This window comes from Melanotaenia boesemani, chromosome 4 (assembly GCF_017639745.1).
Source record: "Melanotaenia boesemani isolate fMelBoe1 chromosome 4, fMelBoe1.pri, whole genome shotgun sequence".
Lineage (NCBI taxonomy): Eukaryota > Metazoa > Chordata > Actinopteri > Atheriniformes > Melanotaeniidae > Melanotaenia > Melanotaenia boesemani.
Genome location: NC_055685.1, coordinates 2,773,869 through 2,913,868, shown reverse-complemented (window position 1 = coordinate 2,913,868; position 140,000 = coordinate 2,773,869). Strand labels below are relative to the sequence as shown.

Below are 140,000 nucleotides of genomic sequence, written 5' to 3'. Positions count from 1 at the left end.
GCAAAACAAACAAAAAAAAAAAAACAAACAAACAAAAAAAAAAATTTTTTAAAGTGCAATGAGGTTAAAAGTCCCTTCAGGACCCTTCACAGACCTGGACCTGGTCTCTTCAGACAGTAAATATCCTGCTGTAGCTGAACAGGGAGCTGGAATCAGGCAAATATATGAGGATGTCTCTGCAGACTTCACGGCGACTTTCTCCGGTTTAACCACATCGTCATCATCAGCGCGTCCTCGTAAAAAAGGCCAAACAAGGCTGGATAGTGTTTAGACTGGCACACGGCCGCCTCCAGTCACTTTAAATAAGCATTAAATCCAAAGACGCCAGGCTGAGCGCTGAGCTCTCTGGATGTCAGCTGAGCCAACGACCCGAACGGAGGAGAAATAATTCAACGTAAGTGACTCAATCATTTACTGAAAAAGAAAGACAATCCAAACTGTGGTCCTGGTCATGTCCTCGACGCCCCCAAAGCTTTTCAATGACGCTGAAATTTAAAACTCTTTTTTAATAGGAGCAAGAGGACTTGGAAGACTTTGAGGAGCAGCCAGGGCAGCAAAATCTTTACAAACTTAAATACAACCAAATATTTTGAAAAGAAAAACATAAAGAATGATCCCATCTCATGGCCCAGTTTCCACTTACTGTAAGAACAGATCTGAATGAAGACTTTCAATTTAAAGCTCCGCTGACGTCCAGCAGATTTTTCTCGTTTTTGTCAAATGTTTCAGCAACTTTTTCATAAAATAATTTGCGACAAAGTGAAGAAGACTGTGGACATGCATCTGATTAAAACCAAAAAAGTCTTCTCAGAAGAGGGGTTCACTTTCTTTTTAACTTGTGGGATCATGACTAGTCTGAGGTTTTGTGTGTGTTTCCTCCAACTCGCTGCACATTCACGTCCAGCGGGAGGAAGGAGGTTCAAAGATAGAATGAAATATGACTGAAACTGGTTAAAAGACGAGACATTTTCTTGTTTTCAGCTTCTTATAAATATCATTTACATGTCTGTCAGTTGCTCACGTGGATTAAAGTTCAGCAGCACGTGATGAATCTGACCCTGGACAGTTTTATCCCACAGCCAGAGGACGTTTTACCTTTTTAATATAAACATGATCAAAACAGTGGTTTATTATTTAATCTGTTCTTTTTTATGCAAAAACTTTCCTCGTTTTATCTGATTAGACCCGAAAAAGAAAAGACCATGTTATATCGCTCTCTCTCTCTCTCTCTCTCTCTCTCTCTCTCTCTCTCTCTCTCTCTCTCTCTCTGTGTGTGTGTGTGTGTAATGGATGATGGGTTGACAATAGGAAACGCTACACCTCTTGTCTGCTGTCATTTGTGACCCAACGGAGGCGCCAGGCGGCTCTGGATGGTTGGATGGAGAGAGAAGAGAAGATAATCTCAGCCCCCCTTCAACACGACTTCTGTGCGTGTTTGCGTGTGTTCGCGTACCTGAAGTTTCACGTGAAAAATAAAACCAAAAACGTTTATATGGATAAACTCACTTTTTCTAACATATACATGTTTCTGAAGTTCCTCTGATCAATCAGCAAACAGAAGGAGACTGAGTCCGAGATGACAACAAGCCACAGCAAAGAATTTGGTTGAAATAAGTCGGATTCTCATAAATGTGGCACAATTAGAGCGAGATAACAATAATAATGGAACAAAATGTGGGGAATGCTCAGAGAGAAAAACTTACAAAACGTCATTAATCTGCTAAATGAGTCTTAAAGGCGTTTGGAAAAGGGTCTATTTTAGAAACAGAAATAACTGAGCTCGTGCCTACAGGCACGTTTCCACTAATTTAAAATGTTAAATGTGAAATATTGATCAATAAAAATATATTTAATTAAGCTTCTCCAGAAAGTTACAAGAGCGTTGTCATCAAACTGATCTGAGAAGCTGTGTTTTCTGTTAATCTAAATTAAATTAAATTTAATTTAATTTAATTTAATTTAATTTAATTTAATTTAATTTAATTTAATTTAATTTTATTTTATTTTATTTCTCCGGCCGCTGTGGGTAAAAACTGGAACCTTGAAACTTGCGCGACTACCCGCGCGTGCGTGCCGTTGTTTAGATAGCAGAGGCCTGCAGTCAATAACAGGTTCATTAACCTGAGTGTAGAATCTGTCTCAGTGATCCGGAACGTCTCCGTCCGCAAGCGGCCGCGCGCCTCTCCAGGAGCTCCAACTGGTTTTGAGGGTCAATGAAAATTATGACCGCCCTGTTCATCAAAGTGGTTTAGTCCAAGATGCCTGCAAAGTGCATTGTGATAAAGATGAGAAAGGAATTAAATTCGAGTCCAGTCAGCTGAGCACAGAGAGACAACTTTTGTTTTCCTCAGATAGACAAATGGATCAGACAGACAGTGGAGTAACTGGTAAATGGACGATTAAACATTTTATTTCCAGACCTACAGGCACAAGTTAGAATTTAGAAAAGATTGAAGTAGAAACTAGAAGTGAAACGTCTCGGGGCTGGACACTTTGAAGTTGCATATTTTGTGCAATAGTTGAATATCTTGTATTTTGTTTGCTGACACAACATTAAATGTATATTTTTGAAGAGCAGTTTTATGTTATTGGATTATTCTGGATGATATTTCCTTCAGAGTTTAAGAATTTATCTTGAACTTCAATTTCTTGTGAAGCTACTTTGATGCACTATAGTAGAAATTAGAGCTGGTGCAAAGAAATGCTGTTAGATGTGGCCACAAGTGTATCATTATTATTCATTATTATTTAATATTAACTTTTATTTATATAATTTTATTTATGGGAGACCTGTTTACCTAACACCATGTCTCTGGACGCCTCCTTCCACTTAACACATTGTTGATATTGCTGGATGAACATAGAAAAACCTGCATACAGAATATAGAACATGGACTCTCGCGCTCTAAAATGAAGCGGGATGTTCGCCCCTGTTTGGACCTCATTCAGAACTCCGGGTCGTTGACAAGGAGACAGGCCCAGATTGAGCGCCTGACGCAGCCGGCTGTGTTTGGAACCCGCCCGGAGTGCTGTTGAACAGTTTACCTAACTGGACTTCTGTTTCTCGTATTCTGTCACGCGCCACGCCAGACTCCGCTGACAAACGAGGGACTTTTACCGGCAGAGGAATTCTTGATTTATGTGGGAAATGAAAAGAGACGCAGCTTCTTTTTTTTCCTCCTCCAACATGCAAATAAAGTAAATGATCTCCACCCGCGACCATTAAAAAACCCACAGATTTGTATATAAGCGCGCCGGAGGAGCGCAGGCGGTGTCCTCCGGGATGATGGATGTGTGTTCTGTTACTTTTCTTTCTCATATTGTGATGAAGGAGGAGTAAACCCAACGGAGTCCCGCCGCCCTGCAGTTTTATCTGCTCCCAAAGCTCCACTTCTATTGTTTTACTGCAGAGGAAACAAGTCGCTACGGCTGTGGAGCTCTGATTTATTACCGTGTTGTTTCTGAACTTAAGCAGAAATTTCCACAAAGACTTTTTTTTAGTCTAATATAACGAGGAGAGGGCCCTACGTTGGACTGGATACCTGTCTAGGTGTATCTTCCTCTCGACTCACTGCTGGGATGCTCCAGCTTCCCCGCGACCCTTACCTGGACTAAGCGGCACAGAAATGAATGAATGAATAACGAGAAGAGCTCACAGAACTAGCAAGATTAAAGAATAAATTAGCTTTAAAGACCCTTAAGTCATATCACAGCACAGGGATTCATCTTGTCAGTTTGGAGGAGTTTTATGATACAGCTTCTCCCTCAGAAAAGTCAGGCCACGCGATGGTTCCTCCTGCGTGTCTTCTCTCTGGGGGCATTAGAGTCTCCATGAGGGGAGACAGACCACTCCATCACGGCTCAGACAGTCCGGATTCCCCTCCTGCTCCATTAAGCCCCTTCTCCCGTTTTTCTCTCCTTTATCAGCTCTCTATCTGCAGAACAACACCCACATCGGCTGCTTCACAACTTGCAGAGGTTTTCCGCCATCAATCACCGCGAGCTCGCGCACCAGAACCAGTACTCGGCCCTCAATTTGATATAAATAAGAATTAAATGAAGTAAATCCAACTGAAAGTGTTTAAAGCAGGAAATTTGCTCCGCATATAAAAAAAATCAGTTCTGAAGATAATTTCTATGATATTTCCCTGTTTTCGGATACAAACTTATTTCCTTTGACAATCTATTTATTTAGGTTAATTTATTGAAACAGAATTTAACGGGCTTAACCCACATACTCAGCTCTGCTGCTCATCCCACAAATGCATTTCCTTTCAAATTTAAAAGAGAAATAAACAGACTTTCCAAGTGTAAGATTATTACCAAGAAGTATTGTTACAACAAATAAATAATCCTCCAAAATACAATTTACTGCCTTCTTTTTGCTAAGTTTACTTTTCGTGGATTCTAAAGAAGAAATATGGTTTTTAGATGATTTCATGATTTCAGATGTGTATTTACGCTTCAAGAGTTGCTTTTTAGATTTTAAAAACATTTATTTGATCCCTTCACGTCTCAGTTTTACGCACTTCAAACTCATCCTGTGGATTTTATCCAGAGCCACAAATTAATTTTACTCCGCAGCTCACAGAAGAATCAGTATTTGTTGTTGGAATTGGAACAGATCAGCAGAAATAACACGAGCTTCTCCGGGTTTGACCAACTGGACCCGAGAGAGAACTAAACTGATGCCTGAACACGTCACATTGTGCTCGTCCCCACTGACCTGCCAGTTACCCCGGATGTGATGGAGACCAAACTTTATTCCCAGCAGCGTCTTGGTGTTCAGTGGGAGGAAGGGCCTGTTTCCTGCAGGCTGAGCACGGGCCTCTGCAGCCTGCGCGCTCCGGCGGAACCGACCCGGACGGACACCGGTTATAGATCATTCCGACCATTGAGGCTATGAGCCGTACGCGCAGAGGCTAACAGCTGGGTATAGGGTCCGGACCAGGGAGGAGAAGGCCAGCTGGGGGTCAAGGGCCGCTGCTGTTTGGGAGTTTGTCATCGTTTTACTCCGCCTGGCTGACAGCAGCAGGGCGGAGAGCTGGAGGATGTTTACTGCTGTTTGTCAGGGAAGTTTCCTGCTTTCAACTTTCACTTTCACTTCCTCCCTCAGATATGAACAAACACACAACACACAGTCTGCTTAATAATAATAATAATAATAATAATAATAATAATAATAATAATAATACAAGTCAACTAGAAATGAACAGAAACAAGAGGAAGAATGAAGTGGTCAACAAGTTTTCTCTTTTGTTTTAGTTTTTTTTTTTTTTTGGTTCCAATTCATTGATTTTTAATTTCTCCATTCATTGTTTTATTTTTATATCAAAAGACTGAAAGACAGTCACAGGATCCAGTTCTAAAACTGTCTGATCACAGAAACTGTCTCCACCTCAGAAATAAAATGGATTACTTGGTTCATAAATAACCAAGCCAGACAGAAAAACCATGAGAGGAGAAAAAAAAAGTGGAGATTAAACTTTATTTTTTTCAAATCCAACACAGTAAAATAATTATGTAATAATACTGTTTTTCTGTATTATTTCAGTTTTTCCAGTATTTTTTTAAATATGGGCAAATACCAATAAGATAAAGAAAAAAGACAGCATATAAATAAAAAATATATATATCAAAATACATAAAATGTCCATTTTACTTTCAATTCATGTAATTTCATCTCACATTTAAAACGTTTTAATATTTTTAAATTCATCATAATTTCACCAAAATGTTTTTTTTGAGGAAGAAAAAAGTTAAACTAAATAGTTTTACCAGTGTTGATACTCTCTCATTTTACTGTGAATTTATTCTCACTGTTTATTTATCTTACACTAAATTATAGTGTTGGCAGAGAGGCTGTGGACCACAATTAATTTCTGTTAACTTTACTGACACTTTTATTAATCCAAAAACAGAAAATTCTTTACTTCCATGGTGCCGTGTCCAAGTACACCACACTGATACCACACCAGACAAAAGAGAGAATAGTTGAACCAAATTAAAATGTTTCTGTTTGAATTACATTAATTAAGATCAGTTAGTAAGTTCTTATCCAGCAGCATTTCTACTCCCAGTGAAACACAGATTAGAGGTTATGATGGCGTTGCGTGTGACTTCCTGTACTGTCCATCATGGAGCTAACTTAAACATTCACACAGAACTAAACCCTCCCACAACATGGTCTAAATGTAAACATAACAGAAGAATAAAAGTACATCAATCAAATTTATAGGTTAACAATGATAAAAGGTTATTACATTCCTGCTCAAGGTAGATTTCCTATCAGCCTTTGCAGTCTGTACACTTGATACTGTGGATCTAAATCTGCAGAAAAGTGTGTCATTAGGAAACCAAAGGTACGTAAACGTTAACTGTTGAACCTTGATTAGTAGAAAACTAATCTTAGGTGAGTCCAGAACACAGGACTCCAGAAAGTTTGAAAGAGTCCTTGTTAAATATGTAAATAGAGAAAATGGAGATAAATCTACTGTGAAAAGTTTAAATGGTAAATTGCTTTAAATTGTTACAGAACATTTGGCCCTATTTTACTGACTTTTCTTAGAGCACAACTGAGATCAAGAAGTATATTTTAGATCAAAGGTTTAGTGGAGATCTATCATTTTATTACATGATATACTAAAAAAACAAAAGAATCTTACCTAAAATTTAATAATAAAATCATTTAATAATAGCAATCTTCTGTAATTTCTAGACACATTTTTTTATATTTAAAAATATTTTTAACATATTTAAAAGATAAGATAAGATAAGATTAGATAAGATAAGACCAAGGTATTCATCCCCAACAGGGATTATTCAGGTGTCCAGCAGCATACAGTGTTTGACATAATTTAAAAACTCACTACCATATAAAACCAACAACATGACAACAGTAAATAAAATAAGTTATAAACTACAATCAATGGTAATAAAGTGCACATTGACATGATTTATTATGGAGTCTTATAGCAGCCAGATAAATGACCTCCTGAGCCTCTCAGGCCTGCATTTGTATGGAGAGGAGTGGGTCACTGCGGCTGCTTCTCTGGACGACCACACCGTCATTGGGGGGGGGCTTCTGTTCCTTAGGATGGCCTGCATCTTGCTTCTAATGTGCTTCTCCACAAGTTTTCCAACAGAGTTCACCCCCTCTCCATCACTGATATACACTTCCTGACCAGTTTGTCAAGTTCTTTCCCCTCTCTGGCCATCATGCAAAAAAACACTGTACTGGCGACAACAGCTGATAGAAGAAGTTCAGCATTTTGTTGCAGACTTCAAAGGATTTCAGCTTCCTGAGAAAGAAGAGTCTGCTCTGTCCTTTTTTGTATGCTGCATCTGCATGCACCGACCAGTCCAGCTTATGATCCAGGTGAACACCCAGATATTTATAAGCCTGGACCATCTCAATGTCCTCCCCCTCGATTACCACAGGTAGGTGATGTGCCTGTCGCCTCCCAAAATCCACCATCATCTCCTTGGTTTTAGATGTATTGAGGATTAGTCTGTTGCATCTGCACCAGTGTGTAAAGTCCAAGAAGACTCTCCTGTATTCCTCCTCATCCCCTCTCTTCACACAAGCCACCACAGCTGTATCATCTGATTATTTTTGTATGTGGTATGTTGGAGAAGTCGTAGACAAAGTCCTGGGGGGGCTCCAATATTGGTGTTCCCAGTCTCAGAAATTGAATTCCCCAGTGAGACATACTGTGGCTGCTCCATCAGGTAGTTACTGATCCACTCAATGAAGGCAGGCTCCATGCAGAGATTCTTAAGTTTGCCTCTCTGGATCTGAGGCAGGATAGTACTGAAGGCACTCGAGAAATCATTAGCTTTTAGCCTTACATTCCCTCCAGAGCTATCTAGATAGAAAGGGTCCAGTGAAGCATGTACAAGATAGCAAACCCCAGGAGGATTTGAACAGGAGGCAACAGCAGAGGTGGAACAGTTGCTTGGTGGAGCAGAACAGGAGGCAGCAGCAGAGGTGGATCAACTACTGGGTGGAGCAGAACAGGAGGAAGCAGCAGAGGTGGAACAATGGCTGGGTGGAGCAGAACAAGAGGAAGCAGCAGAGGTGGAACAATGGCTGGGTGGAGCAGAACAAGAGGCAGCAGCAGAGGTGGAACAACTACTGGGTGGAGCAGAACAGGAGGAAGCAGCAGAGGTGGAACAATGGCTGGGTGGAGCAGAACAAGAGGCAGCAGCAGAGGTGGAACAACTACTGGGTGGAGCAGAACAGGAGGAAGCAGCAGAGGTGGAACAATGGCTGGGTGGAGCAGAACAGGTGGCAGCAGCAGAGGTGGAACAATGGCTGGGTGGAGCAGAACAAGAGGCAGCAGCAGAGGTGGAACAACTACTGGGTGGAGCAGAACAGGAGGAAGCAGCAGAGGTGGAACAATGGCTGGGTGGAGCAGAACAGGAGGAAGCAGCAGAGGTGGAACAATGGCTGGGTGGAGCAGAACAGGTGGCAGCAGAAGAGGTGGAACAACTACTGGGTGGAACAGAACAGGAGACAGCAGGCAGAAGGGCACAGGCAGAGTCGAACCCGCTGTAGATGCAATTAAACTGACTTTTAGCCTTACATTCCCTCCAGAGCTATCTAGATAGAAAGGGTCCAGTGAAGCATGTACAAGATAGCAAACCCCAGGAGGATTTGAACAGGAGGCAACAGCAGAGGTGGAACAGTTGCTTGGTGGAGCAGAACAGGAGGCAGCAGCAGAGGTGGATCAACTACTGGGTGGAGCAGAACAGGAGGAAGCAGCAGAGGTGGAACAATGGCTGGGTGGAGCAGAACAAGAGGAAGCAGCAGAGGTGGAACAATGGCTGGGTGGAGCAGAACAGGTGGCAGCAGCAGAGGTGGAACAATGGCTGGGTGGAGCAGAACAAGAGGCAGCAGCAGAGGTGGAACAATGGCTGGGTGGAGCAGAACAAGAGGCAGCAGCAGAGGTGGAACAATGGCTGGGTGGAGCAGAACAGGAGGAAGCAGCAGAGGTGGAACAACTACTGGGTGGAGCAGAACAGGAGGAAGCAGCAGAGGTAGAACAACTACTGGGTGGAGAAGAACAGGAGGAAGCAGCAGAGGTGGAACAATGGCTGGGTGGAGCAGAACAAGAGGCAGCAGCAGAGGTGGAACAACTACTGGGTGGAGCAGAACAGGAGGAAGCAGCAGAGGTGGAACAATGGCTGGGTGGAGCAGAACAGGTGGCAGCAGCAGAGGTGGAACAATGGCTGGGTGGAGCAGAACAGGAGGAAGCAGCAGAGGTGGAACAACTACTGGGTGGAGCAGAACAGGAGGAAGCAGCAGAGGTGGAACAACTACTGGGTGGAGCAGAACAGGAGGAAGCAGCAGAGGTGGAACAATGGCTGGGTGGAGCAGAACAAGAGGCAGCAGCAGAGGTGGAACAACTACTGGGTGGAGCAGAACAGGAGGAAGCAGCAGAGGTGGAACAATGGCTGGGTGGAGCAGAACAGGTGGCAGCAGCAGAGGTGGAACAATGGCTGGGTGGAGCAGAACAGGAGGAAGCAGCAGAGGTGGAACAACTACTGGGTGGAGCAGAACAGGAGGAAGCAGCAGAGGTAGAACAACTACTGGGTGGAGAAGAACAGGAGGAAGCAGCAGAGGTGGAACAATGGCTGGGTGGAGCAGAACAAGAGGCAGCAGCAGAGGTGGAACAACTACTGGGTGGAGCAGAACAGGAGGAAGCAGCAGAGGTGGAACAATGGCTGGGTGGAGCAGAACAAGAGGCAGCAGCAGAGGTGGAACTAACTACTGGGTGGAGCAGAACAGGAGGAAGCAGCAGAGGTGGAACAATGGCTGGGTGGAGCAGAACAGGTGGCAGCAGAAGAGGTGGAACAACTACTGGGTGGAACAGAACAGGAGACAGCAGGCAGAAGGGCACAGGCAGAGTCGAACCCGCTGTAGATGCAATTAAACTGACTTTTAGCCTTACATTCCCTCCAGAGCTATCTAGATAGAAAGGGTCCAGTGAAGCATGTACAAGATAGCAAACCCCAGGAGGATTTGAACAGGAGGCAACAGCAGAGGTGGAACAGTTGCTTGGTGGAGCAGAACAGGAGGCAGCAGCAGAGGTGGATCAACTACTGGGTGGAGCAGAACAGGAGGAAGCAGCAGAGGTGGAACAATGGCTGGGTGGAGCAGAACAAGAGGAAGCAGCAGAGGTGGAACAATGGCTGGGTGGAGCAGAACAGGTGGCAGCAGCAGAGGTGGAACAATGGCTGGGTGGAGCAGAACAAGAGGCAGCAGCAGAGGTGGAACAATGGCTGGGTGGAGCAGAACAAGAGGCAGCAGCAGAGGTGGAACAATGGCTGGGTGGAGCAGAACAGGAGGAAGCAGCAGAGGTCGAACAACTACTGGGTGGAGCAGAACAGGAGGAAGCAGCAGAGGTAGAACAACTACTGGGTGGAGAAGAACAGGAGGAAGCAGCAGAGGTGGAACAATGGCTGGGTGGAGCAGAACAAGAGGCAGCAGCAGAGGTGGAACAACTACTGGGTGGAGCAGAACAGGAGGAAGCAGCAGAGGTGGAACAATGGCTGGGTGGAGCAGAACAGGTGGCAGCAGCAGAGGTGGAACAATGGCTGGGTGGAGCAGAACAGGAGGAAGCAGCAGAGGTGGAACAACTACTGGGTGGAGCAGAACAGGAGGAAGCAGCAGAGGTAGAACAACTACTGGGTGGAGAAGAACAGGAGGAAGCAGCAGAGGTGGAACAATGGCTGGGTGGAGCAGAACAAGAGGCAGCAGCAGAGGTGGAACAACTACTGGGTGGAGCAGAACAGGAGGAAGCAGCAGAGGTGGAACAATGGCTGGGTGGAGCAGAACAAGAGGCAGCAGCAGAGGTGGAACAACTACTGGGTGGAGCAGAACAGGAGGAAGCAGCAGAGGTGGAACAATGGCTGGGTGGAGCAGAACAGGTGGCAGCAGAAGAGGTGGAACAACTACTGGGTGGAACAGAACAGGAGACAGCAGGCAGAAGGGCACAGGCAGAGTCGAACCCGCTGTAGATGCAATTAAACTGACTTTTAGCCTTACATTCCCTCCAGAGCTATCTAGATAGAAAGGGTCCAGTGAAGCATGTACAAGATAGCAAACCCCAGGAGGATTTGAACAGGAGGCAACAGCAGAGGTGGAACAGTTGCTTGGTGGAGCAGAACAGGAGGCAGCAGCAGAGGTGGATCAACTACTGGGTGGAGCAGAACAGGAGGAAGCAGCAGAGGTGGAACAATGGCTGGGTGGAGCAGAACAAGAGGAAGCAGCAGAGGTGGAACAATGGCTGGGTGGAGCAGAACAGGTGGCAGCAGCAGAGGTGGAACAATGGCTGGGTGGAGCAGAACAAGAGGCAGCAGCAGAGGTGGAACAATGGCTGGGTGGAGCAGAACAAGAGGCAGCAGCAGAGGTGGAACAATGGCTGGGTGGAGCAGAACAGGAGGAAGCAGCAGAGGTGGAACAACTACTGGGTGGAGCAGAACAGGAGGAAGCAGCAGAGGTAGAACAACTACTGGGTGGAGAAGAACAGGAGGAAGCAGCAGAGGTGGAACAATGGCTGGGTGGAGCAGAACAAGAGGCAGCAGCAGAGGTGGAACAACTACTGGGTGGAGCAGAACAGGAGGAAGCAGCAGAGGTGGAACAATGGCTGGGTGGAGCAGAACAGGTGGCAGCAGCAGAGGTGGAACAATGGCTGGGTGGAGCAGAACAGGAGGAAGCAGCAGAGGTGGAACAACTACTGGGTGGAGCAGAACAGGAGGAAGCAGCAGAGGTAGAACAACTACTGGGTGGAGAAGAACAGGAGGAAGCAGCAGAGGTGGAACAATGGCTGGGTGGAGCAGAACAAGAGGCAGCAGCAGAGGTGGAACAACTACTGGGTGGAGCAGAACAGGAGGAAGCAGCAGAGGTGGAACAATGGCTGGGTGGAGCAGAACAGGAGGAAGCAGCAGAGGTAGAGCAACTACTGGGTGGAGCAGAACAGGAGGAAGCAGAAGAGGTGGAACAACTACTGGGTGGAACAGAACAGGAGACAGCAGGCAGAAGGGCACAGGCAGAGTCGAACCCACTGTAGATGCAATTAAACTGATTGGCTATAGCAGTTTTGCCTGGTCCCTTTTCCTTCTCCATATAGCCAGTAATAGCTGTCATGCCCTCCAGACCTCTGTTGTGTTATTATGCTGCAGTTTTCTCTAGTTATTTTGCTTCAGTTTTCTGGCGGGCCAGTGCGGCTGCAGCGGGGTTGGCAGCTGCCGATCCTGGCCCATGACCGTAGGGGGCTCTGGCTGGGGCTCTCCTCTGCCACCTTCTGGGGGAGACAGGGGTCGTTATCAGTGTGGGGTGGCTTGGGTTCGTGCTCCGGGATTGCTGCTGAAGACCCGGGTCTCTCTATCTCTTTGTTTATATAGGGCGGTGTGGCTCAATGGGTAGAGTGGTCGTCGTGTAGCCTGAGGGTTGACATTTTGATCCTTGGCCTGTTGAACTCATGTCATGTGTCCCTGAGCAAGACACCAAACCCCAAATTGCTTTGATGGGTGGTGGTTGAGTGCCTTGCATGGCAGATTCCGCCATCAGTGTGTGAATATTGTGTGTGTGAATGAGTGAATGTGATGTATACGTAAAGTGCTTTGGGTGAAAGTGTTATATAAATACAGACCATTTACATTCGCTCCAGCATACCTTATAGTCTCTTTGGGCTTGCCTCATGTGCTTTTACAAGTCACGTTGGGCAGACCTGATCCTGTCTCTGTCCCTAGTTTTGAAGGCTTCTTTCTTTGGGTTTAGGAGATGCTTCATGCTGCTTGTTATCCAGGGATTTTTATTTGAAAAACATCAAAAACAACAGTCGACTGCCCCATCAAGGTTATTGTCAGACCTGTGAGTGTCCAGAAGTATGTTCCAGTCAGTAGACTGGAAGCAGTCCCTCAGAGCTTCGCTGGTCTCTGGGATCCACTTCCTGTGTGTAACTCAAAGACTCCTCGGGGACAAAGGGCAGATTAACCATACTTTATTAATCACAAAGAACACACAGATATGGTCTTACTGACACTGCAGGGGTCGGCTGGAGGGACGGGAACCAGGAAAGGAGAAGGGAAGAGTCCATAGAGTGCGTAGGTTATGTCTGACAGGGAGTGACTGTGGTGCTGGGGTATATAAGGGCTGACGGGTGAAAGGGAGACAGGTGTGGCTGATCTCTGACAGGTGTGAGCAATAAGGGGAGTGATTACTGAGGAAAGGCAGGAAAGGCTTGGGCAGACCAGGAGAGGGCGTGACACTGTGAAACCTGATGGTGGCAGGCAGTCTCACTACACAGGAGCTGTAGGATGTCTTGAGGTAGATTAAGTTGTGGTCTGACTTGCCAAGTGGGGGCAGGGCCAATATGTGGTAAGCATCTTCCACATTGATGTAGCAAAGATCCAAAGTATTGCTGGGCCTCGTGGGTCAGTTGACGTACTGTGCAAAACCTCCTAAATGAAAGCAATGTCCACATGATTGAAATCCCCCGAAATTACAATCAGTGCATCCGAGTGTTGGGACTGGATTCTTGCTACTGTGTCTTCAATGACATCCTACGCTGCAGAGGGGTTTGCGCACGGTGGAATGTAAACAATAATGGCGATGATGTGGGAGAACACCCACGGCACATGGTAAGATCTTAAACTCACCGCTAGCACCTCCGCATCCCGACCGCAGATCTTCTCCTTCACAGTACTGTGACCGGCAGCAAAAGTCCGCCCCCTTTTGCCTTTCCACATTTCCCTGTCTGCCTGCCCCATAGTGAAGCTAGGTATGTTGACAGCTGAATCAGAAACAGTATTGGTGAACCACGTCCCCTTGAAGCAATGTAAACTGCACTCTCAATAGATCCAATCAGTTTTCACCAATCCTCCAATTCCTCACAATTACAGAAGGGTCTTTTGAAATCATGAGGGATACAATCCCATTAGTTTTCCCCTCTGGTCGTATGTGAAGTAGTTTATCTCATGAGTACATTATCAAACACATTTAAAAGAGCTTTTAAAGACACATTTACCCAGCACAAACACAAAGCTTTACAGACTTGCTGCCAGCATGGTTACCACATACATGATGTTGTACAAGTTATTGTATTTTATTTAATAATTATTGCAGGTTATTTAGTCATTATATGAGCTACTGTCTTTCATTTAATCCATGAAACGCAGTAGTTGCAAAACTTAAACAAGGACCAGGCCATGTCTCCAGACAGAGAGCTTAAACCTGTTCCCATTTTCCACCACTAAGTGGTGGACATGTTAATCAGCTGTCAACAGTCAGCGTGGTCATCAGTGATTGGCTGCTACAGCACCACCAACCACTTTGAAGCCAAAAAACCCAGGGGAAACGTAAAACAAAACATTCCAGGTAAAAGTAAAGACATAAACTTTATTTTTATAATGGAATTTTTTGTTTTTTTGCCTGTTTGTTTGACAGTGTTTTTCTGGCGCCCCAGCTGATGAAATATCACAGTTGGTTTTGACAGACACAATTGAGTGTGTGTGTGTGTGTGTGTGTGTGTTTTAATGTTTAACTGCATGCATTTCAGTAGCTTTAGCTGCATTAAGCTTATATTATGTCTATACAGTAAAACCTGCCTGTGTGTTTGTGTGTGTGTGTCAGGTGTTATTGGGTCAAGTTTCCTCTAAAGAGAACTTGATGCTGTAACCCTGTCCAGCACATCAGCTAATGAGCCTGTTGGACATCTAATTAGCTTCAGACTCATGTAATGATGCTCACAGCCCTTCACCTGACACTTAATGTGTGTGTGTGTTAAGATGCTTTGTCAGGAATATGAATATTATATATGTCTTCCCTTTTAAATGGGAATCAAAACCCAAAAAGGGAAATGTAAAAATTTCCTTTTCTTTTCCTGTGAATTATGTAAGAAAAATATAAATAATCTGCAAAAGTTACAATAAACCGTTTTTTTTTTCATATTTAATGCATAATCGGTTATTTATTTCCTTCTTTTACTGTAAAAATGAGAAAAGAAAAAAATAATCAAAGCAAAATCTTGACTGAAAGAAATTTGATTTTCAGTACTTTTGTCCACTGCAATTGGACTGGCGACCTGTCCAGGTGTACTCTGCCTCTCGCTGTGCACAAACCATGGTCTGCCACCAAATGATTCACCCACACAAAGCACAGCGAACACCCAATAAGCCATGCTACCAAAACTACTGTCACAATCAGGACGAGACCACCTGTGCTAACCAGTCTCGCCCTGATACCACAAACACACAGGCACACACCCAGTGCACAAAGTGAGGGGAAAGCGGCCTGAGCCATTCTGGCTTCCCCTTCCAAACTGGCCTCGGCTGCAGCCTTTTCAGCCTCAGCTCCTAACAGGCTGCAGCCTGATTGGTCCGGGCATGGCCAATCAGACGAGTGGAGACGGAGGTGTGCCGGCTCCAGCCATTCCAGGCAGCGCTCCATAATCACTCACCAGTGATTGAAACAATCCACAGCTGCCCGCAATAAGCTGCGGCCGTAACAGTCAGCTGGTTGTCTGCCATGACACCAAGATTCCTGGTAGAAGACGTAGGCACAAGCGTGACAGAGTCGAGCTGCACGCTTATCTGTGGCGGTAAGGAAAGATTGACTGGAAAGACAATGAGCTCGGTCTTGGACAGGTTTAGCTGAAGGTGGGGATCCTTCATCCATGCGGAGATATCAGCAACATGCTGATATTCGCATTGAGACAGTTGTGTCGTCAGGTGGGAAAGAAAGGAAAAGCTGAGTGTGATCTGCATAGCAGTGGTGGGAGAAGCCATGAGAGCTAATGATTGCACCGAGTGACAGAACAGAGAACAGGGCCAAGCACCGAGCCTCGAGGCACTGTTGTCAGCCCATGTGATCTGGACACTCCTCCTAGTCAAGATACTTTGAAGGATCTTCCTGTGAGGTAGGACATAAAGCACGAGAGAACAGATCCTGAGATGACAAGCTCTGAGAGTGTGGAGAACAGTATCTGATGGTTGACTGATTGACCATTGGCTTTGGCAAGCCTTAGGGAATCAGTAACTGACTGGAGAAACTGTCATAGACACTGGAGAGCAGTTTCAGTTTCTGCCTATAGCCAGATGGATCAAACAGGTTGTTGTCTTGGAAGAACTGTGAGACCTGACTGAAAACGGCACGTTCTAGTAGTTTAGACATGAATGGAAGCAGTGAGACCGGCCGGTAGTTTCCAACCTGGGCTGGTTTGAGTGTGGGTTTCTTCAGCAGCAGGGTGACCAGAGCTTGCTTGAAGGCAGAGGGAAAGACACCAGATTTAAGAGAGAAGGTGATAATATGGGTTACTGCAGTTTTGATTGTAGATAAAATGCTCTGCAGGATGTCAGAGGGAACAGGATCAAGAGGACAGGTCGTAGGTTTTGAGTTGACTAGAAGTTTAGAGACTTCGTCCTCGTTTAGAGAGCGGAAGGAGCAGAGTGAAGCACCAGTGGCTGGTTTGGTAAGGCTGACTTGGCTCAATGAATTGGTTACTGATGGTAGCGACCTTTTCAGTGAAGTAGGAAGCAAACATTTCTGCAGTCAGCACAGTGGGAGGCTGAGCAGGTGGTGGAGATAGAAGAGAATTAAACACCATGAACAGCTGTCATGAGTTGGGAGCATTGCGGATCTTGTTCTGATATCTTGGCAGCCTTTAGGCTGGATGTGGAAAATGCAGGTTTTTGGCGGTACTCTGACAAGTCAGTGTTCTCTTTTGATTTGTACCACTTTCATTCTGCAGCCCTGAGTCTGGCTCTGTGTTACCTTAGAACCTCTGTGAGCCATGGACTGGGAGGGTTTTGTCTGGCTGGTTTTGACACCAGAGGAGGGAGTTTGTCCAGAGAGGAGCGAGAGAGGAGCAGAGTGTTTCTGTAGCCTCATTAACAGACAGTAAAGAGACGTCTGAGTGGGAAGGAAGGGTAGAGTAAACCTCATCAGACAGCTGTGTAGGTCTGAGGGATCTCAAGTTTCTGCAGTAGGACACCATTTTAGGAGCCGCTTGAGTGACATGAGGAAGGAAGACAGAGAATTTAACCGGGAAGTGGTCTGAGAGGTGCAGCGGGGTGACGGACAGGTCGGCTGTGGAGCAGTTTCTGGTCACCGCCAAGTAAAGAGTATTACCAGCTTTGTGTGTTGGAGGTGTCTGAACCAGTTTGAGAATGAAAGAGTAGATAAGAGCCAGAAAGCCAGTTGCTGTGGTTTGCCAATGTGAATGTTCATGTCTCCCATGACAATAAGTGGTGTGCCATCATCAGGAATGTCAGAGAAAATCATGACAATTTCAGAGACAAACTCAGCTATACTGCCACCCGGAGGGCGGTAAATGACCAGAATGTATTTAGTGATGGGTGTATAGACCTTTACTGCGTGCTGCTGGCGTAGCTGGTTTCTGGGTGGATCCAGGTTTCAGTAAGGGCTAGGACCTACCTCGCCTGAGACATTTATCAATGAACTGATAAATTCTGTTTTGTTCACTGCGGACTGGCAGTTCCAGAGACCGAAGGTAGTAGAGGATGTGGCAGATGTGCATGCCATTGGAAAGGACAGGTTTTGTGGATTGTGTTGTCTATGGGTGACACGTCTTGGTCTGTATCCATGTCTGACAGGGATGGTTTGACGCTACTTGTGCATTGATTTGGTAGTAAGGAGGTTGTAGCTCGTGCCGTTGCTCAGTGGACTCAGGGATATCAACCACGTGAAAGTGTGATTTCTGTCAGTTTATCTAAAAATCCTCATGATTTTTCTTTATTTGTCAAACAAGGTTTGTCAGCCTTTTACATTCTCACGTTATGCATGCAGTGCACAACGTGCATTATTTGCTGTGTGTGTGTGTGTGACCTGGCTGACCTGCACAGGCTTAAGCAGCTAATGTGGCATCCTTCTGCAGATCTAATCAAAGCCCTGTCTGCTGCTGCTGCACACTCACACACATTTTCTGGATCCCATCCCAGGCAGAAAATACCTGACTCGTGGCGATTTATGGTTACAGAAAAGGAGGTGGGTCTTCATGCAGGAGACATTCAAACACACACCAAAACATTCCCCACCATGAGTTCATCATCCACACCCTGAAATAGTCTGTGGCCTGACAGAGATGGAATGACACACACAACCTGAGCAATGCAGCAGCACTCACATCATGTATAGACCTGTCCTGATAGACCTGTGTGTGTTTATATATCATGACGGGGACAAAAACGTAACTATGCTTCTTCTTCAACTTCTGGGGACTTCCTGTGGTCATGGAGGCAGAAATTTTAGGGTTAGCATGTGAGGGTTACAGTCAGGAATTCAGTTTAGCATATGTATGTGTTGAGCAACAGATCACAGAGCTGGAATACACAACAACATTCCCTCCTTGGCTGCATCTGAGCGCCAACAGGAGTGCCAGAAGTGTGTGCTGTGTTCTGACTCTGATCTGCAGGTATGCAGCGCCCACGGTCACAGTTGGTTCTGCTGAAAAACGAGCCGACCATCAATCTGCAGGATGACATGAGGTAAATATCTAAAGAGGATCAGAAACATCCCGCTGATGTTCTCATAAGTTAGTAGTTTATCTAACATTAAGGAGAAGCCCTGAAGTGTACACAAGACAATAAAAACAGAACAAGTGTCTTCAGGGCCGGCCTGAGTCTTTATGGTGCTCCAAGCAGAGTTTTATATTCCTGCAACTATTTACCTGCTATCATCACTAAACCAGCTCCAGCTCAGCTGCTTTGTGGCGCCACCGTGCATCAGAAACGTCTCCTGGCTTTATTCCAGCCATAGAGGAGCATTATTTTTCTTTTTTTCAGACCCACATAATGATCTCTGGCTGCTCCCGATTGGAAATTACTGTCAGTTTAAGCTCTCTGATTGGTAGAAAGTTTGACAGGAAGTGGCTTCAGGTCAAAATACTTTTATTTTACCTACACCAAAAATAGCAAAAGATGCTTTGAGCTTTAAGGGTTAAACCATAAAAACAGAGATTTTGAGTCTATTACCATTTTTATTTAAAGGTGTCATCACCTGGTCTTTTCATGCATACACTGTCCTCTAAGTGTCTTTAAATATATATATATATATATATATATATATTTTAAAAAACGTATTATATATATATATATATATATATATATATATATATAATCAAACAGAGCTTGTTCTGATCCTTTGCTCAGACCACAACTTTGTCTCATGACAGTTCATGCAAGCTTTTGACTAATGTTAATGAGGTGCGTGCTGATTGGCTGCAGGGGGCCAGAGTCGGAAGGGGGGCTGGCACAGTGCACATCATTGTAATGACGAAATCTCAGGAGCAAATTAAAATCACGCGTTTGCGAGAGTTTACGTTGTTGTCAGTTCTGCTGTGAACAAGGAGACCAGAGGGAAAAACTCGACCGTCAGGGAAGTTAACATTTCGGTCCAACACCAATACACCTGGTTTAACTTGAAAAAGTGCAATTTCCAGGTGATGACTTCTTTAAACCATTTTTGTGGTGTGTTTGTTTGTGTGTGCGTGTGTGTGTGTGTGTGTGTGTGTGTGTCCACACTTCCTTCCCTCCCTCATTCATACATCCATCCTCCCTTTTTCCATTTATTTGTCCTATTCGCTCCATTTCTAATGTTTTTTTTATTGCAAATTGTGCAGTTGTGTAGATGACAAAGTGTAAAATAACTAAAAACAACAAAAACAGAAATATACAAACAAACAAAACAAACACAATATAAAGAACAAAAGTTCAAAAACAGAAACTGGAAACTGACGAGTGTTGATCTCATGTGGGCTATCTTTACTAAGTTTAGGTATGTATTTACTTAGTAAAATCCCAATTCTTATTAATATGTAAGAAATCATCTTAATGGCAACAATATTACTCATATTAACCACAATGGTGACAACAACAACAACAACAACAATAATAGTGATAATAATAATAATTTAGAAAAAGAGTAATCTGAATAATAAAAATAATAACAATGATAATTCCAATAACAACATCAATAATCATCACCACCACCATCACTATAATTTCAATAATAACTACATCAACAATAGTTATTTAAAAATTTCATTACTAATACCAGTGAATAAATAGAATTAATTTAATTAATAATGTATCCCCATGAATAGGTCCATGTGGACCAGTCCTTGTGGACTAATTGCGTCATTTCTGGGTTGTATGAAGGACGGCAGCGGGGCCCCAGGTATGTTACGCTGAGCCTTGATCCATGAGACCCTCCAGATGATCCATGCAGAGAGCCTTCAGATGTCTCTATCATCTCCTCCATCTTTCAATGCATAACATTAAATAAACTGTTGAGTGTCTTTGTTGAAATGAAGCCCATTAAAAATGAAATGACGTCAACGCGGGCGAACTGACTTCATATATTGACACAGTTCTGTCTCCACGTTTTTTCTTTATTTCTCAGCTACCAGGAAACGTTCTGCAGCATCTCTACGGGCCGAATGCTGTCCGGTCCCATCTAAAACCTTTTTAAAGCTGTCTGTTTGGCTTGTTGGTGTGAATGAAACCAGAAATGATGCGGTGCACCCCCACACTGACTGGGACGGAGAGGTCAGGGAGGGGGCACCGCCATCATCAGCACAGAGATGGGAAACTATAATTGGAGCTATTGTGGAGGAGCTATAACTCATGTGAAAGGAAGTTGTCTTGTTGTCTATGTGTGTTTCTGCATGTTCTAATGACTGTACGTTTACACAAATCTATCTATAGAGCCCATGCTGGAAGTGATTTATGGTGATGCAGAGGCACTTTAAAACTCCCATGTATCTTCACTGCTGCAGAAATACATACAGCCAGGAGCTGAGGAAAACAACGATAATGATAGATCTGGATTTATTAAAAGCTGTATGTCTTTTTTATTTAATGAGAAATTGAAGGACAAATCTGCAGAAAAGTCACCGTTTACAGGAGTGTGTTTACATGTTTGCATGTAACAGTTCACAGCTTCATGACCTTCCAGGAAGTAAACACTGTTTTAGACAGATGAACTCGAGCTGTTGCTCTCTCCCCGTGTGGCGTCGCCATCAAAATGACAATCTGTTATTGGGATGGACTGCACAGCTCCTCCATCACACGCCAACGCTGTAAATAAAGAGCTGCTGAAGCCGAGCTTCGGTTCCAGGTCCAACACATGCTCTTCCCAGGGATGTTTGGAGGCAATAAACTGCTAAAAAAAAAGCAGTTTGAGACCATCATGTCTTAGAATTAACACACACACACATACATATGAGGACGTGCTGATTCCCTGTACATACACGTCTACTCTTTCATGTTCATGCTTTTCATGTTTTTAATAAAAATATCCATCTGGTTTTAGGACAAAACCACAGTACGAGATGACCCTTTTAAAGATTGTTAATGACCTCAGGTGTAACTTGGATATACAGAAACTTTTAGTTCTGGTTCTACTGGATCTAAGATACCATAGATCACAAAGACTGAGAAGTCTGGTGAGCCTCTCAGGTACTGTTCTTAATTGGTTTTACTGCTATCTCACAGATCGACAGTTTTATGTAAGTATGGATACATGCTCCTCAAAGACCCATAAAATCCAGTGTGGGGTTCCACAAGGATCAATTCTAGGTCAATTTAATTTTAATTTGTACATAATTTATATATATATATATATATATATATATACATATATATATATATATATATATATATATATATATATACACAGTGGCACAGTGGGACAAAAAAGTATTTGGCAGCCATCGATTGTGCAAGTTATCCCACTCAAAAAGATGAGAGAGGTCTGTCATTTTCATCGTAGGTACATCATAGGAAAAAGTCTTTCTATCCTATACAGGGAACTGGACAGAAATAACTAATTCTCCACTTTTGAGGGAGTTTACATGGATAAAACAATTATTTCTGTATTCCAATTTAAAATAACTAATATTTTGATCAAAGAGAGTGTTGCAGATGATGTGGAAGCAAAGAGGACAAACACTTTATTATATTTTGGGGCGATGCTGTGACTACTGTTGGTGAATCCAAGGACTGCACAGTGGTGTGGTGGGCAGCACCGCAGTCTGACAGCACGACAGCTGGTTCGAGCTGGGTAGGGGTTTGAACAATGGTCAAATTTGTGGGTGTTCTGCATGGGCTCTCTCTGGGTACTCTGACTTCCTCCCACCATCCAATGACCCGCATGTTAGGTCTATGTTAGGATTGCTCTGGATTCTAGGAGTGTGCGTGAGTGGTTGTTTGTCTCTCTGTGTTGGCTCTGCGATGGACTGATGGCCTGTCCAGGTACCCTGCCTCTTGCCTGCTAGTTACTGGGATAGACTCCAGCCCCCCACATTAACTGTTGTGATCCTATTTAAGCTAAAAATACGCATTGAGTGGTGGAACAAAGGAAAATATTTGTTGTGAATATTACTAGGGGCCTACAAGAAGTCCATCACCAGGAAGTGGCTAACAAAGACACAGCCACTTTAGATCAATTGACTGATGTTGTGCAATCTAAGAAAGCAAGATGTATTTATTAAATATTTAAAAAGTGAACATCATATTTCTCTACCATTAAACCAAACTTTGATTATTGTTCTTTCCTCAACTGGAGGTTACAGTCTTTTGTATTTATCAGCAAGATGTTATAAACTCATCAGGTCTTCTTGTCCATTGTTTGTTCGTTAATTAGTTCATTTACAAAATCAAAAATCAATAAAAAGAAAAGAAGAAAGAAAGGAAAGAGACTGAAATTTGTTGTAGGCTATGTCTTGCAGGTTTGGAAGATGTGCACACACATGCTTGAACACACACTGTGAAGGCAGTTCCTGTCAGCTCTTGTGTGAGTTTCTCTGAGAAAGTGGCCCTGAAGACCTAAAAATAGGAGCTGCTGTTCCCAGACTTCAGCCATCTTACACCTCAGTAAGCTTGATGACAGCAGCCAGCTGGAGAGGAAACAATGAGGCCACCGACCTTTACAGGTCCCATCTGCAAACATATATGGTAGTGTGTTCAAGGACAAACAGATCCAAACTTTAGAGCTGATCTCGACAAAACAACATAATCTTTGTAATGCTCGCCAGGTGGTGGGTGAAGAAAAATGTGGATGAAGTTACTGGGATGTTGGCCGCTAACAATCAGAGCTTCTTCTATTTCATAATTAACATTATGCTGTATTTAATTTTCCTTTAAAGGGACAGTGTGTAAGAATTACAGACATTTACTGGTAAAGTTAATCTACTTATCCCAAACGGTGCTCTAGCACAGTGGTTCCCAACCTGGGGTCCAGGACCCCCAAGAGTGTCCCCCAAAGAACAAAGGGGGTCCCCGAGGCTTTGAACATTCAGTTATTGTAATCAATGTCCAGACATTGCCCCCCTTTTTAAGAACAAAAAGTACAACTAAATTTAGTTAATTTAACTTTGGCTTTATCAAAGGACAGGACTTGGCCAGAATACATTATTCGTGGTGAGAAAAGCCAGCATGGTTTCAGCATGGGTGGAGCAGCGGGTCCATGACGTTTTAGTATTTGTGTTAAGGGGTCCCCAAAGAAAATTGGCTGGGAACCATTGCTTTAGCACCTACCAAACAAAGCTCATAATGCAGGATTAAAGCGTTTGTTCATTTAGAGACATTGTAGTAAAAATGGTGTCATCTGCCATGTATATGGAACCACAGCAAGTAGATATAAAAGGTTAATTCTAGGAGAATAAAAATATAACCGTTATTTTAGTAAAGTGATTAGATACTAATAGAAACACAGTTTTTAATGACAGATTTAATTTTTCTGTCACTGATCTTTGATTTTTTTACACACTGCACCTTTAAAATCATCGTATTTGGATGAGAAGGTGGAGCTGGAGGGTAATGTAAAAACCCTGAGTGGATAAAAATATATTGATAATTTCTCCTTGAACCGATGTCAGTAGCTCTGGTGGTAGAGTGGGTTGTCCAATAACAGGCACATTGGCAGTTTGAACCTTGCTTTATTGTAGTAATGTTCTTATGTCCTTGGACGAGCCTCCAGTGTTGGCTTTGTTATGAATCAGAGAGGTAGTTGGTGCAGTCAGTCTGCCCCAGGATAGCTGTGGCTAGTGGCTACACATCTAGCTAACCATGACTAAGTATGAATATGGTGTAAACAAGGCTGTTGCTACCATTGAGGACACACAGGTATGGATCGCTGCACTTTTTTTGCTGTGTGTGTAGTAGAATTAATAAAATAAATGCTTTTGAGCTATAAGGTTATCTGAGAAGACTAGCACTGATGTGTGGATTGTTACCGAAATATTGATTTCTCCCATACCAACTCTTTATATCCTTGAACTTATTCTCAGACTAAATCTCCTACTGATATTAACAATTATCATTAGCATGAAGACAGTGGAAAGTAACTAAACTATCAGGATAGGTAGGGACTACTTTTTCTTCTGCCTGCCATTGTCGTATGTAAAATAAGGCACAGTGTAACGTAGTCATCAGCGCCGCTCACTCACTGATCAGTGATTAGTCAATCTAAAGCGCTGCCATGTGTGGTGACATTTCAGCTCCTCAAACAGCAACAACATGAAGTTTCATGTGTGCCAAGACCACAAACCCTCTTTTTTTCCTTTTTTTCTTTTTAAACTTGTCCTGTCCAGCATGGTATCAGCCGAATGATGACCTGGCTGCTGTGCTGTGCCGAACAAATTTTCTTGCCAATGGGAGCTTTATGGTTATAAGGCTCCTTTTGATAATCTGATAATTTATTTGTTTAATCTTATTTATTTATTTTGATTTATGGAAACTATGTAATCTTGCTGTACCTGACTGGAAGGGACATAAAAGAAGGAGGACAGCGAAAAGAAACAAAAAGAAAAGCAGGAAGAAGAATAAGACAAAGACATATAGGATAGAAGGCATCGGTCCATCAATCCAAACTATCACCAGACAAGCAACTGCTACACCTGCACAACAGACAATTTCCTACTGCTTTTACAGGTAAACTAAGTTGACAATCAGACAACAACCAGAAACCTGCGTAATGAGCAGCAATCCTGGAGCACGAACCCCAGCCATCCCACCACGAAGACCACCCCAGGCCCACCCAGAGGGCAGCAGAGGAAGGCCCCAGCCAGAGCCCCCCGCGGTCATGGAGCATAGGTCCAGTGGGCCAAGACTGGCAACCGCCAATCCCACCAGACACCGGCAATCCAGGGCGGCCAGAGCGAAGGGTACAGGGACCCAAGAGCCCAGAAGGGCTCCTCACAAGGCAGAGACCCCCAGACAGCAACCCCAATTTTCCAACCGCACATCCCAAGTTAGTTTTTGTTGCACATTTGAATCCTTAATAATTTTAAATGTGTTTAAAGATATTTGTGACCATTCGTGTTGATTAAAGTTACTGGATAAGTCAGCCTCCCATTTTGAAGATGGAAGGTAGACTGAATCTTTAAGTTTATATATAATCGATTTATTTATAATAGATTTAAGCTGGCAGTATTCTAAAAATTTAGTGCTGCTGATTCCATAATGTGAAGTGAGAATATTAAATGACAAGATGTTTCCATTTTCTTATTTTTCCTTTGAGTGAAGTTAATCATATTTTTGTTTTGAAGGATGTCAGGGTTGCTTCAGATGAATGTAAGCTTACATGAAATAAGTGAAGACGTGGTTATTTTTAGAAATTCCCATCAAGCCATTAAAGAGGAACTGATGTTGATGCTTTTAAAACACTTATGTGGTTTCTGGAGAACACAAACTGTCAATCAGAACACCGAAGAAGAGGTGATGGGAGGAGAGGAGGAGAAAGACAGGGTCACGAAACAGAAGTAGTAGTCTTGGTGCTGCAGGCAGATACTATCCAGATATTATCAGGTACTATCTACAGTAGGTACTGCCAGGTACTATACAGATACTATCAGGTACTATCCAGGTTGTTGCTGAATTTTAGGAAAGTAATTTCCATCTGTCTGCAGGGTTTAGGTGTTTGTGCTGATAATCAAACAAGGCAATCTTAAAACTAAGGCTTCCCATTTTGTTCAAATGTGCTGTAATAAATATGGCAACAATATAAATAACGAAATAAGTAAATATTACAATGAAAAGCTGCATGACTTCAGCTTGAAGTGATAAGTTAGTATGAACACAGCGATATGTCCCTGAGATCAACTCATCATTTCAGCAGGCCCAGATAGATAGATAGATAGATAGATAGATAGATAGATAGATAGATAGATAGATAGATAGATAGATAGATAGATGACGTGTTTGTCCCTGTGTGATGGTCTCGTTTCATTCAGTGTTAACCTTTGACTACAGAGATGTGTTATTGTTCCAGATAAAGACAAACTAATGAAGGTGTAGATCACTTTACTATAAATGTTTCTGATACACTCAGGCAGGACAGGTGTGCGAGGAGACAGAACGTTCAGAGGGGAGTAGAGAGCAAAAAGAAGACAGAGTAGATGAAGACAAGATACAGGACATGAGAGGGAGGGTTTGTGGGAAACATAAGTTACTTTCATTTTAAATAGATTTTGTGCTCTTGAGATGTGTGGGCCATAATGGGTGGTGGACTCTGGTATTTCTAAAACCCTGGCTACAGCCCTGGATGTAAATGAATCATGGGTTCACTGTAAAACGCTTTGGGTGCCTTGAAAAGTGCCATATAAATCTATTACATTATTATTATTAAACATTTTAAAAAGCACACAAATCCGAAGCAGTGAGTCTGTTTCTCTGGATTCAGAAAGATGGACAACTTGTTCCTGTGATTTATTTTCTTCTCAGTGCAGTCTACTTCGCTGTCCAGCCTACAATCCATCTCTGTGCTGTCTCCTTCTTCCGTTTTGTCTGGTCTTTGCTGATGACAGAACAGGCCTCTACTCAAACAAACAGCAGACATGTTGCTGGGTTAGACTGTCAATCAACAGTCTCCGCCCACTCTGACCCTTGATCCTGTCTGCCACCTCCTCCTCTTCCTCCTCATAGGTCCTGTTTGTTGATGTGTATGCACTGACATGGATCACTTCCTGTCAGAAAAGTGCCAGACTCAACACACAGACACAGAGGCAGTTCTGCCTGTGCTGAGACATGCAGTAAACTCACACCTACACTTTTCATAAGGTCTGATCCCAGCTGCACAACTAAGACAACTGTTTACAAGTTGTTGCACTGCAAAAATCAGCTATCTTAATATAAAGAAAAAACAGCACCGAACTTAGAGATTCTGATTTTAATCAAGCGAAATAATTTGCCAATGTGGTAAGATGTACTTGCCAGTATTGGCTGAAATAAGAAAAATATCTAGGCTATACCCAGAGAAGGGTGGACACATCCCAAAGAAGAGTGGACACGTCCCAGAGACCGGTGGACACGTCCCAGAGACTGGTGGACATGTCCCAAAGAAGAGTGGACATGTCCCAGAGACCAGTGGACACGTCCCAGTGAACGGTAGACATATCCCAGAGACTGGTGGACACATCCCAGAGACCGGTGGACACATCCCAAAGAAGAGTGGACACGTCCCAGAGACCGGTGGACACGTCCCAAAGACCGGTGGACACATCCCAGAGACTGGTGGACACGTCCCAGAGACCGGTGGACACATCCCAAAGAAGAGTGGATACATCCCAGAGACAGGTGGACACATCCCAGAGACTAGTGGACACATCCCAGAGACCAGTGGACACATCCCAAAGAACAGTGGACACATCCCAGAGATTGGTGGACACATCCCAATGAATGGTGGACACACCTAGAGACCAGTGGACACATCCCAGTGAATGGTGGACACATCCCAGAGACCGGTGGACACGTCCCAGTGAACGTTAGACACATCCCAGAGAATGGTTGACACGTCCCAGAGACCTGTGGACACATCCCAGAGAATGGTGGGCACGTCCCAGAGAATGATGAACACATCCCAGAGACCAGTGGACACATCCCAGTGAATTGTGGACACGTCCTAGAGACCAGTGGACTCATCCCAGAGACCAGTGGACACATCCCAGTGAATGGTGGACATATCCCAGAGACCGGTGGACACATCCCAGAAGTAAAGATGGTTGGGTTTCCAAGGTAACAGCTAGATGAACAGATGATGAGAGAACAGCTGAGGTTATACACCTGAGAATCCAGGTAGAAAGGCTTCCTGCTGAAGGGTTTTACATCTGGATGAAACTCCATGTACAGATAAGAACATCACTTTCCTCCACCAGGCTGGATGTTTGTTGTTCTCTGATGAGTCCCAGTCTGGTTCTGTCACACATTCAGGACTGTTTACTGGTTTTACTGGTTTCAGACTGGAACTGACATCACATCGATTTTTTTGGAATATTCTATTGTACTTGTAATAAACAAAAATGCTTCCTTGCATATTTTTACTTCTTTTGCTTAAACAACATTAATAAATCCTGAACATGCAGACCTCTGTCTTTATATTCAATAATGCCCAGGATCATATATTTGATTTCAGAATCATAATTTTAGAACAATAAATGTTTACATTACATATAAATTTTCAGTATGATAGTTAAGCTGCAGCCGACAGTTTGTAAACTTGCAGGTTTTAATCCATCTGCTTGTGAAATGGCTGCATGAACATTTAATGATCAGTAGTTTATAAATCCATGACAGGTGCAGGAACTGAGAGGGAGCGTTTGTACATCCATCAGCTTCAGTGCCAAATAGTATATTTTGGTCCCTCATATAGTATTTAACTGTAGTGAATGTTTTAGAGTGCTTTTTGTATCCTTCAAATAGGATTTGCATTAAAAGTTTTGTTCCTTTCTTTATAGCCTAATATAGAGAACAAAATGATTGTAAAGGTATCCAAACTGAAGGACGTATATCAAACTGCAGGCTGCTGATTCTGAGTAATTCGTTTAAGAGGACAAACCACAAGTAACTCAACATAAGTGAAACTCTGTTTTATATTTTAAATATTTAAAATATCTAAATAAAAGAATTTACTAATGTCTGAAATCCAACAACTATGCTACAAAAAGATTTTTTGTTTCCTTTAGATCCAGGCTCATCTGAGACATCACGTCCATCCTCCTCCAGTGGAGGTTTGCCATCTGTGTCCAGTGTGTGCAGTGACAGCGAATTCTAGAGATGTGAGTTTTATTTGTTAGCTCTAGTTTGTCTCACGTCTAAAACATTACCGTCATCCTAATATTTAGGTGCCAAGTTTTTTTTCCTTTTCATTTTTAGTTTGGCCAAGGCAAAAAAAAAAAAAAAAAAAAAAAAAAGAAGGAGAAGAAAAAGGCTAAATATGACATTTACTTAAATAATACTTTATTTTGTCATGATGTTTAAAATTAGCTTGTAGCTTTCCAAATTAAAGAGGAACTCTTCCACAGATTGTTCAGTTGACATCTGACATTTAACTATTCAGCTGATCTGGGGGATACTGGAGGCCAAACCAAGAGGTTCACAGTACTCCAAGGATATGATGTAACTGGGACACTGAGAGACAGTAGAAGAAGAAGCTATATGGTCAACAATCTTACAGCACACATGGTTGAGAGTGAAGGGTATGTTTTATGAAAAAAAAGTATTTTTTTCTTTTAAATTCATGTCATGTTTCCTTCAGCATGTCATTTAGATGGGGCGGCATGGCTCAGTGGGTAGAGCGGTCGTCCTACAGCCCAATGGTTGCAGGATCGATCCCCAGCCTTCGAGCTCATGTCGAGGTGTCCCTGAGTAAGACACTGAACCCCAAATTGCTCCTGATGGGTCGTGGTTGAACGCCTTGCATGGCAGCTTCCGCCGTGAATGTGATGTATATGTACAGCGCTTTGGATAAAAGTGCTTTATAAATACAGACCATTTACCATTTAGATTGGAAAATGCTTTAGAAATCAATTTGGCACTTTAATCTATTGGACTGTTGCCAGACTATAAAGTGGTACTTGAATGAGCTTAGACAAAAGGAGCAATTAATTAACTAATGTAATTGCTGCTTTTTTTTGTTGGTCTCCTAACTTTATTTAAAATAACCATTGTCTTTGCAGGAGAATCCCTTGGCAAGTCACTAAAGAGAATTATGCCCTTGGAATTGTCACCTTGCTCCCTTCGTTAAGACATCCTTTCTCCAGCAAAGTATATGTAAGTGTGGCATTTTTCTTCATAAAACTTCATTCTAAAATCTAATTGTGATCAGATATTTGGCTAAGATACTTTAATGAATCTGTTTTCCACAAAGATTTTACTGTTATACTTTTATTCTTTCAGTCATTTCTGATGTTGTATGCACTTCTCTCAGTAATTATGCTGAGCAAATGAAATGTCAGAGTTGCAAGTTAAACCAATATGTTTGTCAATTTCTAAGTTGCTGCAGATACTTCAAGATTTTCTTCTCCTATTTGTACCAGAAAAGGCTGCCAAACTGCTTAAGAAGTGGCAGACTTCCTTCAGAGGAAGGTGATCAGAGAAGCAGAGAGCCTTACTACCACCCTACCACTCCAGAGTTTGTTGACATCGGAGAAGAACCAGTATACTAAGAAGTCTTCAGAGGATCACCCAGGTATTCAATTACAGCCTGAATTAGACTCTTAAATGCAAGATTTAGTCTGTCTTGTGCTCAAGATGATTGGTTTTTTATTTACAAGTAGACAAGTCTGAAGTGAGTTTACCTATTTAAGTCTGAAGTGAAATTAGATATTGTCTTATAAATTAGATGTACTGTAATACTTCTGTTGGGATTTTGTTAAATGACCAATAAAGTTCATTTTAAAAGCAAATATGAATTAAACAGAATTGGTTCCTCCTTCATGTCCTACCACCTCAGCCTACCAGAAAGAAAACACAGAAAACCTTCACAGCTCAGGCCATGGACCATCTGATTGTATTTCACAAGGTATGTACCAGTTCATGGCTTTCTGCTTTTGTGTTTTGTTAGTTAAAGGTGTAATGGAGATGCAAAACTGTACTGTACAAACTGTACAACAAAACTGGCATGTAACTTTCCACACAGTCCTGTAGAAGCGTGGATGAGTACCTACAGAAGAAGGATAAACATTGCCAGCCGTACCTTCTTGCCTCTGGAACTTGCAAGCAATCAGCACTTACTACATTGTGATGGAAAAGAAGTTCACTCCCTGCCAGGGAACCACATCATTGGCAGCCTTTGATGAGCTCTTTAAATTTCACATTCAGTGTAAGCTATGACATCTCTCTGAGCCACATGTACACATTCCTTCAGACAGCAGTCTATGGGACTGATGCTCACAGCACTAAAGCAAGTCCCAGAGCGAAGGAGTTGTGAGCCAAGTTCATGAATGCGAGCTAAGAGCCACGTCTTTAAAACAATGTATACATACTACACCTGTAGGTTATTGCACTGTGCACATAGTGCAATTATTCAACTTTTATTTTTATTGTTCGGAGTAGGCGAAGAAAAAACAAAGCTAAAGGAGAAAGCTAAAGATCACCATCTTGAACAATGTACAGGTGTCATGTTTGTAGATCGTTGCATGAAACACTCAGTGCATTAATTCAGCATTTAAAGTTTTTCATGGGTTATATCCTGGCAAGAAATTTGTTGTTCTTTGTGCTCAGGAAGGCTGTTCAGTGGTGTTTATGCAGGTTTTAGAAAGCATTTAAATGGTTGTCAAAGTAGTGGTAACATGGCCTCAGACAGTAATGCTGATGTGTGACTACCACATCAGTCAGAATTAGATGAACAAAGACTCTCTGTTAATAATGTAAACACTTTAAAAAGTGTTGATTTAACACTTTTCAGAGGTTCCCATATAAAATCTGGGAAAATCTTAAATTTGACATTTTGAATTTGCTGTCACCTACTTCTTGTTTTTGTACTAAGTCCTTCAGTATATATGATTCAAGTTTTCCTTTGTCTTGTGCCAGCATGTGTCATGTTAGCTGTGTTTCTGTCATCGGCCCCAGTGTCTTCCTCTTGTTCCCCATGTGCTCCCGAGTCTCACTTTGCATTTGGGCCAATCTTGCCACACACCATTGCAGGTGGGCAAAGAAAGGAAGGGGTGTTGTTGGATATCCTCATTCTCCCACACTTACATTTCAAACATTTTACAAACAAAGAAAAAAATTGATTAATCTTTGAGGAGATGTTCTTTCTTTCTTTCTTTTAAAATCCAAAAAGTTTCAGGTTGCAGCATCTGTTTAGATGATTGCCTCCTCTGACGCGACCCAACAACTTCTAGCATTGCTGAGACGGATTGCAGAGGAAGTGATGCACTAAAAAGATTCATGTTGAGGTTATGAGGGTGTTTTTCCTCTAAACTCCATCAGTGGAGATGTGAAGAAGAAAACTGAGGAAAAGATAAGTAGACAAGTGTAACATTATCATTCTATTTTTCTTTTCATGAATGGTATATTTGAAATCAAACTTTAGATTTTTTTTAAAGTAGCACTGGCGACTGAACTTTTTCAGTTTTGTTCATATTTTTAGGAAAAACTCCAAAATAGACTCAATGTAAATGAAAAATTGCTCCACAGTAATCAGGTTCATATTCACGCTCTTAATGTCTCGGGACATCTAGGGTCCTCAGAGAAATTATTCCCAGTGTAAAAAATAAACAGAAGATTTTTCCCTCTTTATCTAACAGAGGAAAACACCATACTAACAATAATCTATGAACACAGATTTCATTGATTACCATCAGTAACTAAATGAACATCTATGTTTGACTTAAAAAACACTTTGTCTGTTTTTGTGAACATAAGGGAGTAAAGTTTGAGCAATTGAAAATTAAAATAATTATTAGTTTTATAGCATCTGATGATGTCTGTCATTCTTTCAACCCTTATGAGGACCTATCAAGTTTGGGAAAGCAAGGAGAACATGAAAGTAAAACTGGAAAAATGACCAAGTGAAGCCCGTCCTGACAGACTTTGATCAGATCTTATCACAGCTGTCTCCTCTTTCTTTTTTTTTAGGAGCTGCTTTAAGTTCGCCCACACTGTCTTCCTGCTAAAGGTGCTCAGTGTCTTAGATCAGACTAATCTAACTTTCTCATCCTGTTTCCTCTCCCCTGGTCACCTCCTCTTGCTCAGATGAAATCCTTTAACTTGGGAAGATACAGCTGTCTTCACATGAATGTGTGGATGTGATTATGATTCCGTCTTCATGAGCTGCACATTAACGATGCTTAAACTCGCTTTTTCTGTTCCTTCATATGTGCATCAGAGCTGGCCTGAGAGTCTGTTTGAGTGTTTTTGAGCAGGAAGAATTTAACACTAAGCAGCTGTCAGAGCAGGGCTGGTTATCATCTTCCCCCGGGGGCCGGCCTGTCAGCTTGTCCCACTGACTGCGCTCCTCTCTCAGCCTTAAACTGGCCTAGGGCTGGTTAACGTGTGTGTGTGTGTGTGTGTGTGTGTGTGTGTGTCCTGCTGTGGGCTTGACAAATCTGATAATTACTGAGCACACAGTAAATCCCCCTGATCCCCCCCAAACACCCACTCACTGTCTCATCTCAAACCTTCCCCACAGGCAATGAAGAGCCTTCTCCTCCTCCTCTCACTGCCTAATACAGACATACAGTGAATGAAGCACACGAGAGACCACATTAGACCCTTCTCACACATCCTTGGTGCAGGATAACAGTTGTTGACTGAAAATGTGCAACTGTGGCAACTTTTGTTCCTCCAGCTGCAGGAAATCAGATTATCTAATTATTATTATCGTTTCCTCCTGTTGATGGCGCTTGGTTTTTAGTTTCTCTCAGTGGGAAATGCGGCAAAGCTTTAAACAATGAGAAGTCCATCACTCTCCACCTGTTCAACTTACCGTACAACCTGCTGTTTGCACACATTTCTAAATGAAGGATGTGTTTTCTCCTGTTATGACTAAACTCACACAGATTTCATTATTGTGACTCTTGGGCTGCTCATCTTAACAGACTGAAGCGATATGTTACAGTGGACACATTTGTCCCACACTTTTTCATCAGGTTGCTGCTGGGTCCAGAAGGACCACATGTTCCTGTGATCCTGTTAGAAGCTGAACAGTTCCAAATCAGAAAAAGTTGCATCACAGAACCCGATACAACCCCATACCACCACAGAACTCGATACAACCCCATACCCCCACAGAACCCGATACAACCCCATACCCCCACAGAACCCGATACAACCCCATACCACCACAGAACTCGATACAACCCCATACCACCACAGAACCCGATACAACCCCATACCCCCACAGAACCCTGATACAACCCCATACCCCCACAGAACCCGATACAACCCCATACCCCCACAGAACCCGATACAACCCCATACCCCCACAGAACCCGATACAACCCCATACCCCCACAGAACCCGATACAACCCCATACCCCCACAAAACCCGATACAACCCCATACCACCACAGAACTCGATACAACCCCATACTCCCACAGAACCCGATACAACCCCATACCCCCACAGAACCCGATACAACCCCATACCACCACAGAACTCGATACAACCCCATACCACCACAGAACCCGATACAACCCCATACCCCCACAGAACCCTGATACAACCCCATACCCCCACAGAACCCGATACAACCTCATACCACCACAGAACCCTGATACAACCCCATACCCCGACAGAACCCGATACAACCCCATACCACCACAGAACCCTGATACAACCCCATACCTCCACAGAATCCTGATACAACCCCATACCCCCACAGAACCCTGATACAACCCCATACTCCCACAGAACCCAATGCAACCCCATACTCCCACAGAACCCGATGCAACCCCATACCCCCACAGAACCCGATACAACCCCATACCCCTACAGAACCCAATGCAACCCCATACTCCCACAGAACCCGATGCAACCCCATACTCCCACAGAACCCGATGCAACCCCATACCCCCACAGAACCCGATACAACCCCATACCCCCACAGAACCCTGATACAACCCCATACTCCCACAGAACCCAATGCAACCCCATACTCCCACAGAACCCGATGCAACCCCATACCCCCACAGAACCCGATACAACCCCATACCCCTACAGAACCCAATGCAACCCCATACTCCCACAGAACCCGATGCAACCCCATACCACTACAGAACCCTGATACAACCCCATACCCCCACAGAACCCAATACAACCCCATACCTCTACAGAACCCGATGCAACCCCATACCCTCACAGAACCCGATACAACCCCATACCACTACAGAACCCTGATACAACCCCATACCCCCACAGAACCCGATACAACCCCATACCCTACAGAACCCGATGCAACCCCATACCACTACAGAACCCTGATACAACCCCATGACCCCACAGAACCCTGATACAACCCCATACCCCCACAGAACCCTGATCCAAACCTGATCTGACCCCTTATCATTAGAACATTATACCATCACAGAACCCCGATCCAGCTCCATACATCACAGAACCTTGATCTGACCCCATACCATCAAGAACACAAAGTTAGAAGTGCAATGAATGTGTTACTTCTTCATGCTAACCATGGCCTTCGTGTTTTATTAACGTGTATACACCAGCCTTTTAGACTGACATCAGTCTGGAGACTCTTTCTGCTCTTTGCTCCATTTCTACTGGTTGTACTGGTTGGTCTGACCACAGTCCAGGTTTCCACTGTGTGATAGTCCATCCCAGATGCCTCAGAGTCCAGAGAAGTTGACACAGCCTCTGGATCAGATTAGCATGCAGCTTCTTTTCTGCTCGGTAATATCTGTGAATGTAACTCTGATTTGCAGAGCTTGATGAATGTTTCCACAGTAATCCTTGTTGATGTGGTTCTATCAGGTGGTGATGATTATGGGTCTGGATGCAGGTCCAACTGAGGGATCAGAGATCAAAATGTCCAGATTAGACCTACACACTGAAATTCCTCCAGACTGATTGGATGTTTTAATGATTTTCTGACCGTAGAGGGAAAAAATAAGGAGATCCTTTCAATCTTTATTAGAGGACAGTTGTTTGTAAACTATTAAATTGTTTACAAGACAAACTGTAAATCCTCTGAACATCTTTGATCCTGTGAGACTTTAATGGAGGCTGCTTTTAGACCAGACCCCCAATATAGTCACCAATTTATATTATAATTGTATAACTATAACTACTTTTTGCCTCATTAAATTACAACTGTCCCTGCACCAACTGAAAAGAATGAATATCACCTTTTTTTCTCATTATCCATTCTATCCGTTATGAAAATGATGGTGAATGCTATTATTATTATTATTATTAGTAGTAGTAGTAGTAGTAGTAGTAGTAGTAGTAGTAGTATTAAAATACATGTTTTCTTTCAAACTTAATGGTTAATATTATGATTATTATTAATCTCCCTTTTTCGTGTTTCATCTACTATTTATTAATTCGTCATTAACCAATACTGCCCAGATGAGTTGAGCTACATTAATAACAAATTCACTATATAATACACTTTAATAAGTGTTGTTTATTTGTTTGTTTGTGTTCATTCTTCTTTTTTTGTCTTTATTTTCCTGTACATAACACTATACCTTGCCTTCTGTTGTCATCTATGTGTTGTTAAAAGAAAAATAAAATAGAGGGGTAAAAAAAAGATCCGATCTAGCCATCAGTGAAGTATAAGCTCATTTGGCTCTTCCTAACATGACTTACATTGAGCTTTTAAATGAGTAACTCCAGGTTTCTTCTAAGGGTCATTACCTCCTGTCACTTCTTCGAAACATCTTTTCTTGTTCTTTTCACTTCTGAAACATTTCTGAAAGTCTTGTGCCTGCCCTGCAGCTGAGCCTGCAGAGGCCACAGAACATCCATCATGTCGACAAATTGACTCAATCAGCTGCATTCAGGAGCTTTGGGCCTTTGGCCCTTTGAAATGTAACACTGTTGATGGTTCAACTATGTTTTTCTGGAGAGTCAGAGGAGGAAAGTGGAGGCCTCATCATGTGAGGCAATGACAGAGTCAGAGGACAACTGCTGTGTGTAAATGAATGTTTCTGTGCTCCCATCCTGAAAAACACATTTTGAGATTTAGATTTTAAAACATCTTAATTTGATGTCAATGCTTAATTTACGCTTGACAGTTTGAAGTTTACAAAAGAGAATTTGTCTTCTGGATTTTACAGTTGAACAAAGGGATGGGTGCCTGAGTGTGTCAAAGAAACACTTCACTGACACAAAAACAGACTACTTTAGCTGCAGGAGGGCTGCAAGTGGATGCTGTACAGAAGTAACACCAGGGACATTTATCAAACACTTCAGATCTAACACAAGAAAGGAGGGAAGAAAGAGAGACAAAGAGAGGTAGGAAGAAAAGAACAACACACCTGGATATCTGCAGTTCAGCAGCAAAAGGAAGAGAGGCTGTCTTTCTGTGTGACTTTCTCTGAGTGTATGAGTTCCAGATCTGACTTCACTCTCATGAATACAAAGAGCAAACAAGTGCCTTGTAAAAATGATGAGCTACATATACATAACATTTACACTGACACTTACAGTTAGTCATTTAACACACAGTATAATCCAAAGAGATTATGCATGAGGAACAGCATCCACGGCGCAGTAAGAAACCCTGCATACAGTAACTTCCTACAGTCCTGGTCTAGACGCTTTTCTTATTTCCCAGAAAACAGAAAACAGCTGCAGTGATTTACAGAAACATGTACAAACATTAATAAATATAAATTCTGTAGCTGAGTCAATAACAGAGTCGGTCCAATTCAATGGAGCCTGAAAGTGAATATGTGGTCAGAGCAGCTTTATTTTCCATCACAGTCTGAACCCTCTTAGAGAGGCTTGCTGTCATTTCAGGAACAGTCCTCCAGGATCCATGAAGGACTTTCCAAAGCCTTTCTTTGGATATTTCTGCCTTTTGTTGATTTCTCTGTCCAGATGATCCTATGCTGCTTCAGTAACGTTGAGGTCCAGGTTCTGTGAAGGATCTATCCCTCCATTAGACCTGTTTCCACTGATTTTCAGCCCAGTTTTCGTGCCATGTGACATATCTCAGCCTTTTCTTCCTGGTTCTCTTCCTTCAGAAAGGCTTTTTGACAGCCACGTTTCCATGGAGACCATTTCTGATGAGGCTTTGGCCAGCAGTAGATGGATCAGCTGAAGGTCCAGATGCATCTTAAAGAGATTAGTCTTCAGAACTTCTTGGAGATAGAAAGGGACACCCCTGATCTGATGGCATTTTGAAGTTTGCTCCACTTTTGTGGAACCAGACTGTTTCCTGAGAAGAGCACCAGAACATCAGACCAGCTCCTGTTCCAGAGGAAGGAGTTGAGATTTAGAGCTGTGGCAGACCGAGAACCATCTCTCTAGGCAGAATCAGGGACCTGAATCTGATTCTGTCTGCCAGTGAAGACTTGCTGGCAGATCAAGCACTCGCTTGCTGCGTTTCATAGATAAAATTTAGATAACTTCATCCCTGTTGCATTTCCAGTCAACTCTTATTTCTGATAGATTCCAGTGTTTTTCCAACCTAACCATTTCTACTAACAGATCACACACTGGATGGAGTTTATAAGACAATTGTGGAGTCTTAGAATTAATGTGAAGTTTGAAGTGACTGTCAAGACGTTCCTCTTCATGAGCATGCTGACATCTTGTGGAAGAGCTCCTGCTACAACATTTACATATATTCATCAGACTCTTTTCTTATCTGTTCCCCTTACTGCACGTTCTTCGACAGGTCTATTTATAACTCTAACAAGTTCTTATGAAGACCATAATTAATAAACAACAGAATATTTAACAGAGGACACATGTGCATTCAGAATACTTACAAGTGTTTAATCAGAGGTCAGACTGCATCCTGCTAGTCTGGATGATACAAGTATGGTGATAGCTTTTCAGTTTAATCCAGTTCAGCTTTATTTGTATAGCACCAAATCACAACAAAGTCAACTTGAGGCACTTTAACCCACAATAGATTTACATTTAAAGTGTAAACTCAGGGACACAAAAATTGTCTTAATCAGCAGCTGTGTGCTTTAATGATGTCATATTTTCAAATTAATTTATTCAAACGTAAACACTATCTTTAAAAATGTGGTAAATCTCTATAGCAGGATCTCATCCATTAGTGTCATGAATAAAATTACCATCATGATGAGTTAAGTTAAAAGACTTACCTTTTCATTAATCCTGTTAATTATGTAAGACTATACTTGAAAGGATTTGCTGTAGGCTGTAAAGATACAAACTGTTATGTTATGTTATGTTATGTTATGTTATGTTATGTTATGTTATGTATCGAGGCTCGGTCCTATGAGGGCTACAGTCTTGCAGGTATGCCTGCTCTAACACACCTGACTCAAATTAAATGGATCCAACAGCCTATGAAGTTCTGCACGATGACTCATTAATTTGAGTCAGGTGTGTTGGAGCAGGGAAACATCAAAAACCTGCAGGACTGCAGCCCTCATAGGACCAAACTGAGTAGCCCTGTTCTATTTAAATTTAATGGGAGTGGAAAAAACTAGGTTATGTTCATCTCACCCACTCCTGTCTTAAACTTGTTTCCCTGCAAAGGTTTTTCTTTTCTATATACAATTATAAAGTCTGGATACAAGGGGATTTCTCTATTGCATGTATTTAATTTTAATGCATATCATGAGAACAGGGACCCACCCAGGGACTACAAGTACCTTGGCGTTCAGTTGGACAACAGACTGAATTGGAAATATGACGCACAAACATCTAGAAGTTTGCACAGAACAGACTACTTCTGGAGGAAGTTGAGATCCTTCAATGTCTGAACCAAGATGTTTCCTATCTTCTATCAGTCTGTGATGGAGAGTTTCATCTGCTTTGCACCATCTGTTGCAGCAGCAGAACCAGAACCAGAGGACTTAACAAAACTCAACAAACTGATCCACAGGTTCTGGTTCTGTTCTAGGGATCCTGGAGCAGATTGAGTAGAGCAGAATGCTGTGTAAGCTGCTGGACACGATGACCAATTCTTCACGTTCTCTACAATATAGTGAGGAAACAACAAAGTGTGTTCACTCAGAGGCTTTTTCAGTCCCACAGCAACACTGAGAGATACAGCAGGTGATTCCTGCGCAAATCAACAGCCCTGCAGAACAGGAACTTAAATAAGAACTACCATTTACTTTAAACTGTGATGTACCTGTGACCTGTTCAAGGTGTACCCTGCCTCTCGCCTGCTAATTGCTGGGATTGGTCCCATCTTCATTGCAAACCTGGATTGGAATAATAAGAAATAATAATAATAAGAAAATAACTGAATGAATTCCTTTCAATCTAACAAAGAAAACGAAAAAGTAAAAAATATATAATAATAATAATAATAATAATAATACAATTTCCATTTCTGTGCTGTAATTGGCTGTTCTAGGACCTACCCCGGTGTTACAAGCCCTCCTATTGGCTGCCGGAATGACGCCTCTCTCATGCACATCCTGAAACAACTGAGTGAAGGTGAACCTAAACGTCTCTGGAAGTGTCCGCACCCCGTGTCCTCCTGCTCCACACCGGGAACATCTGTCTATCCTGAGCCATGTCCCTGTTCAGTGAGGTCCCCCAGGCCCCGCCTGTAGCCGTCTTTAAGCTGACCGCTGACTTCAGAGAGGACAGCCACCCGCAGAAGGTGAACCTGGGAGTTGGAGGTAAACAGATGATAGCAGACGGCTAATGCTAAAGCTAAGTGAGCGCGCTGCGTGCACCTTTAGAGGTGATGGTGTCATCATGTTACCATACATTCACATTCCTCTGATATGACCTTCTCTACAAGCTAACTGAACCAGACAAGCCGTCGCATAATTTAAAAATCTAACCCTGTTGTTAGCACACTGCTAATGTTGACCTTATACATACTAATCTGTATCAATGGAAGTACTGCTCTCGTTACTCATCTGCTCATCCAACAAATCATTCTCAGTTAGAGACTGGAGTTTGACATGACAGGTTCATTTGATTAGTGTGTTCTACTTGTTACGCTAACTGTGTCCTTGAATGCATCACTCCTCAGTGATATGTGTCCCCTGCAGCAGGAAGTGGGTCCGCACAATTTACCGCCCGTGTGACCCGGCGGCGAGCCGGGTGGGCGGAGTTTTCACTCCATTTAAACTTAAACCGCGCGATCAGCCGGGTCATCAGTGGGATGACCCGCTCAGATCGATGGCTTGTGCGGCGAGAACGCCCCTTTTAACCACATGGGTGGAACAAACAAATCAGAGTTGGTTTGTAAATACAATTAGAAAATGTTCCAACTTGATAAAATATGATGTTTGGCCTTTATTTGTTAAACAGATAACTTAGCATTTATAGAATTCCTCAAACAACTTCTGCTGATATTATGATTCTTTTCAGCTGCGCTAGCGAAGTTATCTTACAATCCAAATAATTTTCCTTATATGTTAAGAGACTTCCAATGGACACTGTTGCACATTGTAGACTGCAACCTGAAAGAAATGCTTGCTTATTTATTTAAAATCGTATTAATTTGCTTTGAACTGTAAACTAAACTACAGGTAAACTAAGCTGACAGTCATCAGGACAGAATCGACCACTCCCCCCTTCCACCCCTTGGACTCCTACATTTGTAGACCATGAATTCACATTCATCTTAATACATTTTTAATTATGAAATAAATGATTTAGTTTTACTTAACAGATTGACATGGGAAATAAACCCTGAACATTCACCTTTCTTATGATGCACATGAGCTTGCTGTTGTAACATATCTGTGATCAGCTGACCAGTTTGGCCTGAAAATGATCAGCAGAGAGATTCACCTTTATGTTGGAGCCATTAAAAGCTGTATTTCAGTTTATATAGTCAAGGAAGCAGAAGCTGGTGCTTTTACAGAAACAAATTTCACTGGGACAGGTTTCCAAGCTAATATGTTTAAACATGGTTGTTTTTATTGTTGACCTTTGCAGCCTTGATTTTTATCCTTCTGCCATTGGCCTCGGCCCTGATATTTGATCCTGCAGTTCAGTGTGAACCAGGTTGAATTCTTCAGAAGTCAATGTGCCACACTCAGTTTAGTTTAGTCTGTGTGACCCTTAGTGTGTGATAGCAAAGTAAATGTTGTCTTCATCCTACTCCTGTCTCTGTGGTGTGTTGTATTTTTCGAAGGACTTTTGGAGACTAGTTATTTAAAAGTTGTTTGACAGAGTGAAAGACGGTAATCTGGGGCGGTTGCTTCAGGTAGAAAGAAAATGGGATGATGGTCGTGTTGGAATATCAAACCGTCTGGTTTTCAACATTTCTGCACTAAAAGACAAAAGCTTCAACCCATTAAACTCTGCTAGATTTCCAGTGCTATCAATTGCTATCTTTTATATTATGAACAGTTTCTCAGGAACGTAGTGTGTAACTTTGTGGGGTTAATTGTGATAGATAGTTTACCCTTTAGGTTATCTACGGACGTTTCCCAGGTATTTATATTCCATCCAGGAGGTTTACAATCCAGCCACAAAATGTTGTTTTTACGATGTATAGTGTTGATTATATGGTAAAATCACAATGAGTGATCCATGATAACAGCATTATTAATCACATTTTCATCATAAAAAGATCACTACTATGTTGCTAAGAGACCTCTGTTTAGACCTGGACATGATGATGAAGCCACTTCCTGTCAGACTTTCCACCAATCAGAGAGCTTAGATTGACGGTAACGTCCAATCAGGAGCAGCCAAAGATCAACCAGTGAGCAGAAAGTTCTATGTGTGTGTGAAAAGAAGAAAAATAATGCTCCTCTATGGCTGGAATAAAGCCAAGAAGACGTTTCTGACGCACGGTGGCGCCACAAAGCAGCTGAGCTGGAGTTGGTTTAGTGAGGAAAGAATCAGAATCTGAATCAGTTTTATTGCCATTGTCAGTGAAAGTTTCACAAACTAGGAAGTTTTCTTGGTGCAACATGTAAAATGAAACATAGACTAATAAGGGAAATAAAATAAATAATAAAGACTTTAAATAAGGCTATAAGGGCACGTAATAAAACAATAACTAAACTACAAATACTCCTCTTACATAGAACACAATATACATGTAACAACAAACAACAGCGTGGGATGGTAAATATTAATGTTAAAGTCTAGTAGCAGGTGAGTGTGGAATGAACCACATAGTGCAAATGGCAGAGTTGGTTGGTGTTCATGAGTCTGATACTGAGTAGGAGATTGTTCATGTGTCCCTTACAAAGTTATTTAGTGTTCATGAGTCTGATGGCAGAGGGGAAGAAGCTGCCCATGTTGGGTGAGGTTCTGGTCCAGATGGACCGTAGCCTCCTGCCTGAGGGGAGAGGGACAAACAGATCATGTCCAGGATGAGAAGGGCCCACTGCGATCCGACCTGCATGTCCCCGGATCCTGGAGACATACAGGTCCTGGAGAGATGGGAGCCTGCAGCCAATCGCCTTCTCAGCGACACGCACAATGCGCTGCAGTCTGTGCCCGTCCCTGGCAGTGGCTCCAGCCTACCACACGGTGATGGAGGAGTGAGGATGGACTCCATGAAGGCCGTGCAGAACTGTACCAACATCTTGGCAGGCAGCTTGATTTTTCTCAGCTGCTTCAGGAAGAACATCCTCTGCTGGGGCTTTTTGATGAGGGAGCAGATGGTCGGCCCCCATTTGATGTCCTGGGTGATGGCGGTGCCCAGGAAGCAGAAGGAGTCCACAACGGAGATGGGGCAGTCAGTGAGGATGAGGGGGGATGGTGGTGGGGCTGTGGTTTTCCTGAAATCCACGATCATCTCCACTGTCTTCTGGGTGTTCAGCTTCAGGTTGTTGTGGCTGCACCAGGACACCAGCCGGTCCACCCCCTTTCTGTAGACAGACTCATCATTGTCTGAGATGAGCCCGATGAGGGTGGTGTCATCTGCAAACTTGATCAGTTTTACGGACTGATGGCTGGAGGTGCAGCTGTTGGTATACAGGGAGAAGAGCAAGGGTTAAAGTACACAGCCCTGAGGGGATCCAGTGCTGATGGTAAGAGTGTCCAAGACCGTCTTCCCCAGCCGAACATGTAGGCTCCGGTCTGGTAGGAACTCTGTAATCCACCTGCAGAGGGAGTTGGGTACGTTCAGCAGGGAAAGCTTGTCCTGGAGCATAGTTGGGAGGATGGTATTGAAAGCAGAGCTGAATTTCATGAACAGGATTCTGGTGTAGGTTCCCGGGGAGTCCAAGTGCTGCAGGATGAAATGGAGGGCCAGGTTGATTGTGCCGTCTACAGGCCTGTTGGGCCTGTTTGTGAACAGCAGCAGGTTTAGAAGGGGGATGGTAAACAATTTGCAGTGGGGCAGGACCCAACACTCAAAAGACTTCATGACTAAAGACGTCAGTGGGAAGTAAGCAGCGACCAGAATGAATGAAGCAAACTCACATGGAGAGTAAAATGGCTTACAGGTGATGAGTAAATATTCCAGAGCAGGGGAGCAGTGTTGAGACATCAGTCACATCAGTGTACCAGCCGCTGTTGATGTAGAAGCAGACGCCACCGCCGTTGGTCTTGCCAGAGAGCTCCGGGTCCCAGGCTGCATGGCTCAGCTGGAAACCCTCCAGATCAAATGCACTGTCCGGGGTCTGTTCACAGAACCACGTCTCCGTGAAACACAAAACACACGAGGAGAAGCCCTTGTTTCTCCTTGTAATGCAGCGGCAGCTCATCCATCTTGTTGCTTAGTGAGTGCACGTTGGACAGGAAAATCCCAGGTAGAGGCGTGGGTGATCTGTGTTTCCGAAGGCGCACAAGAGCATCAACTCGTTTTCTTCTCCCGTGGCATCTTGCTTTTTTGGCTAAAAAGTAAACCAGATCTGCAGCAGAAGCTAAAAAAACTGGAAGTAGGTCTGTAGAGGTGGTCCATCTGATATTTAGAAGCCCTTCACGGGTGTAAGAGCAGACGAACACAGGATTTCCGCACAAAAACAGTGCGTTCTGTTAGTAATAAATTCTGCTTTCTTCTTCTGGTCGGCCTTTATGCTGCTATATCTATTCATACATTCATTTTACATCATTTTAGCCTCAGACAACCTCAGACAACTGAGGCTGTCCTGAAAACATCATGTCTGCATGCTGACTGGGATTAAAAGCTTCAGCTGCTACAGACTAGTTTACATTAAAAAAAACGGCTTGACCTGCTTGGAGTTTTAAGGGTTAAATGTTTATTTTGTTCTGACTGGACTTCACTATAACATCAGTTGTGGTTTCTTGATTGTTTTCTGTGCTCTCCAGCGTACCGTACTGATGACTGCCAACCCTGGGTACTGCCAGTGGTCAAGAAGGTGGAGCGGCTCATTGTGGAGGATGATAGCCTGAACCATGAGTACCTGCCCATCCTCGGCCTGCCCGAGTTCCGCTCTGCCGCCTCCAAGGTTGCTCTAGGAGACGACAGCGCCGCCATCAAGGAGAACAGGGTGACGTCCGCACCCTGTTTTTATTCTGAGTCAGATCCACGATGAGCTCATATTTCAGCTCAGTCGTGTTTTTGTCTTCTTTGTTCGTTCTCTGATCAGTCCGTCCACTGTGTTACTGAGCAGCGCCTTCCTCTCTTTTCCAGGTTGGAGGAGTTCAGGCTTTGGGTGGGACTGGTGCGTTGAGGATCGGGGCAGAGTTTCTGCAGCGGTGGTACAATGGAGTGAAGAACACCGCCACGCCTGTCTATGTCTCAGCACCCACATGGGGTCAGTATACAGCTGTAGGATAGAAAATAAGAGCTGTGATTTTTCCTTCTCTCCTTTCAGACGCTGCTGCAGAGAAAACTAGTTTTTAAGGATGAAGGCAGTAATACACTTAACAATTAATATTCTTTTACTCTTTTTTTTTTTTTTTTTTTTTTTTTCTCCAGAAAACCACAATGGTGTGTTTGCTGATGCTGGATTCAAGGACATCCGTCCGTACCACTACTGGGATGCTGCTAAAAGGGGCCTGGACCTCAGCGGCTTCCTAGAGGACCTGGAGGTGAGGAAGGAGGGAAGAACTGTGATATTCATTAAAACCAGAAGGGTAAAGGACTTACAACCTGAACTGATATTTGAGAACATTAACATTTGCCTCTTTAAAATAACGATCTGTCGCGGCGACCAGTTTCATATCGACTGTCTTTGAAGGAATGTTGCTCCTGTTCAAAGAACAGCTTCAGAACCATCAGCTTTCAGATGTTTAGTTCTAACAACCCAAAAGAACGGATGAAAAATAAAGATCAGAGAGACATCAGGTCAGGCTTGCCAAAGTCTGGTCCTTGAGATCTACTATCCTGCAACTTTTAGATGCATTCCTTCTCCAACACACCTGAATCAGTGGCTGAATTTCCCCATCCGCATGTCAGCTCTGCAGAGGCCTGGAAACAAGCCATTTATTTCACTCAGGTGTGTTGGACAAGGGATGCATCTAATAGTTGCAGAATAGTAGGTCTCGAGGACAAGACTTGGGCAACCCTGCATTAGGTGTTTCTTGATCTTTTATGCTGTTAACAGAAAGCTCCTGAACACTCCATCTTCGTCCTCCATGCCTGTGCACACAATCCCACCGGGACAGACCCCACCCAGGAGGAGTGGAAGACCATCGCAGAGGTCATGAAGGTAGAAGAATGTTGTTACTTTCAGATCATAAGATGATTTTTTTTCATGTGTTTATTCTGGAGAAACTTTTTTTAAAGTTTTTTTTGGTCTTTCCTTCTTTCTCCAGAGGAGAAAGCTGTTTGTGTTCTTCGACTCAGCCTACCAGGGATTCGCCTCTGGCAGCCTGGATAAAGATGCCTGGGCGATTCGTTTCTTTGTCTCTGAGGGCTTTGAGCTCTTCATCGCTCAGTCCTTCTCCAAAAACTTCGGCCTGTACAGTGAGGACACATGATACATCCCTGTGGATTCATATATACGTGTTTCTCTGTGATTTAGTGCTGACCTCCGTTAACTCTGCCATGTGCACACAGTTCCCAGCTCACTCTGTTTCCATGTGGTCAGATGAGAGGGTGGGGAACCTGACGGTGGTCGCCAAGGATACAGAGAACCTGACCCGCATCTTATCCCAGATGGAGAAGATTGTGAGGACAACCTGGTCCAACCCACCATCTCAGGGAGCACGAATTGTCAGCAAGACCCTCAACAACCCCGAGCTGTTTGCTGAATGGTCCGTTCCAAACACGTTGACCCAAAATGTTTCCTCTTCTTCTATCTGATGTGTCGTCCATCCCTCTGAAGGAAGGATAATGTGAAGACCATGGCAGACCGGGTCCTGTTGATGAGGGATCAGTTGAAGACCAAGCTGGTAGCTCTGGGAACCCCGGGGACCTGGGACCACATCACTCAGCAGATAGGGATGTTCAGCTTCACTGGCCTTAACCGTAAGTTGAAAACAAACACCCCCGCACAAAAGCACACAGTTTATTTGATTATCAAACATCTGAAATATATTTTGGATTTTTTATGACCAGAATATTTCATAGCTTGAAGGATTAAAATCATCATCACAGTTAAAAGGATTAGAAACAGTGGACAACACCCCGATTAACCGATCTCAAATCAGCTCCAATCCACTTTAGCTGCAGCAAAACTCTTCAGTCATTTTCCAGCTCTAGACTAACTAAGCAGCTTTGTTTAATGGACGAACTTATGTCCTCAAACATCACTTCGGACTCAGTCTGGGGCTGTCAGCAGGGTTTCGGTAGACTCAGTAAACCCAGCTGTAAAACATAATGAAACGCTGAGCCTGAGCTCTTCATCCTTACAGCTCTAACAGCAGCTGAGGCACCAGAAATATAATCCATCCATCCATCCAGCCATCCACCCATTTTCTAACGCTTATCTAGGGTTGGGTCGCAGGGGCAGCTGCCTAATCAGGAAAGCTCAGATTTCTTTCTCCCTAGCTACATTTGTCAGTTTGTCAGGGGGATCTTGAGGCGTTCCGAGGCCAGCTAAGATATAGACCCTCCAGTGTGTCCTGGGTTGTATCCAGGGTCTCCTCTTGATGAGACTTTACTCTGAGCCCCTCCCGGATAACCGAGCCTCTCACCCTATCTCTAAGGGAGAGCCCGACCACCCTGTGGAGAAAACCCATTTAGGCTGCTTGTATTCACGATCTCGTTCTTCCAGTCACTACCCACGGCTCGTGATCATAGGTGAGGGTAGGAATGTAGATCGAAGTTCCAAGTCCACAAAGCACATGTAGACTGGTTGAGTGAACTCCCATGCCCCCTCCAAGACCCTGAACAGGGTGTAGAGCTGGTCCACCACTGGGACAACAACCACCGTGTTCATCCTCAATCCGAGGTTCGACTATCTGACAGACCCTCCTCTCCAGAACCCCTGAATAGACCTTACCAGGGAGGCTGAGGAGTGGGATCCCCCTGTAGTTGGAGCACACCTTCCGGTCCCCCTTTTTGAAGAGGGGGACCACCACCCCAGTCTGCCAGTTCAGGGAAAGTGTCCATGATGTCCATGCGATGCTGCAGAGGCACGGTGCAGTGTTTTCAACCAAGAAAGCCCTACAGCATTCAGAGCCTTAAGGAACTTCAGGCCTACTTCCCCCACACCCGGGGTCCTGCTACCTCAGCGACCTCAGCCCCAGAGATAGGAGAGTCCACGACAGGGTCCCCCAACTCTGCTTCCTTGTCGGAAGATGTGTCAGTGGGATTGAGAAGGTCTTCGAAGTATTCCCTCCACCGACCCACAACGTCCCGAGTCAAGGTCAGCAGCCCATCACCCCTTCTGTACACAGTGTTGATGGGGCACTGCTTAGATTCAGTGTCCCCCGCCTCACCCGGGACATAGTTGAAGCTCTGCCGGAGATGGGAGTTGAAACTCTTTCTGACAGGGGACTTTGCCAGACGTTCCCAGCAGACCCTCACAACACGCTTGGGTCTACTAGACCTGACCGGCTTCCTTCCCCACCATCTGAGCCAACTCACCACCAGGTGGTGATCAGTTGACAGCTCCGCCCCTCTCTTCACCCGAGTGTCCAAGACATGCGGTCGCTTGTCCAACGATACAACTACAAAGTCGATCATCAAACTGCGGCCTAGTGTGTCCTGGTGCCAAGTGCACATGTGGACACTCTTATGCCTGAACATCTTGTTCGTTATGGACAGTCCACGACGAGCACAGAAGTCCAACAACAAAACACCACTCGGATTCAGATCAGGGGAGCCGTTCCTCCCAGTCACGCCCTTCCAGGTCTCGCTGCCATTGCCCACGTGAGCATTGAAGTCCCCCAGCAGAACAAAGGAGTCCCCGGAAGGAGTGCTCTCCAACACTCCTTCCAAGGACTCCAAGAAGGGTGGGTACTCTGAACTGCTGTTTGGTGCATAAGCACAAACATCAGTCAGGACCCGTCCCCCCACCTGAAGGTGGAGGGAGGCATTATTTTAGTTAGAAGCTCTGATAGCAAAATTATCCCTTTCTCTCCATGGCAAAGAATCCTTTTAAAAAATCCCTGGATCCACACGGTGATCTGGATCACCCCCAAAATCAAATTTATTCCATTTGTGAGATTCCCTGAAAGTTTTATCAAAATCCACCCATAACTTTTTGTTGCTAACAGACAGATGTCGCTGGTTACATGACTTCCGCCTTGACGGAGCTAATAATTAAAAATGCTGAAAAGTTTAACTCGGTATTTCAGTAAAGCTGCAGTCTAACAGATAATCAGTGAATGAGCTTTACTCTGACTTTTACAGTAGTTGGAGATCTGACACGAAGTCAAAGTTAGGCCCAGACTTAAAAGTTGACGTAAAACTCTCAGGTGCTGAGCAGCATCATCTGTCCTCTGAGCCCAAACCTCTGTGGTGTTTTATTCTGCATTTAGTCTTTTTTTCCTCTGAGTCTGGGGAAAGCTTGGAAGTGTAGCAGGCGGTGGGTGCTCTTTTGTTTACTGTATTGTGTGTTTAAAGCCAAACAGGTGGAGTTCATGATCAAGGAGAAGCACGTGTTCCTGATGGCCAGCGGCCGCATCAACATGTGCGGTCTGACCACCAAGAACATGGACTACGTCGCTCAGTCCATCCACGAGGCTGTCACCAAGGTCCAGTAAAGTCTGCCCATGTCCACACGCTTCTCGCCTCCATCGGCCACAGGAAGTGCATCATCTCTGTGCCCCGCCCACCCCACTTATCCTCTTCTCTGATTGGTTTAACTGTTGAACCAATAGTAGGACACATAAAAACGTTTTTGGAAGTGCAATGAAGGAATTTTAAAGGCTTGTTCTTTTCTGGTCTCAAATGTTTTATTCAAATTAACTTTAACAATTGAACTTGAGTAAAAAATTCATGTAAATAATCAGTTAGATGTCTGACCATTTCCTGCTTCTGCACTGAATTGTAACTTATTCCACATCAATACATGAAAAATTTTCCTGTTTTCTGCCTTTAAAATGTAAAAACCTGTATTCTGTCAATTTATTTATGCAGAACAGAATCGTTCATGTTGATTTTAATTTGTCGAAGATGACTGTAAACGCACATGTTTTTGCTAACATGTATCCTCTGAGGAAACATGCTTGTACCTGATGTTCTCAGATGTGTAAAACCACTAAGTTAAAACCACGCTGTGTGCCATCTCCACTTTCTCTCCACCCTGCAGTGTCTTTTTCAGTCCAGGTGTGATCGGCTTGGAACCTGCCATCAGTCTCTCAGCTACACTCCCATGTTGTACTGTTTGCAATGACATCCTGGCTGTTAATGCAGAAATAAACTTTAAACCACTTGAACCAACACATCTCTGATCCAAACCTGCTTGTACTTTTTTGATATCCTTTAACCCCTGGTTGGCCAGTTTCTCAAATATTTATCTTTTTAAATGTAATGGTCACTAGATTTTGTGAAAAGGGTAGAATTCTAGATGTTTACTCTGCACACCAGGGGTCTCCAGATCTGTCTTTTCTAACTGGTTAAAAAGCATTCATATGAATTTTAACCCAAGATCAGAGCATAAAGTTAGTAATTACATTTAATCAGCATATTACTAAATGAATATTTGCTATTATTGTATCAGAGAAGGATCTTAAGTCCACACTGTAATCCAAATGAGCTGTTTTATTCTAACAGGTTGATATGAGCTCATTAGCTCCCCCTGTTCAACTGCTTGTTAACGCAAATATCCAATTAGCCAATCACATGGCAGCTTGTAGTCCTGTATACATGATTAAGACAACTTGCTTAAGTTCAAACTGAGCATCAGGATGAGGAAGAAAGGGGATTTAAGAGACTGAATAAGGTTGTTGGTCTGAGTATTTACTGGGATTTTCACACACAACCATCTCTAGGGTTTCCAGAGATGGTCTGAAGAAGAGAAAATATCCAGCGAGCAGCAGTTGTCTGGACCAGAATGTCTGGTTGATGTCAGAGGTCAGAGGAGAATGGACAGACTGGTTGGAGATGATAGAAAGACAACAGGAAGTTAAATCAGCACTGGTTCCAACCAAGATCTGCAGAACAGCATCTCTGAACACACAACACGTCCAACCTTGAAGCAGATGGTTTACAGCAGCAGAAGACACACGGGGTGCCTCCTGTCAGCTAAGAACAGGAAACTGAGGCTACAATTCACACACACTCACCAACACTGGACAATAGAAGATGGAGAAACGTTGCTGGTCTGATGAGTTTCCATTTCAGCTCCACATTCAGATGCTAGACTCAGAATCTGCTGGAAACATCATGAAAACATGGATCCATCCTGCCTTGGATCAACGCTTCAGGCTGCTGGTGTAATGGTGAGGGGAGATTTTCTTGGCCTTCTTTGGGCCCCTTAGTACCAACATGACTTCGTTTAACCAGCACAGCCTGCCTGAGTATATGACGGAGTAGCGGTGTACGACCACGGTGGGCAACCAGCTACACCGTCAAGGAACTTCACCACCCGGTTAGGTTCTTAAAGAGGCCCACACCGGGGCCAACCAGGGCCAAACACATCCGCTTTTAGAAGGACCCGTCACGCCGCCCCCTAATCAAGGTGGAAATGCTGGCAATGCCATATAGTGGCCAGGAGGAAAACAACCTCTGGCCACGCCATGCTGAAGCAATGCTTGCCTTTATGCTTTCAGTAGCTTCTCACCACAAATGATGCATTCTGGCTGAGTTATTTTCCTTATTTTGATAAAACCAAAGTTAACTATCAACATATAGCATTTCCTTTTTAATAGGAATTAATCATCTGCACTGTGGTGTTTTTCTCACACATTTCAGTAATGAAATGTTGCAGGAAAATCCCGGTTACCATGATAAACATGAAATACTCCACTGCTGTAGCTCCACCTGGTCACCAACCTCACTGAACCACAGTACACGGACCGCAACTGACCTCACTGAACCACAGTACACGGACCGCAACTGACCTCACTGAATCACAGTACACGGACCGCAACTGACCTCACTGAATCACAGTACACGGACCGCAACTGACCTCACTGAATCACAGTACACAAACCGCAACTGACCTCACTGAACCACAATACACGGACCGCAACTGACCTCACTGAATCACAGTACACATATTGCAACTGACCTCACTGAATCACAGTACACAGACCGCAACTGACCTCACTGAATCACAGTACACGGACCGCAACTGACCTCACTGAACCACAGTACACAAACCACAACTGACCTCACTGAATCACAGTACACAAACCGCAACTGACCTCACTGAATCACAGTACACAGACCGCAACTGACCTCACTGAATCACAGTACACGGACCGCAACTGACCTCACTGAACCACAATACACAGACCGCAACTGACCTCACTGAATCACAGTACACGGACCGCAACTGACCTCACTGAACCACAGTACACAAACCGCAACTGATCTCACTGAATCACAGTACACGGACCGCAACTGACCTCACTGAACCACAGTACACGGACCGCAACTGACCTCACTGAATCACAGTACACGGACCGCAACTGACCTCACTGAATCACAGTACACGGACCGCAACTGACCTCACTGAATCACAGTACACATATTGCAACTGACCTCACTGAATCACAGTACACAAACCGCAACTGACCTCACTGAACCACAATACACGGACCGCAACTGACCTCACTGAATCACAGTACACATATTGCAACTGACCTCACTGAATCACAGTACACAGACCGCAACTGACCTCACTGAATCACAGTACACGGACCGCAACTGACCTCACTGAACCACAGTACACAAACCGCAACTGACCTCACTGAATCACAGTACACAAACCGCAACTGACCTCACTGAATCACAGTACACAGACCGCAACTGACCTCACTGAATCACAGTACACGGACCGCAACTGACCTCACTGAACCACAATACACAGACCGCAACTGACCTCACTGAATCACAGTACACGGACCGCAACTGACCTCACTGAACCACAGTACACAAACCGCAACTGATCTCACTGAATCACAGTACACGGACCGCAACTGACCTCACTGAACCACAGTACACGGACCGCAACTGACCTCACTGAACCACAATACACGGACCGCAACTGACCTCACTGAATCACAGTACACAAACCGCAACTGACCTCACTGAATCACAGTACACGGACCGCAACTGACCTCACTGAACCACAATACACAGACCGCAACTGACCTCACTGAATCACAGTACACGGACCGCAACTGACCTCAGTGAATCACAGTACACGGACCGCAACTGACCTCACTGAACCACAGTACACGGACCGCAACTGACCTCACTGAACCACAGTACACAAACCGCAACTGACCTCACTGAATCACAGTACACGGACCGCAACTGACCTCACTGAACCACAGTACACAAACCGCAACTGACCTCACTGAATCACAGTACACGGACCGCAACTGACCTCACTGAACCACAGTACACAAACCGCAACTGACCTCACTGAATCACAGTACACGGACCGCAACTGACCTCACTGAACCACAGTACACAAACCGCAACTGACCTCACTGAATCACAGTACACGGACCGCAACTGACCTCACTGAACCACAGTACACGGACCGCAACTGACCTTACTGAACCACAGTACACGGACCGCAACTGACCTCACTGAATCACAGTACACGGACCGCAACTGACCTCACTGAACCACAGTACACGGACCGCAACTGACCTCACTGAACCACAGTACACAAACTGCAACTGACCTCACTGAATCACAGTACACAGACCGCAACTGACCTCACTGAACCACAGTACACGGACTGCAACTGACCTCACTGAATCACAGTACACGGACCGCAACTGACCTCACTGAACCACAGTACACGGACCGCAACTGACCTCACTGAACCACAGTACAGGGACCGCAACTGACCTCACTGAACCACAGTACACGGACCGCAACTGACCTCACTGAATCACAGTACACATACCGCAACTGACCTCACTGAACCACAGTACACAAACCGCAACTGACCTCACTGAACCACAGTACACGGACCGCAACTGACTGGATGCACAAGCTGTGGCATAATAAGTAGCTGTTTCATTTTTTAATTTATGTTAATATGAATATGTTTTAGAACAGGGGTGCCCAAGTCCGGTCCTCGAGATCTACCATCCTGCAACTTTTAGATGCCACCCTTTTCCAACACACCTGAATCAAATGACTGGCTCGTTACCAGGCCTCTGCAGACCTGAATGACATGCAGATGGTACCTGATTCAAGCGTGTTGGAGAAGGGTTGCATCTAAAAGTTGCAGGATGGTAGATCTCGAGGACCGAACTTGGGCACCCCTGTTTTAGAATGTTGATGTGTAGTAGATTTTGATGACCCCCATTTATTTAATTTGTCTTCTGTCTTCTCAAAACCTCGTTTCCATGTGAACGAAACATCCTAATGATGAAAAACTTAAGCACACACACTTCAACTTGTCTGTTTGGACATGGTCTTGCACAGGCCCTGTACAGTCAAAGCCTTGAAGACGCCCTGTGCTGTTTGGGGACCCGGGGTCAGGGACAGGTTGAAACTGCTGATCTATGCCCAACAAAAGGGGGTCCAACAGTGGGAGATGAATGTAAGAATCTTAAAGAATGGAAAACTGTATAAAAACCAACTTTTTACATAAATGTGAAAGAAATGTGTGTTAAACTGATTATGATCAGTTAGTGACTGGGTTTGTTTGGATCCCTCTCAGACTTCTTGATGTAAAAAAAACATCACACAAAGGAGTTCAGCATGTCCTGGGACTTTGTATTTTTGTAATATTTTGATACAAAATACCATCACATAGTTGTATTTTACTTTACAAGTAATAAGATCACATATTTCCAAAAACAGCCTCCGTATTTCTCTGCTCACAGGTCTGTCCAACGCAGGATGTGTGGACAATAATACAGCTGCAGCATTACGCTGGATCGCCACAGAAACAGGGACAGCTGCTGATTGGCTGCAGCTCTGATGCAGCAAAGTGACTCAGCAGGTCTGACGTGTACACCCAGCAGGAATGCTTCTGCTCTTCCTCACCACCCTATTACATTAGGAAATGAGCAGAATGCCTCTCCCCCCTTTTACCTCGTTCAGTGTGAGCTTTTCCATGCATGTGATTAATTGTCAACATACGCTGCCAATACTGTCTTTCATTTGATGAATTTCATCCAATAATAGCTATAAACTGTTTCCCAGAGAACTTATTCTTTATAAAAAGATGGGAAAGCCATAAAAACTCTTCATATGTTTACAGCATCCAGAGAAAACTGATCCTAAGTGCAGTTGAGAGACCAACACTAAAAACTCACTATAAAGGCAACAGATTTTATATCAGACATAAAATCAAGACCTTTAAGAGGATTTCCACTTTCATCCGTCGCCATCCTCCTCTTCAGTGCTGCAGTGGTACAACATTCAGCCCCACCCCATCCATCCTGCCCCCTCAGCACCATGCAAACACAGAGCAGGAAACACCTACATTCATTGATTCTGGCTCGTTTCAGGAGAATAACTGAGTAAATGAATCAGTTCAGCAGCTGTGACCTCTGAGCTGCTGCGAATGGATCAACATTGCCTTCAGTCACACAACATTATATTTCCTCATGGTAATAAACAAATAAGTCAAGTTATGACAGCTTACAGGGAAAAGTGACATGACTCAACATTTGGGTTGCATTCAGGAGTTTCAGGAAAAAAGATAAAGTTTGGTAAAAACATCCTACCCTACCTACGTACCTACAAAGTTAGTAGAATATATGAAATAAAAAATTTAAAAGAACAGGAAAAATCTAAGCTCATGCACAGGTCATATTAATATTATTAAAACTGTGAGCAATGTTGTCAGTATCGATCTGATCTGAACACCACTGAAGGCGTTCACTTGAAGGTCTTGATTGTAAACAAGTGACTTGAATTGGACTGTCTGTAAAAGTATCTTGGGATGACCGCTGTGAATGGGTGCTGTACAAAGAAGCTGACTTGAACTCAGCTGTGAAAATGGAAATAATTAGTATCCTCAGTTCAAAATCAATAAACAGGAAGCTGGTGATTTTATCCGAGTTTCACAGAGTGTGTGTGTGTTACAGTGTGTTACAGGTTTTAGTTTTTGTTGCATTATAGAAAATTTTCCAGCTCCTCTTGAAATGGGGTTTGTAATTTTCAGTTATTAATCCAATAGAGAAAAGATCCTGTGAGACGATGAAGGTGATGAAGTCACAAGAGCAAGGAGTTTGATTTAATTTCTCCTACAGCGAAGAATACACAGAAATAATGAGATCCATTCATAATTATAAAGGTTCAGTGATGATGATGTTTAAAGATTCAGAGAATAAACATGAAAGTCTGATTTTCATCATACAGGGAGATCCAAGCTGCTGGACATCTGTGTCTGAGCCTCAGTTTCATTAATGTAAATAACGTGTTTTCTTTATTTTTCAAGATATAAAATGCACATGTGGACATGAAAAGACCTGGTAAATAAACATGTTTAACTGAAGCAACATGTTTGAAACATGTTCAAATAAAAACTAAAATAGAAAATAAAGATTTCTTGGTGAGTTGCTTTCCTGTGTGTGTGGCTCACTTCTAAACCAACACTGAGATCCAGCAGAGAAACACACTCTGGAGTTCAGATCATACCACCTTCATCAGACCGGAAAAACTCCTGATTCGCACACAGAAACATGTGGACATTTCAGCAGCGCAGACATGTGACAAAGGGCAGGACAAACCTGAACCAGCAGAGCCAGCGGCTCCGTCCTGGTCCTGAAGGGAAAACCAGGATTAGCACAGTGAAGAGGGAAGAACAGAACCCATCTCTCCAGCAGAGTCAGTGAAGATGTGTTGATGTTGATCTGTTGTCCATCTGTTATTGAATCTGTATTTCCAAACATCCAAAGTCACTGATGCTCATGTGAATTTGTAGAAAATGCATTTCTAAAGTTAAAATCTGTGTGTGTGTGTGTGTTTTAATTATTTTATCAGGAAAGTGACTGGTGTTGTTCTGCTGATGTTTCCTCAGCTGTGTGGAGCAATACTTGAAGTACAACATCTTTGGTGTCCTCCATCTGTTTCCTGTGCACCAACATTCAGTTCGCTCCACCTGTATAAAAACTAATATTTCTGCTACAAATCTTTTACATTCACTGTCAGTTGTTTTATACGCGAGTATCAGCAGGAGATCATGTAGAAGTGAAGAGGAGAAGCTACGGTTTGATGCATAAAGCCGAAGCTGTGCCTGCACCTTTGTGATGAAGTGGTGCCCTCCACCAATGTGAGCTGCACGTTCCTGGTGATGGATCACTTTCCCGTCTCCAGCAGTGTGGGCGTGTGGAGTGTGTTTTCAGCTGTAGCTCAGTAGCCACTAACATCACCGTGGGATGATGAGTTGTTCAGGTCCATTTCACACGCATCCTGCTAGGTTTTCACCAGGGGCTGCTCCGACAGGTCCTCCGGGGTTTTGTCTCCTTCACGAGATCTTTTCCTTTTCTTGTGGCCTGAGGGACAAAGACAGGTTACCAGATAAGGAAAACTCTGAAGAAGATTTCGTTATTTTTCTCCAAATTGTTTCCATTTGATTACTCAGGTTAGAAATAAGAATTATGTCATCCTTCTCTCCGGCATTAGCATGTAACTGGTCAATTTTACAGCTGGAAATGACAAATTTCAGTTTGGTATCCATGTCTGAAATTTACCTTCACCATCAGCTCCCAAGCTCCATCCATCCATCCATCCATCCACCCATCTATCCATCCATCCACCCACCCGTCCTCCCGTCCGTCCGTCCGTCCGTCCATCCATCCATCCATCCATCCATCCATCCACCCATCATCCATCCATCCATCCATCCATCTATCCATCCATCCATCCATCCACCCACCATCCATCCATCCATCTATCCATCCATCCATCCATCCATCCACCATCCATCCATCCATCCATCCATCCATCCATCCACCCATCCATCCATCCATCCATCCACCCATCCATCCATCCATCCATCCATCCATCCATCCATCCATCCATCCATCCATCCATCCATCCACCCATCATCCATCCATCCATCTATCCATCCGTCCATCCATCCATCCACCATCCATCCATCCATCTATCCATCCATCCATCCACCATCCATCCATCCAAACAAGTTTAGGACCTTCAGGATTTTGACATGCAAATGCAAAAGTGGAAAAAATCCATCAATACATGATTGTTTTATGTCTTGTCTTATTTTGAATTCAGACTAAGATCAATTCACAGTAAGATCACCTCAGAAACCTGTTGGAGTGTGTGGAGCCGTTTCTGATGAAGAAAAAAAAAGCCCAAAAACTAATTTACAGTTCTTTCTGGTCTGATCCGGACCTTCATTGAGGAAAGAGAACTGCAGCGGACTTTCACAGAGACTACATGTGAATACAAAGTAGGCAGGTTACTGTGTGTGAGTGCGTGAGTGTGTGTGCGCGTGTGTGCGTAGTTTGCATGTGAATCAGAGCCAATGAGAAGGAAAAGGTGTAGAATAGATGGGTAAATAGCCGGCCTGTATGTGTGTGTGGACTGACTGAGTTTTAGCAGGAGTTTCTTGCCCAGCGTGTCTTCCGAGCTGCTTAAGGACAGGCTGCTGATGAAAGGAGACGTGTCCGTTTCTATGGGAACAGAGGCCGTGTCTGAGAGAGAGAGAAAGAGAGAGGGCGAGAGAGGTTAGGTTTGTGTTAGAGGACAGAATAATATCCTGTGGGGCCTACTGAAAACTCCTCACAGGAATCTTTTGGGAAGTTTGGTTCTTATGTGGAAACTTTGCATGTTGTGATGAGTTCTCTTCATGCATAAAACAGAACATCACTCTTTAAAGCCTGGTACACACATAAAGATTATCGCGCTTTTTTGTCCCGATTTTTGCTCCTTCCCGACCAAGGACTACACCAGATTATTGTGAGTCTTATAAGATTTTTCTGTACAATTATCATTTGGTTTGACTTGTGTTATGAGCAGATTTGTCCCGAAACGGGTCGTAGCCGAGAATCTGAAACATAAACATGTTCAATATTCACGACCTGAAATCTTCATGTGTGTGAGGAAAGCCGACGACTCATGAATTGTGACTGTGTTGATGGTGATGTGGGCTGGAATGTGGCCAATCAGAGAGCAAGCTGGCTGGGGAACAATGAAGTAAATAAAGTCCGTGTTCAAGCCGTCTCCAGTCTGTTATTATTTCAGTTCTGTTAAAAATAGTCCCAAGACCACCATCATTTGCTCGTCCTATAGGTCCTCTTCCACGCTGGGTGTTGTGTTTTCCTTCTTCTTCCTTTTTTTTTTTTTTTTTTTGCCGGTTTTTTCTATGGTTCTTCTTCTACGTTTTTGTTAGATCACGCTTGGTCATATGAGATTTCAGGCTCGGAGGACTAGATTGTAGATCAGTTGCGGGACAGCATCATTATGTGTGTGTTGTTCTGTGATTAGATTATCAGCGCCACCACACACAGTACGATCAAAACTGTTAAATGCCTGATTTTTTATCTTCACGTGTGAGGTCTCGACCAGATAAAAAATCTCATGAGATTAAAGAAATCCTTACGTGTGTACCAGGCTTAACCTCATGAGGCCTACTGTCATAAATGTGCAACAAACCACTTCTGTTTATTAATTTTTTAATTTTTATTTTTTTTCTGATTTTCTTATTCTATTTATTATTTTTTTATTCATTCACATTTTTTATGTTTTATTTTTAGATTACATTTTTATTATCTGTTTATTTGTTGTAGTTAGTTTATTTTATATTTAATTTTAATGCATTTTTCCTTTTTATTTATTTTTTTTTTCCTTTTTTTTCACAGAGTTTACTTAAACTCACTGTATAAATTCAGGTGTTAAAGGGCTAAAAATGTGCACGATGATTTGGTAATATTCTGTCCAGTCCCTAAAGAACAGGCAAGCAGGCACTTTAAACTGTCTGCATTCTGAGTCAAATATCAGAATTTGATCCATGGTTATGCTGCACTGTATCTTTTGGTTCTGGGAGTTTAAAGCTCAAAGGTAAATTTAAGACTTCTTGAGTGGATGCATGGAAGGAGGAAAAACACTGCTCTCCTTCAGGTCTCTCACAAAAACCTCAGAAGAGCTAAAAAGCCACAAAACCTACTCTGTCACATGTCTCATTCAAACGAAATACCACTTGTGTTAGGCATATTACATCTAATGATGTTACTTTGAAAATTAGGAGTTCCCAGTGGTCGTTGAATGCAGCATTATTTAACGTGAGCGTTACAAAAGTTCTCTGAAAAGCTTCCTGGTCAGGATCGGAGAGAAACCACTTTTTAACCCGGGTGTTTTATATTTAAGACCAGTCTCTTTCTGATGTGGAGTGAAAGGGATAAATCTGTTCACTACTTCCAATCCTGTAGTTTTTATTGTGAGAATAAAGACATTAAAAACTCAATTTTCTGTATTAATGAACAAGATTATAAAAATATTGACTAAAGAAATTAGTTTCCATGTCTTCATACGCTCTTTTATGAAAGAGCCTTGACTTCCAGCAGGTGGAGAAACACACAGAGCCAAAGATGGACAGTTATCACCCACATGTCTCCAGAAAAAGCCCAAACTTTATCTGAAACGGGAAGCAACTTGTGTTTCATGCAAACCCCTCCCTCTCTCTAATGTCCTCCATCTACTGTCTACTGTCTCCACATCTGTGTCTTCTGCCAAAGGGCATAAAAGTATTTATAGTAGGGCTATCAAATGATTAAATGATTTTTAATCAGATTGATCACAGCTTTCAAATTAATTAATCATGATTTATCACAGCTTACAAATCAATCATACAGTTTTTACTGTATTGTATCACCAGAATAAGCCGATGCTACAAATATTTACTGTTAACCAACCTTCTCTTCGGTAAACATCAGACGTCCAAGGGTCAGTAATGTAAGCAGCATGTAAGAGAAGGTCAGTTAACAGTAAATATTTATAGCATTGGCTCATTCTGTTGATTCTATATGTTATTCCAAATCATCTCTACCATGTTCTAGATCATAACTCAGAATTCATACAGCATCATCTCACCAACCGTCTCCATGGTGATAATTTCTGTCCTAAAACCAGCAGATGAGACAACTGAAGTTAAACAGCCAACACTGATGAAGAAACTCCTATAAAACTGATGATCTGGATTAAAACAGGTTTTTAGTGTGAGTGTTTGTGCAGCAGTGATAAAAGTCGTACAGCAGCATCACTGAAAGTAAACACCTGCTGATAAAATACATCATTGGCTGTTTGTTTTACTACTTTTTCTTCACTTTTTTACACGAGATGATACCTTTAGTTGTAATAATCAGTTTAAAATTTAATAAATTCTACACCTAAAAAATGGTCTCACTTGTGCCCCCCTTTTCCTGGTTAGTGCTCCTGCCTGGCCCCCCCATCAGAACTTTTCTAGACCCGCCCCTGCATAGATGCAGTATAAACCCTGTCCTGCCAACAACAAGACTTTGGGGTAAATATGTGACGGTGTGAACCATGAACCGCTAGTTTCCTTCTACTCAGCTAAATGATAAACGCAACAAGAGAGAATCAGCTGACCACTGACAGCCATCGCTGCACAAACGGAGACGACCAGCGAGCCACCAGAGCAGACACGTTGGTGCAAAATGCAGCTGGGCTGTAGCAAGTTTAAAAAAGAAAGCGTGAAAAGTGCGAGTGTGGGAGTATGTGGTTCCCAACCTATTTTCCTTGGGTACCCTATTCATGCAAATACTAAGAAGCCATGGACCCCATGCCCCACCCCGTGCTGAAACCATACTTGGTTTTATGCTTTCAAAAGTGAGATTTTCTCTATAAATAATGTATTTTGGCTGAGACCTGTCCTTCCATAAAGCTAAAGTTAAATTAACAACATAGTTTCTTACTGTTTATTCCTTCAAATAGGAACAATGTGTGGACATTAATCACAATAGCTCTGAATGTTCAAAGCCTCTGGGACCCCCTGTACTCTTTGGAGGACCTGGTTAAGAACCACTGTGTTAAAACACCCCCATTCTCCACGGAGGCAAGTTCCATAGGTTGCTCCATTAATTCCTTAGTTTCTCTTTATGTCTGAAATGTTTTTCATCAAGTACACAAATAAAAAGAAAATGTTATTTATTCAATAAAACACACCTACTGCAGTGAAACTGTAATTCTGCTGTTTGCTTTGATGTTAAATGGACTCTATAGATGCTTCTGGAATAACTAAACATCTCCCTGTGGTCAGCAGCTACACTGGGTGGGTTTAAACAACACAGGTTCCTATGCCATCTGTTTATCCCTACATTTATAATTACTGAGTTAACCATCAGTCAAAATAAATTACAAAGATTTTTTTTGTGTGTCTGTTAATATTCATTATCTATTAAAAAGTAATGGTTCTTTAGTGGCTCACAGCGGCTGTTTTATTCCCAGTACTGAGTAGTTTAATGACACCTGGTCTAAGTAATGATTTACTCTGCAGATAATCCTACCTGACTACATACAGTGTGCCGCTATTTATTGTGACATTTACTACTTTTTTCATGACTTATGTTATAAACATATTTATTACTGCACAAAACCAAAACAGGAAGCCTAGTTTTAAGATTGCAGGAACTTTTGTTGCTTAACCTCAGACCAGCAGCAGTAACTGGCTTCCCCATAAACCAGTGACAGTGATATAAACATATTTCCAACGCATCTTTCAAAGGCCAAATTTCACAGGTTGCGGATTTTAAGACATTTGGGATTTCAAAGCTTATTCATTCATTCATTGCAGATGTTTAGAAGAATAAAGACAAACCAGCATGTTCTGTCTCAGATCTGTCCTCTCGGATGTATGGGATCTCATCCATTCTGAGAAACACTGAATCACTGGGACTCTTTTGACCATCAGACTTACTTCCTGTAACACACACAGAGAAACAGATTGTCACATTTTATTGAGCTAATAGTTCACAGTACAATGGTTCAGTGAATGTAGCACCAGTGGAAGTGAATGAATATCGGGGGCAGCCATATTGTCGTCAGAACTTCACACATTTCACACACTTTTAGTTTGCTAGAAGTTTAACTGTTAGGGTGGAAATTAGATATTACATCCTAAAAACAGATCTTCCTGCAGCTGTTCCATCTGGCTGATCACATGATCTCTTCCTGACTTGGGTCTGAACTTTCCCCCTGCCTCTCCAGCGTCTGACCCTGAAGACTCTTACGGACAATGCGGTTCTTCTCGTTCAGCAGGGAGGTGGTGTGTGGGACACTCGACTGCTGTCCTCTGGTCCGAGCCGAGCTGGGCCGGCCGGGCTCCCTGAGTGGGGGCATGAGGGTGGCGGTGGCGTGCTCGGAAGGCATGAGCGTGGCGGTGTGGTCTGTGGCTGGGGGGTCCGGGGTGGGGGTGTTGCCCTCTGTCAGACGGGTATCGGCGTCAGGTGTCTGAGGGGAGCTGTCCATCCTGGTGGCGGTTAATGCGTTCTGGTAGTGGCTCCGGGTGATCTGAAAACAGGAGCAGAGAATTCTGGGTTTTTTAAAGGCTTCAAGTTGTTTGAAACATGAGAACATTTATATGAATTTATGAGTTTGTACATGCTCCTCTACATGATGAGAAAATAGAACTGTGTTGAATTATCTGTAAACCAAAAATATTTCTTTATCGTTGATATTTTTAACATTTGAAATATAGCCCAGATTACAGACATTTTTACGTTCGTTTTCAGAATGGAAATACAGCAGAATATTTGGATGTTTTCTGTCCTGTGTGAGGCTAAAGTAGAATTTATCAGAGAGAAATGTATCTTTACAGTGTTTGGACCCAAACATGAACCTATAATGAAGTAACCACAGCAGGAAACTCAGCATGAAGACCCACCACAGCAAATTCTGCCTTTAACTAAGCCCTTCGTGCAGTCTGGATGTACTTGTGGGAGTCTTAGAGCTGATTTTTTAGTCCTTTTTCAGAGGAAGAAGTGGTGCTGTAAACGCTCTAGAAAGTTAAACATAACACAGTAGTGAGTTAATTTAGAACTAAAGTGTTTCAACTAAGGTCCAAAAACTACTTATACTCATACCATCTTTACTTAAAATAAACCGGTCATGTGACACCTACGTCACATCGTGGGACGTGTAAATGCGAAAAAAGTGTTTCCATTACACTTTTGAGATAAGCTTTTATATCAACACATCTGAAAAACCACTTCATATTACTTTTTAGCAATATTTGAGAAGTTTTTCAAAATGTAGGTGTTTCCATTACTGGTTTTTTATTGCAATATTTATGTTATGTGTAATTCTAGGGTTAAGGGCAAAGCCACAAATGCAGGTTAAAATATAGATACATACATAAATATATATATATATATATATATATATATATATATATATATATACCATATCTACCAGAGGCCTGGGAGCTTGAGGGTTCTGCGCAGTATCTTTGCTGTTCCTAGGACTGCACTCTTCTGGACTGAGATGTCTGAGGTTTGTTCTGGGATCTGCTGTAGCCACTCTTCCAGTTTGGGGGTTACTGCCCCGAGTGCTCCGATGACCACGGGCACCACTGTTGCCTTCACTATCCAGGCCTTCTCAAGTTCTTCTTTCAGGCTTTGGTATTTCTCCAGTTTTTCATGTTCCTTTTTCCTGATGTTGCAATTGTTTGGTATTGCGATGTCAACCAAAACGGCTTTCCTCTGCTGTTTGTCCATCACAACAACGGCTGGTTTGCCATTACCATTTTGTCGGTCTGGATCTGGAAGTCCCACAGGAGCAGCCAGTCTGTACTCCGCACAGATGTTCCTGTACACTATACCAGCCACTTGGTTATGACGCTCCTTTTAAGCTTTCCCTGCCAGCATCTTACACCCTGCAGTTATGTGCTGGATTGTCTCAGGGGCCTCTTTGCACAGTCTACACCTGGGGTCTTGTCTTGTATGGTATATCTGGGCATCTATTGCTCTGGTGTTATGATCAGTGCCTCTGTGCTGTCTTTCAGTCCAGCCCCTTCTAGCCATTGGTAGGATTTCTTGATATCAGCCACTTCAGTTATCTGTCGGTGGTACATCCCATGGAGGGGCTTTTCCTCCCATGATAATTCCTTCATCACCACATGATCTGTTTTCCACTGCCTGAGACATTCACTGAGCACTTCGAGCCCATCTTCCCGATGTATTCAAGGATGTTGGATGTTTCATCCTGGATAGTGGTTCTGACAATCTAGTCCTCTGCCTCCTTGCATTTAGTGTACAGTCTCAGTCAGCTTATTATTCCTGCAGGGTATTTGATGACTGGCAGGGCATAGTTGTTAATTGCCAGGACCTTGTTCTTGCCATTGAGCTGACTCCTTAGAACTTGCCTTACTTGTTGGAGGTATTTGGCTGTGGCTGCTTTTCTTGTGGCCTGTTCGAGGTTGCCATTTGCTTGTGGGATTCCAATGTACTTGTAGCTGTTCTCAGTGTCTGCTATTCTGCCGTCTGGGAGTGAGACCCTTTCTGTATGGACTACCTTCCCTCTGTCACCATCCGACCACGCTTCTCAAGTCTGAATGACATTCCGATGTCATTGCTGTAGATCCTGGTTGTGTGGATCAGTGAGTCAATGTCTCTCTCGCTCTTGACATACAACTTGATGTCATCCATGTAGAGGAGGTGACTAATGGTGGACCCATTCCTGAGTCGGTATCCATAGCCAGTCTTTGTTATTTGGCTGCGAGGGTTCAGACCAGAACAGCACAGAGGACAGGGCATCTCTTTGGCATATGCTACATTTGATGGACATTTGTGCAATTGGCTTTCAGTTGGCCTCAAGGGTGGTCTTCCACTGCCACATTGAGTTTGCAATGAAGGCTCTTAGAGTCCTGTTGATGTTATACATCTCCAAGCATTCCATGATCCATGTGTGTGGCATTGAGTCATAGGCTTTCTTGTAATCAATCCAGGCAGTTCACAGATTGGTATTCCTGGTTCTGCAGTCCCGAGCAATTGTTCTATCTACCAGCAGCTGGTGTTTTGCTCCTCTGGTATTTTTACCAATGCTCTTCTGTGCTGTGCTCATGTATTGATCCATGTGCACACTTATCTTAGCTGCTATGATGCCTGACATGAGCTTCCATTGGCCGATAGTTGGATGGAACTGTTTCCTTCAGGGGATCCTTCTGGATCAGGATTGTCTGGCCTTCAGTTAGCCATTCAGGGTGGGTCCCATCCTTTAGCAGCTGGGTCATTTGTGCTGCCAGGCGCTCATGGAGTGCAGTTAGCTGCTTCAGCCAGTAGGTGTGAATCATGTCAGGCCCTGGTGCTGTCCAGTTTTTCATACCTGAGACTCTTTTTTAAATGTCTGACACTGTGATGGTTACTGGTTCTTGTTCAGGGAATTTTCTGTGGTCTGCTTTTAGATCCATCAGCCACTGTGCACCGCTGTTGTGTGATGCCTCCTTTTCCCATATGCCTTTCCAGTATTGTTCAGTCTCCAGTCTTGGCAGGTCTGCCCTGTTGTTATTACCCTGCCACTGAGAGTACACTTTAGCTGGTTGAGTTGAGAACAGCCGGTTTATTCGCCTTGATTCAATTTCTCTCGTGTACCTCTTTAGGCAGGTGGCCAATGCTTGGAGTCGTTGTTTGGCAGTTTCTAGTGCTTCATGTATGGGATTCTGGCTGTACCACCTGGGTACCTGTTTTTTTTATTGCACCTTTCTGGAGCTCTGATAGTTGGCTCTCTTCTCTCCGAGCTGCCTTGATTTTAGCCTCCAACCTCCTCTTCTATGGTGGATATGCATCTTTATGGTTGCTCTTTGGTTGATAGCCAATCATCTCAAGGATCACTGCTGCTGAGGTGTAGTTCACCTCATTGGTTTCAGTGATGGTCATTGTAGGAATCGTTCTCAAATCTGCATTCACATCTTCCAGGAGACTTTCAGATGGTGCTCCACTCAGCCTCTGTAATCGGCGTCGGGGTTGCCTGATGTTCATTTATGCCATGATCTTATCCCTTAGGTCAGTTGCTGCCTCGCTCTGCGTGATTGTGCTTATTGGGGCTTCGTACCCAATCTCTGGATGGGGAGTTGTTGTTAACTCCCCCCTGACCTGTCGTCCTGGCTCCCCCTTGCTGTAATATTTGTGTTGTACCTCATCAGTCTCAAGCTGTGATAGCAGTTTCCATCTATATCTAATACTAATATAGGTGCACTGTGCTGTGGCTGCTGCCTCAGTCTGCCTGATCCTGTTTGTGCTTACAAGTTGTTGCTGTCTGGTCTTGGACGGGTTGTACTGGAAGTCATTTCCTTGTACCTGTGTCCTGCACTTGTATGATGACAAATAAAAGAATCTTGAATCTTGGATGTTGGAAAGTTGAGCTACTAGTTGTTTGGCAGTGAGTGTTGATTGTGGGTTTCGACGATTCCATTTTTCCCACATTCTCTGCATGTAACCCCTCTGACTAGGGTTACTGGAGTAGTAACATTCTAACAGAGCCTTGTTTTCGCCTCTCGTCCATTTCTGTCTTGTTCCAGTAGCCCACTTCTCGCCAGGGTGCACTGGTTCCCCAGCACCTGACGCAGACCTTGTTTGACCGGGTGACGTCTGAGCTGGTATGTCTCGTGTTCTCTTGTCTCTCATCATATGAGGTAGGCAGTAGCACAGAGAGTCTTGCCTAAGGACACACACTAGGTGTTGGTAATTGCCCTGTACGGGTCTCCTGCATGAAAGTTGAATGACTTACTCACTGAGCTACCCAGCCGCTAGGTTAGAAATATATATATATATATATATATATATATATATATACGTATATTCAATTCAATGTCTTTACTGTCATTGTACTGGTACAACGAAATAAAAAAATGCCAGTCCTTGAAGGTACTGAATGTGCATTAAAAAAACAAAACAAAAATATAATAAAAAACGAAAAGAAAATAAAACAAAGTGAAAAGATAAGAAAAATAAATAAAAACAAGAATAAAAACAGATAAAAACATCACACACACAACATTAACATCCTACGGATATGTACAGTGATCAGCGCCTCTTAAGTACATTTATTGCTCTGGCATAAAAACTGTTCTTTAGCCTAGTCTGTACATTTAAGGACCTGAACCGTCTGCCTGAAGGCAGCAGTTCTAAAATTGTATGTCCTGGATGCGATGGGTCCAAGAGGATATTTCGAGATTTCCTGAGACAATGAGAGCTATGCAGATCTTCCAGGGACGGTAGAGGGCAGCCAATGATCTTCTGGGCTGTCGTGACGACCCTCTAGCGCTTTCCTGTTTGCAGCTGTGCAGCTGGAGAACCACGCACAGATGCAGTAAGTTAAGATGCTCTCTATGGAGCAACTATAAAAGGACACCAGCAGATCTTGATTAAGGTGATTTTTCCTGAGCTCTGGTGAGCCTTCTTGATGATGGCAGTGGTGTTGATGTTCCAGGTCAGGTCATCCTCTAAACTTATACCAAGAAATCGGAAGTCTGATACCCTCTCTACACAGTCCCTGTCAATGACCAATGGCTGGATGCCCATTTTTTTCCTTCTGAAGTCTATGATCAGTTCCTTAGTTTTGGTAGTGTTAAGCACAAAGTTGTTCTTTTTACACCATATTGACAACTGTGCCACCTCGTCTCAATATGCAATATATATATATATATATATATATATCTTCTTTTCAAATCCCAGCTGTGAAATTCTGTTTCTGCATTTAATCCATCCTAATTACTAGGAGCAGTAAGCTGCCAGGCCAGGTACCAGTGCCTGGGGAGCAACTGGGGGTCAAGTACCTTGTTCAGGGGCCCACAATGGTTCGCCTCAGTTGCCAACCTCAGGACTTTAACCCAGGTCCTCCAGACCCAAGCCCACCTCTGTAACTCTGTAACCACTAGGCTGATCTCCTCAGTTCCAGATGTTTTGCAGCTGTTGTAGATGCTGCACGTTGGAAAACATACATCTGGAACAATTTTATGAGACATACTGTTGTCACCAGATTCATAAGAAATGTCCCATTTTCAAAATTTGATATGTTTTTTGTTTAATTGAGAATAAAACGTTGGCTTGTGAGATTTACAAATCATTGCATTCATTGTTTTTTTTTTTTACCTTTTATACAGGGTTCAAACTTTGTTGTAATCAAGGTTGAAATTATTTTACACTTATTTAATCAAATCTAGATCTGATCCAAACTCTACTGACTGTTTGGCATTAATTCAAGTTGTGGAGAACATTTTAAAAGCTTACATGACTTTTGGATATTACCTTGATGATCTGAAGGTGTGTGAGTTGTCTGACAGAGTAGTCTGGCAGGTAGACGTTGCCTCCTCCATTCAGCTGACCCATACTTCCCCCATACAGCATTGAGTCAGAACGGTCCAGACCACTGCTGCGTGAGGGGGATCTGTGGACTGGAGGGAAATATTTTTTACCAAAAAGGTAAATTAACACAACGGATTTTACCAATAAAACCCTAAATATCTTTAGAGATGCCAGCAATTTTTCTATATAATGATAATCATTAGTTAAAAGTCCTGTCTTATAAATAAAGAATGTTTAACCTGCCCTTGTCTCCGAGGAGTCCTGTGTAACAGAAGGTCCGACCCAAAACCGACGAAATGTGCTGGAGGAAACGCATTCAGGAGGAATTACTGCCAGACCTGGAGGTTTACCTATCCCCAAAGGACTAAAGTGCGGTCCAGACCGCATGGGTCACCTATGAGGACGCACTGGCTGAGCTCCCCGGACCCCTGGTGAGGCTCCGCTCAGCGATGGACCTGGTCACCCAGTTGGAAGCCAGACCAACCCTTCTCCTCGTGTTTCCGGATCTGGCTGAACTGGTAAAGGAAGCTTGGGAGGTTTATATGGAGGCTCAATTGGAGAATGTGGGTTTGAGAGCACCACCAGCGTCTCCCCCGGCTTCCACGCCAGTGTCTGCAGCGTCTCCCCCGGCTTCCAAGCCAGTGTCTGCAGCGTCTCCCCCGGCTTCCACGCCAGTGTTTCCCTCGTCTTCTCCAGCTTCCAAGCTCACGTCCCCAGTGTCGCCTCCAGCTCCCAGGCTCACGTCCCCTGAGCTGACGTCTGCTCCGGCTCCACAGCGTCCGACGCCACAGCCACGATCAGCCCCGGTCCTACAGACTCCCATGTCTGCTTCCCAGTCCTGTCCTGCTCCGCAGCCTCCGACGCCTGATCCCCGGTCAGTCCCTGCTCTTCAGCGTCCGACACCACAGCCACGATCTGCACCAGTCCTGCAGCCTTCTACGTCTGCTTTCCAGTCCGGTCCGGCTCTACAGTGTCCGACGCCACAGCCCCGTTCTGTTCCTGTCCTGCAGCCTCCCGTGCCTGCTCCCCAGTCTTCATCTGATCTCCCACGTCATACACCAATGCCACGGATTGTTCCTGCTCGGTCTCCGACGTCTGCGCCACGGGCGGCTCCACTATTACCTCCGACACCAGCGCAACGGTCCTGTCCGGCGCTCACCAGTCCGAGGTCAGCTCAAGTCTCCGAGGAGGTAGATGGTTTCGACGCTCCTCTCCCGCCAGTGGGTACAGTCTCCGAGGGGGTCTCAGAGCGAGACGCTCCTCTCCAGCCCCTGGTTCTGTCCAGCCTGTTAGTCCCTGTCTCCGAGGAGGTCGACGGTTTCGACGCTCCTCTCCCGCCAGTTGGTCCAGTCTCCGAGGGGGTCTCAGAGCGAGACATTCCTCTCCAGCCCCTGGTTCTGTCCAGCCTGTCAGTCCCTGTCTCCGAGGAGGTCAACGGTTTGGACGCTCCAGTCTCCAAGGCGGTCTCCAAGTAGGACGCTCCTCTCCAGCATCTGGGTCCTTCCTGTTTCCCTCTCCTGTCTGTGCGACCTCCCGGTCGCCCGCCAGAGACTCAGCTCCTGTCTGTGCGACCTCCCGGTCGCCCACCAGAGACTCAGCTCCTGTCTGTGCGACCTCCCGGTCGCCCGCCAGAATTATTATTAACATGTCTCTGTCTTCCAGAACTCCTGTCTGCGCCCCTCTCTGTGCTCCAGCTTCAGTCAGAGTGCCTCCCTGCATTCCAGCTTCAGTCGGCACACCTCTCAGAGCTCCAGTCAGCGCGCCTGCCAGACATCCAGCTCCAGCCCGTGCATCCCTCAGGCCGTCCGCCTGAGCTCCAGCCAGTGCATGCCTCAGGCCGTCCACCTGAGCTCCAGCCAGTGCATGCCTCAGGCCGTCCGCCTGAGCTCCAGCCAGTGCATGCCTCAGGCCGTCCGCCTGAGCTCCAGCCTGCGCAGCCCTCTGGCCGTCCGCCTGAGCTCCAGCCTGCTCAGCCGCCACCAGAGATCCACCTAGCCTGTTCTCCAGAGCTCCTGTCCGAGCATGCCCGTCCGCCAGGGGTTAACCCCAGGCCTACACGTCCTCCGGGTCTTCCTCCTTCCATGACCCGGCCCTGGTCTGCTCGTCCACCGGGTCGTCCCCCTTCCATGACCCGGCCCTGGTCTGCTCATCCACCGGGTCGTCCCCCGTCCATGACCCGGCCCTGGTCTGCTCGTCCACCGGGTCGTCCTCCGTCCATGACCCGGCCCTGGTCTGCTCGTCCTCCCAAGATCCGGTCCTGGCCCTGGTCCGCTCGCCCTCCGGGCCGTCCTCCAGAGACCCGGTCCCGGTCAGGCCGGCCTCCCAGGTCCCAGCCCTGGCCTGCTCATCCTCCGGGCGTCCTCCAAGGATCCGGTCCAGGTTTTCCTGTCCTCCTGGACGCCCACCGACGTTTTGGGTGCTTTGTCTCCCCCTTGTGGTTGTCCGCCAGGACTCCAGCTCCTGTCATCGCAGCCCTCCTATCGTCCTCCCGGGCCGTCTAGAATCCGGCCTTCTGGAGGGGGGGGGAGTCTGTCCTGCCACTCCTCCAGCACTTCTCACCTCCCTCATCCTCCACACCTGTTCCTCATCCGCTCATCAGTGATCTAGTCAACCTGCCACACCTGTCTTCCTTTGTTCCCCAGTCCTTTATATACACCAGCACCATAGTCATTCCCTGTCGGACCTTAACCTACACACTTCATGGACTCACCCCTACTCCATTCCATGGTTCCTGTCCCTCCTATCGATGCCTTCAGTCCAGTCTCTGTAAGACCTCTTCCTTATATCCTGTCTTATAAATAAAGAATGTTTAACCTGCCCTTGTCTCCGAGGAGTCCTGTGTAACAGTTCCTCACCTCTGCCGCCATTCATTGCAGGACTGTTGCCATTGCTGCTTACAGTGACGATAAATAACAAAAGATCTTTTATTGTGCTTAACCAGTTACACAGTTTTGACGCCCAAGCAAAACATAGCCTACATCAAAGTGTGTAGCTTAATTAGGAATAGGGTGCTATGGCTTTTGGGAGCAATTTATCGTACAATTTGTTACATAAACACCAAAACATAGGAATTTTCTTTTAATGGCAATGAATGGGATTCTATTGAAATGAGTGAAAAACTAAGTGAAATTTAAAGCCCTTTAACTCAAGCAGACTTTTATGTAGAAATTAACTCAGCTTTAAACAGGTCACAAAAGATGAAAATTTTAGTTTTTCAAAGGCCATTTTGATATTTTTTACAGTTTTGACTTGATCACTGTTTAGGTTTCATAAAATTATGAAGTGCTGTTGATACTTATTATTTTAAGTAGTAACCATAATTTCTGAGTTTTCTCTGTATTTATTGTCAGACAATATTTCTGTTTCGCTCCTCTCCCACACTCATAAGGACCAGCTTCATCACCATAGCAAACATTTATTCTAACTGACAGATTCCAACATGGCTGTCCGCATAACTGTGTCCCAATTCAGGGTCTGTACACTTTGTAGTGCAGATTTGTTGGCTATGTCATTGTGGTGCGGAAAACACTGTCCCAACTGAAAGGAGCGTCCAAATCCACCCTACAAATCTGCACTTTAATTGGCTTGTAACGAAGGCTGCTGGTGATGCATCCTTTGCATCATTTTCTCCTAGAATTCATTGCGCACAAGATGGTGGTGAATGAGCCCATGAACAAAGCTCAGAAGATTACCTTTTTTTTTTTTTTTTTTAAATGTGACAAAACCAAGTACATTAAAAACATTTTTGTTTAAAGGTGGCATTAAAATTCTGTAATATTTAATATTGGTTGATGTTTAGGAGATTCATGAAGTCTCTACCAGCTGCAAAACAACAGAGCCTCAGTTTTTTTTAATATTACTCAGTCGGTGTTAATGTTCACTAAAGTGTCCCATGATATGTAAACAGAAATTTCAGAGTTTAGGTGATTCAGCGTCCTCCATTGCTGCTATGGGAATTTGTGGTTGGATAGGTAGGTTGTCCCATTTTACAAACATTAGGCAGACTTCCAAGTGTGCAGACTACGTAGGACACTCTATAGCCTACGTAGTCTGCGCACTTCGAAGTGTGCAGACCCTGAATTGGGACCCAGCTCATAATACATGCATTCTGGCAACCATTGTGTCTTCTCTCATCATGCTCATTGGATGAGAATTACATGGCAGGATCTATGTGATTAAGGTTTTGTAGTTCCTTATAAGGCCTGTTTCTGTGTCAGTCTTCTTCCTGAAAGACTGACCTGACTTAAAGCTGTATGGATGTGTTTTCGTACCACTTGGCATGATGGCAGGTACTCCAAAGTAGGAAAATGCTCCATTCTCAAACTTCAGGGCCTCCTTTCCAAACTCCACCTCAACTCGACCCTGATGAACACACCAGAGAAACATATCGTTAGTAAACCAACATCCACCTGAGACCGAATGATTTACATGCCACAGCCATGGCTGCTTGTTGCCCTGGTGAAGGGTGGAGATGCTGCTGGTACCTGCAGTACTAAGATGAAGTGGTCCACAGGTTTGTTGCGTTGGAACAGAAAGTGCTGTGATGCTCGCTTGTTCTTCTCATCAAACTTAAGTTCCTGAACTACGCTGGGATGTTTGATCAACCTCAGCAGAATCTTCTCTGAGATGTGAGCAGGTTTGAAAGGCTCTACCTCTGATTTCAGGAGACAGAAGAGGTTTGGACATGTCTACCATCACGTGAAAAGGCAGTGCAAAACCTCTGCTCTCAGGAATTTTTTTCCAGTGGTTAGAAGAAGAACGTTTGAAACAGCGATGAGCTGATTGGCCGGTACCTGTAGAGAGGAAGCGATGCGTTGCCAGGAGCAGCTGAGGAGAAATTTTGACTTTCATCTCATTTTCTGACAGTTTGAAGATGGAGAAGTCTTGCTGCTTCCGCTCGTGGTGAGAAACTCGTCGCTTTGTGCGATTATCAGCTGAGAAACACACCAACACACAACGAGTGTAAAACCATTCAGCAGTAACCAATAGGTGTGTGTGTGTGTGTGTGTGTGTGTGTTTGTGTGTGTGTTTTCTAACACACTGTAGAGATCTGTCTCATCCAGGATCTCCGACTTGATGATCTCCTCAATGACATCTTCCAGGGTGATGATGCCCATCACCTCGTAGAAGGGATCGCCCTCACCCTCGTTGTTTACACGTTGCACGATGGCGAGGTGGGACTTTCCTGGAGACGATAAACATAAAGTGAATGAGCAGCACGACGGAGGAAAATAAATCACTTTACTTTAATCAGAGTAATTTTTCTTTTAAAAACTGACATCTAGTTTAAAAAAAACTCTCCATTTTAAATGCTCCATTTTTTAAACCATTTTCTTTTAACTTGTCCTGTCCAGTATGGCAGCAGCAGAATGATGGTCTCGCTGCTGGCTGCTGTGTTGTGCCAAAGTTGCTTTGCCAAAAGGAACTTCAAGGTTAAAAGCCTCCTCTTGATAATCTGATTTGTTTTTTTGTTTTTGTAATCTTATTCATTTATTTTGAATAAAGGAATTTATGTAATCTTGCTGGGCCTGACCAGAAGGGACAGAAAAAAAAGGAGAAAATAGTTAAGAAAAGTAAGAAGGAGCGTTAAAAAAAAAAAGAAAAAGAAAGAAGAGACAAAGATGCAGTAGACAGAGGCAACGATCCTTCAATCCAACCTAACACCAGACAACCAACTGCTGCACCTGTACAGAAACACAACAAAGAATGTCCTACAGCATTTACAGGTAAACCAAGCTGACAATCATCAGGAGTTTCTAAAATAAAAAAAAAAAAAAAAAAAAAAAACATGCATCACAACAACAACCAAAGTACCAGAAACACACACACACACACACACACACACACACACACACACACACACACACACACACACACACACAAATCTAAACAAAAGCATCTCTTAGTGTTTAAACCCACTGGACAACTCAGTGACTGTGTCAGCATGCACAGATCTGAGGATCAGAGATGTGTGATCATGGAAATGCAACCGCGCCTCTATGGATGCTAGAGGCAGCCTAGGGAGGCCCAGAGACCTAGGCGATCAGCAGCAAGATTGGCAGCCGCTGACCCCATCAGGCATCGGCCATCCAAGGCAGCCAGAGCAAAGGACCCAGGGCCCCAAGTGCCTAGAAGTGATAGAACATGGAAACCATTAATCACTCCCCCCTTCCTCCCCTACACCACCCCTACCCCCCAGGCCATACCCTGGGTCCCAGGGTGGCACCCAGACACCAGGACATGCACCACCCCACCCTATGACAGCCATGATGTTACCTCACCTGGACTTGGGAACATAGACCTCCTTAAGAACAGTCATGTGCTGCCTCTTTTTATATCTTTTTTTCCCGAGAATGTGTGTTATATTTATATCCTCCACAATTGTTTGTTTTATGAGACTGACCTTTGAACTAGGAAATGAACTCTGAACTCTGCACTAATAAATATACTATCCCCCCAGGAATATACTAGAAAACAACTATCAAATAGGTGTTCACTTCCGTGGACACGATGCCTGATAGGGTTAAAAAAAAATTCTGGCATCTCAGATTTGTCAACATCTTTTAAGGCGCAACAGTTTGTTAATTCTGTTGGATTTTTGGATCTTTCTTCCTCTGTTAGCTTTGATTTATCAACTGGGAACCTGCAGCTGAGAAAATATGAAACCTAAAAAACATTTTTCTTGTAGAATGATGATGGTCTGATTTTATATTTAGGCTACTCTCATATGTGAGTCATACCAAGTGGGAGTGGATTGTGTGTTGGCTGTAATATTCAGCCCATGAATCAACAGCAAGGAAGATTTAACACAGAAGACGCTCTGGATGAAAAACAAAATCCATCAGCTTCATATCCAGAGTCTGCAGAGCTTCTGTGTTTACTTCCAGGGTGATGAGTGTTGGCTTCTTAAGCTAAAATCTTAGGCTGTTTCAAAAGATAAATGGAACATTTAGGGATCCACAAACCACCAGATGAAAAACTACATCTGGAGAAGATTTGACTAAAGTGTAAAATGAAACCACGGTGACATTTTTTGGTCAGGATGACAGCATGTTAAATAGAAGTTATAAATCAGTATGGGGAGGTCTGCAGAAAAATGGTAGCACTACTGACAAAAAACAGAGTAAATCCTCAAGTGTTGCTTCATTTCAGCAGCCTGGCTCAGCCTCAGCTTCCTCACTGAGATTGTTCCTATCTATCAGCATATTTAATGCATAATGCAACCCAGTGTGTTGAACATTCAGGAAGGAGAACACATGCAATGACATATATATTTTAAGGCAATGTTTAATGCACAGATGATTCAACTGCTGTCAACAGCTGTGGACGTGAGGACCCAAGTGCAGGCAGAAGAGGCAGGAGACAGGCAGGGAAAAAGTTTTAATAAGGTAAAAATCACAAAACAAACGACTCCAGAGGCAAAAACTCAGACATGGCAGGGGACTAAACGATTAACAGGAACTACATCTAACTGCAAACAAACAGAAAGCAATGAACTGGCATGCAGCAATTGAATTCAATGGACTTAAATACGTAGAAGGAACTAACAAGGCACAGGTAAAGTGAATGAGCTAATTAACCAGATGAACTAATGAGCAGAAATCAGAAAACAGAGCTAAACATAACCCTAAATACAAGAAACCAAGAACATAAACCATGAACATAAGAAGGACCAAACACATGAAACAAGAACCATGAATCATGACTACTGCCTTCAAATAATGAGTAAAGACATTTTTAACCTTTTCACAGTAGTTCTTTGGACGTCACTTCGATAGAGAACATTAGCACCAACAGTTTAAAAATGAGTCTTCTTTTGCTGAAAATGAGGACTTTAAATATAAGACCAGGATTAGACCAAAAGTCCAACAGTAACAAATAAAGTCAACCTGATGAAGACGTCTGTTAAAGATGAAGGCTTAAAACATGTCTGAGAGGGAGTAAACAAAGCTGATGATGCTCCTTCATCAGTAGGGATTTAGAAGGAAAAACTAAACAATTCTGAAACTTCTGTTGCACAGAATAACAGCTGAAACATGCTTTTTTTAACTGAAGTCAAATGAATGCAGAGAACAGATGGCAGGGAGGGATGATGAAAGAGCAGCATTATGAATATTTTATACTTTGTCCTGGGAGGCAACAAGAACCACGATGAAGAGAGGGGAAATGAACTATAATACATTGGAAAGTTAGCAGGCACATAATTAAACTAGGATTCATCGTCTTTTACACTGAGGTTATTCTATCAGCCTTCTGACTGATAAATGCTGAGATGATAAAGTGAGATGTGTCACTGATTATTTTCCAGCTGGACTAATTAATGCTTCTTCATTTTGAACCTACTGCTGGTTTATAAAAGAAAAACTCCTTCCACAGAACTCAAAACAAACTCATCCAGGATTTATGTGCAACGTTCACATTCAGCTATTTAAAGATCCCTCTGCCTGGTTCTGCAGTGGTTCCCTCTACCAGCACACTGCTGCTGCTGCGGTCGTTCCAAGTGAGGAAGGTGTTTCTGGGCTGTTTTTTTCTGTGCCAGACTCACTGATTAGCATTCAGGCCAAACATTCCCCCAGAGGCTCCTGCAGGCTCTCTGCTACAACTCTGCAGAGTCTGTAAATGTAGTTACAACGGAGTTTCTATTATTTGTTGGATTTCTTCCATTTTTTTCTTATATAATGATACATTCAACAGCCAGTAGATACATAGGGCACCTGCTTATATGGTTAACTTCACGGAGGTCAAGAAAACAAACGCATGCAGTGGGTTTGTTTTCATCCCTCCATATTCTTCCACTCATCAGAATTTAGGCCATGGAGGACACCCCTCTCTCCAGGTCCTCTTGTTGAATCCTGAGGCATTCCAAGGCCAGAAAGGATATATCATGCCTCCAGTGAGACCTTGGATCTGCACTGGGGTCTCCAACGTGCCCAGAGCACCTGTCAGAGAAGGCGGCCAGGAGGCATCCTCTTTTGACACGGTGGAGCAGCGACTCCAAGGCCCCATCATATCTGTGAGCTCATTTCAGTCACTTGCATCCGTAACTCGTTCTTTTGCTTAATACCCAAATCTGGTGACTATAGGTGAGGGTTGGAACATAGATGGACAATCGGAACAGTGGCCTCATTACTGGTCTCAATCATCATTCCATTTCTCGCTCCATCACTGCACCTGTTTCCATGTTAGAACAGACTTTCAATCCGACCAATTCACACTCATCTGTGAGCTGTAGCAGTGTGGCTGAAAGACCTCATCATCTTCAAAAAGCAGGAATTCCCCTGACTACGACTCCATATCCTGTTCACGAACACCACAAACAGGATAGGTGTGAGGGCCAGCCCTGGCGGAGTCCAACACACTCTGTGAACAAGTTCAGCTTTGTGCTGAGAATCTGGACACAGCTGCTGGTCTGGGCATGCAGGGACCCATACTCCCACAACAACCACTAAACATTTGTAGACTGGAGAATCAAACTCCTTTAATTATCCCCTCTGCAACTCAGGAAGGGTTCCACAACCCTGCTCAGAATAGTTTGAGATATTCAGTCTGAACAGCTGTGTCAGCACAAGCTGCTCCAGAAGTCTGACAGGCTGAAAGAGATGAGCAGCATTTTTCTGCTGCAGTGCCTGAAACCAAGAGTGGAGGAGAAACAGAGCAGCATGTGCAGAGGGATGGAGGCTAACACCTTGATAATCCTAATTATCTTAATGCCTGTGTAGATGACCCCTCTGTGGTGCAGGAACACAACAATTTGTGTTCACTCTCCATCTCTGATAAAATCAGTCTTGTTGCAAGCCACTTGTGGCCATATGCACATAAAGAGAGCCCATTTAAACAGACAAAAAACACACGATGAATATCTTACACGATATTCAGCGTGTAAGAAAAAAAGCTTCAGTTAAAGATGCATGTCTCACAAGTCCAGAAAATTCTTCCATTTTTTGACGTATAAAAGATAAATAGGCTGCAATAAAACAAAACCTCAAATAAATCTAAAGCTTGACCATGATCATGGATTTTCTTCATGTTACAAAATAATCCAAAATAAAGATGAATGAGCTGCCTGAGTCAAGGTGTCCTGTGCTGTTTACTTCCTGTCCTCACTACCAACACACAAACTGCTGACTGTGCAGGAAGGCAAGACCAGCAGCACGGCCTGTGATTGGACCGTCTGAACCCCACCCATTTTAAACCCAGCTGATGGCATGCTCTGATGCAGAGGTACTGCAGACTGGGCTGGAAACAGGCAGCAGCTGTACAGACTGCAGGGATTTTTTTATGCAGTAACAATTCACAGAAATAGAAATGAAAGTGTGGAGAGAATGTCAGCCTTGAAGTTCTCAGGCGTAGACCTGCACATCCCAGAGGATCTTACACAACAGTGTCAGAGAGAGTGTGATTCTTCTTCCTGACAGCTTCCAGAAAATCAGCCTGCAGAAAATGTTCTGGCAGCAGCTCTGCAGGGCACGAAGAAAGCAGCAGAGAAAATAAGCAGCACAAGCCGGCCTGCCTGGGAAGACATGTTCAGCTCCAAACAGCCTGCCCACCTTCTGTTTGAGCTTCACAGACAGGCATGAAAACCAGAACCATGAACCACAGAATGTTTTTGTATTTACTTACTGACTCTTTTATTACATTTTCATATTTATTATAATTTCACTAAAATATCATTTTAAAAGAAAATAACTGCTAAATTTAAGTTTAATATGGTTTATATTCTGCTATTTTACTGTGAATTTATATAATAGTCTGTTAAACTGACAGGACTGTTGATAAAAGCAATCTTCTATCATTTCTATAATATATATATTTTTTTGTATTTTTGCAGGTTTTAGCAGTATTTAACTTTTACAGTTAACATCTTTTATTAAATATTAAAACTCATGTACAAGCAGAGGTATAAACTATTTTTATTTATCAGCATCCCGGGATCTAATTTATAAATTTAACCTATAAGGGCCATGAGGCATACTGATGTTAGAGTCTGATCTCAGATGGGTGTAAAGTCTCAGAAAAAGTCGGAAATAAAGTTCTCTCTCATCTAAGTTGAACCATGTCTCTACGTCATGAGTGTGCGTTTGTGTGTGTGTGTGTGTGTGTGTGTGTGTGTGTGTGTGTGTGTGTGTGTGTGTGTGTGTGTGACCTGCAGCAGGATCTGCGTGGATGACAACTCGTCTGAATCTTCATATCAATGCCTCAGCTGAACACATGGATGTAACCACTTCCTGCTCCTCACCTTTCTTAAACTCCTCCAGCATCGCATCCAGTTTCGTGTCGTTGAAGACGCAGTGCAGCGGGTGTTTGTAGAACTGGGTTATGGTCTTCAGAGGGGTGCAGTCGTCCGGGTCCACAAAGGCCAGGTCCTTGACGAACAAGATGTCCACAATATTGGACCTCTCGTTCTCAAACACCGGTATCCTGGTGTACCCGCTCTGCATGATCTCAGACATAGTGTTAAAGTCCAGAACTACGTCCGAGGCCAGCATGAAGCAATCGGTCAGCGGCGTCAGGACATCCTCCACGGTTTTGGTGCGTAGCTCGAGCGCACCTTGGATGATGTTGAGCTCCTCCTTCACCAGGTCGTGGTACGGGTCGGTGACGCGCAGCATTTCCAGGAGTTTCTCTCTGGTGTAGAAGTTGGAGATCTCCTGGTTGAGGATGAGATCCAGCAGCTTGCTGATGGGGTACGAGATGGGGAAGGAGAGCACCATCAGCAGCCGCGTCACCCAGATGGTTTTGGAAGCGATAGCCAGACCGTGGCGCGACGCCACGGAGTGCGGGAGGATCTCCCCGATGAAGAAGATGCCGAAGGCGCATATGACCGTGGAGAGCCAGGTCATGCCCAGAATCTGGCACATCCACACGGCCAGCGAGGCGTTGATGATGGCGTTCCCCAGCAGTAATGTGCACAGGACGTAGTTACCGTGACGACGCACAGACTCGATTTTCCGCGCGTAGTTCTGCTCCGTGTCAGTGCCACTGTTCTGGAGGACTTGCAGCTCCACCGGGTCAAGAGCCAACAAGCTCAGATTCAGTCCGCTGAACAGAGCTGACAGGCCGAGAAGGAGGACGGAGACCAGCACCTGCAGCCACAGCTCCGGGACGGCAGAGCGCTCTGTCACGGCCACCCAGAAATCCCGGGTTCTGTAATGTTCCCATTTGGATCCGTCGAAGGCGCACATCGAGTAGAATTTGATCTTTTCGCCCCTGCGCAGGTCTTTGGCCAGCAGCTCTACCAGAACCGAGTTCTGACTCGAGGCAGACTTAAAAGAACCTAAAACCTCGATGTCGGACGTCCTGGCGTTCTTGTCCATGCACATATTTCTCTTGGGGTGAACTTGTCCCTCTCTCCCTGGACTTGGCTCCTCGATGAATGCGATCCAGGGCGCGGCGTTGTTGGCACGAGTCCCCGCGGTGCGGTTAAGCCTCTGTGGGGAGGTGGAGTAGTAAACCCGCAGCATGAAGCGGGTTCCCTCGGTGGCTTTCAGCACCCCGTCCTCCACGGACAGCTCCGCTCCGGTCTCCTCCGGGCGGAAGCCGAGCAAACAAAGTGTCGGGGAGGGAAGCAGCGCACATATGCAGGCGGAGGTGAGAAGCAGGCGGGACGTAGAGAGCGGAGCCCCGCGGGAGAGCAGAGCTCCGGCTCGGTACCGCGCGGCCGCATCCTCCGCAGCCATGATGCGGTATGAGCAGCTCGCTCTGGCAAAAGATCCAGAGTCACGTGGTGCTGCCTGGTTGCGGCCCATGTGGGAGAAGCAGGGACCACTGGCAATCCGTTTCAAAGCTGGAGATTATGACGATGCTGTGTGGAGACGCACGCTCAGCGCCATGACGTAACTCTATTAATGACTCGGAGCTTTTGTTTTTCATCTGAGTTTATAATCTGTTCTACTCTCTTTCATAATCATATTCCAGCGATCTGTGTCCTTAGATGTAGATGCCAGCACAGGCCTGTAACAGTAAAAATGGAACAGAGTTAATGATTGCTGCAACTCCAAATATTATAAGTACCAAAATTTGATCCCCAAAGAAGGACTGTGGAGGGGTGGGCGTCATCCCTAAAATCAGGCTGCTCCCTTCCCACGTGCCACACCAAGAACAGACAATCAAAATCAAACAAGTATTTAACTTGTATTTGAGGTTTAATTCTGACAGAGGGACAAAAAGACGACCCACATAGACCCTTGGGATAGTTTCTTTTGTTTTTCGTTGCACTTATGATAGACGTCCATTTGCAATATCATGTAATTGAGTGTGTCCCGTGATGGACTGGCGACCTGTCCAGGTACTCTGGCCTGATTCTCCAGCTTTCACGCGACCCTGGATTGGATTAAGTGATATAGAAAATAAATGGGTGGATGTAACTGAGTGGGACATCTGAACAAGCAGAAGTTTATAATGCAAAATATTTTATTTAGGGATTTTTAATAAGCGTTTTTCTTGTTAAGTTTTTTGGTTAAACTGAATTCAGAATTATTTTACTTATTGATTTCTGTAATTTTATGAGTTGAAGACATTTGTTGGTATATTTGTTTACAATAATATTACGGTGCAATCATCACCATCACAGAAATGTTCTTTAATCACACAGTACAATAATCCACAACTTAAATTCATCAACTAAATGAAATCTTGAGGAAAATTATTACATTAACAGAATTACAAACACAGTTAGAAGCCATTGTTACACCAGCTTCCTTAGAGCTGTAATAATGTGAAAATGAAAATCAATATGGGATCATTTGGACTCTTTGCAGTTCATTTTCACATCAATATTTTTCTCATTTTAATTTAATAACATGTTCAAATTATTATGATCCATTTCTTTCAGGCATCTGTACCAAACAAAAATGCATTTTCTTTAGTTTGTACAATATTATGAGAAGGTCAGGTAAATATTTCAATGTGATATATTGTGATTAAATTTAACTTAATCTTGTCACAACTCTGTGAACTAAAACTCTCCTTCCTCATCATCTTCTTCTCTCTGAACTGCAGCTTTGATTCTGTTACCTGACAAAATAACAATAAATTCATGATATGGAAACAGGTTTTTCACTTAGTGGCAGGTAACATCACCTATTATAGACAAAGTAGCAGCTGAGAAAATAATTTCATTGTGCCTTAAACTTTTATGTTGACTCATTCTAAGGATGCACATCCACCAAGATAGTACAGGGGACTCGGTTCGACAGGATTTCCCAAAAACCTCACATCTTCCTTTGCTTTGCTTTCACTCTGGACTTCAGTCGGACCAAACTACCTGGACAAAGTCATGCACTTACATGTTCACAACCACTGACCCAAAAGGAAGAAGAAGAAATTAGACGTGTTCATGCAAGTAAAGAATCAAAGCTGGTCCAGTTTTCACCAGAATGGGTCCAGTATGAGCAGCAGGAGAATGTTGTAGAAAAAAATTACCAAGAGTCTGGAATGAGTAAAAGTATAACAAAGTTTATTACATGAGAATTATTGAATACAGAATTACTTGCAAGTAATGAGAGTGGTCGTCCTGACTCGTGTGAAGTTGAGAGAGACTCTGGGGAGGTAAGAGGAAAAACAATACATATACATTTCAGTAGAAAGAATCCTCCTTCCTGAAGACCTTGGGTGGACACACAACGCCAAGAGCTGGAGTCAAAACAACTTCACGTAGTTGTATCTCCACCAGAACCAGTCTGACTAAGGGTCTGAGGAAGGACCAGATAACGGTCATCTTACCCTCGTAGTGAACTTTTAACAGAGCATGTATATGATGACAATTAACCTTAAAAGTGAATTAAAGCATGATGAGTAAAAATGTACAATGTAAAAAGTGTAATATAGTAACAATCAGTGTAAATATTATTTATAAATGAATATAGTAAAGGAAGTAATTATAGGTGTGATTATAATATTATATATAGAGCATAATAAGTAAAATTTCTTCCACAAGAAGCAGCCAGGTATTCACCATGTTGATTTACGTCTCTTCCTCTTTGCTTCACTGAACACCCCGCTTGCTTTCACACTGCATGTAGACCACACCAAGGTTCACTTGCAAGTAAACAAAGATCCCTGATTTTCAAACATGGTCTGCAACAGGGTGCGAATGAGCATTCACACTGCTCCAAATGAACCGTACTGTCTGTGGAAGTGGACCTGGGTTCGTTTAAAGCAGACCAAACTGTACCAGTGTGAATTTGAACTAAAATAACCCCAGATGTCTTCCTTTCTTTTCTTTGCTCCTGAAGTTCAGACTGAAGACATATACCATTAGCACCAATCTGGTACTAGCTAGCACTAGCAGGAAGCACTTGCTCTTTCAACAGTGTGATTGACAGTGGGGACAGCCAATCGCCCACTACTTACAGTATTTTAAGTAAAACCAAATCAAACTTTTCAACATCCTCATTACTTACTTAAAGTGGGAGGTTTTTAAGTCTTTCTACTACTTAAGTTGAATTTACTTTCTTTGTCTATTGTCCTTATATTGACATTATCTCAGGCACTTGAATACATGCAATTGATTTTGGTCCTTGGGACGTGCATAGAAAATGTTGTATATACCAAAATTGAAAGCGATAAAGACGATCACATATGGCTCTCCAAAAAAGACAGTCCAGTTATTACATGTTATTACATGAGCGAAGTGTTGACACCCATTCCTAACCATGATAAATAACCGTATACTTAACATTAACCAAAACTTTAATTTCAAGACTTTGTGAATCACATCATAACACAACTTGAAATAATATGATATAACCATGTTTTACAAGATCTCTGCATCATATTTCTTTCATTTGGTCCTAAAACAAAATTCCCTAAAGAAAACTGGTGTAACAACAGCTGACAGGACTGGTTTCAAGTAACATCTAAAAATAAATAAAGAGCCTTATGAAAATCTATCATTTTTAATAGTTTACTTCCTAACAGTATCATATATAGAGAATTTAGATTATATACAGTATTTGTAGATGAATGTTTACATGTTGAAATACATACATTTATTCATTTTCTCACCGCTTCGTCCAATTAAGGGTCGCAGGGAAGTTGGAGTCTATCCCAACAGTTACCAGGCGAAAGGCAGGTACACCTGGACAGGTTGCCAGTCCATTGCAGGGCCAATGCAGAAAGAAAAACAACAACACTCACACTGACTCCTAGGGAGAATTTAGAGTAACCACAGTTACCTAACATGCGTGTCTTTGGACAGTGAGAGATTCATGAAAAATAAATAACATTTTCACCATGTTTAATTGTACAAAATGCACTATCTTTATGTTTAAGTGAGAAGAACATAAATATAAACAACTTGGAGAAAAAAAAGCGCACATTGGGCCTTCTGAGACTAAATAAACAGAATATGATTTATTATGATTTCTAGGCAATAAAAAATCCAGGCCAGTCGGGTAGATGAAGAGGTCCAGGCAATCCAGGTGCTTTTCAAGAACAAGTAGAGACTGGAGAGTGTGGGAGAGAGGACAGACTGGTTACAAGGCCAAACAGACAAGAGAACAAGAAAAACTGGCCTGAGTGCGTTACCATAGGCATCTGGCTCTGTGTAGGAGGAGCCCCGTCCTTCAGGAGCAGCTGTTGGGGTTCAAGGTGATGAGGATCAGGTGTGCAGGTGGTCATGCCTCCGCAGCATATGTTACATACACCTTATAAAGTACACTGTGATGAATTGTATGCAACTTCATACTTTTGGTAGCTTCATTCTGATAGATTTAATAATTCATATGACACAAACATTTATAATGAACTCAGTAAGAGCTTCAAAATGATAAATATGGTCATGTTCGTTTCCCAGTCATAGACTCAAAATGTTTCTGAGATACCTTCTTTGTTCTCTATTTCCTTTCTATACTATATCCACTACTGGGGTGGGTTGTAACACCTAATGGGGAGAGTTGTAACAGACAAATTAGAAATTAGAAACAGAAAAATGCATTTCAATGCAATTTTGTCTAAACGACAATGATTTAATTAACTGTAGCTCATATGATTTAATCTGAAATTGTATAAGAATTAAACAAAGTTTAGTGTTGGTAAAAAAAAACAAAACAAACTACTTTAGTAACTCAAAATAATGTTTTTTCCTCAATGAAATCTGCAGAGGCCTGATTCCAACCCTGGCATCCATGTCAGGTTGAGAAGGACGTGGGTAAAGACTAAAATGATCATATGACTCCTCCTAAGTGGTGGAAATGATGCTGTTTCAACTCTCCCCATGTTACAACCATACCTGGTCTTCCCTTTTTCATCCTGGAGAAGTTGCTAAAGGAAGCTTCATTTCTTTAAAATTTAGAGAATTTGACCAGTTCTGGTAGCTGCACGTTTCCCCACAGACTACAATAGTGACAGTTTTCAGCACTCTATTAGAAACCAGAGATTCTCAGACTTTTTTATGAGCTTGTAGAGTTTAGGTTCAATCCGGTTTCAGTGAAATTACATTCAGCACAACACCCAAATATGACAACCACTGATTTATTTGTGTATTCTGTAGATTAACTGAACCTTCTTCAGAAGCTAAATGCAGTTAAACGTTTCTCCACATGGTGGCAGTAGAGTTAAAGCTACCAGACATAGGTCTAAGTGGGTTTATTTGCTTTACCCACACACTAATATATAATCATTAATACGTTATTATTAAAACATCTGTTTTTAATCTGTAAATCAATCAGAATGACATTTTTTCTGGAAATTTGTTATCTGTCCTCTGGAATTTTTTGTCTCTGGAAATTATCTCTTTAGGTAGTTAGTTCTGACTCAGTTTGGTGTCTCTGGAAATGAGTTTATTCTGGTAGTTTGCTGTCTGGCAATTTGTATCTTCTGGTCATTTATTGTCTCTGGTAGTTTGTCCCTTCTGGAATAATAAACCCGGTTGTGAATAAGATGAACATTAAATGTTTAAATCAATAAGTTTAATGATTTGAAGCCTGAAATTTAAATTTTCTAACTGAAGCTGACACCAGTAAACCTGCATCAGACCTGTTTGGACTGGATGAACCCTGGTCGTTCAGTGGGCGGGGCTTCCTGTTCGTGCTGCGTGGCGAGTGACAAGGCGCGCGCTGATGGTGGTTTCAAACAACAAGCAGGAATAAAAGTTTCTTCCTTTTGAGAGTTGACGATACAGTTGTAGGTAAGCCAGGTCTAACGGGCCCAGCTGAAGTCCCGGTCCGTGTGGTCCAGTCCGGACGGTCTCAATGACCGAGTGTAATCTCTGAAGCAGCTGGTTAGTGATTAACTGGAGTGTGTTTGCAGCAGCTGCAGAGACCTGCAGCACACACACCGTCTCACCATGCAGTGGGTCCGTACTTCTCTCTGCACAGCCGCTCGGGTCAGATCCTGGGTTTGGACCCGGAACCACACGGCAGCTGTCCGGATGGACCTGAGCGGAATTTATCCGCCCATCGCCACTCCGTTCACCGCCACGGAGGACGTGGACTACAAGAAACTGGAGGAAAACCTGCAGAAATATGCCAAGATACCGTTTAAAGGTCAGGCCTATAGTTCACGAACCGAACTCTAGGTTTGTAGCAGTGTCGTCCAGAATTGACCACTTATTAAAGTAACGATACCGGTTTCACTCAGAAGTTAGGGCTGAGATAAATGGTCAGATTTTTCTGATCTGAATTAAGTTATTTATTTGAGGAGCAGACAGTAGAAGCAAAGTTCAACACGTAGGTTCCGGTTCTGGTGATGGTTTGTCGCCCTCTTCTGGCCGTTTACCGGGACTACAAGTTTGATTTACAGTAGTATCGGCTGGTATCAGAAACATCTGATGCTCCACGGACTTCATCTGGTGTATCTGCACTGTAGCAACATTGGAGTAAAAGGCTATGTTGGAATGAAATAGAAAATATTTATTTCTTGAAAGCCTCCTTCCCACTTTTAAATAACGGTAGAGGAAATTCACATGATCCAGTTTTCCACCAGCACTTAAACTTACCATGTAGACACCACGTGAGGCTCCCAGAAGCGTGAAAGGGGATTTGTGCACACATATTTAATCGTTTGTCTGCGTTGGAGCACTTTGAAGACAAAATTCTATTTGTGATGCTGAAGAACAAAAAATTGAGTAAAATATTAATGTTTGTGGATTTTTTGTAATTTGTACAGAAGCAGAGAGCGGCTGGGCTTGCATGTTTTTTTAACGCCTTTTTCTGGTTATAATGGGATAATTTATCTCGTTATCTTGAGAGGATAAACGTACTTCTGGTCCATCACAGAACCAACACAGAGAGACAAACATTCAGTTAGACTCACTCCTGGCAAGAATTTAGACTCAAATCAGCCTAACATGCATGCCTTTGGCCTGTGGGAGGAAGCCGGGAAAGAACCCATGCATACATGGAGAGAACATGCAAATTCCACACAGGTTCCGCCCCAGAAACCTACTTGTTGTTAAGAATTGTAAAAAAATAAGCTATATTAAGTATGTACATTAATACATTATATTGCATTTTATTGTGGGTTTGTGCTCTACTGGGAGAATCACCGACCTCCTGCAAGTGCTCCTTCATGCTTTGGATGCAGCAGTCTGTCTCTGAAGGAGCTGTGCAGGGCTGTCAGTGTTCGCAGGGGAACAGAGCTGTTCTGTACTGGGATGTCTCAGTACAGCAATGGATGTCAGATCGAGCAACATCTATCACTGGTCAATACATCCGATTTTACTTCTGTCAAATCCAACAAAGGCTGAAATTGCGACATGTCTGACTGTCACTTTTTACCAGTCATTCACATAGTTACACACCTACACCATGACTGTAGCCCCTCCCATCAACTGTCATGGAGTCAGTTTTGATCATTGAAATCAGGTATCACACACTTACGTTTGAGCCCATCTAAATCATCTCGTTATGTTGAGAAAACAAACTTTGTCTTCTTGAGATAACGAGATAAATTATCCAGTTATCATGAGACAACAGTCCTCGTTATCTCGAGATGATGATTACAAAACAATAATGGCCGACAACGGCCGCTCTCGGCTTTATAAAGGTTTTATGTTTTTCTTCATTTTAAAACCTAAGAATGGAAATAAAAATGCGGTTCTTCATAAATAAATATCCTATGGTGGCTCTTCATTAAAAAATACACATTAAGTTACCTTTTTGAAAAGACTCGTTACATTTGCAGCTCTAAAGTTTTAAAGTTTTATTTAGCTGGCTGAGGGAAAAATGGCTCTTTGGATTGGAAAGGTTGCAGATCCCTGCACTAAATACATAAACAGGTTTAGCAGCAGTTTCTCTTTAAACAGCAACAGTTAATATTTCTTTATATTTATAAAATCAAATATTTATGACGACGGATGAAATGTTGTGTGTATATATATATATATATATATATAAAATGTATGTGTATATATGTATATGTGTATATATGTATATATATGTATGTATATATATATGCACATATATGTATATATATTGCAAGTACCCACAGCTCTACACAAAATGGTTTACACAGTTTATAAATTACTTTCTCTCCATGGAAGTTGAGCCGTATTATGCTGTAATACAACAAGACGGGCTATAAAAAGGCCATCACAGAAGCACAAGCCTCAGAGATGATGTCTGGTGTTGCAGGTCTAGTGGTTCAGGGGTCCAACGGTGAGTATCCGTACCTGAACGAAGAGGAGCGAGTGGAGGTAGTGAGGACGGTCAGACGATTCCTGCCGGCTGGAAAACTGCTGATTGCTGGATCGGGATGTGAATGTAGGTACGAGTGTGTGACGTGTGGAAGAACAGGGCAATGAGCAGGTGTGTTTGTGTGTAAAATATTGATCTTCATGCTGGATCAGAATCTGTTGGCTGGACATCAGCAAATGTTCATACTGTTAAATCAACGAACTGATTTTTAGATGACGCAAACAGATTATTTGATTTTCTCTGGTACAACTTTCATCAGATTTCTAGCTTCACAAACATTTATATGAAATCAGAAGTATTTAAATAAGATTCTTTTATTGTTTTTTAAGTCTCTTAATGGTCTTAGCCCACATTATTTATCTGATTTGCTTTTATCTTATGAGCCCACGAGACCCCTCAGGTCCTCTGGTACTGGCCTTTTAACTGTTCCCAGAGTAAAAAGAAAAACCCACGGCGAGTCCTCCTTTTATTTCTACGGCCCTCGTATGTGGAACAGCCTGCCTGAGGACGTGAGGGGATATTTTTAAAAACAGACTCAAGACCCACCTTTTTAGTTTAGCATTTTAATCATTACTTTTATTATTACTATTGTATTTATTCATTTCTTTATTCTTAACACACAGGCTGTATTCAGCTTCTATTTATTTGTCATTTATGTATTTGTTTTATCATTTTGTATTCTCTTATTTCACGGGTTCTCTTATTTTATGGGTCTTAGCAATATTACTATTACTTTTATATCCAGGGTTGGTTTTTAGATTGTTTTAGATTTGGTTTTACAGTGTTTTATCTCAGTGTTTCCCCACACCACTAGACCCCAGAATTTACGACAGCGTTTCCTTGGTCCTTTTAACTTGCTTTTACCCTCTGTGATGTGTGTGTGTTTGATTGGAAGGGGTGGGGGGTGGGCTTGCTGCTATTGGGTTGGGGTTCTGGGGGATTTTACTCTCTGTAAAGCACCTTGAGTTGCTATTTTTATGTATGAAAGGTGCTATATAAATAAAGTTTGATTTGATTTGATTTAAATATTTATGAGCTTGAAAATGATTCCCGGCGTGTTTCTGTTCCAGGTTTCAGATCAGATGATCATAAAGCCATCACATAATAAATGTACTTCCACAGTCAGTGTTCAGAGATGACTTGCTCCATCTTCCCTCTTCTTTTTCCACTGATCAATGAAAAACTTGTGGGTTAATCAGTTATTTCACATAAACACAGTACAGATTCTCTGTGTATTTCAGGGACATTTGCATAAAATGGTTTTGCCTCCTCGGCCTTGATGCTGTTTTTGTGAAGCCACTTGACAGAGTAAAACTGCTGAGATGAAGGAATAAAAGGATAAAAAGAAGATAAAGAAGTGAATCCTGATGGATATGAGACAGAAGTTGTAATAAAACCCAGTAAAGCTGCTTCTCCTCTTTAGCCACCAGAGCCACCGTCCAGCTCACTGAGAAGATGGTGGCAGCCGGAGCAGACGCCGTCCTGGTGGTCACCCCCTGCTTCTACAAGGGGAAGATGGACAGCCGTGCTCTGATTGCTCACTTCACGAAGGTCAGCTGTTCATTCACAGAAACACATGATCTACTTGTGACGTCACCAGGGTTTTGTCCGCCATCTCAGGAGCACCCAGCTACTGTTTGTCTACACGTTCAGGTTTTTTCCTAGAAAACAGTGATGAAAACACACCAGAGAGAAACATCCTCACCGCGATCAGCTGACAGGAGAAGTGAGTCGTTGTTACGATGCAGAAACACTAATTATTAAAAAGTTAGATCCTCACAAGCTGCTGAACAATGAATGAAGTTCAGGTGTTTGCGCTGGTTTCAGTCTCAGATGTCGGTGTTTACCTGGTGTTTGGTGGAAGTTCCTACACCTGTCATGGATTTATAAACTACTGATCATTAAATGTTCATGCAGCCATTTTAAAAACAGATGGAATAAAACCTGCGAGTCTCCAACCTATCGGCTGCTGTCTGGGACGTGTCCGCTGGTTCTTTGGGACGTGTCCACTTGTCTGTGGATGTCAAGATGGCGCCAGTGTGTGTGGCCTGCTCCCTGATTCTCCAAACTTGATTGTGCTAATAGTAGTTTTGTCCATCATATTTGCAAAAGCTGACTCTGTGCTGGTGTATGATCGCCAAACTCTCTTAAACCTGCAGCCAACATTCAGAGTCTTGGCTTATGTTAGTCAGGATGGACAAGAAACCTTCTGCCCCCCCCCTTCAGCTTTGAAATCTTGAATGAGGTTGTTATGAAAGTCTGCCGTGCCTCCTCTTTAAATGTTCGAGCATTGCAGACGTACTTCCGTGGTACGCAAGGTCTGCTTGACAAATCTCGCATGCATTTAATTTATTTTATAAGTTTAACGTAAAGTTAGCCCAGACTTTTGACGTCCTCTGCTGCCGTTTTGCTCCCTAGTCAGCCGCCATATTTTTCCACTGGTGGACTTTATTGCGCATGTGCAACTCTCAGCAGAGATTAAAAAAAAAGAGACAATGTGTCACTCTGTAGTTTTTTCCCCCTCTTTGCGCATGTGCATTGTGCAACTCTCAGCAGAGATAGGATTAGAAGACGATGTCTCACTCTGTAGTTGTTGTTTTTTTTTTTTGTTTTGTTTTTTTGCCGACAGTAGTCGACGGCTAAATTCGTTGTCGACTATTTTCATTGTCGACTATTGTCGACAACGTCGACTAATCGTTGCAGCCCTAAATGACATCATTGATCATTTAGCAGTTTTTGTTATTTATGATAGTTGTTACAAGAATGAGAAACAGGAAATGGGACAGTGGTTTAGAAGAATAAAGTCGGAAGAAACAATCAATACATTTAAAGAAGAGTTGTTCAGACAGAAGTGGGAGGCAGTATTAGGGGAAGAAAATATTGATAAAGCGTATGAAACTTTTCTAAACGCCTTCCAAAGATTATACAATAGATACTGCCCGATATACAGGAAGAAAGAAATACTTAAACACACTTTGGATCATGAAGGGACTGCAAAATGCCAGTAAAAAAAAAAAAAAAATCTATATAAAAGATTCATAAAGCACAGAACAGAAGAAACTGAAAATATATATAAAAAATATATAAAAATTCAAAACAGGAATATTATAGTAGGAATATTATAGTAAAGTATTAAATAAGAATAATAACACTAGAGGTATTTGGAATATATTGAACAATGTCATTGGAAAAATGTCTGGTCAAAGTAGTTACCCTCAATATTTTAAGGATGATAGTGTATGTATAAAGGGTATTAATGAGGTGGTTAATAGCTTTAATAAATATTTTGTGGAGGTTGGGCCAAAATTGGCAAATAAAATCACTGAACATGATTTAGTTGATGGAAAGAATAAAATATTAATAAGTAGAAACTTAGACTCAGTGTATCTAACTGCAGCGGGGGAGAAAAAGATCGTAGATATTGTCAATAAGTGCAAAAGTAAAACATCAACTGATTACAATGGCATAGATATGTCGATAGATAAAAAGGTTATTGAAGCAATTGTAAAGCAGTTGACATATCTCTGGAATCGATCCTTCCCAACTGGTAAATTTCCAAAACAAATGAAAACTGCAAAAATCATACCACTGTATAAAGCTGGAGACAGATACCTTTTTACTAATTATAGGCCTGTCTCTTTACTCCCTCAATTTTCCAAAATATTAGAAAAAATATTTGGTCAAAGATTTATTAGTAAATATAATCTTCTTTCTGAAAGTCAATATGGGTTCAGATCACATAGATCCACATCATTAGCAGTTTTAGAACTAGTAGAAGAAATCACTAGTGCTGTTGATAAAAAGAAAAGCTGGAATGTTATGGAATTAGGGGAGTTGCTTTACAATGGATGAAAAGTTATTTGGGAAATAGGCAACAATTTGTAAAAATAGGAGCCCTTCAGTCTTCATGCTTGGACATGGTTCGTAGTGGCCTTCAGGGGTTGGTACTGGGACCAGCACTTGCTATTCTATATAAATGATGTTTGTAAAATCTCAAGGAAGCTACAGTTTATTTTGTTTGCTGATGATACTAGTATTTTCTGCTCAGGGGAGAACTTGCAGCAGCTCATGGAGGAAATCACCTCAGAATTGAAAATGTGGTTTGATATTAATAAATCCTCCTTGAATTTAGACAAAACAAAATGTATATTGTTTGGAAGTCATAGGAGGAGCAGTGAAGTCAAGATTGTGATAGAAGGTGTAAATGTAGAAAGCGTGAAAGAAATGAAGTTTCTGGGGGTGATAATCGACCAAAAGATCTGCTGGAAACCACACATACACCATGTTCAAGCCAAACTAAACAAAACTGTTTCAGTACTTAGTAAAGGTAAATATGTTTTGAATATTAAAGCATTACATATTTTATATTACTCACTTTTATTACCATTCTTGAATCATTGTGTGGAAGTCTGGGGCAACACTTACAAATCCTCACTCCGACAGTTGTGCACTCTTCAGAAAAGAGCCATTAAGATGGTTCATAAAGTGGAGTTTACACTAATGAGCTATTTATAAACGCCTGTTTATTAAAACGTCCAGATATGGTAGAGTTTCAATCAGCGCAGTTAATGTATAAGGCTAGGAATAAAAAATTACCAGATAATTTACAAAAATTTTTTATGTATAACCCTTACCCAAGTATAAGGGGACAACTTGAGGTGAATTGAAGTAATTTAGATGGCATAAACTGACAGATATATAGAAGTAATTAGGAATATGATTGTAAGAATTTGGATGAGTGTGTGTATAAGGACACGCCACAGCAGCATGGCTGTATTGGAGTTATTAGGTTCGGGTCTTGATGTGGCATTCTGGGTAATTGTGGTTTGGGCTGGAAATGACTACAGTAAGACTATAATTTTCTTGATATGATACAGTGTGGGTGTAGGTATTGTGTGGAAGTGTGGATGTACTTATGTGTATATGTATATATATTATATACATGTAGGTGTGGGTACATATATGTATATATGGGTGTATGGGTATGTATTTATGTATAAATGTACACAAGTATAATTTCTCCCTTCTAAAAACATAAGATTGTATAAGGTAACTATGAATTTTGGGGGAGGGGTAGGAGTAAATACGTTTTACTTCTTCCTACCCCTTTTCAGACATGTTGATTGGTATAAATATACTGCTAGATGGCTATGTAAGTTGATTGGTAAAGAAGTGACCGGTCTGAAATAAACTGAACTGAAAACAGGTCACACCGCCATCTCTTTCCTCTGCTTTTGAAGTGAATTTATTTGAGCTGTGCTCAATCCCTCGGATGGTGTGCGCTGTCATTTACAGGCCACCCAAGTACTGCAAAGACTTATCCATGATTTTGGAGAGCTTTTTGCCGATATAATGCCTAAATATGACAGAATTTTAATCCTAGGAGATTTTAACATCCATGTGTGCTGTCTGGAAAAACCGTTGAGCAAAGACTTTTTAAATAACTTGATAGTTTTAATCTTTCTCAGAACGTGTCGGGTCCCATTTAAGAGTGCAGACATAGTCTTAATCTTGTTTTATCACATGGTTTTGATGTGTTGAACTTGGAAGTTTGTGATGCTGTGTTTTCAGATCATATGCCTGTTGTTTTTGAAATACCACTGTCCTGTCATGTTATTGAATCCGGTGCGGCACTCTTGGGTTATTAACCCCTCCACTGCTGCTAAGTTCTCTGCTGTTTTTTGTCATAATTCTGTGTCTTGTTTTGCTTTCAACGTTGACATGATCCCTTTTCACTTCCCTTCTTACGCTGGACATAGTGGCTCCATTGAAGACAAGATGTCTCAGACCCGGGCATGAGCCCTGGCTAAATGACATTACACACGCTGCCAGGTGTATGTGCAGGAGAGCTGAGTGTAAATGGATAAATGGTAGGTTACAGGTGCTAAGAATCTAAGAGATAGCTGGCAATCTTACCAAAGATCTGTGAAAGCTGCCAAAGCAAAGTATTTTTCTGACGTCATTGCTTCTAATACACATAACCCCCGCATTCTCTTTAATGTCATTATTTCTCTTTGTGCACCACGAACAACCTGCCGAGAGAGCTCGACTAAAATGTGTGAAGATTTTAAGAACTTTTTCAAGAACTTTTAGTTGTGAATTTAGTTGTGAATATTAGGGCCCTTATTACTCCTTCTTCTGCTGTTTTCCATGTTTGAGCCTGTTACTCTGCAGTTTCTGGAGGATCTAGTAAGACACATGAAGCCTGCTGGATTTCCCAGTGATCCTATTCCACCTCGTCCTTTTAAGAAGGTCTTCCCCACTTTAGCTTCCTATGCTCCATATCATTAATGGCAGCTTAACTAATGGGCGTTTACCTGAAAGTTTTAAACAAGCAGTGGTACACCACTAATTAAGAAGCCCGTCCTGGACTCTTTCTATCATCCTATCAAACTTCAGGATGATCTCCTTTCATCTCTAAAGTTTTGAAGAAAGTTGTGTATTCCCAGCTGCAGTCTTTCCTGGAGAAAAACAATGTCCTTGAATTGTTTGTCTGGTTTTAAAACACTGCACAGTATGGAGTCTGAACTTTTGAGGGTTTTTAATTATGTTTTTATGACCACAGATTTGGGTCACTGTGTGGTTTTGGTACTGTTGAACCTCACAGCAGCCTTCCACATAGTGGACCATCAGATCCTTTTGTCTCGCCCAGAGAACTGGGTTGGCATTCGGGGTGGAGCTTTATAAATGCTGAGATCCTATTTAACCGATTTGAGTTTTAGTGTCCAGATTGGAGCTGCAGAGTCCTCTTCTGCTCCTTTAATGTATGGAGTTCTTCAGGGCTCCATTCTTGGACCGCTGGTTCTTCGGTGACGTGTCCACTGGTTTTTTGGGATGTGTCCACTGGTTCTTTGGGATGTATTGGTACTCCTTCTCCATCATTTCCTATGGAACTTACGTGATGAGGCAAAAATTGCTGCCCTCCTCCAGCCAAATGACAGGTGACATTCTTGTATGTGAAATGTTGTGCTTGTTCAAGCAGATGTGCACACGGTGGAGCGACACAAGAAAACAGAAAAATGTTCCATTTTTGTAAGTCGCGACTAAATAATCCACCAGCTTACAAAGACACAGAGAAACAAACGTTATAAACAAACAGAACTTTTTTCTCAATTAACACAGTGAACAATCCGGGATTTAAGAAACTCATGAACACTTTGGACAAACGGTATCACTGCCATCTCATCTCCATCTTAGTTGAGTGTCTCTCCCTGCCCTGGATGATGAGGTGGACGATGTGGCTACAGCCTAATGTTTCGCCACTGCTAGAGCCTTATATAAATGTCGTGCAACATTTTATTGATGCAGATTTCAATGTGAAAAAAAAATGTCTCCAGACTCATTTTTTTCAGATCACTCCGGGCAGAACATAGCTGCTGTTCAGAGACAAATAGCTACGAGGACCCGGTGCAAAGAAACTAGTCTGTATTACCACAGACAAGGCTTCAAATGTCACACAATTTTCTCTAATTGTGTTAAATAATCGAGTTCTCAATTGCAATCAAAATAATCTTGATTATCATTTTTCCCATAATCAAGGAGCCCTAGTGTCCACTGGTCTCCGGGATGTGTCCACTGGTCTCTGGGATGTGTTTATTGGTCTCGGGGACGTGTTCATTGCTGCGCTGCCTCCAAGATTGGAAAGCAGGATGAAAATCTGATGCTCCGTTCCGTTTTTAGAGCTGCTGCTGCAGCTGAGGACATGACTCATAGAAAAATGAAAAGATAAATTACTCATCAGAAATTCTGAATACAAATAGATGAAAAAGAGAAACGGCCACAGCTGAACTGCTGTAAACATAACGCTGGTTCCCCAAACACGGCGGATCAATCCCACAGTTCTGTGTGGGTGGACATTGGTGTGCATGTTTTATTCCCATCCCCATTGTTCCAGTCATAGATGTTTTCGTAAATGTTGTTTATTTTGTCCAAACAGCTCTCTCATGTAAATGAGACTGTGAGTCTTAGTGGGACTACCTTTATAAATAATGGTTAAATAAAACCCGTAGGTTCTGTTATATCCCGTCATAATGTCTCATTCCATCTGTATGCAGACGATCTACAAATCTATCTGCCGGTTGACCAGAACTACCCAGACACACAGTTCATCCAAATGTGTCTGCATGACATTAAGCAGTGACTGTCACAGAGCTTCCTTTGTCTGAATGAGTCAAAGACTGAATTCATCTTTTTTGGTGATGTCATAAAGATGACCACATAACTCCTGTCATATCAGAATTTAGTCCAAAATGCTACTGTTTGCTTTTTGTTCCATCCACAAACTTGCACCTCTTTATCTATGTGACATGCTGATCCCTCACCAGCCCAGCAGAGCCCTGTAAAGACTAGAGGTCCAGGTGCAAAGAGTAAGGTGATCGTACCTTTACAGTGGCTGAAACTCTGGAACTCTCTGCCCTGGAGTTATGCTTCCCGTGCGTTTCAGGATTGATTTTTAGTAGGGTCTTTGGCCCTCTTATCTATCAGACCTTACTTTAAATTCTGAAACCTCAGAGTCCCTGAGGTCCTCTGGTACCGGTCTCTTAATTGTTCCAAGGGTGAGGACCAAGCCATACGGCGAGGCCTCTTTCCGTTGTTCCAGCCCTAGACTGTGGAACAGCCTGCCAGAGAACCTCTGGCTGCAGAAACTGTTGATAAAAAGAAGCTTAAAACCTAACTTTTTAGCTTAGCTTTTAACTAAATTTTATTTGATCTTATTTTACATAATTTTATTTCACATTAATTTCTTTTCATTTTACTCAACTATATTACTTTTTATTCATTCATTCATTCATTCATTCATTCATTCATTCATTCATTCTTAGCTGTTCTTATTGTTTCTTAAGGTTATTTAATCTTCGTTTTAACTCCAGTGTTTTCCTCATGGGGATCCTCCACACTGGGGTTTTACCTGCTCGTTCTGGGGGTTGTTGCTGCGGTAATTGCACTTGTCTGGTTGGCTGGGGCCCTACACTGTAGCCTTATGGCTGTTGTTTTTTCATCCCTGTTCAGCACTTTTATCGACTAGGGTTGTTGTAAATATTGTAAATTGCATTGTAAATGTAATCAATTTAATTGATTGATTAAAAATAATTGATGGAAGAACAACCTCTGAGCTACAGTTATACAATATTTTCATCACAATAACAGCCGAGAGGCTGCAGCTAGTAGAAAATTCAACCTAAAAAAACTTAAACCAGTTTTCAGGATGATGAAATCAGAGAATAACAACCAACATTCTCACCTCTGCTGCTCATCCCTCAAATGCATTTTCCTTACAAATGTGGCTCCATTTAACAAGGAAATGAACAGACTTTCCAACATTATCAGATTTGTTACCAATAAATATTGTTACAGCAAAAGAATAAACTAAATTTTCATGTTGCAGGTGGCAGACAGCAGCCCAGTGCCGGTGGTTCTGTACAGCGTCCCGGCCAACACGGGTCTGGAGCTGCCGCTGGACGTTGTGGTCGCTCTTTCCCAGCACCCAAACATCCTGGGCCTGAAGGACAGCGGAGGAGATGTAAGCAGGATATTTCTCAGTTTATGGATTTGAGGGCATCCTTCCTTGTTTTCCCTAAACTCTGACCTCAGACTCAAAAAGTCTCCACTGGTGTCTGAATATGTTCTGCTTCACCTTCAACCTGTTTTTACTGTCAAGCAATGAATCTAACTCTCTTTGTGCTCTGAGTTTCTGCAAACTCACAGTTGCTGTGCTTCTGGATTTTCTCTGCTTGCTCTTGCTCACTGGCAAAGATTCCAACCAGTGCAGTGATGGTTATTATGATGATGTCACTGACATATGATGAAGTTAAACTCTGGTCCTCGAGGTCCACCGTCCCAAACACCTTATACAAATATTTGTATTTAACAACGCAACTTAACTAAAATTTAATAACCAAATGTTGGGTTCACCTTATTTGAACCAGGTGTATTAAAGCAGGAGAACCATTCAAAACCTGCAGAGCACTGGTCGTTGAGGATGGGAGTTTGAAATCCTTGCTTGGTGTCAGAGAGTGATCTGCTGAACTCACTTAACCCCTTCAGCCCCGTTTATATTTAAAAGAAAGAAAAAACTCCTAAAAAGACTCAAAGTAAATGAGGAATTTCTCCACAATAATAAGGTTCTTCATGTTTTTGGTGTCTAGGGACATCTAGGGACCCTTAGAAAATGGATTCCCATTGTCAGAAATGTGAGTGAATTACAAATCTAAGAGAAGAGAAATGAGTTTGACAGAGAATAAAACCATGATAACAATCAGCAAACACGTCATTGATCCCCTTCAACAAGTAGTCATATCTAAACTTAATACTTAAACCTAAAATACACTTTCAGTTTGGTTTTGTGAACATTAGGATTTAAGACATGGGTCTCAAACTTGCACATCAGACTATATTTTGTGGTTTCTAACCTGTTATCAAAGTTTAGTGTTGTTGCAGCCTCAAACACTTATTTTTTTTCAAACACACCTTTTTGCTGAGTCGTTGTGCTTCGCGCTTTCACCAATCAAACATAGCCATGCAGTCACGTGAGTACACACACACACACACACACACACACACACACACACACACACCCACACACACACACACACACACACACACACACACACACACACACACACATAAACAAATGAAACACACATGAAAACTAGAGGCAGCTGTCTGTGACGCTGAAATTGAGGAGAATGGACACCTCAGGCATATGAAGCCTGTTTGGAGGATAAAGTGGTTTTTGGTGGATTCTGGTCACCACTGTGACATGAAAATCAGCTTCTCTCACTGAGAGAGAGCCATATTTGGATTTTAAAATACAGCCATTAATAATTTTGTTTTTGGACACACAATAATATAAAATTCTAAATGTAGGACTTGAAAATAGTCAATCTTCATATATAAGCGGGATAAAGTGGAAGAACCAATTACTGTTCTGAAGAACCAAATCAGATTCTGAAGGAACATTCTTGTTCTAAAGAAATGTTCTTGTTCTGAAGAACCCGTTCATGATCCAGAGAACTTGTTTACTTTCTGAAGAACCCATTCATGTTCTGAAGGAGCGTTATTGTTCTAAAGAACACTTTTCATGTTCTGAACAACCTGTTAATGTTCTGCCGAACTCATTCACTTTCTGAAGAACCCTTCATGTTCTGAAGAACCCTTCATGTTCTGAAGAACCCTTCATGTTCTGAAGAAACATTCATGTTCTGAAGAACCCATTCATGGTCTTAAGAACCCATTTACATTCAGAAGAATTGTTCACATTCTGAAGAACCCATTCGTGATCTTAAGAACCTGTTCATCTTCTGAAGAACTGTTCACGTTCTGAAGAAGCATTCACATTGTAAAGAACCTGTTCACGAGCTGAAGAGCCTGTTCACGTTCTGAAGAACATTTTCATGTGCTCAAGAAATGTCAATGTTCTGAAGAACCTGTTTATTTCCTTAAGAACCCGTTCACATTCTGAAGAATTGTGCATGTTCTAAAGAACACATTCACTGTCTTGAGAGGCCTTTAATGTTCTGAAGAACCGTTTATGTTCTGAAGAATTTGTTCACATTCAGAAGAAATGTTCACATTCTGAAGAACCCTTAATGTTCTGCTAAAACGTTCATATTCTGCAAAACCCATTTATGTTCTAAAGAACTCCTTTCATGAGCTGCAGAACTGCTTTTATCTTATGAAGAACCCGTTCACATTCTGATGAAACCTTCACTCTTACGTTCAGAAGGACATTGTTTCTCAAGTCTGATACCATATCCTTGGGAAAGCACATTACTTTTCGGTATGCTTTCCACACAGATCTTTCACACTGAAGTCACCAACAATCAGAGTCAGAGGCCCAGCCTCAGGAAACCTATTTTTCCTTTTGACAACTGGCCGTGACTGTGTCTTGCTCATGAGAGGGGTTGAGGGGGTGCTTGGTCCGGATGGCAGAGCAGGCCAGCTGTCGCGTTGCCAATCTCAGCAAACTGTGCTCTGCCTGTTACTCGTTCTCCCATTTCTCTGTGAGATGATTTACTCTTCAGCTTTGCACCAAAGCATTCCAGGGAGGACCATCACTGAAAGAGTTATTACCTTGTACACTGTCCTTTAGTTTCTTTCCAGCCATGTTTGTGCTAATTAGCTGTGTGTTAGCAAGATTTTGTCTGCTGATTGTTATTAATGGAAACATTGTATTGTTTCCACACAAACCATTCACTTCCATATTCACCTTGAGCCATTGAATCTTTATTTCCAGCATGGTGATCTTCTGTAGAAGTTTGTGATGGTCATCTGTAGAGAGGGCAGGCATCTTGCGGCTAGTTAGCTTTAGCTCATGCGTAACTGTTGATAAGGCTTCTGCTATTTGTAGGCCACGCTGCTGTGACACTGACAAGATTTTAAGTCTTAAAAAGTAGTAAGATCCAACCAAATCTACCGCCAAAATACAGTCCCAGTGACTGTCTGAATATGTGCTTTTTTGCACTAAGGTGTGCTTATTTTGTATCTCAGCACTCTGCCATTAGATGCAGTGTAGAGATGCCTCTTTTTCTCCCCTCCCGTCTCTCCCTCATGTTATCTTTTCCATCTGTGGAAATGGAGTGCTGCCCTGTGGCTGCTGCCTCTGTTTGCCTGACCATGTTTATGTTTATACGTTGTTGTTGTCTACTCTTGGATGGGTTGTACTGGAAATAATAAACAAATAACAATAAAAGTTCATTCATTCTTTCATTCAGTGATTAATGAGAATCCTGGAGCCATTGCCCATAAACTTCTTGAGTAGAAAGATAAGAATATTGGCAGAAAATGCAAGCAGAGAGGACAGCGAAGCAGCAAAGCGTCATCAGGGGACAGAAGTAGGAAGCATAAAGGAGTTCTTAAGATTTTTTTAATGCTGAGGCCCAACTTTTCCAGTACAAAACGGTCCAGGGCCCATTCATACCTTAACACTGTTTTTGGTTTAATTGTTATCACTCCTGGTTTAATTTGTATTCTATAGCTAAAGCAAATCCACTTGCAATATAACATCTAAAACCTTGTAAAATATGACATGATGAAAAAAATATGTGACATTTAAATATGACCTGTACATGAAACTGCACGTACGACAAGATGCCAAAAAATTCATTCTTCTACAGAACTAATTTAAAAGCTCAAATCAGGCGTATGAACACAAAATCTACTTAATATTAGATGTTCTGTCCTCAGGCTGATTAAAATAATTAAAAAGCCATAAATGTTATGTTAAACTTATTTTCTTGTGATGTGTTTGCAATATGGCTTATTCATGCCCTAGAATGTTTATTAACAGAAGTAAAGGCTCATTTCTAGTACTGTTTTAATCCGGCAAGATTTTGCGGTAACCCTGCAAGAGTTTATGGTATCCTGTTAGCTATTTGCTGTATTATATGAGAAAGACCTCGAAGTTCATTCCTCTTTACTTTTTTCCCAACAACAACAATGTCTGTAAGTGTACTGTTTGGTCTCTCTTTAGCTACAAATATGTTTGCTGTAGACATGAAAGGTTAAATAGTGTGGTTTATTTGGTCCTAAATGTGTGCTGTTAGAAAATGCTAGGCTAAATGTAGCTACCTGTTAGCCAGCTAATCTGAATGGTATGTTTAAGTTCATTTTCTGTTGTTTTTACAGTTTTACTCTCGTTTTGACTTGTCAACCCAGTAAAGAAAAGGAAACAAAGAGCAAGACACTCGCATTCCTGGCTTGTGAGACACGAGTTTGGCTTGCTGTTTCATCTTTGTTCACACACAGGTTTAATCACACAGACAGAACAGCACATTAGATCTTAACACCAAATGAATAAAAACCCAATTTAAAAAAATGCAGGAACTTGAAAAAGAAAGTTGATCAATAAAATGATGCTGTGAAAAACAGCATTCAAAATAAAAGGTTCAAATTAGGGATGCACGATATATCGGCATTAATATCGGTATCGGCCGATGTTAGGCATTTTTTTACATATCTGTATCGGTCCGATGAGCAAAACTGGCCCGATATTGCCAGCTGATATTTATTTTCGTCTAATTGCTGTTTGTGTACGTGTGTCGGGAGGAGGAGGGGCATTTGGCCTTGCCACCATGTTGGACATGTAACAGCGATGCAGTACTACATTGTGGGGAAACTAGAAATGATGTCAGCTGTGTGGTCATTTTTCACGGTGTCAAATGATAGTCGAAAAGCAGTCAAAAAGTTGAAGTGATGCAAGGAGGATGCCGTGTCAAATCATTCAATACTACAAATTTAATATGTCATCTGAAAAACCACCATCCGGAAGCTCACAAACAATTGCGGGAAGCTAACTCCTCTAAGGTTAGCCACCAGGCAAAAACCAAAGCAGCAGCCACAGTTGGGAGCCCAATACAGCAAGCACTCGACCAAACCAAGAAATTTGCCAAGGACAGCGCAAAAGCCAGGTCAATCACGAACAAGATAATGGAAATGATTGCTCTCGACGACCAGCCATTTTCCTTAGTGGAGGACCAAGGATTTCAGCGGTTGATTGAACATATTGAACCCCGCTACATCCTTCCCAGCTGGCGCTATTTTTCAGATGTTTGCCTTCCTGCTCTGCATGAAATGGTGGCCAGAACATATGAGCAAGTTGTTGGACAGTGTGACTGACATTAGTTTCACTATGGATATATGGAGTTCGGACATCAGTCAGATGAGTATGTTGAGCCTAACGGCTCAGTAGATTGATGACAACTTTGAAATGAAGAGAGCTGTTTTGCATGCACAAGAGTTTTCAGGATCGCATACGGGAGCTGCCATTGCTAGTGCATTTGACTGCATTTTTGCACAGTGGAAAATTAAGAAAGACGAGGTGCATGTTGTGCTTCGTGACAATGCACGGAATATGCAGAAGGCCATGGACGAGTGTGGTGTTAAAAGCCTGGGCTGCATGGCTCATACTCTGCAGCTAGCAGTGCATGATGGAGTTTTAAGCCAGCGAAGCATTTCTGACTGTGTGGCTATTGGAAGGAAAATAGTCGGACATTTTCGCCACTTCCAACTTGCCACCTCTCGGCTGAGAGACATACAGCAAGAGTTAGGCATGAAAACCAAGGTGCTACAACAAGATGTAGCAACCAGATGCAAGAGTACATTTTATATGATGAAAAGTCTACTGGATCAGAAGCGTGCACTTGGTGTGTATAGAGCAGATCACGAGCTCCCTGCCTGTTTAAGCGCACACCAGTGGAGCCTCGTTGAAAACATGACTGTGCTTCTCACTCCATTTGAACAGTTAACGATGGAAATAAGTTCACAATTGGCTACTGCCGCGGATGTGATTCCTTCTGTTGTGGCTCTAAAACGTTTGTTGAGCAAGGCAGCTGACAACGACAGTGGAGTCCGCACAGCAAAGACCACTCTACTGGAAGCTGTAAACGAGAGATTTGGAAGCGCTTTCTCCGAGCCGCTTTACTACTTGGCAACTATCCTTGACCTGAGGTACAAAGATCGTTATTTTGACACAGTCACAAAGCAAGCTGCAGTTACTATGCTCCTGAAGGAAGTGGACAAAATGATGCACAGTGACAGAGACACCTTCACAGAAGAAGATAAGAGCAAGCAAGTCTGTCGCAGGGCCAACACAGATAGACAAACAACCATTCACACACACACACTCTCTCCTAGGGAGAATTTAGAATAACCAATTAACCTATCATGCATGTCTTTGGATGGTGGGAGGAAGCCGGAGAACCCGGAGGGAACCCACGCATACACGGGGAGAACATGCAAACTCCACACAGAAAGGCTGCCGCCCTCAAGGTTCGAACCTCCCCCAGCCAAGATTCGAACCGGCGACCTTCTTGCTGTGGTGCTAACCACCACACCACCATGCAGCCATATATATAATATATGAAAATATATTCATACATATATAAATGTAGGTCAATATATATATATAGAATAGAATAGAAATACTTTATTAATCCCTTCAGAGAGCCCTCAGGGAAATTTGGGTACCAGTAGCAATACAACACCAACAGTAAAGCAGGACAAGCACAAGACACAATATATACAAGTACAAAGCAAAATAGAGGCAAATAGAATGCAATAAATATAACAATAATAACAATAAGATAAGTTAAATAAAACAATATAAACAAGCATTGCACACAGTAGAGGTGGTACAGATTCCCAGTTCACTATTGCACGTATAAGTTATAGCAACTGTTTGTGTGGGTTATTGTGCATGTGTTGTATCAGGCGGACTGCACACCTCCCTCTCCCCCCTCCTTCTCCCCCTCCTGCCTAATGCAGAGTTGTACAGTTTGATGGCTCGGGGGACAAAGGAGTCTTTGAGCCGGTTGGTCCTACTCTTGGGGAGGAGCAGCCTGTTACTGGTCAGGCTTCTCTGTGCACTGATGACAGTGTGCAGAGGGTGACTGGCATCATTCACAATAGCCAGTAGTTTTTTTAGTGTTCTCCTCTCTGCCACTGTCACCAGGGAGTCCAGCTTCATGCCAACCACAGAGCCCGCCCGCCTGATGAGTTTTTCCAGCCTGTTAGCACACCTTTTTGTCATGTCACCCCCCCAGCAGACAACAGCATAAAAAGCGTACTAGCTACCACAGACTGATAGAACATCCACAGGAGTTTCCTGCAGATGTTAAAAGATCTCAGTTTTCGCAGGAAGTACAGACGGCTTTGGCCCTTCTTGTACAGGTGATCTGTACAGCATGTCCAGTCCAGCTTGTTATCCAGCCACAACCCGAGGTACCTGTAGTTGTCTACAAGCTCCACCTTATCGTCCCTGATGGTCACTGGACGTGGTTGTGGGCTGGACTTCCTGAAGTCAATAACCAGCTCCTCAGTCTTTGAGGTGTTAAGCTGGAGATGGTTCATCTGACTCCAGGTGACAAAGTCACTGACCAGATTCCTGTACTCGTCCTCTCCATCATCCCTGATACACCCCACGATGGCTGTGTCATCTGCAAACTTCTGGATGTGACACAGCTCTGAGTTGTAACTGAAGTCTGAGGTGTAGAGTGTGAAGAGGAGGGGGTCCCCTGGGGTGCTTCTGTGCTGCTAATAACAGTGTCAGATGTGATGCGCTTTAGCCTGACGTACTGCGGTCTCTCTGTGAGGTAGTTACCAATCCAGGACACCAAGCAGGGGTCCACCTGCATCTCCCTCAGTTTGTCCAGAAGCATCAGGGGCTGGACTGTGTTGAAGGCACTTGAAAAATCCAAGAAGAGGATCCTCACTGTGCCCCTCCCCTTATCCAGATGAACTTGGACACGGTGTAGGAGGTAGAGAATAGCATCCTCCACACCCACACCTGCGCGATAGGCAAACTGTAGGGGGTCCTGGGCCTGTTGCACTTGGGGCTTGAGGAGATTGAAGATGAGCCGCTCCATTGTCTTCATCAGCTGGGATGTAAGTGCCACCGGTCTGTAATCGTTCAGCTCACCAGGACGTTTTTTCTTTGGAACTGGAACAATACAGGATGTTTTCCACAGGGTAGGCACTTTCCCTAGCTGTAGACTGTGGTTGAAGACATGCTGGAGTGGTTCCCCCAGTTCATCAGCACAGGTCCTAAGCAGACGAGGAGGCACTCCGTCAGGGCCTGCTGCTTTCCATGGGTGGAGCGTCCTCAATTCTCCCCTCACCTGTTCAGCTGTTATGTGTGGAGGGTGTTGAGATGGGGGGAGGGGTAAAGGTTGACAGGGGGGCTGGACAGGGGATGAAGTCAGGGAGGATGTGTACTGCAGTGGGGGAGGGGGGGGCGTGGGCTGGTCAAAGCAGTTAAAGAAGATGTTCAGCCTGTTTGCTTCTTCCACTGTCCCCCCCGCTGTTATGGCCTTTGATCTGAAGCCTGTGATGGTGTTGACACCATCCCAGACCTCCTTCATACGGCTCTCACTCAGTTTATCCTCCAACTTCCTTCTGTAGGTGTCCCTCGCCACCTTCAGGCATTGTTTCACCTCCCGCTGTGCTAATTGCATTGCCTCCCTGTCATGGTTCATGAAAGCCACCTTCTTCCTGTTGAGGGCAGCTTTGACATCTTGTGTTATCCAAGATTTGTTATTTGGATAACAACGGACAGTCTTGTTGGGGGAGACTATGTCCAGCGAGAAGTTGATGTAGTCCGTCAGACAGTGAGTCTGCTCCTCTATGTCCTCACCATGTTGTCTCAGCAGTACATCCCAATCAGTGATGTCAAAGCAGTCTCTCAGGGCATCCTCTGCCTCAGGTGACCACTTCCTGATCGAGCGTGTGGTTTTAGACATCCTTTTGACCATGGGGGTGTACTGTGGCTGTAGGCATACCAGGTTGTGGTCAGACTTTCCAAGTAGGGGGAGGGGGGTGGCTCTGTAGGCATCCTTCACATTGGAGTACAGCAGGTCTATTGTTCTGTTGTTCCTTGTGCGACAGTCTACAGCCTGGTAGAAGGAGGCCAACGTAGAGTCCAGGGAAGCATGATTAAAATCCCCAGATAAGACCATAAACGCCTCGGGATGCTTAGTCTGCAGCCTTGCTGTTACTGTGTGTATCTTCTCACAGGCAGCTGATGCATCCGCGCTGGGCGGGATGTAAACACAGAGCACGATCACGTGACTAAGCTCCCTCGGCAAGTAATATGGCCCCAGACTAACGGCTAAAAGTTCCAAGTCATGGCAACACAGTTCCTTTTTCACTGAGACATGTCCTGGGCAACACCAACGTTTGTTCACATATATGATGAGCCCCCCATTTTTTTTTTTTTTTTTATTTCACCGCCTTTACTACGAGTGTTAGATATTTGGTTGCTTGATGCTGCTGCTCTGCAGGATTTCTGCATATCTGTGACTGGTCACACACTGCAAACTCCACCCTTCATATGTGAGCAGGGAAAACCCTGGGATGAATTATCAATGTAATAACCAGCTTTGATGTACTGTTTGTCCAGGTCCTGAATGTCTGGATAAGTCAACCCAGGTAACAGAGAGATACAGCTGTTACCTTCAAAGCGGTCAGTAACAAGGCTTTATTTCTTCATTAAAAGAGATAGCTTGTTAATAACGCTGTGTTTTACAGCCTCAGTTTTCTGTACTCGGCTTCTTGTCCATTACTGATACTCCCCACAGCTGCAGAGTAATCAGAGTGGTGAGAGTACAGGCCCTTTTGGTGCTCCAGTGCTGCTGACCACCATTTCAGACACACAACCTTTCAGTCTCAAAAATAGTCTTATAAAAAATCTTGGTGGTTGTGTAGGTATCCACCCAGAATTTATGGAGCTTCTCACATGTAACAGAGTATCTGAATTGTATTAAAAGCACTTGAGAACTCAAACAACATGATTCTCAAAATACTGCCTAGGCCGGCAGGTGCTCTAGGCAAAACAGGAGTTTTGCCCCCCCACGTGGCAAAATGCTTACCGAGACATAATTCAGTTACGCACATTTTGTAACTAATGTACAACTTCTTGTCTCTTTATTAACAAACAAAACAAAGTCACACTGAAACACTCTAAACTAAACGCTGTTACCAAAATGATAAAACAAAATAACGCTTCCAAGGTTAGTGCAAAAGTCCAGGGCAAGAAATGTCTTGAAAGTGCAATCCCTTAAACAATATAAAACTGTGCAATCATCAATAAACGATACAAACCGCTACAATAATGGTAAAACAAAATAAATAACACTTCCAAGTTTAGTAGACACTAAAAATAAATGACACGTGCATAGAGGTGAAAATGACATTTCCACGGAGATAAACATTCTAAATTACATTTACACAGAGATAAGCATTCTAAATGACACGTGCATTGAGATGAGTATTCTAAATGAGATTTCCACAGAGAATCCTAATTCACATTTTCACGGAAATAAGCATTCTAAATGACATATTCACAGAGATGAGAATTCTAAATGAGGTTTTCTCGGAGATGAGCATTTTAAATGATATGTGCTTAGAGATGAGCATTCTAAATGACATTTCCACAGAGATTACCATCCTAAATGACACATGCATTGAGATTAGCATGACAGGTGCGTAGAGATGAGGATTCTAAATGACATTTCCACAGAGATGAGTATACTAAATGACACGTTCATTGACATGAGTATTCCAATTGACACGTGCATAGAGGTGAGATTTCTAAATTACATTTCCACAGAGATGAGCAATTTAAAGGACAGGTGCATTGAAATGAACATTTTAAACTACATTTTAAAGTAGATGAGCATTCTAAATGACTTATGCATTTGAAATGAGCATTCTAAATGACAGGTGCATTGAGATGAGCATTCTACATGTCAGGTGCTTAGAGATGAGCATTTTAAATGACAAGTCATCAAGCTGCGCCGTAGGATGGTTGCACTGATGAGAGCTCTGTGCCCACTCGCTCTTTTTGTTTTATTCACAATGATTTTTTAACCTTTTGCACTTGCACTGCACCTCCACTCTACAAGTATGACCGCAGCACACTTTTGAAGTTATATTCTTCAGTTAGGGTGGACATTAAGTCGACTTTGGAGGACTCCGCGGCAGACGTTCTCACGTGACTCCTTTGTTTACGTCGGCACCATAAGAGGAAGACGTGGAGAGGAAAGCGAGCCGGAGTGCTATGCCAAAATCACCAGAGATACAGCAGACCTACTCTTCCCACCATCCTGCTTGCAAACGTTCAGTCTCTGAAGAATAAACTGGATGACCTGCACGCACGGATTTATTACAAATGGGACACGAGGAACTGTTGTGTTTTTGTCTTTACGGAATCATGGCTGGACCTCTCCATTCCCGACAGCGCCGGGTTAACTCCTTGTGGGCAACAGCCCTGGAGCTGCTAACCATTAAACTTAGATAATTTTATCTGTTATCCTCACAGTAGAATATATCCCACCTCAGGCTGTAAAAGCTCAATCCCTCGAACAACTGCATGGGATTATAAATAGGTGCATGGAGATAAGCATTCTAAATGACAAGTGCATAGAGATGTATAGAGATGAGCATTCTAAATGACACATGCATAGAGATTATCATTCTAAACGACATGCATGGAAAAAAGCATTCTAAATGACAGGTGTATGTAGACAAGCATTCTAAATGATAGGTGCATAGAGATAAGAATTCTAAATGGCATGTGCATTGAGATGAGCAAATCTCTATGCACTCTTTAATGACATTTTCAGTAACAAGACAAAAATACCATACAGCACTGCCACACAGAACAACTAGAGAGAACTACCACATAGAACAATGAGATAAAACTACCACACAGAACTAACACATGAAAAACTACAAAGGACTACCATACAGAACTACCAGACAGAATTACCACACAGAACTACCACTACCACACAGGAAAACTAGACGGAACTACCACATGGAATTGCCAGACATAACTACAACACTGAACTACTACACAGAAATACCACACAGAACAACTAGAAAGAAGTACCACACAGAACAACCAGAAAAAAATACCACACAGAACTACCAGGCAGAACTATCAGAAAGAACTACTATACAGAGCTACCAAACAGATCTACTAGAAAGAACTACATAACATATCTACCACACAGAACTAAAACACAAAACTACCAGACAGAACTCCCACTCATGACTACCAGAAAGAACTACTAGACAAAACGACCACACAGAACTGCGAGAACGAACTATCAAACAGAAATATCAGACATAGCTTCCAAAAAGAATTACCACACAAAACTACCAGATAGAACTACCACACAAAACTACCAGACAAAACTACCACTCAGTACTACTGGACATAATTACCAGAAAGAACTACCAGACATTGCTACCTGAAAGAACTATCACACAGAACTACCACACAAAACTACCGCTCGGTACTACCAGACAGAATTACCAGAAAGAACTACAAGAGAGAACTAACATACAGAACTACCTGTATGTAACTTCTAAATGACACGTGCATTGAGATGAGCATTCTAAATTACAAGTGCATAGAGATTAGCATTCTAAATGACACTTGAATTGAGGTGAGCATTCTAAATAACAGTTCCACTGTGATGAGAATTCCAAATGACACGTTCATAGAGATAAGGACTCTAAATGACACGTGCATTGAGATGAGCATTCTAAATGACACGTGCATGGAGATGAGCATTCTAAATGACACGTGCATTGAGATGAGCATTCTAAATGACACGTGCATGGAGATGAGCATTCTAAATGACACGTGCATGGAGATGAGCATTCTAAATGACACGTGCATGGAAATGAGCATTCTAAATGACACGTGCATGGAGATGAGCATTCTAAATGACACGTGCATGGAGATGAGCATTCTAAATGACACGTGCATGGAAATGAGCATTCTAAATGACACGTGCATGGAGATGAGCATTCTAAATGACACGTGCATTGAGATGAGCATTCTAAATGACACGTGCATGGAGATGAGCATTCTAAATGACACGTGCATGGAAATGAGCATTCTAAATGACACGTGCATGGAAATGAGCATTCTAAATGACACGTGCATGGAGATGAGCATTCTAAATGACACGTGCATGGAGATGAGCATTCTAAATGACACGTGCATGGAGATGAGCATTCTAAATGACACATGCATTGAGATGAGCATTCTAAATGACACGTGCATTGAGATGAGCATTCTAAATGACACGTGCATTCTAAATGACACGTGCATGGAGATGAGCATTCTAAATGACACGTGCATGGAGATGAGCATTCTAAATGACACATGCATTGAGATGAGCATTCTAAATGACACGTGCATTGAGATGAGCATTCTAAATGACACGTGCATGGAGATGAGCATTCTAAATGACACATGCATTGAGATGAGCATTCTAAATGACACGTGCATTGAGATGAGCATTCTAAATGACACGTGCATTGAGATGAGCATTCTAAATGACACGTGCATGGAGATGAGCATTCTAAATGACACGTGCATGGAGATGAGCATTCTAAATGACACGTGCATTGAGATGAGCATTCTAAATGACACGTGCATGGAGATGAGCATTCTAAATGACACGTGCATGGAGATGAGCATTCTAAATGACACGTGCATTGAGATGAGCATTCTAAATGACACGTGCATGGAGATGAGCATTCTAAATGACACATGCATGGAGATGAGCATTCTAAATGACACGTGCATGGAGATGAGCATTCTAAATGACACATGCATGGAGATGAGCATTCTAAATGACACGTGCATGGAGATGAGCATTCTAAATGACACGTGCATTGAGATGAGCATTCTAAATGACACGTGCATTGAGATGAGCATTCTAAATGACACATGCATTGAGATGAGCATTCTAAATGACATGTGCATTGAGATGAGCATTCACGTGCATTGAGATGAGCATTCTAAATGACACATGCATTGAGATGAGCATTATAAATGACACATGCATTGAGATGAGCATTCTAAATGACACGTGCATTGAGATGAGCATTATAAATGACACATGCATTGAGATGAGCATCCTAAATTACGTGCATCCGGATGAGCATTCTAAATTACAGTTCCATGGAGATGACCATTCTAAATTACATTTTCATAGAAATAAGTATTCCAAATGACACGTTTGTAGAGATGAGGATTCTAATTGACACATGCATTGAGATGAGCACTCTAAATGACAGATGCATGAAAATAAACATTCTAAATGTCACGTGCATTGAGATGAGCATTCTGTATGAACTGGTGCTTGGAGATGAACATTCTAAATGAGAATTCCACAGAGATCAGCATTCTAAAAGACATGTGCATCGAGATGACCATCCTAAATGACATGCATGGAGATGACCATGCTACATGGCCTTTTCACCAAGATAAGCATTCTAAATGACCTGCAAAGACATGAGCATTCTGAATGACATTTCCACAGAAATAAGCATTCTAAATGACTTGTAAATGGAAATGAGCATTCTAAATGCATTTTTCAGCAAGCATTCTAAATGATATGTGCATGTTGATGCGTACTTTATATGAGATCTGCTTAGAGATATATTTTCACAGAGATGAGCATTCTAAATTACATGCTCGTTGAGATGACCATTGTAAATGACGTTTCCACAGAGTTGAGCATGCTAAATGACAAGTGTATGGACATAAGCATTCTAAATGACAAATGCATAGAGATGATCATTCTAAATGACATTTGCATGGAGATGAGAATTCTAAATAGGGATGTTCATAGTGATGAGCAATGTAAATAGCAGGTGCATTGAGATTAGCATTCTAAATGACATGTGCTTAGAGATAAGCATCCAAAGTGACACGTGCATGTGGATGAACATTGTAAATGACACGTGCACAGAGATGAGCATTCAAAATGACATTTCCATGGATGTGAACATTCTAAATGACATGTCAATAGAGATGAGCAATCTAAAATGAGATGTTCTTGGAGATGAACATTCTAAATTATATTTCCATAAAGATGAACATTCAAAATGACATGTTCATTGAGATGAGCATTCTAAAAGACATGAGCATGGAGATGAGCATTCTAAATGTCACGTGTATAGAGATGAGCATTCTGAATGGCATGTGCTTAGAGATAAGCAGTGTAAAGACACGTGAACGGAGATGAGTATACTAATGACGTGCATTCTAAATAAGACGTCCATGGAGATGAGCATTCTAAAACACATGAGCATGGAGATGAGCATTCTATATGATGTGTGTGGAGATGAGCATTCTAAATGGCATTTCCACGGAGATGAGCATTTGAAATGAAGAAGATGACACACCTGGCCTGTTCTTATGGATTTTATTATTTTATTTTATCTTTGGACAGGATGAACAGATGTTTCTATATGGAGAGAAAATCGACTCAATATCATTGTGTGTGTGTAATACATAAGTTGTAAAGTGTGTAAACTAATTTGTGTGTAATTTTGGGTAGTTGTGTGTGTAATACATGGTTTGTAAACCGTGTAAACCATTTTGTGTGAAACCTTAGGTACTTGCAAATGTGTGTTCTAATGCACACACAAATACCTAAAAATTACACACAAAGAATAAATTTGCGCATGCACAAATTACAAAAATACACAAACATTAATATTTTACACACAAAGTTTTTACCCTCAACCTCACAAATCTAGTAGTTTCGAGTTTAAAATGCTCATTCACATACGGATCGTTAAATACGTGTGCACGAATCGCCTGATACACACAGACAAATATGCATTTACGCACAGATCTGTTAACTCGCGCTCGAGAGGTTCTGAGATTCTTTTAACGCTTCCGGTAGCCTCACAGCTTCCTGCGTACACGGTGCGTTTAAAAGCTGGTGGAAAGCTGGGTCGTTTGGGTTTCCATGGGAGTCTAGTATTTTCTCCACTCTTGCCGAATTGGGAAAGGCGGTTTTCTGTAGGACAAAAAGAGTAGCTCATCGCCCACTGATTATAACACATAGACCTACATTTGCTTTTCTGTATTTTAAATGTCTTATATAGACAAATAGGCATTCATCAGCCGTGCAAATGTAATTAGATTAATTAAAGAAACGACCGCTAGGTGGAGTAGTGGTTCTTTGGCTGAGAAAGGCAGAACGTCAAAGCAAGAGGCAAGACGGTAATGGCGGGGCATCCCAGTCGTCTTCCATCTGAGGTAAGAATAAGTTAAACATGTACACTTTACAATCCTATTATAATAAGACAAGCGGTATATCCGATTACATCGGATACTGTTTGCTGTCTAATAGTTTGGTGTACTGTCATCCTTACATTGCTCTGTTAGCGGGAGCTAATACGTGTACCTGAGCTAAGCTAGCACAGTAGATGGTTGCTAAATCGTTTTATTTAATGTCAGTTTTAGGACACACTTTCTCAGGCCATTAAACGGATTGTATCGACATTTACACCACACTAACCTATTTCTATGATGCCTAAGCATCGAGCTAGATGAACCCTCGTTGGTAATTAGCTCTTATTAACACATTTTGTTTTAGGATAGCAAACAGGTTAAACAAAATCCTGAAGATTCGCTTGTTTTAGTTTTTCCATTATTGCACACTGTTATAAATCACTGATTACAATCTGCTCTGATTTTGACGTTCAGTATTTACTTAGGCTATGATGTCTTTAACTATGCAGTGAATGAAGTTAGACTTCTAACACAGTCAATAAAGGCAGAAACAACTGAATCACTTTCCAGGCCATTTTAAACACCAGACTATTGTATATTTTTTAGAACGATTACGGTAATGCCTTATTTAGTAGTTTTAATTATGCCTGCAACGAGCGTAGGTTTGATTCCCACGTACAGTATACTGTACACATTATCACTAATTTATTTGTAACTCAGGCTTTGATTATTCTAAGAAATCATGGACTTATTTGTTATCTTTACAGCAAATTGTGGGGAATATGGCTCAGGCTTTAATGTCAGCTCTGAGGAGGGAAATCAGTGGTAATGACGTGGGAACAACTTCAAGTCCATCTGTAGGCCACAGCAACACACCAAACAGTTCGAGAGTCAACCAAGCATTAAAAAGGTAAGATTTAATACTTTTCACTAAAAATTAAGAAAGCTGCTGGTAAGTGTGCATTTCATGCGATTTCAGTGTAATGTTTCAGGACTATGTTGCTATTTGGCCATTTTACTGAGTCTTTACTTGAATTTTTGGTGTCTGGTCTCAAACCAATAATTCTCCCTCAATTTTAAAGGCAATTTCCAAACCTTTTTAATAAGTCAGAGGCCAAGAGAGGCAAAGGCAGGATCAACAGCCCTGGCCATCCCGTAAAATACACAAACCTTGCCATATTTGTCCTGCCGGGCCCCACCAATGTCACCCCTAGAGGTTCCGAAGAGCTCACCTTAGCCCATGCGGGATTAGGAAAAAGAGTGTTGGCTGTTTCAGATCAAAGCAGACATGAACAGGTAATCAATTACAATAATTTTAATTTAGTTATAATATTTAATGTAGCATTTATTTTGTATCTGTGCACTGATAGTACAAAACATACATATACACATGCACACACACTATTCTTATGAGTGTGTATATATATATATATATATATAATCAGAATACTTTATTAATCCCAGAAGAAATTGTGTAAATATATATGTGTGTGTGTGTGTAGCATAATGAATGAAATAGTTACCACAATTACATCTCAACTCAAGGTTTGTGCTTTTATGCGTGCCAGATTGTCAGACAGATGGAGGAGGAGTTTTTGAAACTCAAACCACTTAATGGAAGATGGATGTTCCACAAAGCAGCAGGTTGAAATTATTCCTTTTCAAAAAAAAAAAAAAAAAAAACTTAAATGCTGTGGGTTGGACAATTATTGTTTTGTTTTGTTTTGTATTTGTTATCAGGTGGAAGCGGCCAGAGAAGGTTGTCTGTGATACCCATGGATGCAGAGGGTTATAGTGGCCACCAACTTCGATCTGCATCAAATAATGGCAAAATAGTTCTATTCTTGGTGCCCCTCCAGGAGGAAATGGACACAGAGCCTCTCCCCTTTGATGCTACAGAATTTTCAAGAATGCCTCAGGTGCCATGTGTTAAGTGCAACACAACCATGCCGCTACAAATGTTGGCACTGCACGCTGAAAAATGCAAAGAAGTGTCTAATGTAAGTTGTTTCCACTTTAATGTTTAATGTTTCATATTATTTGTTTGACATCTTATCTGACCAGAAATGCCTATGGATATATATAAACATGCTAAGTGGGCTTATATGTCCACCATGCAGTTTTTGGCATCAGTACATAAACATCTACAAGAGCTTAACCACAATATCATAATACATGTTTTATTCACCAGTCACAAAATGACCTGAACAAATTGTCAGAGGTTAACATGCTTAAAAGCTGCTAGTCAGTCATTGCATTTTTCTGGGCTTTTGTGTCTCTTCGGCAGCTAAAAGAACAATCTCTTTTTATCTTTAGAATAATTATGTTTATTGCAGCCAACCACAACACAATTTTTGGCATATTTATTAGAATTTTCTTGATAATCAAAGACAAATCAACGAGGGTTGATGCTGCAAATCCAGTGGTATTATGTTTTATCAGCCCTGCGGTTTTACTGACAATAGAACCCAATGTGACAAACTTCAAGGAAGTTCACAGATGTTTGCACCTGCCCATAATGTTTTTTTCCCTCCCATGTTATTTTGTGGGTATTATTGGTAACCATCTGGTTTGTACTTTCTAAGTCAGGTCAGGCTTTGAGCATCAGTCATTTGGTAGTTTAAAAGAACAATAACTGAATCAATCCATCATGATTTTTACAGGAGCAAGCCGAGCCTACAGATGTTGATGAAGACAGTGAACATGACATTTGTGAGGGACATGAAACAACCATGGACAATTTGGGGGAACGAGAGGTATTTTTTACATATGGATTATTAAGAGAGTGGAAAAGTGGATTGACTGTGTACAATGTATAAAGTTTCACGTGTTCGGTTATTCGTTTTTACCTTTGTGTTGAATATACTCTTGTCTATTAATGTACAGATCTGCCCTATATGCCAGGGGAACTTCTTAAAGTCAGTGCTCCCTTATCATGCCAGTGAATGCTGGGACAGGTATTAGAATGATTTTGCTTTTTGTTATTGTTGTTGTTTTTGTTTTTTTTTTTTAATCAAAACTAAATTGGTCTGTCATAATGCGCAAAAGAAAAGGGTGTACCAAAAAATTGGCCTAAAAAATGATAATGAACTTGTAGACAGATATGCTTGTGACTTAGTGCAAATATCTAAATCTCAGAATATTATATTTATTTTAAAGAGCATTCAACAGTGAAGCAGTGTTGGAGGTAGTCCCGGACCTTCCAGGGCCATCATCCGTAACTCCTGTACCTTATTCACCAGCAGAAACTGAAAGTACTAAGGGTAAACATGGCATTATTTTGTGAATCATGGTTTTTCTTTCTCCAACTGCCACAGCTCACTTTATTAATTGATGCAGGAGGGCTGGTTTTACTGTCTGAATGGCAATTTGTGTGATCATTGTTTTAATGAAGGCGCTTCGTAAATAAATACTTTGTGGTCATGCTCAGCCAGCCTTGTCCATTTTCAAAGTTACAGCTCTGTTGCTTGATGTAGCAGATTATCATGAAAGTAATCCTAAAATGCTATTTTGTCCTAACATTAAAGACTGGGTGTATAAATATTCTAATTAGCAACAAATAATGCTTTTGTCCAAATCAATTTGTTAGTGTGGAAAGAGGTGAACGATCCACAAAAGGCAGTACAGCTGTTCCTCAAACAACTGAAACAAGGAGGAAAGCAGCAGGGGACTCTCATACTCACCCTGGATGCTACGGACAGTGACGAGGAGCGAGCTATGTCACTCATTTCATTCTACAAGCATAACCGTGACAAGATGCAATGGGCAGCTCCTTTTCGCTGTCGCATTCAAGGTAGTACTTCAAAAGTAATTTCCACCACACTTGAAAACAGCTGTTTGATTTAACCAGTATTTGTTTTGTAGGAGATGCAGCAGTTGGTAGAGGTGTGACAAGACACATCATCTCATCTGCCATTACCAAACTGAAAAGGGGATTTAAAATGAACTTTGGTATGTACTGCAATCTTTAATGTTTTTAGTGCTGTAAGTGCTGTAATCTTTAACAACTTGACAAGTAATAAATCTCAGAGACAGGTACATGAGATAGTAGCTGTGGCATTGTGCATTTGTTGTGGATGGAAGTAATAAAACCCTACATTTTTCATTTATATATTCTAGGAAATGCTGCAGCAACTGCAATGTTTGAAGGGGAAACTGATCATCTTGTACCAACCACATCAGCAGTGCTTGTTGAGAGTGAGCTTTTTGTGATGGCTGGTCGGCTGATTGGCCACTCAGTAATTAACGGAGGCCCAGCCCTGTCAGGGCTCAGCTTGGCAGTGGTGCATGCCTTGACAAATGGTTCAAAGGAATTGGCCACAACATACCTTTCTCTGAAGGACTGCCCAGATATTGACCACCGGGAGACCATTGGTCTTGTAAGCACATTAAATTAACTTTGTCACACTTTTTTAAAATATCATATAAGGCAGAAAGAAGGAATCCACTAATCTCTGGTTCTGTTCAGAAATATAATAATAGTGTCTTCTAGCTGCTGAAAGATGAAATGACTGAGGAAGAGACTTCAAGGGTGTCCAGTCTATGTATGGAATGGTATTTCCCTGTACCAACCAAAGGGACAAATAAACTCCTCCTCCTACAGCAGCTTCTCTCTCATGTGGTAGTAAATATGTCTACATCTTTCTTTTTAATGTTATTTATTTTATGTCAGCTAGTTTCAGTAAATTCCCTAGTGTACCTGGAGAAATAAGTAATGTGTTTTGAAAGCTCTTGAGTAGAACATTAATGAAGTTAAAATCAACAGGTCCTCACTCGACTCAGTGTGCAAGTAAAGCACCTTAAAAAGGGACTAAAAGAAACGGGCATCTGGCCACTGATTACCTCTAGACCTGATGTGGTGCCACTCCTTTTCCCCCGAGAATGTGAAGTTGAAATCACTCCCCAGGTACACTGACAGCACATTACAGAGAAATATATCTAAATAGTGTGTGTTGTATTCTAAAGAACAGTTTTGTAAGGTACATACATTGGCTATTTATTAAAAACTTTTCCATCAAATTATTACAGATGGTCCTGCAGTCAATCATTTGGCCTCAGGCGAGGCAAACTGATGAGAGTGAGGACAGTGATGACCTGGAATCAGAAACCATGCAAGTGGCAGGGTTCTTCCGTCAGTTTGTCGAAGAAGGTACAATGTCTGTAGAAATTTGGGCAATATGCTTGTCTATGTTCTTCTAAGATCAGTTAAAGGTATGTGCATTACAAACCAGAGTTATTAAATTGCTTTTAAGCTGGTTCTGAAGATAATTATATTGGACAACTGCACAGATTGGCCATAACATTAAAACCTCTGCCAGTAAATTGGGTAAATGTCCATGTATTTACAATGCAATGCTCACTGAAAAAAAACTGAAAAAACTGACATTTTGACATTCCAAACAAAAGTGCCAATTGCCCTAACGGCAAAATATGCATGGACACATCTCTGGTCAACATAAAAGCAAAAATTCTACATATGTTGTGTAGAGACACACAAATTTATGATCCAGTAATGTTAATTTTCACAAAGCTGCAAAATTTCAACAGGAAAAGTTAACATGCATCTGAAATGCCAAATGTCTTTATTTAACCTTTTCATAGCATCTTCAGACAATCTGCGCCAGCTCATGAGATTCTGGGTTGGCTGGGAGGTTCCATGCCAAGACCTCAAGCTGGAAATAGTGCAGTCCACTGGACCAAGGCACCTGCCCACCTCCTCCACCTGTAACGAGCGTTTACGCCTTCCAAGCCATTACAGTACTTATTCTGCTCTACTGGCAGACATGATGGTGTGTCTTAAATCTGTAGAGACAGGCTTTGGTCTGGTTTAAAAACTGAGTTCTGGTATTTTCTTTTGTTAAATGATTAGTTAAAAGTTGAAAAGATGTTAGAAAAAGAGATTTAAATGTTAACCAAGTCACTTTTGACACACTGTTTATGGTTCACTACATTAAGTCTGACATTAAGTTTTGTGAAAAATGTGTATTCCTGGAAGTACCTATTTGAAGTACTTAAAACTTTTTGAGCTAGTTAGATTTCTCAACCACCCATTTAACTCTGTGGCCAATTTGTTGAGTTTCCAAAAAAGTTTGGGGCAATCATAAAAATGGTTAATCTGCCCCTTCTGTGCATTGAGGTGTACATTAAAGTCCATTCAGTAAACATTTTTATTGTGTTTTTCTGTCCATACTGAAATATGCCTTTTTCTCACACTCAACTTTCACAGGTGATATGTAGGAAGCTGAATTCTTTACTACCAAGAAAGCTGGAAACAATCAACATCTGGAAGTTCACTGTGAAATTAATTTTATTTACATATTAAAGTTTTCAGTGATGTTGGCATACATGTTTAGAAAGTTTTTTCCATCAGTCTCTAATGCAAAAGATCAATGTAGTTACTAATTAAAGCATATTTTTATTTATTTATTTGCTTTTGCAGTAGTCAATCTATGGGTATACTTTTGCAAATGGCCTTTTTAAACAATTAGTTGGGGAAATGCTTTCATCATTAACAACATAATGCAATCTACTTAGCATCTAACTTGTCTCAAGTAATGATTCCACATACTGCACTGTATGCAAGTAAATGTCCATGCCACTAGACTCTGAAGGTTGTAGAGGGTTAATGTGTTCCCGCAGCAGCTCCATTTGCTCGTCTGTGAGTGGGCTGCCCAGTTCTGGTACCCGCACTTCGGCATGTGGATCAGGAAGAAAACCACTGTCCTCCCACTGTATGTAGGGAATTTGCACCTCCTAAATAAGGTAACAGAGAGAAGGTTACAGTTTGTGGAAAACCATTTTCTATACGACTGAGTCCTATTCAGGGTCATGGGGAAGCTGGACTCTATCCCAGCAATTACCAGGTGAGAGGCAGGGTACACCCTGGACAATATGCAAACTCCACATAGAAATCTCCCCGTTCTAACTCCTCCATCCCCTGAGGCTCGAAAGAGTGACTGTCTTGTGATGCAGCGGTGCTAACCACTACACTGGTTTGTTATGGAAAGCAAGTGTAGTAATTTCTCAGGCACACAGCATATTATTATTTAATAAGATTTAAATACCTCTGGGTCAACAACTGGATGCACCATCTGTCCTACTTCCCAAAGCTGATTTGGTGTGAGGTTTTGCTCAGTTCTCATTGGATGATTGTCCCATCCTTGTCGAAATATGTCAAGGTTAACTTGCAAGCGAGGCAAGAAGACATAATGGCAGCAAAACAAGTGCAGAGGATTGCTGAGATCCAAGAAGTCCTCCTCCTCCAGTGAGTGCAAAATGTAATGGAAAATTCACACATAACCCTTATATTCTGTAGACTACACTTTGCATTGTTAAAGCTTGGCTTATGTTTGACTGAGGGAGGAGAATGACTGTGTACCCAGATAAGGATTTAGTGAGCTCCCCTTCCCCCTTTTTACTTTTCTTCTTTGTACCAGGCTGTGAGGAATTTACAACAATGACCTGCTGTGATGTTATCAGTTCATGCCTAGTATATTAACCAAGCTCACTTGTATCTCCCCAGACTCACGCAGACAAACTCCTTTGACTGTGGGACTCTCATTGCTGATCAGCTCTTAATAAATAATACTTTGTTCGATTCTCACTTAGTGTGTGATCTTTGATAACTAAAAATTCCACAACAAAAACATGGTAGAAAACACTGGTGACCCCCATCCAAAGATCACGCCAGAGCCTCTCCATCCTGTGTATAAGTAAATAAATACGTGTGTGTAGATAAATATCTAGACAGACACACACACACACACACACACACACACACACACACTTCCCACAAAAAGTTACGGATATTCAACTTCTGGGTAAAATTAATAGAAAACTTAAAAATCTATGCTACACTGGTATATCATGAATGTATGCAATAGTAATTTCTCAAGCATTTTATTCAAAGAATATTGAACAATTGTTTGGTGTGGTTTTGTTTGATGATGTATAAATGTAAGCAGTATGATGAAGATGACTGTTTAGATACAATATTTAGCAGTTGATTCATGGTTCTGATACTTTAGTATTTTGTAGTTAATCATGCATGTTCTGCATTAAATACTGAAACATTAAACAGTTGATCATTTGCATTCAAAAGTTGAAAGTAAAATTAAGTTCACCTGTGAAAGTTATAGTACATTCGACATAAAACAAAAAGCTGAATATCCCCAACTTTTTGTGAGTTGTGTATATATAAAAAAATTCAGTGACATAAAAAAAAAAAGTATACAGTATGTTTCTTTAATATCTGTCAAGCTCTGATTCCAGGTTAATATAGGCTGAAGACATTTGCAGGTCTCACAAACCTTTGGTTGTGCACACTTTTGCCAGCAATAAAGCTTCCGTTATCAGGACCACGCACTGTCAACATCAGACGTGCCACTCCAACATTCTCTCCACCATGATCTGCTCGCACCCTGAAAAATTTCACAATTATTATTGCTAGCAGCTGGTTTGTTTAGTTGGCAGAGAATCAGTCCCCCATGTGGGAGGCCAGGGTTCAATTCCCCCAGGGGACAAATATTAACACCTTCCAGTTAGGTCCTTAGGTAAGACCCTTAATGCTACTGCCTAACCACTGTAAGTCGCCTTGGATAAAAGCATCAACTAAATGACTGTAATGTTAATACAAAAAAATACAGTTTTCATTTCAGACACCTTGAAAACTACAAACTCAAATGTAGTGATTAAGCAAAATTATGACTCATGAGTCATTTGCTTAGCTATATAAAACAACTGATGGTGAAGAAAGGCTTTTACCTCAGTGGATACCCAAATTCTTCAACAGCCTGACAGAAGAAGGCCAAGGTGGTGTCTGAACGGTTATTGTTTGCAGCTCCCAGGTACATTATCTATGAAAATGAACAGTTTTTTAAGGAACATTAAAAAATACAAAAATAAATACAAATCAGTCATTCACACGTGGATATATATATATATATATATATATATATATATATATATATATATATACATATGTGTGTGTGTGTGTGTGTTTGTGAGTGTGAATAAATGTTGTGTATGAAAATCACCTTTTGGGAATCAACTTGTTTCTGCTAAAACCCTATTTTCTGTCTGTCAAACTGTCTGATCTTTGTGTCAGCTTAACTTCTACTGCTTTAATGATATGTAGGTCAGTGTTTAGAAAAAAAAAAACTGGACACACTCAAAGATAGTGATGTATTTTTTTTGCCAATGATCATGGGCATCATTTTTCTGTTAGAAGCTTTAATGACAAAATTATCCTTATCTCCCTAAAGTAAAGAATCCTTAAAAAAAAAATGGATCCAGGAGGTGATCCGGATCACCACCAAAATCTAATCACTTGTTGCAATGTCCATTTCTGAGATTTTCTGAAAATGTCATCAAAATCCATCCATAATTTTTGGAGTTATGTTGCTAACAGACAGACAATTGTTATTTTGTTAAAATTAACATTAACTTTAAAAGTCAAGATAATTTTACCAGTAGCTTTCTCACCTTGCGAGAGTACCCATCAATGCCACCAAACAATACGATATTGTACCTGTAGGAAAACAAACAATGAAATGCAATGGACAGCTTTGCCACATACTTGTCCTGGGTAAATGTAAACTATTACTGATAAATAAACAAAAAGTTGGCATGGGGATTTTAGTATGGAATATTCTGTAAGCATTTCATTTTTGCATTCGAGAAATTAAACATTAGCAAATTTCACAGTCATAAAGTACAGAAAATTTAAAGAAATCATAGTGATATTTATAAAAGTGAATACTTAAAAGTCACAGAAATGTTTATTCATGTCAAAGCACTCCTTTCAGCAGATAACATATTATAACAATAAAGGCACATTGTCATTAAGTGTTTATTCAAAAAGAAAATTCTAGGTTTCTAAAGAAGCCATTGAAACTATTTTTTTATGTTCCATGATTTGTGTGAATAATGTATGCATTAATAACATATATGGGAATCACTTTAGTTAACACACTAGTGTAAATATAGAATGAAAAAAAAAAAAAAAAACGCTGATATTAACATGTACTGAGATGTAGCATAGCTGTACTGTTGGCTAAATATTTTTAACCTAAAATATAATGACCCTATTGTACTTACTATACCAGCTCATCGCATCGTTTTGGTGTTTCACACAAAGCAAACATTTTGCCTTTAGACAACATAAAAAGATACAAAAAACTCACCTGATGAGCTTGTGATTTGTATCTATATGTACTAAGTACTTTGGGCAGGGCACTGAATATGTTCGCCGGATAACACATCCCAACTGAGTCATTCTAGACAAAATTCCAACGCTGTCTACTCGATGCATTGATGCTTTGACTCTGTCCCATCCCACATGATATCCTTGTGCCTTCAAAGTACCTTTTACCAGTCGATAGCCTGCATGTGGCATTCTGTCTTTGATTTCTGTGACAAGTTCATCAAGTTCTGTATCTGTGCAAGCACTGTACAAATTCTGGACTGACAAATTGTTCTCTGCCATCCTCCTAAATAATGTTGCACGTGACACACCCCATAACTTGGCAATGGTGTTTACAGGTAGTCCAATTTCCAACAAATGAACCAGATGTTCAATGGAGATTATTATCCTTGGACGTCCACTTGCAGATTGTTTTTCAATTCTAACAGCTGGTGGAGGTTCTTGACTATTTCGGTGGTTTTGAATGGCATTGTGTAAATCAGTCAACCTCTCTGTGATGTCCTGTGACAGTTGAATATGTTGAGACAGAGCTTCAATGAAAACCATTTCCTGGTTACAAACAAACTCCAGATAGTCAATATCCAGTGGCATGTGTTGCAGTGCATGTGAGACACGCAGATGCAGTCTCTCCAGGATATGTTGTTTCAATAGATCCTATTAAAAAAAAAAAAGGACAGGCTCAGTGAAAGTATAGACAAAACTGCACCACACACTAATATTTTTTATTCACTTTGAATGCAAATAAGACATATATCAGTAATCGATGGGAGTTTTTTTCAAGCCAGTGAGGTCCCAATTAAAATAAATACTTCATAAACAGTTTACAGTGCTGCCAATGGTAGTTTAAAGAACCAAACATTTCAGTCATTTAAAGATGGCAAAGAGAATGGGACAACATAGTTATACAGAATTCATAAATACTGCAGTTTTGCATTCGTAAAGAACAAGTTAGTTTAAATACTAAATTCAGAAAGCTCCATTTTTTATTTTTATTTTTTAAATTATTGTATTTATTTATGACTATATTTATTTCTCACTTAATCTGCCCAATGCAATTTACTAATTAGGGAAATCACACTACCAAATCTAAACAATTATTTGCAGATTGCTAATATTTTTTATACTGCTTAACTACATACCCATGTTTCTTGTTGTCTTCTCTCCATTTTAGAAGATTAGTGTCAGCAAAACCTTCAAGACCTAAAATATGAATAAATTATAGGAAAAAAGTTAGTTAAAGTGAGACAATGCACTGTCAACACTTAATACACTACACACAGCCCTTATGCAAGGCCCTTAACCACCCCACAACTGCTTCCTGGGTGTTGAAAAATGGCAGCCCCACTGCTCTCTAGTATATCTAGAGATGGTTAAAAATACAGTATATTGGTAAAATTATTATAATGTTTGCCTTGACAGAAATAACACGAACTCCATTAATTGGGTGGCCCGACTCGATACAATGTCTGGCCCAAAAACAACAGTCACCATCTCGATTTAAGAAAAGCGTTTTGAGCATCCCATTGAAAAGTACTACAATCATTATTATATTCCAGGTTCAGTAAGTAATAAAATCCTAAATGATATAGTTGGCTGCTTGTAATGTCTTCGGCATGCTGGAACACATTTTGTGGTTGTGGTAAAGATGTTCTCTGTTTCAGAAGGGTCAGATTATAAGTCTGTATCAAGCAAAAAACTATGAAGACTGAGAATGCAGAAAATACTAAAATCAGTTAAGAAATTTCCACCATTTGGAAGGACGGGTTGGGGACCCATCATCTTCAAGGAAGAATGTTGGTGGACAGTCAGTCTTTAATTATTTCGATTAGAAGCAGCCAAAGCATTTGATCAAATAATGTGACCTAAAAATGTATTTTAATAAGAGCTAATTACCAACGAGGGTTCATCTAGCTCGATGCTTAGGCATCATAGAAATAGGTTAGTGTGGTGTAAATGTCGATACAATCCGTTTAATGGCCTGAGAAAGTGTGTCCTAAAACTGACATTAAATAAAACGATTTAGCAACCATCTACTGTGCTAGCTTAGCTCAGGTACACGTATTAGCTCCTGCTAACAGAGCAATGTAAGGATGACAGTACACCAAACTATTAGACAGCAAACAGTATCCGATGTAATCGGATATACCGCTTGTCTTATTATAATAGGATTGTAAAGTGTACATGTTTAACTTATTCTTACCTCAGATGGAAGACGACTGGGATGCCCCGCCATTACCGTCTTGCCTCTTGCTTTGACGTTCTGCCTTTCTCAGCCAAAGAACCACTACTCCACCTAGCGGTCGTTTCTTTAATTAATCTAATTACATTTGCACGGCTGATGAATGCCTATTTGTCTATATAAGACATTTAAAATACAGAAAAGCAAATGTAGGTCTATGTGTTATAATCAGTGGGCGATGAGCTACTCTTTTTGTCCTACAGAAAACCGCCTTTCCCAATTCGGCAAGAGTGGAGAAAATACTAGACTCCCATGGAAACCCAAACGACCCAGCTTTCCACCAGCTTTTAAACGCACCGTGTACGCAGGAAGCTGTGAGGCTACCGGAAGCGTTAAAAGAGTCTCAGAACCTCTCGAGCGCGCGAGTTAACAGATCTGTGCGTAAATGCATATTTGTCTGTGTGTATCAGGCGATTCGTGCACACGTATTTAACGATCCGTATGTGAATGAGCATTTTAAACTCGAAACTACTAGATTTGTGAGGTTGAGGGTAAAAACTTTGTGTGTAAAATATTAATGTTTGTGTATTTTTGTAATTTGTGCATGCGCAAATTTATTCTTTGTGTGTAATTTTTAGGTATTTGTGTGTGCATTAGAACACACATTTGCAAGTACCTAAGGTTTCACACAAAATGGTTTACACGGTTTACAAACCATGTATTACACACACAACTACCCAAAATTACACACAAATTAGTTTACACACTTTACAACTTATGTATTACACACACACAATGATATTGAGTCGATTTTCTCTCCATATTTCTACCTCAAAAATGAAATAATGTGAGCTCTTCATACCTTTTAGTGTGTGTGGGAAGTGTTTGCAGAAGTTGCAGATGGATTTGTGATTTGGGAAACAACATGTTTGTCCACTTGCTGTGAGACGCCGTGTGGGTGTAGTTCAAGTACAGAGCGGCACGGCTCAGCTGTGGGCGTGAACACTGAAAACAAGGGATTATGGGTCATTTCAGGAAAACAGAAGCTGCAGAAATATAATTTAATACATGAAATGTAAATGTTTCCTGCTCCAGAACTTAAACTACAGTAACCTGTATTTTTGTTAATTTATGAACAATAAATTTGTGTTTATGTCCAGATGTACAGGAGCTCGTTGGTGAAATATCTCCCAGCTCATCTGAAATGACAGGATTCTGACTGTTTTTCCTTTTCACATTTTTTTTCTTTTTTTATCTAAATGTATGTTCATCAGAACCTCAGTGATGCAGGCAACCTTAGTGATCCAGTTTGATTGATGTTTCAAACTGGATTTGTTTTTTTGTTTCCTGTAAAAGCAGCTGCTGTGAGACCATGTAGATCTGGGTTTTTATTGCTCATAAGTATGGTTTTTAAAATGTAAGACAGAAACATGAAAACATCCTGATGATGCAGTCTCACATCAGAGTTGTGCTGTTGCCACTTGCCCACCTTCATTCACTCTGAAAACAGATTTATTTCTATTCAGCTTTATTTATACATCACCAGTTCACAGCAGTCATTTCAAAGCCCTTTTACAGAAAAAGTTTAAATGTTTGAAGATGATCAGAATGTAGAGAGGGGGACTGCTTCCTGAAACCAAACTTGGGAGCTGGTTCCACAGAGAGGGTCTGATAACTGAAGGTTCTGCCTCCCATTCTACTTTTAGAACCTCTAGGAACCAGCTGTGAACCTGCTGTCTGAGAGTGAAGCTCTGATGGGAAAATCTGGAACTCTAAGATCTTTAAGATCCATGGGATCTTGGTCACTAAGAGTTTTATATGTGAGGAGAAGAGATTTAAATACTGTTCAGGATTTAAAGGGAAGCTGATGAAGAGAAAATAAAACTGGAGAAAATGTATCTCTGATGATAGTTCTCATCAGAACCCTCGCTGCAGTGTTTTGGATCAGATGGAGGGTTTTCAAGACATTTCTGGGACAGAATAAAAATCAGGAATGACTTTCTGTTTGTTTTTCTTCTGACCTGTGAGACATGTTAACAGTTACACTGCAGCAGCTGTCAAAGTTTATTTCATCTCCTCTGACATTCTTCCTCCTGCCCACTCTGTGGCTGTTTGGACTTTGTGTCTGTGTGTTCTCTCTGCATTTTAATGTGAATCCTTTTCATAAGACATTATGTCTGTGTACACTACAACCAATCTGCTCAGTTGTAAGCTCTTTGAGTTGCCTGATCCTGGAACAGTTGAGAGCATTTAGACTTAGACCTAAATGCATAATCCTCAAACTAATTAGGCCCGAGCACCGAAGGCGGTGCGAAGGCCTGTTGTAATTGCTCCGTTTTTTCCTTATTAGGCCCGAGCACCGAAGGCGGTGCGAAGGCCTATTGTAATTGCTCCGTTTCTTCCTTATTAGGCCCGAGCACCGAAGGCGGTGCGAAGGCCTATTGTAATTGCTCCGTTTCTTCCTTATTCTTCTTCTTCTTCTTCTTCTTCTTAAACATTGGAGGCATTTTTGGGGACCTGAACATGCACGAAAACGCGCCTATTTTTGTGTACCCCCCCAAAGGAATGTGAAAAATTTGATATTTTGGGGTGCTTGGGACTGTTCGGGCAAAATTGAATGAGAGCGCCACCTATTTACGATGCCCCGCCACTGCACGTCATCAATCTTTATGAAAATTGCTACAAATATTCTAAATGTTCGGTCGAACAAAAAATCCTCTTGGAGCAACAGCCTAAAACCAACAGGAAGTCGGCCATTTTGGGTCAAAGTCGCCATTTTGGCGTTTTACTGACATTTTCAAAATCTATCTCCTCCTAGAGATTTTATCGTACCGCTACCAAAATAGCTCAGGATGTCCAGAAGGCATGTGTCTTTAAAAGTTATTGAAAGTTTTCTAATAGGAGAAAGGGCATGGAGGGGGTGGGGCCTCAAAGTTTGATGTGTCGCCCTGAAGAACGAAAGTGATATAACTTCCACATAAAACAATGTATCTGAACCAAAATGGCCATGTATGATGCCAGTCCCATCCTGAACACATCTACATGTCAATATTTGGGTTATGAATTGGCCACGCCCCCTGGCGACAGTAAGTCATGGTTTTTACTTGGAGACCCTCTTATCTGACGTTTTGAACACAACCAGGTCCAAACTGGGTCAGACAGCAGAAAACAAGTTGGTGATGATAACCAGTGAAAACTGTTGCTCTATGCTGCAGGGCGAGACCGTGGCGCCATGGCGAACTTTGATAAGACGCCATGACATCATAAATCACTATAAATCCCTCAATTCTGATCCAATCCCCATCAGACTTGCAGGGATTAATCGGGGTCCGGCACTGAACAGATTCATATCACCAATTCCGGTCTAGCCCTAAGCCCCGCCCACTTCCAACAGGAAGTGCTTTTTTTCAGACGCAGGGGTCCATCTCCTCAAGAATAAATTGTGCACACTTGAAAGTACTTCACAACAGGTCAAACCCTTTTATGATACCACAATAAAAATCTCAAGCTCCTTCGCCAAACGTAACCATGGCGAATAGCGGTCCGACGCCATCAAACAGGAAGTACTTGTAACTGACCCATTGTACTGCTGATCTACACCAAACCTGGCAGGGAGGAGCGCGGACCAGCCGAGAACTCAGCCACATTGACATATGTTGGAAAAATTGCAATATGGCTCTATAGCGCCACCTACAAATATTTAATTGATCATATCTGCCCACTACATTGACTGATATGGCTGAAATCCAGTATATTGATAGAACTTGGAAGGATGTACAAAAAAGCCTCTTGGACCTATATGATAACTTCAACAGGAAGTCAGCCATTTTGAAAAAAGTGTCATTTTTGGGGTCATTTTTGCATGTTTCTTTGCCTTGCATTTGAACGAACTCCTCCTACAGATTTTATCGTATTTACCTCAAACTCAGTCTGAACACTCCAGAGGCATGCGTGGTCAAAAGATATTGAAAATTTTCTAATAGGAGGTGGCGTTCAGCGGCGGCGCCTCATCAAGTTTTGATGTTTCGCCAACAAGCACGGAATCTATTATTTCTGCAATACAACACTCATTCTGTACCAAACTGCATATATTTCTCTTCACTTCCATGCCGACCACATCTACAAGTCCTGATGTTGTCATCTGGACATTGCTCAACGCTGCATGGCGAGACCGTGGCGCCATGACAAGGTTGGATAAAACGCCATGACATCATTATTGAGTATAAATCCCTCAATTTTCATCCAATCAGCATCACACTTGCACTGATTAATCAGAGTCTGCTTCTTAACAGATATATGTAATTACTTCTGGTCTTGGCCTAAGCCCCGCCCACTTGAAACAGGAAGTGCCTTTTTCCTGCAGCAGGGTCCCTCTCGTCAGGGATTAACCTCACACACTCTACAGTGCTTCAGATCAGGTCAAACCCTTTCATGATATAAGAGAAAAAAAACCTCAAGTTCCTTCCTCAAGCAAAACATGGCAAATGGCGTCCACCGCCATGAAACAGGAAGTACTTGTAACTGACCCAATGTACTCCTGATCTCGACCAAACTTGGCAGGGAGGACAGTGGTCAGGCCTGGGACTGATTCAAATACACATATGCTGGTAATATGGCTCTATAGCGCCCCCTATCAATATTTAGTCTATCAGCTCCACCCACTGCTTTGAACGACATAGTAAAATGTGGCATATTTATATAACATGCCAGGACAAACAAAAAAGCCACTTCATGTCCTGATGTTCTCAACACCATAGCCCTGGGAAAAGGAAGTCCCACCATTTTAACCCTTTATCCTCTGTATAACTAATTCTAACTCATTAATATCATCCTTCATGAACTCATGGTTGAAAATATGACTGACTTCTTACAGCATCATGATTAAAATGGCTTCCTGTGATGGTTTAAATCATTCGCCATTATACAGGAAGTGGCACTAACCCTGCTGTCAGTTGACCAATTGAGCTAATATTTTCCTGTTCTCATTAGAGTTCCAATCTGAACATGGTTGTACATTAAAAGAACTTTACCACCACCTAGTGGCCACGTGGAATTTTCCTCTTGATGAAATCATGCTCCAGATTGTGGGAATTCAACACAGTTTGTAAGAAACAAGGTCATGAATGCTTCAGATGTCATCACTGGACAGGCTGACGTGCAAGTTGATCTTCTGATGAGGAAAATCACCTCTTGATGGAGATAAACTCTGGAAGAATGGGTATATGGCTGTGGGCAAGAGAGGCTGTGTTGCTGGAGGGAGGCTCTTGGCCGATGGGGCGGTGCAATAGGCCGAAGCGGCGCCAGAGGTGCGAGGGCCTCCAACGCTGCTTGCAGCTTTAATTCTTCTTCTTCTTCTTCTTCTTCTTAAACATTGGAGGCATTTTTGGGGACCTGAACATGCACGAAAACGCGCCTATTTTTGTGTACCCCCCCAAAGGAATGTGAAAAATTTGATATTTTGGGGTGCTTGGGACTGTTCGGGCAAAATTGAATGAGAGCGCCACCTATTTACGATGCCCCGCCACTGCACGTCATCAATCTTTATGAAAATTGCTACAAATATTCTAAATGTTCGGTCGAACAAAAAATCCTCTTGGAGCAACAGCCTAAAACCAACAGGAAGTCGGCCATTTTGGGTCAAAGTCGCCATTTTGGCGTTTTACTGACATTTTCAAAATCTATCTCCTCCTAGAGATTTTATCGTACCGCTACCAAAATAGCTCAGGATGTCCAGAAGGCATGTGTCTTTAAAAGTTATTGAAAGTTTTCTAATAGGAGAAAGGGCATGGAGGGGGTGGGGCCTCAAAGTTTGATGTGTCGCCCTGAAGAACGAAAGTGATATAACTTCCACATAAAACAATGTATCTGAACCAAAATGGCCATGTATGATGCCAGTCCCATCCTGAACACATCTACATGTCAATATTTGGGTTATGAATTGGCCACGCCCCCTGGCGACAGTAAGTCATGGTTTTTACTTGGAGACCCTCTTATCTGACGTTTTGAACACAACCAGGTCCAAACTGGGTCAGACAGCAGAAAACAAGTTGGTGATGATAACCAGTGAAAACTGTTGCTCTATGCTGCAGGGCGAGACCGTGGCGCCATGGCGAACTTTGATAAGACGCCATGACATCATAAATCACTATAAATCCCTCAATTCTGATCCAATCCCCATCAGACTTGCAGGGATTAATCGGGGTCCGGCACTGAACAGATTCATATCACCAATTCCGGTCTAGCCCTAAGCCCCGCCCACTTCCAACAGGAAGTGCTTTTTTTCAGACGCAGGGGTCCATCTCCTCAAGAATAAATTGTGCACACTTGAAAGTACTTCACAACAGGTCAAACCCTTTTATGATACCACAATAAAAATCTCAAGCTCCTTCGCCAAACGTAACCATGGCGAATAGCGGTCCGACGCCATCAAACAGGAAGTACTTGTAACTGACCCATTGTACTGCTGATCTACACCAAACCTGGCAGGGAGGAGCGCGGACCAGCCGAGAACTCAGCCACATTGACATATGTTGGAAAAATTGCAATATGGCTCTATAGCGCCACCTACAAATATTTAATTGATCATATCTGCCCACTACATTGACTGATATGGCTGAAATCCAGTATATTGATAGAACTTGGAAGGATGTACAAAAAAGCCTCTTGGACCTATATGATAACTTCAACAGGAAGTCAGCCATTTTGAAAAAAGTGTCATTTTTGGGGTCATTTTTGCATGTTTCTTTGCCTTGCATTTGAACGAACTCCTCCTACAGATTTTATCGTATTTACCTCAAACTCAGTCTGAACACTCCAGAGGCATGCGTGGTCAAAAGATATTGAAAATTTTCTAATAGGAGGTGGCGTTCAGCGGCGGCGCCTCATCAAGTTTTGATGTTTCGCCAACAAGCACGGAATCTATTATTTCTGCAATACAACACTCATTCTGTACCAAACTGCATATATTTCTCTTCACTTCCATGCCGACCACATCTACAAGTCCTGATGTTGTCATCTGGACATTGCTCAACGCTGCATGGCGAGACCGTGGCGCCATGACAAGGTTGGATAAAACGCCATGACATCATTATTGAGTATAAATCCCTCAATTTTCATCCAATCAGCATCACACTTGCACTGATTAATCAGAGTCTGCTTCTTAACAGATATATGTAATTACTTCTGGTCTTGGCCTAAGCCCCGCCCACTTGAAACAGGAAGTGCCTTTTTCCTGCAGCAGGGTCCCTCTCGTCAGGGATTAACCTCACACACTCTACAGTGCTTCAGATCAGGTCAAACCCTTTCATGATATAAGAGAAAAAAAACCTCAAGTTCCTTCCTCAAGCAAAACATGGCAAATGGCGTCCACCGCCATGAAACAGGAAGTACTTGTAACTGACCCAATGTACTCCTGATCTCGACCAAACTTGGCAGGGAGGACAGTGGTCAGGCCTGGGACTGATTCAAATACACATATGCTGGTAATATGGCTCTATAGCGCCCCCTATCAATATTTAGTCTATCAGCTCCACCCACTGCTTTGAACGACATAGTAAAATGTGGCATATTTATATAACATGCCAGGACAAACAAAAAAGCCACTTCATGTCCTGATGTTCTCAACACCATAGCCCTGGGAAAAGGAAGTCCCACCATTTTAACCCTTTATCCTCTGTATAACTAATTCTAACTCATTAATATCATCCTTCATGAACTCATGGTTGAAAATATGACTGACTTCTTACAGCATCATGATTAAAATGGCTTCCTGTGATGGTTTAAATCATTCGCCATTATACAGGAAGTGGCACTAACCCTGCTGTCAGTTGACCAATTGAGCTAATATTTTCCTGTTCTCATTAGAGTTCCAATCTGAACATGGTTGTACATTAAAAGAACTTTACCACCACCTAGTGGCCACGTGGAATTTTCCTCTTGATGAAATCATGCTCCAGATTGTGGGAATTCAACACAGTTTGTAAGAAACAAGGTCATGAATGCTTCAGATGTCATCACTGGACAGGCTGACGTGCAAGTTGATCTTCTGATGAGGAAAATCACCTCTTGATGGAGATAAACTCTGGAAGAATGGGTATATGGCTGTGGGCAAGAGAGGCTGTGTTGCTGGAGGGAGGCTCTTGGCCGATGGGGCGGTGCAATAGGCCGAAGCGGCGCCAGAGGTGCGAGGGCCTCCAACGCTGCTTGCAGCTTTAATTCTTCTTCTTCTTCTTCTTCTTCTTAAACATTGGAGGCATTTTTGGGGACCTGAACATGCACGAAAACGCGCCTATTTTTGTGTACCCCCCCAAAGGAATGTGAAAAATTTGATATTTTGGGGTGCTTGGGACTGTTCGGGCAAAATTGAATGAGAGCGCCACCTATTTACGATGCCCCGCCACTGCACGTCATCAATCTTTATGAAAATTGCTATAAATATTCTAAATGTTCAGGCGAACAAAAAATCCTCTTGGAGCAACAGACTAAAACCAACAGGAAGTCGGCCATTTTGGGTCAAAGTCGCCATTTTGGCGTTTTACTGACATTTTCAAAATCTATCTCCTCCTAGAGATTTTATCGTACTGCTACCAAAATAGCTCAGGATGTCCAGAAGGCATGTGTCTTTAAAAGTTATTGAAAGTTTTCTAATAGGAGAAAGGGCATGGAGGGGGTGGGGCCTCAAATTTTGATGTGTCGCCGTGAAGAACGAAAGTGATATAGCTTCCACATAAAACAATGTATCTGAACCAAAATGGCCATGTATGATGCCAGTCCCATCCTGAACACATCTACATGTCAATATTTGGGTTATGAATTGGCCACGCCCCCTGGCGACAGTAAGTCATGGTTTTTACTTGGAGACCCTCTTATCTGACGTTTTGAACACAACCAGGTCCAAACTGGGTCAGACAGCAGAAAACAAGTTGGTGATGATAACCAGTGAAAACTGTTGCTCTATGCTGCAGGGCGAGACCGTGGCGCCATGGCGAACTTTGATAAGACGCCATGACATCATAAATCACTATAAATCCCTCAATTCTGATCCAATCCCCATCAGACTTGCAGGGATTAATCAGGGTCCGGCCCTGAACAGATTCATATCACCAATTCCGGTCTAGCCCTAAGCCCCGCCCACTTCCAACAGGAAGTGCTTTTTTTCAGACGCAGGGGTCCATCTCCTCAGGAATAAAACGTGCACACTTGAAAGTACTTCACAACATGTCAAACCCTTTCATGATACCACAATAAAAATCTCAAGCTCCTTCGCCAAACGTAACCATGGCGAATAGCGGTCCGACGCCATCAAACAGGAAGTACTTGTAACTGACCCATTGTACTGCTGATCTACACCAAACCTGGCAGGGAGGAGCGCGGACGAGCCGAGAACTCAGCCACATTGACATATGTTGGAAAAATTGCAATATGGCTCTATAGCGCCACCTACAAATATTTAATTGATCATATCTGCCCACTACATTGACTGATATGGCTGAAATCCAGTATATTGATAGAACTTGGAAGGATGTACAAAAAAGCCTCTTGGACCTATATGATAACTTCAACAGGAAGTCAGCCATTTTGAAAAAAGTGTCATTTTTGGGGTCATTTTTGCATGTTTCTTTGCCTTGCATTTGAACGAACTCCTCCTACAGATTTTATCGTATTTACCTCAAACTCAGTCTGAACACTCCAGAGGCATGTGTGGTCAAAAGTTATTGAAAATTTTCTAATAGGAGGTGGCGTTCAGCGGCGGCGCCTCATCAAGTTTTGATGTTTCGCCAACAAGCACGGAATCTATTATTTCTGCAATACAACACTCATTCTGTACCAAACTGCATATATTTCTCTTCACTTCCATGCCGACCACATCTACAAGTCCTGATGTTGTCATCTGGACATTGCTAAACGCTGCATGGCGAGACCGTGGCGCCATGACAAGGTTGGATAAAACGCCATGACATCATTATTGAGTATAAATCCCTCAATTTTCATCCAATCAGCATCACACTTGCACTGATTAATCAGAGTCTGCTTCTTAACAGATATATGTAATTACTTCTGGTCTTGGCCTAAGCCCCGCCCACTTGAAACAGGAAGTGCCTTTTTCCTGCAGCAGGGTCCCTCTCGTCAGGGATTAACCTCACACACTCTACAGTGCTTCAGATCAGGTCAAACCCTTTCATGATATAAGAGAAAAAAAACCTCAAGTTCCTTCCTCAAGCAAAACATGGCAAATGGCGTCCACCGCCATGAAACAGGAAGTACTTGTAACTGACCCAATGTACTCCTGATCTCCACCAAACTTGGCAGGGAGGACAGTGGTCAGGCCTGGAACTGATTCAAATACACATATGCTGGTAATATGGCTCTATAGCGCCCCCTATCAATATTTAGTCTATCAGCTCCACCCACTGCTTTGAACGACATAGTAAAATGTGGCATATTTATATAACATGCCAGGACAAACAAAAAAGCCAGTTCATGTCCTGATGTTCTCAACACCATAGCCCTGGGAAAAGGAAGTCCCACCATTTTAACCCTTTATCCTCTGTATAACTAATTCTAACTCATTAATATCATCCTTCATGAACTCATGGTTGAAAATATGACTGACTTCTTACAGCATCATGATTAAAATGGCTTCCTGTGATGGTTTAAATCATTCGCCATTATACAGGAAGTGGCACTAACCCTGCTGTCAGTTGACCAATTGAGCTAATATTTTCCTGTTCTCATTAGAGTTCCAATCTGAACATGGTTGTACATTAAAAGAACTTTACCACCACCTAGTGGCCACGTGGAATTTTCCTCTTGATGAAATCATGCTCCAGATTGTGGGAATTCAACACAGTTTGTAAGAAACAAGGTCATGAATGCTTCAGATGTCATCACTGGACAGGCTGACGTGCAAGTTGATCTTCTGATGAGGAAAATCACCTCTTGATGGAGATAAACTCTGGAAGAATGGGTATATGGCTGTGGGCAAGAGAGGCTGTGTTGCTGGAGGGAGGCTCTTGGCCGATGGGGCGGTGCAATAGGCCGAAGCGGCGCCAGAGGTGCGAGGGCCTCCAACGCTGCTTGCAGCTTTAATTAGGCCCGAGCACCGAAGGCGGTGCGAAGGCCTGTTGTAATTGCTCCGTTTTTTCCTTATTCTTATTATTATTCTTCTCAAAAGTAAATCGCATGGTAGGGGACCTGAACATGCGCGGAAACGCGCCTAGTTTTGCGTACCCCCCAAAAGGAATGCGAAAATTTACGTTTTGTCATGTGCTCGGGACTGTTTGGGCAAAATTGAACGAGAGCGCCACCTATTTATGTTGCCCCGCCACTGCACATCATCAATCTTCATGAAATTCGCTACACATTTTCTAAATGCATGGGCGAACAAAAAATCCTCTTGGAGTAAAGCCCTAAAACAAACAAGAAGTCGGCCATTTTGGGTCAAAGTCGCCATTTTGGCATTTTGCTGACATATTCAAAATCTATCTCCTCCTAGAGATTTTATCGTATCGCGACCAAAATAGCTTAGGATGTTCAGAAGGCATGTGTCTTTAAAAGTTATTGAAAGTTTTCTAATAGGAGAAAGGGCATGGAGGGGGCGGGGCCTCAAAGTTTGACATCTCGCCGTGAAGAACGAAAGTGATATAACTTCCACATAAAACAATATATCTGAACCAAAATGGCCATGTATGATGCCAGTCCCATCCTGAACACATCTACATGTCAATATTTGGGATATGAATCGGCCACGCCCCCTGGCGACAGGAAGTCATGGTTTTTACTCGAAGACCCACTTATCTCACGTTTCGGACACAACCAGGTCCAAACTG

General features: G+C 42.3%; 5 protein-coding genes and 1 long non-coding RNA gene across 10 annotated transcripts; 4 read left to right on the top strand and 2 right to left on the bottom strand.

Annotated features, from left to right (window-relative positions):
• The first annotated feature begins 40,340 nt into the window (after positions 1 to 40,340).
• LOC121638536 (aspartate aminotransferase, cytoplasmic-like) lies at positions 40,341 to 50,609 on the top strand. Of its 2 annotated transcripts, none has more exons than XM_041983379.1 (9): positions 40,341 to 40,563; positions 45,140 to 45,321; positions 45,465 to 45,588; positions 45,753 to 45,865; positions 46,381 to 46,485; positions 46,592 to 46,742; positions 46,867 to 47,032; positions 47,104 to 47,284; positions 47,445 to 47,495. In XM_041983379.1, the coding sequence occupies exons 1-9, from the start codon at positions 40,455 to 40,457 to the stop codon at positions 47,478 to 47,480; spliced, it is 1,167 nt and encodes a 388-aa protein (XP_041839313.1). In that variant the 5' UTR covers positions 40,341 to 40,454; the 3' UTR covers positions 47,481 to 47,495. The 2 variants fall into 2 exon arrangements, with proteins under 2 accessions (XP_041839313.1, XP_041839312.1); XM_041983378.1 differs by lacking the exon at positions 47,445 to 47,495 and adding an exon at positions 49,791 to 50,609 and having other exon boundaries at positions 40,342 to 40,563; positions 47,104 to 47,246.
• Positions 50,610 to 55,058: 4,449 nt separating this feature from the next.
• LOC121638549 (metal transporter CNNM1-like) lies at positions 55,059 to 82,905 on the bottom strand. 2 transcript variants are annotated; one of them, XM_041983395.1, is made up of 10 exons: positions 80,838 to 82,905; positions 74,643 to 74,786; positions 74,395 to 74,535; positions 74,086 to 74,255; positions 73,840 to 73,963; positions 69,545 to 69,690; positions 63,533 to 63,812; positions 63,121 to 63,222; positions 58,877 to 58,981; positions 55,059 to 57,814 (listed from the first exon to the last, which is right to left on the bottom strand). In XM_041983395.1, the coding sequence occupies exons 1-10, from the start codon at positions 82,345 to 82,347 to the stop codon at positions 57,735 to 57,737; spliced, it is 2,802 nt and encodes a 933-aa protein (XP_041839329.1). In that variant the 5' UTR covers positions 82,348 to 82,905; the 3' UTR covers positions 55,059 to 57,734. The 2 variants fall into 2 exon arrangements, with proteins under 2 accessions (XP_041839329.1, XP_041839330.1); XM_041983396.1 differs by having other exon boundaries at positions 73,873 to 73,963; positions 80,838 to 82,904.
• On the top strand, positions 70,028 to 86,930 carry LOC121638558. Its single transcript, XR_006010043.1, has 3 exons — positions 70,028 to 70,275; positions 79,156 to 79,159; positions 86,917 to 86,930. It is a non-coding gene; the product is annotated as an uncharacterized LOC121638558 (long non-coding RNA).
• A 687-nt stretch (positions 86,931 to 87,617) lies between these two features.
• Positions 87,618 to 99,805, top strand: LOC121638555 (4-hydroxy-2-oxoglutarate aldolase, mitochondrial-like). 2 transcript variants are annotated; one of them, XM_041983405.1, is made up of 5 exons: positions 87,621 to 87,728; positions 87,851 to 88,086; positions 90,175 to 90,303; positions 91,661 to 91,788; positions 99,623 to 99,805. In XM_041983405.1, exons 2-5 carry the CDS (start codon positions 87,888 to 87,890, stop codon positions 99,788 to 99,790), a joined length of 624 nt encoding a protein of 207 aa, XP_041839339.1. In that variant the 5' UTR covers positions 87,621 to 87,728; positions 87,851 to 87,887; the 3' UTR covers positions 99,791 to 99,805. The 2 variants fall into 2 exon arrangements, with proteins under 2 accessions (XP_041839338.1, XP_041839339.1); XM_041983404.1 differs by having other exon boundaries at positions 87,618 to 88,086.
• Positions 99,806 to 116,960: 17,155 nt separating this feature from the next.
• On the top strand, positions 116,961 to 121,620 carry LOC121639070. Its single transcript, XM_041984251.1, has 13 exons — positions 116,961 to 117,085; positions 117,358 to 117,433; positions 117,530 to 117,789; positions 118,453 to 118,545; positions 118,676 to 118,746; positions 118,949 to 119,052; positions 119,379 to 119,582; positions 119,654 to 119,740; positions 119,909 to 120,168; positions 120,282 to 120,410; positions 120,555 to 120,695; positions 120,818 to 120,938; positions 121,391 to 121,620. The coding sequence occupies exons 2-13, from the start codon at positions 117,370 to 117,372 to the stop codon at positions 121,618 to 121,620; spliced, it is 1,764 nt and encodes a 587-aa protein (XP_041840185.1). The 5' UTR covers positions 116,961 to 117,085; positions 117,358 to 117,369.
• A 441-nt stretch (positions 121,621 to 122,061) lies between these two features.
• LOC121638551 lies at positions 122,062 to 128,268 on the bottom strand. 2 transcript variants are annotated; one of them, XM_041983399.1, is made up of 9 exons: positions 128,194 to 128,268; positions 127,133 to 127,193; positions 125,974 to 126,647; positions 125,273 to 125,318; positions 124,553 to 124,644; positions 124,099 to 124,209; positions 123,435 to 123,491; positions 122,854 to 123,064; positions 122,063 to 122,542 (listed from the first exon to the last, which is right to left on the bottom strand). In XM_041983399.1, exons 2-9 carry the CDS (start codon positions 127,157 to 127,159, stop codon positions 122,327 to 122,329), a joined length of 1,434 nt encoding a protein of 477 aa, XP_041839333.1. In that variant the 5' UTR covers positions 127,160 to 127,193; positions 128,194 to 128,268; the 3' UTR covers positions 122,063 to 122,326. The 2 variants fall into 2 exon arrangements, with proteins under 2 accessions (XP_041839334.1, XP_041839333.1); XM_041983400.1 differs by lacking the exons at positions 122,854 to 123,064; positions 123,435 to 123,491 and having other exon boundaries at positions 122,062 to 122,542.
• Positions 128,269 to 140,000: the final 11,732 nt, after the last annotated feature.

What these genes read in the sequence shown, in the direction of transcription:
- LOC121638536 (XM_041983378.1), top strand. Translation starts at nt 40,455, where the DNA reads ATGTCCCTGTTCAGTGAGGTCCCCCAGGCCCCGCCTGTAGCCGTCTTT. An exon ending in CCCGAGCTGTTTGCTGAATG is followed by an intron (nt 47,033 to 47,103) that starts GTCCGTTCCAAA and finishes ATCCCTCTGAAG; the next exon opens with GAAGGATAATGTGAAGACCA. An exon ending in CAGCTTCACTGGCCTTAACC is followed by an intron (nt 47,247 to 49,790) that starts GTAAGTTGAAAA and finishes GTGTGTTTAAAG; the next exon opens with CCAAACAGGTGGAGTTCATG.
- LOC121638549 (XM_041983395.1), bottom strand. Translation starts at nt 82,347, where the DNA reads ATGGGCCGCAACCAGGCAGCACCACGTGACTCTGGATCTTTTGCCAGA. An exon ending in CACACCTTCAGATCATCAAG is followed by an intron (nt 63,813 to 69,544) that starts GTAATATCCAAA and finishes TCCTGTTTTCAG; the next exon opens with ATCACCCGGAGCCACTACCA. An exon ending in ATCTGAGACAGAACATGCTG is followed by an intron (nt 58,982 to 63,120) that starts GTTTGTCTTTAT and finishes TCTCTCTCTCAG; the next exon opens with ACACGGCCTCTGTTCCCATA.
- LOC121638555 (XM_041983404.1), top strand. Translation starts at nt 87,888, where the DNA reads ATGCAGTGGGTCCGTACTTCTCTCTGCACAGCCGCTCGGGTCAGATCC. An exon ending in TGCCAAGATACCGTTTAAAG is followed by an intron (nt 88,087 to 90,174) that starts GTCAGGCCTATA and finishes CTGGTGTTGCAG; the next exon opens with GTCTAGTGGTTCAGGGGTCC. An exon ending in TGCTGGATCGGGATGTGAAT is followed by an intron (nt 90,304 to 91,660) that starts GTAGGTACGAGT and finishes TCTCCTCTTTAG; the next exon opens with CCACCAGAGCCACCGTCCAG.
- LOC121639070 (XM_041984251.1), top strand. Translation starts at nt 117,370, where the DNA reads ATGGAGGAGGAGTTTTTGAAACTCAAACCACTTAATGGAAGATGGATG. An exon ending in GATGTTCCACAAAGCAGCAG is followed by an intron (nt 117,434 to 117,529) that starts GTTGAAATTATT and finishes ATTTGTTATCAG; the next exon opens with GTGGAAGCGGCCAGAGAAGG. An exon ending in TTTTCGCTGTCGCATTCAAG is followed by an intron (nt 119,583 to 119,653) that starts GTAGTACTTCAA and finishes TTTGTTTTGTAG; the next exon opens with GAGATGCAGCAGTTGGTAGA.
- LOC121638551 (XM_041983399.1), bottom strand. Translation starts at nt 127,159, where the DNA reads ATGGAGAGAAGACAACAAGAAACATGG. An exon ending in ACCAGTGTTTTCTACCATGT is followed by an intron (nt 123,065 to 123,434) that starts TTTTGTTGTGGA and finishes TTTCCATTACAT; the next exon opens with TTTGCACTCACTGGAGGAGG. An exon ending in ATCCAGTTGTTGACCCAGAG is followed by an intron (nt 122,543 to 122,853) that starts GTATTTAAATCT and finishes TACCTTATTTAG; the next exon opens with GAGGTGCAAATTCCCTACAT.